The sequence below is a fragment of the Oryctolagus cuniculus genome, chromosome 1, assembly GCF_051225735.1.
Source record: "Oryctolagus cuniculus isolate XC-2025 breed Fujian yellow rabbit chromosome 1, ASM5122573v1, whole genome shotgun sequence".
NCBI lineage: Eukaryota > Metazoa > Chordata > Mammalia > Lagomorpha > Leporidae > Oryctolagus > Oryctolagus cuniculus.
Window position 1 is genome coordinate 81,425,994 of NC_142867.1, and position 116,921 is coordinate 81,542,914.

Genomic DNA, 116,921 nt, shown 5'->3' on the forward strand with positions numbered 1-116,921 from the left:
GAAAGAACCATGTGGTTGGGTGGTCCCTAGTTGAAACAACCCAGTCTTGGGTCGGCACTGTGGCGCAGTGGGTTAGCACCCTGGTCTGAAGCGCCGGCATCCCATATGAGTGCCAGTTCTAGTCCCAGCTGCTCCTCTTATGATTCAGCTCTGTGTTGGCCTTGGAAAGCAGTGGAAGGTGACCAATTCCTTGGTCCCTGTGCCCACGTGGAGGATCCAGAAGAAGCTCCTGGCTCCTGCATCAGATCGGCGTAGCTCCGGCCTTTGTGGTCATCTGGAGAGTGAACCCGCAGATGGAAGACCTCTCTGTCTGTCTCTGCCTCTCTCTGTAATTCTTTCACAAACAACACTTTAAAAAAGAAAAAAAAAAACAAAAACAAGTCTTGCCAGAAATAATCCATTCCCCCAAGGACAAGAATTTATTCACCTTCCACCTTTGCCCAATAGATACGTAGGATCCCTCTTAAGGACTGAATTCCCACCTTTTAAAAGCGTTTTCATCCAGTGGTAATGGTAGAGAGACATTTGGAGAGAGAGAGAGCTTTCATCCACAGATTCACACCCTAAGTACTCCGAAGAGCCATGCCTGGGGCAGGCCAACTGGAGGACCCAGGAGCTATGTGCTGGTCTCATGTGGCTGACAGGGACCAAAGCACTTCAACCATCATTGGATGCCTGCCAGAGTGCTGCATTAGCAGGAAGCTGGATTGGAAGTGGAGAAGCTAGGTCTGAACCAGGAGGTTGTACGGTATGCAGGTGTCCCAGGTGACATCCCTACCTCTGCACCAAATACCCTGTCCTTTATCACCTCTTCAAGGCTCCATTTTACAACAGTGCTGCTTGGTGGGATTAGGCCACAACATGAGTTTTGATGGGAACAGCCCAGATTCAGAATACAGCACTACCTACCCATCTTGACTCAGTTTAATCATCTAAACTTGGCTGTATTCAAATTTAAAATCAGGTGGGGTGCTTTTCCTTGCAATTCTCATGACACATCTATCTATTCATTACCAGTGTTCTCTTTGTCTCTCTTGTTTGAAAGATTTATTTATATATATAGAAGACAGGTCTCCCACATGAGCTTAGGAGCCTAACCACTTGGGCCATCCTTCACTGCTATCCCTGGCACCATAACAGGGAGCTGGATTGGAAGTGAAGCAGCTGGAAATCAAGTCTGCCTTTATGGGATGTGGGTACTGCAGAGAGCCTCCCCACTTGTTTTCTCTTCTACTTTGAAAATCACAAGCTCATCAGGCCAGTATGGGTATCAAGTTGATATAAAATTCAACAGTTTTAGTACAGAACTACTGTATTGAATTTCTGACACCTGATGGACTTAAGCTCTAAAGATGAACAGGAAAACAATGGGAGAATATTCTCATAGAGGAAGTTTGCCTGAACAGGACATAAAACAGTAACCAAGAAGGTAAAAAAAATCATCGGCCTCTATTAAAACTAGTGACTTCCGTATTTTGAAAGATACTCTTTCACAGGACAGAAATGCAATTCAAGATGTGAAGACATTACCAAATATATATGAAATAAGATATCATATTTATATACCTACTTACTGTTTGTCATTTAGTAACTACAGAATGCCAGCCTGCTATAAAATTAGGTAAGATTTTAGAGCAGACATTCACAAAGACAGAATATACATACATATAGAGAGAGATGTGGGTATATGCAATAAAATATAGAAATGTTCTCATCTAATCATTAAATTAATACAAATTAAACCTCAAATTGAATCACTAAATCCCATCAAAAGAAACAAAACAAAGTGAGATATTACTGTATGTTGTCAGCAAATTTTATCATGTTAAGCAAAATTTGAAGTGAGATAGTGCTGTGTGGTGCAGAATAAATGGATAGTATTCAAGTATGGGTGATTTTAGATTTAAAGAAATCTTTAGGGCAGCCTCTTTAAAGACATTCCTGGGGGTGGGGTGCATTGTGGCACAGTGGGTTAAGCTGCAACTTGAAGCACTAGCACCCAAAATGGGGATGCTTGGACCCCAGCTGCCCACCCCCAGCCAGAGACTGCATTTGAGCCCTGTAGTCTGTTCTGCTTTGCTGGACATAATCACTATTTCTGATTTAAACCTAGTGAATTTTGAATTTCTTTTCTTTAAGATTTATTTAGTTATTTATAAGACAGAGAATCCCAGTTGATATCAGGAGAGTCCTTGGCTTCACTGAGAGATGGAATTCAATCAAAAGGCAGGAAAGTAAAAGCCTGAGAGTTTGATGAAAGAAAGTGGCAAACAGCAGGCTACACCACAGTCAGAGCAGCCCTGGGTACTGTTGGGCTGTGACATTTATGGGGTCCTGGAAATATAAGACAATACCTGGGCAGACTGTTCAACGTATTTCTGGGAAAGAGGCTGTGACTTTCTGGAATTAGAGATCCACCTCTCAGTTTCTCTGTGATAGTAACTAAGATTCACACAGTGGCCTGTGAAATTTTTAGATGACTGCATTTATTACTGGACAGCAGAGTTTAGTTTGGATTTGGTGTGTTTTCGTTTGTTTTTTTTTAAACTTTTATTTAATGAATATAAATTTCCAAAGTACGATTTATGGATTACAATGGCTTCCCCCACATACCGTCCCTCCCACCCACTACCCTCCCCTTTCCCACTCCCTCTCCCCTTCCATTCACATCAAGATTCATTTTCGATTATCTTAATATACAGAAGATCAGCTTAGTATACATTAAGTAAGGATTTCAACACTTTGCTCTCACACAGAAACATAAAGTGAAAAATAATAGATGATTTTTTTTAAGTGATGATGAAATCAGATCAGACCTATTGTCATGTTTAATCCCAGTGAGAGTCAAGTTTATTGGGGAACAACCTACAGACCGGAGTGAAGGGGCGGCGAAGGAAAAAGGGAGAAGGAGACTGTAAAAGAGAGAGACAGAGGAAGAGAGAAGCCGAGAGTGCAGGAGAGAAGGACCAAGAGCCAAGAGACCAGAGGAGGAGGCTAGAGACAGGAACCGAGAGAGAGAGCAGGAGAGAAGGGGAACATGCCCTTTTAAAACTTTGCCTGAGGGCGGGCAGGAAGCAGAAGCAGCCAATCCCATTAGGATGGGGGTGGAGCCTGGCTCAGGTAGCTGGGCCATGCGGCCAACTGCGCCAGTTTCCTAACATTCCCCCCTTTTGTTTTTCATAAAGCAGGGTTTGTATGGTATTACATTAGTCCCAAAAGTCCAAGAGGGGTAGAGGGATGATGATCTGTCTTTAGAGCTACTTCCTGCTGACATGGGGCGATGATGTACTCTTCGCTGGCATGGGGCGATGTCTCAAGCCAGTGTCTCCTGTGTGGGGAGCCGAGTACATCCCTGTAGCAACATTTGGTTGACTGCCTGGTTGCTGAAGGCCTTCCTTTGTTCTATTATCACCTGCTGTAAACACTTAGACACTGTAGTATAGAAAACAGGGTGAGAAGAGTAACCAATGATCCTAAGAGTAGCATTAACCAGGTAATAAGGGGATTTTATAGAGAGGAAATGGAGGGGGTCTCTGGACCCTTTTGGGGACAGTTTGATGGATGGTGTTAATGATTAATGATGGGGATGTTGGATGTCAATCAGCCCACAGACCTCTAAGTGCCTTGGTGAATGACGCATGTGGAGGTCACACATTGACATATTAAAGGCAGACCTACCATTATCTCAGCCTGCAATGTCAGTGCAGCTTTGCTATCAGTTTTCCCTGGCATTGTTTCTCTACATCAAACATCTAAACCTGCTTCTCTTGGCATCTGAGGCTCTTGCTTTGGTTCTGTCTCTGGTCGCCAGCTCCCACTTCTCTCTCCCTGTTTCCTCCTCTCCTTCTCCAACTAAGGAGGTCAACCCAGGAGGGCATGTGAACCAAAACCATCTGTTTTCTCCTTCATTGTTAGGAAAGAAACAGGACCACACAGCCCAGCCTTGGAAGCCTTTCCTGTTTTGGCCAATGGGCTTCATTAACTGTGTTTAGTTGACCCAAAGTTTTTCTTTCCTCCTGGACTAGACTTCTGGGCCCCTCTCTGTCCTGCTGACAACCTAGAACCAGATCCTCAGAGCATCCAAAAGGCCTTCTCACTGTGTGCCAATGCTAAGGTTCACAGCTTTTCATGGCCCTTGGTGGGCTGTGCACCCCAGGCCCTGGGCACAAGAATTGTCCTTGATCAGGCTCCCCTGAATCTGCCTGCCTGGAGGACTGGGAACACACTGGTTCAGTTGACTGGTGCTGGGACCTCCCCTCAGCCACTTGCACACCTGCTCCTGCAGTGCACTCTGCTGGGACTTCCCTGTTGCACAGGCTCTTCCCTCCTCACACTCCCCACAAGCTGGCCATGGGAATGGGAATTACCTGGCTCCCCTCTCAAGGGCAGGAGCTGGCTTAGGACAGTGGCAAATGGAGCCTTGAGAATTGAGGCTCCACCCCAGACAGAATAGGGACCAGCAGGAGGACACTCACAGAGGTCTATGGAATCTTCGCTGTTAGTGTCCTGCAGGTCTGGCGCTGCTGCTGCTTATTCTGCTTTTTCTTCTCCTTCTCCTTCTCCTTCTCCTTCTCCTTCTCCTTCTCCTTCTCCTTCTCCTTCTCCTTCTCCTTCTCCTTCTCCTTCTCCTTCTCCTTCTCCTTCTCCTTCTTCTTCTCCTTCCTCTTCCATTCCATCTGTTTGAGAGGTAGAGTTGCAGACAGAAAGAGGGAGAGACAGAGAAAAAGTTCTTCCATCAGCTGGTTCATTTCCCATATGGCTTCAACGGCTGCAGCTGGGCTGATCTGAAGTCAGGAGCTTCTTCTGGGTCTCCCCGTTGGGTGCATGGGCCCAGGCACTTGAACTATCCTGTACTGCTTTTCCAGGCCTTAGCAAAGACCTAGAATAGAAGAAGAGCAGCCAAGACAAGAACCAGCGACAATACCTTAGAGGACATACAGGACCCCTTGGCACAACCAGATATCTTTGGACAAAGGAAGATATCTTTTTTTTTTTTTTTGACAGGCAGAGTAGACAGTGAGAGAGAGAGACAGAGAGAAAGGTCTTCCTTTGCCATTGGTTCACCCTCCAACAGTTGCCACAGCCATTGGATAGACCACAGCATATCTTGCTGATCCAAAGGCAAGAGCCAGGTGCTTCTCCTGGTCTTCCATGGGATGCAGGGCCCAAGCACTTGGGCCATCCTCCACTTCACTCCCTGGCCACAGCAGAGAGCTGGCCTGGAAGAGGAGCAACCGGGACAGAATCGGGCGCCCCAACCGGGACTAGAACCCAGTGTGCCAGCGCTGCAAGGCAGAGGATTAGCCTACTGAGCCACGGCACTGGCAGGAAGATTTCAGTTCCTTGGGCACACCCCATTGAATGACCAGGACCTGATGGTTCTCACACCCTTCCTTCTAACTCCATGCCCTGCACCCTGCACATAAGTTGCCATCTGTCACAAAGTTCCAGCAACCAAGATTCTGTGACTCACCACAGCATCTCCCTGGGCTGGGTACACACAGGGAGACAAGCAGAATACTTGACTAGCATTTGCCATGGAAGCTTGGAACTACCACTCTTTCAAGGGAAATCTGTGGGTATTTCCTTGAGGGAGTCCGCTCCATCCTCAGATCCCTAAGCCCAGAAGGCCAGCTGCTGCAGGAGTCTTATCTTAGTTGGAGCCTGGAGCAGCCAAGGAGTCACATTTCCACAAGTTCAGATGCTAAGCTGAGATGTTGACCTGGAGGAGCACCTGGCTGCATTCTTCACACCTGCGAGGTCCCAGAGTTCTGAGGCAGCTGTCACTCCTTGGCCTTGCACCAGGTGGCATGGACCTTGGGGTTTTAAATTTCTCCAGGACCTGAATCCTTTATTTCCTGACTTTATTTTTTGCCATTGCTGAGCTTTCTATCCTTCTCTGCCTTTCAAGTATTTGAAAAATAAACACTTTTTAATAGCAAGGATAATCATCTCTCTTGCTGTTTTACATGAACTATCAGTCATAGTATGCCATTTGCTTTTCCATGCTACTTAGTGAAAATCAAAATTATCACACTGTACATTTATAATTTGTAAATGATATCATATAAATTATATAGAGCAAAAAAAATATTTTTGCACAAAAGCACACTACCAAAAATTGAAGTCCAGAAAAGATGGTCTAAAAATATAGAGGAAACAACAGATGGAGAAAATGGAAAGAAGAGATAGCAGCTGTTATCAGGACTTGGGGGCTTTTCCTGATACTGGACTGTCTGCAGGGTCTGAATGGATTTACAAAGAGGGGCGGTGGTCCTTGGTGTTGTGGCAGAGTGGTAAAGCCACCATTTGGGCAACTGTTCAAGTCCAGGCTGCAACACTTCTAATGCAGCCCCCTGTTAATGAACCTGGGAAAGCAGCCAAGGATGACACAAGTCCTTGGGCCCCTGCACCCACATGGGAGATCCAGAAAAAGCTCCTGGCTCTTGGTTCTGACTTCATCTTGGCTCAGTTATAGCCATGCAGCCATTAAAGGAGTGAACCAGCAAATGGCAGATCTCTCTCTGTCTCTGCTTCTCTCTCTCTCACTCTGCATCTCAAGGAAACAAATAAATCTTAAAATAGAGGTGGGTGGGGAGGTGTGTGAGTGCATCTGGCCTGGCAGTGAAGACACCACAGAAGTTCAGATGGGGTGCTTCCCTCCTCCATCAGAGTTCTGGGTTCAGGTCTCAGCTTCACTCCCAATTCCAGCTTTCTGCTTATGGGGATCCTGAGATCCAGCATGTATCTCAGACAGGTGGCTCCCTGCCAGCCACCTGTGGGACCTGGATTGAGTCCTCAGCTTCCATCTTCACTGCAGGCCTGCAGCCTCTCCCAGCATTTGGAGAGTGAACCAGCAAATGGGAACTATGTGTGTCTCATGTCCCTGCCCCATCTTGCAAATCAATCAGTAAATAAATAATATCACACTTAATCCAAAGGGAATACCTCCTATAAGCATGTTCATGAACATGAAGAGCAATTTTGGAAGTTTTATTTCCTGAAGTCTAGGCAGTTTTGATAAAGAAACTGTGGATTATTTTCCTCCTGATGATTCACTGCTTCTCTCTCCTTACTCTCTGAATTACCCTTAGTAACAGTGTCACCTTAGCTTAAAGAGAGGGAAATTCCCTGTGATAAAGCAGTGTTGCCAAATGCTAGTCACCAAAAAGCTAATCTCCATCCCAACATGACTGAAGGTTTGTTCTGAAATGTATATTTTTCCCAGAGTGCATTTTTAAAATGACACATTTATAACTAAGTGAATGGTATCAAAACTCAAAAGTAACAACAGGGATATGTTTGGGACCAACTGAATATATCTCTGTGACCACTGGTTGACATTGTCTACAGACTCAGAGTTCCCCTCCACAGAGCATGTCCCAGGAGCTCTCACTCCATGGCCCTGCCCTTGGAGCAGCTGTTTCAGGGTGACCCTGTCCCCACCTGCTGAATGGACGACCATCCTAACTTCACCACACACGGCAGCAGCCCCAGCCTGTGGCCATTGTAGTTTTGGGATTCATTATTGTGGGGAGAATAGAAGTCTGTTTTCTGACAACCCACAATTCATTCTGCCTCTTTTAATGGCGCCTACTTGCTCTCAATCTCTGATGTACACAAGTAAGGTCCAAATATTCCTGGTTGTGTCTGTGAAGTTGGTACAAGAGAGACTAGCATTTGAATGACTGTATTCAGTTTGGATTCCCCTCCCTAAACCTTATGATGTCATCCAATCCACTGACTTCCTGAAGAGAGCAAAAGGCAGGAGAAAGAGGAATGCCTGTCCACTGCAAGCTTTTAGGTGTGAACCAGCAGAAAAAAGTCTCCCTCTCTCTATTATTGTGCCTGTCAAATAAATAAATTGTAAAAAAAAAAAATTAGTACACTTAAATAGGCATCTCCTTAGTATTTTATTATTTATTTCAAATAATTTTGAAAGTTAGAAGAGAAGAATAATTCATCATTAGTATTTAGTACTATTTCCAATATTCCCAGGGAACATATTTAACCTTGAGCTATAAAAATTATAAATATTCCAACAGTCATCCTGAAACTGAATTTGACCTAGAAAAACACAAATAAATCTTTAGGAAGTTTTCTAGGAATAATATAAACATTCAATAATGGCTTTCATCTTTAAAATCTACACTTCTCATGTGATGCAATATTCCTTAAACAAAATGTAGAAATAGTCAAGAATAGTAGAATGAGAAAGGAGGAGGCTTAAATAGGTTTTCAAAGACTCCATTAAGCTATAATGTTTGGAGGAGTCTCATCCAGGTAAGCTGGGAAGAGTAGAAGGTCATATCTTTCCAGGATATCCAAATGTGCATGAATCTCTCTATGCCAAATGCTCATAGTGAGACTCACTTGCACTGAGAGAAGGAAGGAGTAGGAGCTTCTGCTCAGTGTAAATGAGCATACCACACAGAACAGCAGAGTCCACAGTGATCAAGCACTGATTCTATGGAGGAACTCATTTAAACAAAATGGGAATTTTTTATTTCTTCTTTTAAGTTTAACTCTTTTTTTTTTAAACTTTTATTTAATGCATATAAATTTCCAAAGTACGACTTATGGATTACAATGGCTTCCCCCACATACCGTCCCTCCCACCCACAACCCTCCCCTTTCCCACTCCCTCTCCCCTTCCATTCACATCAAGATTCATTTTTGATTATCTTAATATACGGAAGATCAGCTTAGTATACATCAAGTATGGATTTCAACAGTTTGCTCCCACACAGAAACATAAAGTGAAAAATAATAGATGATTTTTTTTTAAATGATGATGAAATCAGAGCAGACCTATTGTCATGTTTAATCCCAGTGAGAGTCAAGTTGGGAATTGATAATTTCTTTTTTTTTTTTTTTTTTTTTTTTTTTTTACAGAGGATCAGTTTAGTATGCATTAAGTAAGGATTTCAACAGTTTGCACCCCCATAGAAACACAAAGTGAAATATATTGTTTGAGTACTCGTTATAGCATTAAATCTCAATGTACAGCACATTAAGGATAGAGATCCTACATGAGGAGTAAGTAAGAAGAGAGTCATTGAGAGCTAAGAGGCAGAGACAACATGGAAACTTGCCATCTCCATGAAGATGCCCACTCCTGGCCTGGCAACAACAATCCTTACTTCTGCAAGAGGGAGCACTATCCAGAGTCTGACAACTTTCCTAAGTCACCTCTCCTGCTTTCCATCAGGCAGCAGGTGACGGCCCATGTGCTAGGATCCCTGCAACCTATGTGGGAGGCCCAGAATGAGCTCTGGGCTCCTGGCTTCAGCCCGGCCCAGACTAGGCTATTCCAGGTTCTTTGGAGTAAACCAGCAGATGGAAGAGCTCTCTCTCTTCCTCTTCTTCATTTTCTGCTATTCTAAATTATTTAATTTAAAATTTAATGCACACGCTCCCACATTCATTTTACAGTCTATTGGGTTCTAATGATATCTCGGTTTGTGTTTTTGGCCAGACTCTTTCCTTCTCCACTACTCTGAAAACCTGAGCAAGTAGAGCCAGAGACTCTGTCCTAACAGATGCAGGTAGATGCTGTGAAGGAATGTTTCTTCATTGTATGATGGCACATCTGCAGAGGCAGCTGGTACCTTTGTAGAGGTAGCTGCTATGACAACCTGGTTCCTGGACACCAGGGTTCTCTCTCAGTGGTTGCCCTGTAGAGCACTGTGTCAGTCACCAGCAGGGTGCTAGCTCTTCTGGTCATGGCTCTGCTCTCTCCATCCTGGGACACCATCAGTATCATTACCAGTCAGTTCTCAAGTTCTTCATTGGCAAATGACAATCTATATATACATACTGCCTACTAACTCCTTGATAAATTGGAGCTAGTACCATTCCTGAACCATTGGTAGATGCTGCTGTCTCCTATTCAGGCATTTTTTTTAAATCTTGCCAGTCCAGATACATTTAAGGAAACACCATTGAAAGTTATCCTATTGAAAGCACTCAACTGTTAAGAATCAAAATTTCATGTCCTGGGGGCCAGTGCTGTGGCTTAGCGGGTAAAGTTGCTGCCTGCACTGCTGGCATCCCATATGAGTGCCGGTTCAAGTCCTGACTGCTCCACTTCTGATCCAGCTCTCTACTGTGGCCTGGGAAAACAGTACAAGATGGCCCAAGCCCTTGGGCCCCTGCCCTCACATGGGAGACTGGGAGGAGGCTCCTGGCTCCTGGCTTCAGATCGGCTCAGCTCTGGCCATTGTGGCCATCTGGGGAGTGAAACAGCAGAGGGAAGACCTCTCTCTCTCTCTCTCTTGCTCTCTCTCTCTCTCTCTCTCTCTCTGTTTGCCAATGCCTCTGCCTGTCTGTAACTCTGACTTTCAAATAAATAAGTAAATATTTTAAAAAATATCATGTCCTGTATTCTGCGAATTTGGAAAATTTGCAATTATGAAGATTTGAGTTCCAGAAAGAAAAAAAAAAAACTTTGAAATTTTTTACTAGAGCTCCTTTGGCCCACTCTCTGCAAATCTTAAAGCTACTAGTTTAAGAACAGAAAATTAGTTTTTCTTAGGTTCATCAATATATAGATCCCAAGAGTTCATGTGGAAATGGAGACCATCTGTTACTGTGATAAATGTGCTTGAGCCAACTAATGCCAATGTTTTCTTTTCAGTTCTCAAAGAAGGTAGATTCAGGCCTTACTCTTTCCTGCTACTCCTGTTGACAAAGTATCCTATGACTAAGGGAACCTGACTTCACAGACTAAATGGTATCTAAGGAGGTCGGCATCTTAGAAAGAAAAGCCACAGCCTGGATCACAAATGCCACTAGAAGCACCAGCTTTTGAACTTGAAGAGCCAAAATGTGATATGCATGGAATACACCAAGGAGACAGCATAGATGTTAAAAATATCAGACAAAAAGCAAAAGCACACAAAAGAGCAGCTAGATCCTTAGATATGAATAATACCTAAAATAGGGCTAGGTGTTTGGTGCAGCAGCTAAGTCACCAGTTGGAAAACCTGCATACTCTATTGGAATGTCTGGCCCAGCTTCCTGTTATTTGGCATTCCAGGAGTTAACTGATGATGGCTCAGGTACATGGGTCCTTGCCTCCTACATAGAGGACCTTGAAGGAGTTTTAGGCCCTTGACTTTGGATGAGCTTTTTCAGGTATTTGAGAAGTGAGCCAGTGGATGCAAGATAACCACCCCCCTCAGGTAGAATGCAAATAAATTTTCAAAATAATAGCTAAAATTAAGAAAAAATATATGTGATCATTTGTACAGTAGAAACAGTCCCAAAAAAAAAAAAAAAAAAAAAAACCCGCCACACTGAAAACTCACAATGAGGAACTCTGTTATAGGAAGTCAACAGTGAATACAGATGCTTTTCAAATTGCTTTAAAAATGAAAAATGCTGTGGAGGATAATAGTAAAGAACAATGTCCAGCTAAAAGATACCCTGGAGGCCGGCGCCATGGCTCTCTTGGCTAATCCTCCACCTGCAGAGCCGGCACCCTGGTTCTAGTCCCAGTTGGGGTGCCGGGTACTAGTCCTTCAAGTCCAGCTCTCTGACGTGGCCCAGGAGGGCAGAGGAGGATGACCCAAGTGCTTGGGTCCCTGTACCTGCATGGGAGACCAGGAGGAAGTACCCGGCTCCTGGCTTCGGTTTGGTGCGGCGCCAGCCATGGTGGCCATTAGGGGAGTGAGCCAACGGAGGGAAGACCTTTCTGTCTCTCTCTGACTGTCTATGACTCTCTTTCTGTCCCTCTCTCTCGCTGTCTAACTCCGCCTGGCAAAAAGAAAAAAAAAAGAAACCCTGGAAAAAAAGAGATAGGGAACGTGAAATATGGACTGCTATGCATAGAATTGAAAATAATATACTTGAAAGTGAAAAAGAAAAGATCTTAGAATTTGAGTCCAGACAGTGCAAAATGGATGGATGATGGAAAGAAAAAAAAAAAACTATGATTTAATTTTGTTGCTAAAAATATTGTGCTGAATTTTATGAATATAAAAAAATAGGAAATGTATACCTGCATCTACAGAAACAGAATTCATCTGATGAGAACAACAATTAGAAAAATTTACTGTTGGTCAAAAAATGTTAACCATACATCAAAGCCAAGAAAAGCATCATATATATGTGTGTTTTGTGTGTATAAATTTAAAATGTGCAGTTCTTTATTTAAAACACAGGGTATAGTGAGTTTTTGTTGAAAGGAAAATAAACATGAGTGCTTGGGCTGAAATCCCAGATCAGCTGCTCACTCAAGAGTCTTGCTAATGAAGAGCCTGAAAACAGTCAGCCACATAGAGACCTGTAGTGGGCTCTAGACTTCTGGCTTATGTATAGCCCAGCTCTGCTTCTTTGATCTTGGGGAATGAATCAGCAGATGGAAGATCTCTGTCTTTCAGCATTTCAAATGCATTAAACTTTTTAAAAGGTTAAGAAGTTACAATGACTCCAGTTATGTCAACACCTAAAAGAAAACACATTGATTAGATTTTTCTAGTTAAGACATTTGGGACTGGCAGGTAATGCCACCACCTGCAATGCTGGCATCTTTATGGGAACTGGTTCAAATCCTGGCTGCTCAGCTTCCAAACCAGCTCAATGATAATGCACCTAGGAAATCAGCATAAGAAGACCAAGATTTTTTGGCTCCTGCACCCACACAGGAGACTCCGAGGAAGCTCTTGGCTCCTGGATTCTGCTGCCCCAGCCATAGCTGTTGCAACAATTTGGGGAGTGAACCAGAGAATGGAAGATCTCTCTCCATTTGTCTCTTCTTTCTGTAAATATGCCTTTCAAATAAGCAAGTAAATCTTATGAAAAAAATAAAGGTATGTGGGGGGTCGCCACTGTGGCATAGTAGATTAATCCTCTCTCTCTCTCTCTCTCTCTCTCTCTCTCTCTCTCCTTTCCTTTCTGTAGCTCTGACTTTTTTTTCAAATAAATAAATCAATCTTTTGTTATAAAAGGACAATATTTCTGTTTTATCATGTTAGCTATATTTTCATAAACTTAAAAAAAGGTTTATTTATTCAAAAACAGAGAGAGAGAGGCAAATAGAAAAACCTCCCATATGTTCTTTCAATCTTCAAATGCCTGCAATGGCCATGGCTCGGCCAGGACCAAGTGAGAATCCAGGAACTGAATTCTGCTTCTCTCACATAGATGACAAGGACTCAAGTACTTCAGCCATCACCTTCTGCCTCCCAGGGCAGCCATTAGTGGGAAGCTTAGACAACGTAGAGTAGAGCTGACCTTGAACCCAGGCACTCCAATATCAGATGGAATGGTCACAAGTGGCATCTTATTCACCATGCCAAATACCTACCTCCAGTTTTCATGAACTTAATGTTCAAATAAATGTATGTACATTAACTCCTTTATTCATATATTTGTCCACTCATTCATTACCTTTGGTTTGTGTAATATGTTCAAAGGTCTACAATGGGTACTAGCAGTACAATATTAAGTAAGACTAATACTGCCCTTTCCATCTTGGAATTTGCAGACTAGTAGTAGTAGTAGTCCTAAATACCTCTCAATGACGAGAGTTTTTTGGATATTATTGATGGGTTAATATACTAAGCTCAGAGTGTGTAATAATTGGACCCCCCTGGTCTATGGAGTCAGATAGGACTTCTCTAAAAGCAGTTCAAGCTGAGAGGTGATGAATGACCAGTACATGGAGAAATGATCACCTGTCTACCCAAAGAGGTAGAATTTGAAGAGAAATATATTCACTCTCCCTTTCATTTAGTAAACTGAGATAGACACTATTCCATTCTTCCAACCCAGCCAAGTTCAAATATATGACTAAAACATTGTTTGCCTGGAGGATGTGGCTTGTTTAATTAAACTAAATGAAAGAAATAAGGCTCAAAAGTCAGAAACCTTGTAATGTTATTTGAACAAAATATCTAAAATACACAAATTTACAAATATCAAAAGTAGAAAAAGAATTGTCCAGTGATGCAATAGGAGAGATAAATTATGGGGAAATATTAATAGGTATTGAGTTTCTTTGGGAGTAATGAAAATGTGCTGGAATCAGATAACTATAATGGTTGCAAAATTCTTTATTAAAGTTTAATGGAATATTCATACATTGAATGTGGTTATGTCACTTGATAACCATAAAAATTATACTTCCTTCAGTTTCAAGGTGCCTGAAGACTGTCCTGAAGCCTCACATAACAAGGTCTTAGGACTGTACCCTCCTCCATCCTATGAGCTCACCAATAAATTCTCATGAATCCTGACATTTCATGAGGAACGAAAGCAAAGAACAGCCTTCAAGAGGTGATGAAGATTCCAACAAGACACAAAAAATTTTTATGAGGAAAGCTTTGTCAGCATTATTGAAGCACATAGATCCATTGTGATGATCTAGAAATACCCAACCAGCAGACTTTGCACATAGTGATTTAAGGGTAGAGTATTGCTGGACAGTGTAGTGATTGCTCCTTTTTAGTGGAAATGGGAGAAATGCTTCTTGAAGATTAGTAATGAGAAGGGAATCACTCATGCTGGAATCATCACATACTCCCAGGATCCAAGTGGAGAAGTTGGATATCTGTCTCCCAATGATGGCTGTCGGAAGTGAAGGCAGGAAGTGAAGGCTTGAGCAACCCATATAGTAAAGGTCTCTGCGCTCTGAGAATGACTAGGAGCACTGCAATGGTATTTTCCAAACACTGCCCCTCTAAGATCCTCAGAAAGGCTCATGTAATGAATGGCCACTTCCTTACTCAGCCCGTTATTCACTGCAGAAAGAGGCAAAAACCATGGCAGTCAGTGATATTGGACATACATGGCACATGAAATTGAGATTTGTAGTCTATCTTTGGATAGTTGTCTTTTGTGCAGTTTTGAATTTTTATTTAGTTTTATATATTTGAAAGGCAGGGGTTTACAGACAAAGGCAGACAGATTATCCAAACTGTTGGCTGCCTGCACAGCCAGAGCTGGGTCAGGCTAAAGCCAGAAGCCAGGAACTCAGTCCAGGTGTAATGGGGACCCTTGAACTGGAGCCACCATGTGTTGCCTCTCAGGGTTGCATTAGCAGGAAGCTGGAGTGGGAGGAGGAGCCAGAATTTAAGCACAGGGACTCAGATTTGGGATGTCAGCATCCCAGGCCTTCTTCACCACAGGACCAAGTGCCTACCCCAGGATAATTTGCTTGAAGACACCTAAAACTTTTTCTTTATTTATTAGAAAGTTCTCCTTTGATTTATTTATTTATTTATGTATTTATTTTGGTCTTTAGTGGCAATAATGGATAAATATTGTTTTGCTACAATGTAGATATTTATTTGGGATTAATACACCTATTGCATTTTCTTTTTTTCTTAATATTTATTTTAAAGTCAGAATTACACACAGAGAGAAAGAGAGGCAGAGGGAGAGTGAGAATGAGAGCAAGAGTGAGAGTGAAAGTGAAAGAAAGAGAGAGAGAAAGGTATTCCATCTGCTAGCTCACTCCCCACTTGGCTGCAAGGCAGAACTGTGCTGATCTGAAGCCAGGATCTAGGAGATTTTCCAGAGCTCCCACAGGGGTGCAGAGACCCAAGGAGTTGAGCCATCTTCTACTGCTTTCCCAGGCCATAGCAGAGAGCTGGATTGGAAGCGCAGCAGCCGGGACTCGAAGCATTGCCCATATGGGTTGCTGACACTGCAAGAGGTGGCTTTACCTGCTATGCCACAACACCAGCCCCATATTGCATTCTCAAATGTCAAAAAATTTGATGGAAATCTATAAAATCACAAGTGAGAAATTTCTGAAAAGAATGTTCTGACTTGAATTTATCTATTCAGTCCTGGGATTCAAGTTAATCTGGGTTTGAGTCTATTTTCTATACCTGTGCTGTAGACAGGCCTAACACAGCTAGGACTGTTTCCATAGAGCCTTCTAATTGCTTTCATGGTTCTGCTATCAGATGCTTACGATGATTTTAGTCATTTACTAGGTCCATAAAAACTTCCTGATTTTATAAATGATAATTAATATGTGTACAATATATGATAAATGCACTTGGAATATAAAACAAATTATAAACCTGAAGTAACTCATTTGAGCTTTTGAATTGCATTGAGCTTTTGAATTGCATTGAATTGAGTAAGCATACAATACTGACTTCTGCTCCCAGTAGTGAGAATTGTATTTCTTCCTAATAAAATGACCTGAATACTCCTCTTACTCTGTCTGTGTCACCGAACTGAGTTACAAAGCTAGGTCTTGATCATTGTAATGTGATTATACAAGGAGAGAAATTCTAGAAAATCAGGTACCAAGTTCATGTTAGAAAAATTAAATTAAAATGGGAAATGGCTCATTCACAAAAACACTGAAGAAGGAAACGAGGGCTAGACTGATGGAGGCTGAGGCTTACCTCTGGAGTTGTTCAACAACTCTGTGATTCAGGTGATGCTCTGTGAAATCAGCTCTGGGTTCACTGGCTGGGGACTGAGCATATGCACCAGCTTTGCTCTATAAAGAACACCACCAGCCAAAGGGCAACACACAGTCAAGACAAAAATATCAGTTGTTGGCTCAAGATATTTCACCAAAAACCTTTCCCACTTTGGTCTAATATGTGGTAAATTTTATTCATTACTTTTGGTGATATAAAATTGGTACTTTTATCTAAATTTCACATCAGTTGCCTCTTTCTTGTCAAACATTATCCAACCCCTGAAACGACTGTCATTCCCCCCCTGTATACCCCACTTCTCTTCAAGTGAAGAAGAGATCCTTAGAGCAGGAATTTTAGACAAAATCTATGGGAATTCAATCAGCAGGAGTCCCTAACACTATAGTCTCATTCTCTGGTTCCTCAAATGTCTGCAAAGGCCAGGAGTGGGCCAGGCCAAAGCCAGGAGCCTGCAACCCTATCTAAGTTTTCCACATGGGTGGCAAGGGCCCAAGTAATTGGGCCAGCATCAGCTGCTTCCTCAGGCACATTAGCAGAGGGGTGTATAAAAAGCACTGTAGCTGCACTCAAACTTGCACTCTGATATAAGGGGCTATCCTTTCAAGCTTCAGCTTAACCTGCTTTGCTACAACTGCAGCTCATGTTATGAGTATGAAATAAGCCAAGCATAATCCATCACTTGTATCAAAATAAGTGCCAATTAGTAACTAATCCCAAAAGATTTACAAAGCCATCTGTTTACAGATTCAAAATCTCTTGTAATTTATGTGATCCGCTTATGATTCTGGGCCTAGAGCAATGATCCTTTCTTCGTGGTGGAACAAAAGCTTATAGAGGTATTGCTGGGGGTTGCTTCTCAAACTTAGCCATTCTTCCTTGGCTGATTCTGAGTTTTCCTCACTGAGAATCTGTGCTACATTAAACCACTGCTGTTTATGTGAGTGGGATGCTCACTCACACTGTCTGCGTGGGGGAAAACTGAGACTTAGCAGCAATAGGGTAAAGCATTTCACCTCACTTAAGGCAGGAAGGTTCCTACAGTTGTCACTGAATCACAGTCCTTTGGCTTGGCAGTTTGCCTGGGTGGAGGGTGGAAACCCTTGAAAGATACGGAAATACGTGATAGGAAGGTGCTGGTGCATGAAACTTCTTGAAGAATTTATTTCCTGGGGCCAGCGCCGTGGCTCACTTGGTTAATCCTCTGCCTGCAGCGCCAGCATCCCATATAGGTGCTGGGTTCTGGTCCCGGTTGCTCCTCTTCCGGTATAGTTCTCTGCTGTGGCCCCGGAAGGCAGTGGAGAATGGCCCAAGTGCTTGGGCCCCTGCACCCACATGGGAGACCAGGAGGAGGCACCTGGCTCCTGGTTTCGGATCAGTGCAGCGCCAGCCATGGTGGCCATTTGGGGAGTGAACCAATGGAAAGAAGACCTTTCTCTCTGCCCTCTCTGTCTCTCTCTATGTCTATAATTCTACCTGTCAAAAAAAGGGTGTTCCCCAATAAACCCTTTCCCTTACTCCGGTGGAGTATAGGGAGCATAGGGAGATTACTGATGCCATAGACAGGAGTGTCAATTGGTAAAGTCAACAACAGGAGTCACTGTGCACTTACTCCTCATGTAGGATCTCTGTCCTTAATGTGCTCTGCATTGAAATTTAATGCTATAATGAGTACTCAAACAGTATATTTCACTTTGTGTTTCTATGGGGGTGCAAACTGTTGAAATCTTTACTTAATGCATACTAAACTGATCCTCTGTAAAAAAAAAAAAAAAAAAAAGAAAGAAAAGAAACTATCAACTCCCAACTTGACTCTCACTGGGATTAAACATGACAATAGGTCTGATCTGATTTCATCATCATTAAAAAAAAATCATCTATTATTTTTCACTTTATGTTTCTGTGTGGGAGCAAACTGTTGAAATCCTTACTTAATGTATATTAAGCTGATCTTCTGTATATTAAGATAATCGAAAATGAATCTTGATGTGAATGGAAGGGGAGAGGGAGTGGGAAAGGTGAGGGTTGTGGGTGGGAGGGACGGTATGGGGGGGAAGCCATTGTAATCCATTATTCGTACTTTGGAAACTTATATTCATTAAATAAATAAATAAATAAATAAAAAAGGGTGTTCCCCAATAAACCCTTTCCCTTACTCCGGTGTCCGGTGTGTTTTGCGACGGCTGACATTAATATAAAACATTGGTGCCGTGACTCGGATAGCCTCATATTGGTAATCCAGTGTCCCCCAGTGCTCTGGGGTCCTGGATTTCTGCCAGTCACAAAGCACACCTCCGGAACTCTTTCCAAGCCACCGAACGCTCTGCGATCTCCATCCACACATCGGCCTTCCAAATTTTGAGGTAAGGCATGGAACGGGAAACTCTCATGGCGACTCTACTTGTCTACTGAGTTGTGGTTTACTCTCATCTACATTCGTCTGAGGCTTTTCTACTCAAGTCTAAGGTCGTAGTGCTAGACACCACAACTCCTACTTAAGGCCTTTAGCCTCTACGGACACTGTGTCCAGTGGGTGCGAGTGACGACTCCATCTCTGTTCGCCTCTTTACAGGTGAGGCCCTGGGCTCCAGTGGGCGCTTGGGTGATGACCCCACCTTCTGCTCCCATGTTATCTCGCTAGTCAGACAGCCGGGATGCAAGGACGCTTGCAGTCCACGGATCTGACTCTACAGGTCGCAATGGGAACTTTTCTCTAACCGCATTCCGTCTGATGGTCCCTCTCAAATTGGCCCCAGCCCTCAAAAGCGGCCCCTCCGTGGTGGCACATTTGGCCCTGAGGGATCAGAAGTCGGAATAGTTTGACCCTGATAACATCTTTATCACTTCCGTGAGCGTTCGGGAAAATGGAAGGAGATTCCATACGTTCAAGTCTTTTCCTATCTTCAAACTAAACCTTCCCTGTGTACTTCTTGCTCTCCCACTCAAGTCCTTCTGGTCTCCAAGATTCGCACTAGGGGGCAGAAGCCTGAGCAAAAAATCCTTTCTTCTGCCCATCCTGTTCCCGCCACTACCACAGCCTCCTTTGATCCTGCAGATCAACCTCCCCCTTATCGCTCCAATCTACAGGCACCGGCTCAGCCGCTGAAGTTCCAGTGCCATTGTCTCCCATGCGGCAGATGCGTCCTCACCTTCCCCTCCTGCCGAATTCCAGGGGGCGGTGTCAACCTCTTCTGTCCTATCTGAAATCCCTTGCTCAACTATTCCTCAAAGCCATTCTCATGCCCGCATGTACTTCCTCCCTAGCTGCTACCCCCACTCTCACTGTATCTCCCCCTCCCACCTAGGAATTCTTTATCTCAGAACCAGTCGGGGCCCAAAGTCTACCATCTCTGTCTTATTGGTTTGGGAATGGCGTTTTCCATGGTTTCCAACTGGTCTTTTGTCCCTCTCTTGTCCCAGTCTTACCATAAGAATAGCAAGGGAATGGTAGTCCCAGCCTTTTGGGCTCCCTGCTTATTGAGAAACAAATTAGGTATCCCACCCTTCTGAGGGCTCTTTTGTTTTAACAAGCCAGACAGGAAAATCAACTTTCCTGCATGGACCTGGCCCACTGTAACTAATTTTTCTTTGAATCTAAGATCACTACCTTTGAAACTATTGCTTTGTAAAATGCTGAACTTATTTTGCAATTTATTTTAACAGGTTTCTGGGTAATCAGTACTCAATGAAACAGCAATGGGTAATTAGCACTTGTTTTAGATGAATGCAATTTTAATTTAAATTAAATTCAGATAGAGATATAATATAATATCAGCATCATAATTCATTTAGATGTAACTGCTAATTTAAATTGGGTAAAGAGGAATAAAATAAATGTGTCTAAATGTGAACTTCTATATACTCAACATGTTATATTCTATAAAACTATTTGGGTTAGTTCATAAACTGTCTATGAAAATAGTTCAACACCGTTTAAAGTAACTCAGGCTAAAATTTGATGCGTTACCTTAATCCTAATTTGAAGATTTTTAACAGTTTATCTCAAAATGTAAATCAAGGACATTGGCAGATGGAAAACACACAAGTATACTAATCTATTTCTCTTTGACATAGAATTAAATCTGATCCTCTGTTAAAGCAATGTGTTAAAGTAATCTATTATGTTCTTGATGTCTGTTAAATTCTAATTGCTTTAAAACAGCTGAGTTTTTATTAAAAGCTATGGGCTATTTAAATATGTGCTTATTTTCAAACATTCAAATAATTACCTTGTAACAGTGATCAAATTTGGTCTATATGTCATGATGTTAAATCTCATTTCAACCAGATATTTTGTATTTTGAGCCTTCTTGACATTCTTGACAGGCATTCAAAAAATCAAAAATCAAAGTTCCAAAGAATTTGGACTCTGAAATTTCCAGTAAATTTTGGACTTAAGTTTTTCCAGTTTGGGCCCAACTGAAAAAATCGAAGGACCTATGTCTCTCATCTTGTAGAGACACCAACTAATCAGGCTATTTGGATTATATTAGAAGTACTGTCAAGATGTGAAGTGGTGCTAAATTTTAAGTTTCTATAATATAAAATGGCACTAATACAAACGTCTGAGAATTAAAAAGTCTAATAATCTTGTGTTACTAGACATAATGGTTATCTTAATGAGAAAGCCCCCAGAGGCCTAAAAGAGTTACGTGCTTTGTAAAATCCTACAGGTGCTTTCAGAAATACTGTGTGCAGTAAGCAAATACCTCTTGTTGGTTAATGAGTTTATAATTTTAAATGTGGCAACTTAAAGTCTTTTGTCATCCACAGTTTGGTATATCAGATTTGTTGCTCATAAAACTAAAGCATTGTTGGTTCTGTGTTTAGCTGTCCTATAGGTTCTGATGAACTTTTTCCAGCCACATCTATTGTATTGAGTACTTTGGGATGGCTCTGTAAACAGATGAAGCCAGTAATGTATTAAAGGTACCAACTGAGAGAAAGTATGGTTAACTGAGGTTACTAAAAACAAAAGTAATTCAAATCAATTGGTAATTTACAAACAGGAGTTAATTTAAAAAAAAAAAACTATTTTCTCTCTGTCTCTGTCTCTCTTGCTGTCTCTGTTTCTCTTGCTGTCCACTCTGTCAAAACAAAACAAAAAAAAAACTATTAAAACTGCTATATTGGTATATTATGTTACATGTGTATACATACTGTATGTCTACATGGGAAAATTTAAGAGTTTTATTTTAATTGGCTTATAGATAAAAGATTGCCCATAAATTTAAGCTGTTAAAATTAATCAAAGATACATTTTAATTCGTGTGACCTGAATCTCTGTATCATATGTTTTAAATGTGTTGGTAGAAAAAACTAGAAACATTTTATATGCTTGTGCTGAAATTTGCTGGTTAAATAAGCTACACCATGTTAGATATTTAAGAGATGTTTCCAAATATATGTATTCTTAATATTTATGGAAGGCATTGGACCTTCTGGTAAATGTTTTCTTAAGTTGTTATCTAATGGTTGACACTGCTTTCTAAGTTTTGATGTGCTATTGCTATTGTCAGTAAGCGATCTGGGACTGGCAACCCCATTTCTCTATTCTAAGCCCGACTTGTTCTCTCATTTCTCTATTCTCTTCGAGGTAGGAAACTATTTGTATTATGAAGGAATCTCCAAGATTCAAAATTTGATTTTAGATCTTATAAAAGAGATGGCTAACATTTTTCTGTAATAGCATAGCCAAAATAAGAGCTTAAATTATAATTTCTTAGCTAGATTTACTTCACCATCAGTGAGGTAAACAGAAACAGGAAAGCCTCCCTTTCAGAACAAAGGGAAAGAAAGTTTTAAAGTGAGAATATAGTTTTCCTCATGGGCATTGTCTGCCTCAACATAAACTACTACAGAACATGCCTGTGACTATAGGCTTCTAGTTTAGGCCACCAAGATTAGAGATGGGACTTGAGCACCCCCTTGACTTGCATCCTCTGGTCTGCTTTAAAAAAACCCAGGAGGAAAAGAAAGCTAGGCATCAGAAGCAATGGGTGGCAGCCTATTAATGGCTGCTCTGTACAGTGATCTGCCCTCAAGGAGACCCAACAGGCCAGTCAACTGCAGTGGTTTCCACTGTAGAAAGCCTGGGCTTCAGCAGAAGTCAGCTTGTGAAGATCCCTGGCAGCTCTGTCAAGAGTTGCATCACTGGAAATGGACCTGCCCTGGAGTCGAAGGACTTCAGGTCAGAGCCACGGATCTTATTGGCTCTAAGCTGAAAAGCCCTTCACTCAGTCCAGCTTCCAAGGTGACCACTGCAGCTGAGGGGACGGCCAAGTAGGGTCAGTAACATTGCAAGCAGAACTGTAAATTTCCTGTTAGAGAAGCCACATGCATTTACCTGGCCAGCTCTTCTCCCAGGCCAGCTAGGGAATGGAAGTCAACAGGGTGCCTTCCCAAGGAGGCTCACACCTCCCCTAGGTTGTAGGCTATATGAAGAGACAGATGAGTCTGAGCCTTATAATTTACAAGGCCTAAAGCCCACCTGACTATTATTAAGCCCCTTCTGTCAGGTTCTATTTGCCTCTCAATCAGAAAACTTATTTGTAGCTTAGCACCTTTCTTAGGTTTTCTAATAACAACTCTGTCCTCTGTATCTAGCCCACTTGGGCCTCATTCCTTTGTAACCATAGCCTCTACTCTACCGCCAATGGCTCTACTCCCAACCTGTGTGTACTGATGGTCCTCTTCCCCACTTAATGTTGTATGATTGTTCAGAATTTCTCTACAAACCCCACTACCTACAAAAGTTAAGTGGCCTTTCTCCCAGTCTTGGCTGGAATCAGCTGAAAGCACATCCTGTCCCCATAAGGGGCCAGAGACACCCCACCCCCATTTCCTCTCTATAAAATCCTCTCATTACCTAGTTAATTAAAAGTCTCACCATGTCTTTTATACTACAGTGTCTAAGTGCTTACAGCAGGTTATAATGGAACAAACGAAGGCCTTCAGCAACCAGGCGGTCAACCAAATGTTGCTACAAGGATATACTCAGCTCCCCACCCAGGAGACAGCGGCTTGAGACATCGCCCCTTGCCAGCGAAGAGTACTTCATTGCCCCGTGTCAGTAGGAAGTAGCTCTAAAGACAGATCATCGTCCCTCTACCCCTCCTGGACTTTTGGGACTAATGTAATCCCATACAAACCCTGCTTTATAAAAAACAAAAGGGGCAGTTTTAGCCAGGTGGCCACATGGCCCAGCTACCTGAGCCAGGCTCCACCCCCATCCTAAGGGGATTCCCTGCTCCTGCTTCCCTGCCCGCCCTCAGGGGAAGTTTTAAAAGGGCCTGTTCCTGAACATGAGCTCTCTTGGCTCTGCTCTCCTCTTCTCTGCTCTATCTTCTCTCCTTGCTAGCTCCTCTCCTCTCTGTTTCTCTCTTATATTCTTTCTCTCTTTTTCTTTCACCGCTCCTTCACTCGGGTCTGTAGGGTGTTCCCCAATAAACCCTTTCCCTTAAAAAAAAATTTTAAAAAATAATTTATTTCCAATTCTGTACTTAAAGTTACCTAGAACCATTAATACTTATATTAATACTTAGGGAGGATTAAATGAGCATTAATCAAATCAATCACTGTGTAGTGAAGCCTCTGTCTCTTCCTTCCAAAATTTGACCTCAGGTGTAATAATCACCCCATACTGCAAAGATTGATTATTGAGCTTTTTAGCAAATCTAGTGATGCATGACTTAAGATTACCACTGTTGAGGGTTTGCACTGTGGCATAGCAGGTTAACCCTCCAGCTGTGAGGCTAGCATCACAGATGGGCACTGGTTCAAGACCCAGCTGCTCTACTTCCAATCCAGCTCCCTGCTAATGTGCCTGGGGAAACAGCAGAGGATGGTCCAAGTGCTTGGGCCCCTCTACCCATGTGGGAGACCCTGAAGAAACTCCAGGTTCCTGGCTTTGGGCTGACATAGCCCCGGCTGTTGCACTATTTGAAAAGTGAAACAGTGGATTGAAGATCTCTCTCTCTCTCTCTCTCTGTAACTCTGTATTTCAAATTAATAAAAAATAAATCTTTTAAAAAACAGATTATCATTTTATACAATGTAGTCCCTCAAATTCCTCCCATGCTCTCTGACACAAATTATCCTGTTTTTGCTGTCTTCAGTCAGAATCACTAGACTTCTCCTGAGTCATAGATTAATTTCTGCCTTAAAAACTGTGGTTCCATGGCCTTGATATAGTTTTATTTTAAATTAAAATTTTCTATGGGTGAAGAACAAAAATTGAAAGCAATTCTGGGGGTTTGAAAAGGACACTGGCAGGCAAAATGGTGAACTTGGCCTCCCTGCAGGAGGTACACGCTGTGTAGAGCCCTCTTCCCTACTTGCTTGAACCTGGAGTTAAAGGATGTGGCCACTTGACTTCAAAGGATTCCAGGACACAGACTCTACTCTTTAGGAGGTTCTTGCCTCTGACTTCTCCCTTTCCCTCCAACAGGAAGTGATAGATGCTTGCCTGGTCCCAGGGTGAAAGTCAGGTCCAATGCTAACTTTCAAGGATCACTAGAAGTGCCTCTAAATTCCTGCCTAACTTTGTCCCCCATCCCTTCTGCATCATCCTAGGTCATATCCCTGAGCTCACACTGCACTTGCCTAAGGGAACGTCTTGGTACTCAGCCAGGCTCTGCAGACCTGGAGCCCCTCTTCTGATGATTTGGGATGGAAGTGGGGGAAATGTGAATGGCACTGTTGTAGGAGTCTCTGGAGACTCGAGGGCCTCTCTCATGTTTGCCTTTGTCAATCTGAAGAGAACTTAAAGCCATGGAGCCCCTGAGCATTTCTGTAGCCATCTAGGGCAGCTGCTGTTACTGAGACTTCCAATAACCTGGCTGTCAGGAAAGGATGTGGCAGTGGCAATTTGAGACTGATGTTTCCACACCACTCTTTCTACTTTGATGTAATTTTTAAAGTTATTATTTGTACATCTTAAAATCATCTTGGATACGTACTGCCGAATCAGCTTTTCCATCACTCAGTATAAAAAAAGAAGTTTTACAAGACACCATCCAAAGTAGAAGGAGCCCTAGAGGCTGAAGAGGGGCACCTTTTCCTCTGGACTGCTCTTAGTGGTTGGTGCTGAAGATGAGGTATTCCTTAAAGAGCAATCTCAAAGGAGGGCTATGGATATCTTGAGTGAAAGCATGAGCAAGAGCTGAGAAAAATGTAATTTCCATACCAGACACTTGGGGTCTTGTGCATTGTTGACTTCTACCACCCACCCACCCAGAATTCTTACCAAAGTTTAGTTTAAGGGTCTCAAAGTTACAGGTTTACTGGAAAAGATAATAGATCAAGGACTTTTGAGAACATTGCTCTCAAGCAGTCCTATCTTATTTTAACTGGACAGTGGCAAGGATCACAATTGACTAGCCCAAAGAAAGCTGAAACTCAAAATTGCAGCCTTCTGCTCACCTTAATCTCATCTACCAGAACTATCTCTGTAGACCCCAGCATTGTTTTTCCTCTGGGAAAGTGTTGATGGTTATTTCTCTATACAGCACTAGAAGTTAGCATAAAAGGCTTTGAAAACAGAGACAGTAAGCTATCCTTGTTTCCTATCGAAAAACTATATATTATTAGCTGCCAAGGCTATGGAAGCCTGTTCATCAACTCCGATCTTGTTTATACGAGGCCATATTCAATATGGAAGTCCTCTCCTCCCTGAAGAGAAAGGTACTGCCTTATTTGATGGCCCATTCTTTCCGCTGGGATCTCACTCACAAGGATCTTCCAATTAAGTCATTTTTTTTTTTTTTTGCCATAGTGTCTTGGCTTTCCGTGCCTGAAAAACTCTGATGGGCTTTTTAGCCAGATCTGAATACTTTAAGACCTGATTCTGAGGTCAGACCTCTCTCTCTCTCTCTCTCTCTCTCTGCCTCTCCTCTCTTTGTGTAACTCTTTCAAATAAATAAATATTTAAAATTATATCTTTCTCACATTTTTCTAAGGTATTTCTGTTTTGCTACAATGAAGTTTCAGTTATGTTGATCCAAGGAGTCCCTGAGTTGCACTTCTTGGATTTTCTCTCCTGTACTCTCTGAGACTCTTTGGTAGTGCCAGGCAGAGACTCTAGCTTCTTACCTAGCTGTGAGGCCTTGGAGGCTTAGTCTAGAATGTGGGGTGCAGGATTATCATTCTGTGTTGAAGGACAAGGGTGTTGTCAGTACAAAAAATAAATCAATAACTGACAAGTATCAACATGAAAGAATAGAATTAAAGCCACTCTCAGGCTAAAGTATTCTAAATTTTCTGTGACTTTCATTAGTGTATTATATTAACAACATCCTCTTTTGTACACTTTTATTAAAGATTTCTTTATTTATTTGAAAGTAAGAGCTACACAGAGAGAGGAGATGCAGAGAGAGTGAGAAAGGTCTACAATCCGCTGGTTCATTCCCCAATTGGCAGCAATGGCCAGAATGGCGGTGATCCAAAGCCAGGAGCCAGGAACCAGGAGCTTCTTTTGGGTCTCCCACACAGGTTCAGGGGCCTGAGGACTTGGGTCATCTTCTACTGCTTTCTCAGGCCACAGCAAAGAGCTGGATCAGAAGTAGAGCAACTGGGACTGCAGGCAGCGCCTTTACTCACTATGACACAGCTGGCCCCTCTTTTGTACACTTTTATAAAAAAAATTTATAAAAAATTCAAATATAAAATTAGTGTTTTGGAGTATAATGTTGAATCACTGTTGATGGGATGAGGCTTATTGATGTTTGTTTATGGAAATTAGGGAAACTGTTAAACCAATCTTTTTATCCTGTCAAAGAAATCTATTTATCCATTGTAATGGAAACAAAACTAATGGGATTAATTGGGTGTGGTTTTCTGAGACTACATAAAGACCCACAAGGAGCTAAACTCACATTTCCACAGAACAGACAGGGTGGCTTTGGAAGTAGCTCTGGAGACTTGTGAAAGCTGCCACCACCACCTGGAGAGCCCTGAGCAGACTTCATGTCCTTACTTCTACAAGAAGAAGTTGGGGATCACAGAAAGAGTCCTTGGGTGAGTCCACAGCCCTGTTACTTTCCCAAAACAAAACAAAAAAATTTCCAAATTTCAATTTCTCAGCACACTGAATGTATTCCTATGAAATTATGCTATTTTCTTATTTAGGAAAATGATTCCAATTCTCACCGCTCCTCTCCTTCTTAAAAATCTTGTCTTGGTCTATGTTTTGGAGTTAGAGAGGTGATTAAATTCTATCACTGCAGTACTTAGGTGTTTCTGTGTATTACAGCTCAGAAAGTTGTTGTCAGATGCATGTAAGTTTTAAAAAATATGTGTTTATTTATTTGAAAGACAGAACTACTGAGAGAGCAAATAAAAGACACTTCCATCTTTGGTTCTCTCTCAAAATGGCAACAATGTCCTAAGGCAGGCCTCATGGAAGCCAGGAAACTGGACTCCACCTGGGTCTCCCACATAGGTAGCAGGGGCCCAAGTACTTGGCGCATCCTCTGCTACTTTCCCAGACATATTAGCAGGGAGCTGTATTGGAAGTGGAGCACCCAAGAACTGAACCATCACTCATATGGGATGCTGGTGTCCCAGGAAGTAGCTTAACCCAATGTAACACAGTGCTAGCCCAATGTGTAAATTCTTGTTTGCTGCAGAGCCTTCATTTTTATTGAAATTAGTTGGTTCTATTTTCTAGATATATGTTGTATTCTAGCCGGATTCTGTCCTGGTTGCCCCTCTTCCAGGCCAGCTCTCTGCTATGGCCCGGCAGTGCAGAGGAAGATGGCCCAAGTGCTTGGGCCCTGCACCCACATGGGAGACCAGGAGAAGCACCTGGCTGCTGGCTTCGGATCAGTGCGGTGTACCGGCCGCAGCACGTCGGCTGCAGCGGCCATTGGAGGGTGAACCAACGGCAAAAGGAAGACCTTTCTCTCTGTCTCTCTTTCTCACTGTCCACTCTGCCTGTCAAAAAAAAATACCTAAAATATATTAAATCATTTGATGAAAGTATTATTGATTTTGAAGAAAATGATATTTTATAAGAAATTTCTTATTTATTCGAAATGCAGAGTGACAGAGAATGAGAGATAGAGTGATACCTCCATCCATTAGTTCATTTGCCAAATGGCCTCTGGAGCAGGGCTGACCCAGGATGAAGCCAGGAGCCCAGTTCTATCTGGGTCTCCCACATTGGTAGCAGGGGTCCAAGTGCTTGGGCCATTTTCTGCTGCTTTTGAGATTCACTAACAGGGAGCTGTGTTGGAAGCAGTCTGATAACTCCAGTCGGGACTCCAATATGGGGTACCCGGGTTGCAAGCAGTACTCAACCTACTACACCCACAATGCTGGCCTCAAATTTTCAGTTTTATGACTTAAAGAATCCAGAAATTGACTGGCTGTGCAGAATAGTAACAGTGGTGACCATGAAAAGTATTAGAAATGAAAGGAACATTAACAGTCATGTGCAGCATAACCATATTCCAGTCAATGAGAGCCACATACATTATGATGCCTTCAGATTATGAAGCAGCTGAAAGTTCCTGTCACCTGGTTTACCCACTGCAGACATCTTCACATTCTATCAAAACACATCACTTGTGTATGTGATGTAGTTGGTGTAAAGAAACACTATATGAAAGTACAGGTCATTATGTACAATAACATATGATAAGGATAACAAATCACAGTTCCAGGCTTATGTACCATACTATACTTTCTACCATTATTATGCTGAGTGCTCCTTCTGTGCATAAATGAAAACTGCACTGGAAAACAGCCTGCTGTCTTACCCTGGCAGCAGCTTCCTGCATCTCATGTTTACCTTATTCCTTGATTGCATCAATAGGCCATGTGGAATGATTGTCTAAACCACCAAGGTGATGTAAATTTATAATGTTCACAGTGACATCATGACCTAAATAGACACTTCTCAGATCATTGACCTGTGATTAGAAGACTCCTGATTTTACTTACTGGTACCAATATGAGGACCCAGGGGCCAACATTGCGGCATAGCAGGTAAAGCTGCTGCCTCCCATAGGGGAGCCAATTTGTTTCCAGGATGCTCCATTTCTGGTCTAGCTTCCTGCTAATGACCTGGGTAAAGCAGTGGAAGATTGCCCTGATTTTCAGGCTCCAACTATCCACATGGCAGACTTGGAGAAAGCTCCTGGCTTCCACCTGGCTTAGTCCTGGCCATTATAGCCATTTGGGGAGTAAACCAGCAGATGGAAGATCTCTCCCCCTCTCTCTGAAGGACCACATATTAGGAAAATACATAGTTAAAACCACGGTCTATTTTCTGGTGCTCATTGTGATAATAGATTTAGTACTGTGAAGTGGTGCTTGGTATTAGTTTTACAAACTTAGAAATATAGCTATGGGGCTGGTACTGTAGCACAGTGGGTTAATGCTCTGGTCTGCAGCACCAGCAATCCTTATGGGTGCCGGTTCAAGTCTTTGCTGCTCCACCTTCAATCCAGCTCTCTGCTATGGCCTGGGAAAGCAGCAGAAGATGGCCCAAATCCTTGAGCCCTGGAACCCATGTGGGAGACCCAGAAAAAGCTTCTGGCTCCTAGCTTCAGATCAGCTCAGCTGTAGCTATTGTGGTTATTTGGGTAGTGAACCAGCAGATGGAAGACCTCTCTCTTTATAGTTCTACCTCTCTCTGTAACTCTTCCTTCCTTCCTTCCTTCCTTCCTTCCTTCCTTCCTTCCTTCCTTCCTTTCTCTTTTTCTCTTTCTTTTTCTTTCTCTCTCTCTTTCTCTCTCTTTCTTTCCTTCCTTCCTTCCTTCTAGATTTTTATTTATTTATTTGAAAGTCAGAGTTACAGAGAAAGAGAGAAAGAAAAAGTGGTCTTCCATCTGCTGGTTCACTCCCCGGTTGGCTGCAACAGCTGGACTGTGCCAGCCCCTATAATTGACTTTCAGAGCATGCAGAGACCACTCTATAAGTCAGAATTGGGTCAAAGTCTCAAGCTCAGAACATTTGGATGAAAGTCCACCTCAACAAAACGGAATTTCTTTTTAATCTGAGAGACAAGGGTAGGATGTATGGTGCCTACTCTTAGGCAAAATCAGACCTGAGAGCTCTCTGTATATCAAGTTTCGCTCTTCCCCATGCAAAATTCAAACCCTTTGACATCACACAAACTAATGACTGAACAAGCACCTGTTTCAGATTTTCCTTTGGTCTCTGTGTAACAAAGTAGAATAAACTTTGAATTCATTTCCCTTAGGAAAATGGACTCAGGCTTCCCACACATCTTACAAAAAGAACTCTCTTGCTTCATCTGCCTAAACTTCATGATGGACCCGGTCACCATCAGCTGTGGGCACAGCTTTTGTAGGCCCTGTGTCTGCCTTACCTGGGAAGAAGCCCAAATTCCTGCCCGCTGTCCAGTATGCAGGGAACCTTCACGACGGGAAGATTTCAAAACCAATATTCATTTGAAGAACCTAGTTTCCATTGCCAGACAAGCTAGTCTCCAGCAGTTCTTCGACTCTGAGGAGGGCATGTGTGGGACACATAAGAAGATGAAGAAGATATTCTGTGAAGAGAACCAGAGCCTGCTCTGTGTGCACTGCTCTGATTCCCCCGAGCATGAGGCTCACAGGCACCGCTCCATTAGCGTGGCTGCTGAGGACTACAGGGTAAGTGATGCTTCTGGGAGCACTTTGAGTGCTGGAGGATGGCAGGCTCAACTCGTAATGAAAATGAAGTTCGTGACGAGGATTAACTCACTCTTCTCTGAATGCCAGGTTCTGTTCTAGATAACAACAAAGAAATCAAAATAAAAATGTGTTTACAGATGGATATTTAGCCTCATGGTTAAGACACCCACATCCCATATTTGAGTACCTGATTCAATACCTTGCGCTGTCTCTTAATTCCAGCATTCTGCTAATATGACCATGGGAAGCAGCAGTAAAGGCTCAATTAGTGGGGTCCCTCTAACCCAAGTGGCAACATGGATGGAATTCCTGGCTTCTAGCTTCTGTCACACTTATGCCTATCTGTGTTGGAGATCTAGGCTTTGAAGCAGTGAACAGGAATACTCTTTATCCCTCATTGCCTCTTAAAAAATTTTTTTTAAATTGAATATTGTTGCTAGAGTCAGCTGGGGGACAGACACTCAATTGTCATTATAATATTTTGGTAAAACACAATGGTCAAGGCAGTGAAAAGAAGTCAAGATCAGAGAAGAGTATTAGGCTACTAAAGCAAGTTCCAAAAGATTCAATAGTATTTACGAATCCTCCTGAAATAAATAGGATCATATGCTTCGGAATAACAGGGGAAAAGCATTAGTAGATCCAAATTCTGATGTAAGATGCCATATTAAATATTAACATTGCTTTTTTTATCAACTTATTTGTGAACATACTTGCATTACATTTTGTGCATCTGTAGTTTGAAATATAACATTGACAATTACAAAGGCAAAAAGGGAGGTATTATGATCCTTTTACTTTCACTAATGTTCTTTTCTCTAAAAGTAGTTGATTTTCTCCCTTATTATGGGTCCCAAATACAAGTCTGCTTGCTTCTCTGGTGTTCAAATTCAATTCTTTCACAGGAGGAGCTGGTAAAGAAAATGAGACTCTTATGGGAAAAGATCCAAGAAAACAAGAAAAAATCTGAATGAGGAGAGCAGAATAATCACCCAGTGGATGGTGAGTATTGAGTATGCCTCAGAGGCAACAACCTGAGACAGATCTGTTAGAAACTTGGACATTCATCAAAGAGCTAAAAGTTTCTCAGGGAAGATTTTATGATGATCTGGTGGTGAGTACCCTGCTGATCAGATAGAATGGTGGAGCTATGCAGTAGAAAGGTTTCATACTTAAAAATTATTAAAAAGAACTTCAAAATATATACTTATTTTTTTAATTTGAAATACAGAGATCATCAATTCCTTGTTCACTCCTCAAATGCTGACAACAACTGGAGTTCCCTGGGTTATGACAAAACTGGGAGCCCAAAACTCAATCTGGATTCTCCACATGGGTGGCAGGAACCAAAGTAATTGGATCATTACCTTCTGCCTCCCAAGGTGGTCATTAGCAGGAAGCTGGAGCCCAAAGTGTAACTTGCTTGAATTTCAACCCAGGCACTTGATAGAAGATGTAGGTGTCTACCTCTTCCTCCTAAAGATTTTTTCACTAGTGCAGAGATCTGAATGTTGCATATAATTACTTATGGATAAACGATAAATCTGAACAACTTGCACACAGTCTATCAGACCTGAGAGAATATATTTTAAAGAAATTATCAATGAACTTATGGCCTATGAGAGGTGAAGGACATCAACTTATGTACATAGCTTATTGGCAGAAGTTTTGTGTAAAAGTGAATATGAGTTTCAAATGGAGACAGATGAAGTCGTCCTGGTTATGTGACTGGGGAAATCTTTGTCCCTGCAGTGGTATGTGTCTCTGCACAAACAGATTATCAGGGCATCTTATAAAATGCTGCATCCAGTTCCCCATGAAGATGAAAGACGACACACTCAGACACTTATAAAGGAATGGAATAAGATTTTCCAACAGCTTAAGAAAAGCAAAGCCAAAATGATTCTAAAGAAGAAACAGCTAAGAAAAATGTGCAAAGAACTGATGAAAATGTACCATCAACCAGATGGGGAGCTGCTCCAGGTAAGAAATGAGGACATGCATGAGGAGAATTATACTATCTCAAGCCCGTATCTTTGACTACATTATTCAGTACCATATGTGTATCTGTGCCCACTAAATAGTATATATATTAATCAGTATTATTTAGGTGGGGAAATATCTCAAGTGTAAATAACATAGACACCCAATAACTCCTGTTCCCCCTGTGAACAAACACGCTATCCAAAATTGTTACAGTAGATTCCCTCGGGAATATTTTCTTCTGAGATTTGCCTTTTGTATGTCATTTCTTTAGAGATATAAAGAATTATTTTTCCCAGAAAAGCCATATTAGCCTCCAGTTGGGCAATTCAGAGACATTTGGAAGAAGTCATTATTTCCCCTTTCAGTCTGAATGTCCTTAGTTGCAGTTGCCTTTAACATGAAGCATGTTACCCTTTGGAAACAAGCTGTGGGGCTGGGGATTTGGGGCAATGCAGTCAGCATTTCTCTCTCCTCATTGCAGAGTCTGAATTCATTACAACTTGATTGTGTCAATATAGTGGGAGGGGATTTTCTTTGTATTTGAAAAAGGAAACAAATTTATAAGGGTGGTTGGGATGATTGTGGTTGGTAGTTTGCCAGACTCAAGGCCTGGATAGGTAGGCAGAATAGCCCTCTTCTAATGAGATCTAAGCTTTTCTGTTTCTCTTGGCAGGATTTGGGAGACATGTTAACAAGGTATGCTTATCCTCAATATAAATTAGGGCACCATTAGAATTATGAGAGAGACCAAGCTGTTACCAACAAAGTAAAGACAGTGTTAGCAAAGATACGCCACCTTTTGTGTTTGTTTTACTGAATATATTTCCTTTGCCAAAAATAAGCCTTTCTGTGGCAGAGGGATATGTATAGCTGTTTCTAGAAGAAAGCTACCCATGCTTTTAGATTTCAACTTACAGCCATACTATAATGCAGGGAGTAGATTTTTCAGCTGGAAAATGAAGGAAGTAGGAAAAGGAAGAAAGTGAAGATTCCCTGAAAATGGCACAAGCTCAGTTCATCAGTGTGGTTTTACACTACAATATCAGAAAACGGATTTGGTGTAGACTTTTCAGTTCTGTGATTAAATGTTTTATTAAACATTCTGATGAATTATTGAGTATGTGAAACATCAATTTCTTATTCTTTCTTCTAGGTGTGAGTCACTACAGCAGCCTGTGCCCCAGCCTGTGAACCCAGAGCTCAAGGCTCAACCTGTCACTGGGCTGATAGACAGGCTCAGGCACTTCCAAGGTGAGTGTCAGCTCTTCGGAGAGATTACTATACAATGCTTCTCAAAAAATGTCATCTGTGAGCAATCTTTGCCTCTTAATCTTTCATCCAGGGGATAAAAGAGGGAAACAGTCTATTAATAGGCATTTATAATTGTATTTGGTGGTGTAATTCTCATGATATTGGAAGAAAAAATGAAAGCTGGCATAATGGTAAACATTAATTAGTCCTAACCAAAAAAAATCTTTTGAGGAAAGGAAACTCAAAAGAGGGTTCCTTGAGCCATGGAACATGATAATAGGCAATGTCACTTGGTCATCAACTCAAACTAATGGAATGTAAATCAAAGAATTTCAGTTTCAATGTCATTACTTATGTCAATAGGACCATTATTTTATATTTAAAAATATTGCCTTCAATTTTCTCAGCAGTTGAATTAGCAACATACATGAGATTAATTTAAAAATACATGAATAAACATAAACAAACATAGAAAATCCTTTAGGGACAAACATAATAAAGTAAGTTGTTGGTTCATGAGGTAATACATAGAACTCCACAGCACACCTAAAGCTGGAGGGCTATTTAGTAGAAGAAGGAAGACTGGAGCAGCTGCACCAAGGTGAGGCAGAAAACTCTCAGTGGGGTCCATTTCTCAGAAGTTATATTTATACTTTCTTAAACACAAATTTTCTTGTTTAACTGGCATATCAAAAAATCCATGATAAAGTGATTGCCATTTTCAGGTCTGAGATGTTAGTTTTCACCTGAGAAGAGGTAGAGGAAACTCAGATCTGAAGTGGAGCAGCCGGCTCTCAAACCAGCACAAATATTGGATGCTGGAGCTTCAGGCCAGGGCATTAACCCATTTAGCCACAGCGCTGGCCCCAACTTCTTGCTTTTTTAAAAAATATATATTTTTTATTTATTTGAAAGAGTTAGAGAATTAGAGAGAGAGAGAGAGAGAGAGAGAGAGGTCTTTTTCATCCACTGGCTCACTCCCTAAATGACCACAATGGCCAGAACTGAGCAGATCTGAAGCCAGGAGACAGGAGCTTCTTCCAGGTCTCCCATGTGGGTGCAGGGGCCCAAGGACCAGGGCCATCCTCCACTGCCTTCCCAGGTGCATTATCAGGGAGTTGGATTGGAAGTGGAGCAGCCAGGACTTGAATAGGTGCCCATATTGGATGGCTGCCCTACAGGCCAGGGCTTTAACTCATTGTGCCACAGTGCCAGCCCCTACTGGTTGCTTTTTAATTTGTTATATTTCCAGAGTTATCCCACTAATCTTCATTTCTTGTAATTCTCTAGGTAGACTCTGTTATCTCAAAGAAAAGTTTAGGACTGATTGTGACTGGAATATTATGTTCTTTCCAACAGTGGAAATTTCCTTCGATAATGAAATAACCAATTATGTCATGCTCCTTGGCCATGTGAGAAGGTTAATGTTTGGACAGGACAATCAAGACACATCTCCACATTCTGATGACATCTCTGACTATTTTGCTGCCTGGGGAGACCAGAACTTCACCTCTGGGAAACATTACTGGGAGCTGGAAGTGAATGACTCTTGGGACTGGGCTCTAGGAGTCTGCAAGGATTCCAGCATCAGGAAGAAGGGCACACTGATTGGATCTGAGGACATATTTCTTCTTCTGTGTATGAAGGAGGATAATCATTACAGAATCTTAACCACTTCCCCAATGTTTCCTCACTATGTAGAGAAACCTATGAGCAGAGTTGGTGTGTTTCTTGATTTTGAAAATGGAAGTGTGAGTTTTGTGAATGTTGCTAAAAGTTCCTTCATATGGAGGTACCCTGCCGGCTCCTTCAATTTCCCTGTCAGGCCCCTTTTTTTCACTGGCTGTGCATGATCAGGGGTCATTCTGGGACCTGGCTGGATGCCTGAGATCACCATATCTGAAGAAGTCCTTCTCAAGTGAAATAAACAGTATCATACTTCACTGTTTTAAGTTTTTTTCTACTTTATAATTGTAACTTCATTTTATGTTATTAAATATGAAGACAATGTGAATGCAAAATTCAATGGTTTGAATTTTATTAATTAAATCATGTTTTATTATTCATTATCCAGAACATATGCTGTGGTTGCCTACTGCTTTCTGAGCTTGTAGTGGTTGAAATACACATGGATGTGTGACTCCAAAGTAAGTTCTACAGGAGCACAATTTGCACATCTGGACCGGATCTGGTTACCTGCAGTGCAATGTCAATTTAAAGTCTTCTTGGTCCTATAAATATTGCTCCTTGGTTCACCCTCAGTAGAAAAAGCAGCCCACATCCTTTAGAGAGAATTCTCCCTGAGCCAAAAGAATTTAGCCTGCCCAAAAGAGCTAGTACTTTTCATTTATGGTATATGAGTCAAAACTTGAAGGAAATGACTGTTCTGTAGTCAATGCAGTATTTCCAGCAGGTAGCATAATGGTTAGATTGTAAGGAGAATTATCAAATACTTGAATGATAAAACTAATGGATGAGATAATTATCTGAAAGAAGAGTTTTGCTATTTAAGAGAGTCATTTTCGGTTAATGTTTCAAATTTCAGAGATTGAGGTTGACTTGTAAACTTATTGAAATAAGTGAGCTTCCTTAAATCTTGATCCATGCTTCATTGTTTTTGAAGTATTCTCACATGTTGGGGGAGTCAAAGAGTACCAGGGCTCTAATAGTGTGAATGTGTGCGTTAGTCAACATTCTCATACATTACTTTAAATCATCCCGTGGCAGATGAGATGGAAGGACAGAAGAGGTGGCATGTACCAATGTCATTTCACTAGTCCAAGTGATCAATTTCAGTTCATAATCGATCACACTGATAGGTCTAAGAGTCAAAGGGATCACACAAATAAGACTAGTGTCTGTTGATACTAGCTGATAGAATAAAAAAGGGAGAGAACAATCCATCATGGGAAGCAGGATACACAGCAGACTCATAGAATGGCAGATGTCCTAAATAGCACTCTGGCCTCAGAATCAGCCCTCAAGCCATTCAGATATGGCTGAAGAGCCCATGAGAGTATTTTAGGCATGGAAAGCCAAAACACCCTGGAAAAAAAAAAAAAAAGAAGACCTAAATGGAAGATCTCTGCGAGTGAGATCCCAGTGGAAATACCGGGTCATCAAAGAAGGAGGTACCTTTCTCTGAAGGGAGGAGAGAACTTCCACTTTGACTATGATCCTGTCAGAATAAGATCGAAGTGGGCGAACTCAAAAGGCTTCCATAGCCTTGGCAACTCATGACTAGAGCCTAGGGAGATTACTGATGCCATAAACAAGAGTGTCAAATTGTTAAGTCAACAACAGGAGTCACTGTGTACTTCTCATGTGGGATCTGTCCTTAGTGTGTTGTCCAAGGTGAACTAATGCTATAACTAGTACTGAAACAGTATTTTACACTTTGTGTTTCTGTGTGGGTGCAAACTGATGAAATCTTTACTTAATATATACTAAATCGATCTTCTGTATATAAAGATAATTGAAAATGAATCTTGATGTGAATGGAATGGGAGAGGGAGCGGGAGATGGGAGGGGTGTGAGGGGGAGGGAAGCCATTGTAATCCATTAACTGTATTTGGAAATTTACATTTATTAAATAAAAAATTCTAAAAAAATTTTAAAAAAAGGAAAAAAAAGAAATGCAGACATGATTTCCTATAGTCATCCCAATACCCGATCAAACACTAATTCATTGATTTTTTGTTTTAATTGTTCTGTTGTCACCCTTCAGTGTATGTTCACCAATGCATTTCCACCAGAACATAGTGCAAAAGATAGTAAGTTCTTTTCAATGAAAAAAAAAAATGTCTAAAGTTTGTTAGACATTGCTGTTGGCCATTCATGCGAATGAGTGTGAGCTATGGCTGTGAAGAAGTCACTTACATCTTCTTTGCCACAATTTCATCATTCACTAATCCTAGTCACAGTTTAAAGAGTTTACATTTATTAGATACACCATGAAGCTTACATAAAACTGCCTTCTATATACTTTATGTTTTAAAAGATTTATTTATTTTATTTGAAGGGCAGAGTTAGAGGCAGAGGCAGAGAGACAGAGTGGTCTTCCATCTGTTGGTTCACTCTCCAGATGGCTGCAACAGCCAGAGCTGCGCCAATCTGAAGCCAGGAGCCAGGAGCTAGGAGCTTCTTCTGGGTCTTCCATGTGGGTGCAGGGACCCAAGGTCTTGGGCCATCTTCTACTCCTTTCCCAAGCCATAGCAGAGAGGTGGATCAGAAATGGAGCAGTGGGGACTCTAATCAGCCCATATGGGATGCCAACACTGCAGGTGGCCACTTTACCTGCTATGCCACAGCACCGGCTCTGCAGTCTATATACTTTAAATATAAAACACCTATATCCAATAGTTACCATGAAGAAATTGAGCCTGTCTAGTTTTTTAAATTTACCAGAGATAGAGAGTGCTGTAATGAACTGATTTACTCCTCAAAGCCCACAGTGGCTAGGGGCCCAAAAACAAAGCCAGGAATTCATTCTAGGTCTCCTATGTGGGCAGCATAAATTCCATTACTAGAGATATCACCACTTCCTCTAAGTGTCACCATTAGCAGGAACCTAGAATCAGAGTTCAGAGCTGGGCTTTCCACACAGATCCTGTGATATGGCATGCAAGCACTTTATTTAGTGAGATAACTGCTAAGCAAAGCATCAGCCACTAACAAGAGTAGTTTGAGGTGCTGGCACTGTGGTGTAGTAGATTAAACTTCCACCTGGGGCACTAGCATCCCATATGGGCACAGGTTCAAGTCCCAGCTGCTCCACTCCCAATCCTACTTTCTGCTAATGCCTGGAAAAATGGTAGCAGATGGCCCAAGTACTTGATCTCATATAGCCATGTGGAAAACCTTGAAGAAACTCCTGACTTTGGATTAGCCCATCTCTGGTCATTGCAGCCATTTGGGGAGTAAACCAGGGGATGGAATACCTTTCCCTCTGTCTCTCCCTCTCTTTGTAAATCTGCCCCTCAGATTAATAAATAAAGTTTCTTATTAAAAAAAGAGTAATTTGAGCCCTTTGAGATTATATATCCAACATGGGTGCTCTTATCTGTGTGGTATGCTCTCTCTGCTGAAATGGTATAGATAATGCAGCAACCCACTAATGATTGTTGACAATCTGATTGCCCAGTCCAAGTAAAGTGTTTATCCTGGGTTCAGTGCTATGGAGAAGTAGGTAAAGCTGTGGCCTGCAGTGCCGGCATTCCATATGAGAGCTGGTTCAAGTCCTGGCTGCTCCGCTACTGAACCTAATGGCCGCCACGGCCGGAGCTGCACCAATCCGAAGCCAGGAGCCAGGTACTTCCTTCCGGTCTCCCATGCAGGTGCAGGGACCCAAGCACTTGGGCCATCCTCCTCTGCCTTCCCAGGCCACAGCAGAGAGCTGGACTGGAAGAGGAGCAACTGGGACTTGTACCCGACATCCCAACCGGGACTAGAACCCAGGGTGCCAGCACTGCAGGTGGAAGATTAGCCAAGTGAGCCATGGCGCCAGCCTAGATTCTTAATCACTGAGCTAAATGCCCATGCCAAAAAATAAAAACACAAATGGTCAGATTTCAACAAATTTACTTAAATGATGCAACTGCCATTCACTTGCAATTCATAAATCAAGTAGCTTTGCTGAATATGGCAGAACAGTTGTTTTCTGTAATGTAGCTTGCACAGGAACAGGAAAACAGCATAACAAAATATGTCACCTGGTAAACATCAGATTGCTTTTCTTAGGAAATCATAGTGGGCTTCCTTATTTGGCCGGTTACAACTGACCTGTTTGGACATTTGACTGTTCTCTCTCTCTCTCTCTCTCTGTCAGTTTTTTCTGTCTTTCAGAAAATCAAGCAAACACCTAAGTTTTGGGTTACTCCCTAAGTAGATTGCTGTAACACTTATTTAACAGATGGGATAAATTTTTTTTTTTGCTTTCAAACTTTTATTTAATGAATATAAATTTCCAAAGTACAGCTTATGGATTACAATGGCTCCCCCCCCAACTTCCCTCCCACCCGCTACCCTCCCCTTTCCCACTCCCTCTCCCCTTCCATTCACATCAAGATTCATTTTCAATTCTCTTTATATACAGAAGATCAGTTTAGCATACATTAAGTAAAGATTTCAACAGTTTGCTCCCACACAGAAACATAAAGTGAAAAACACTGTTTGAGTACTAGTTATAGCATTAAATCTCAATGTACAGCACACTAAGGACAAAGATCCTACATGAGAAGTAAGTGCACAGTGACTCCTGTTGTTGACTTAACAAATTGACACTCTTGTTTATGGCATCAGTAATCAACCTAGGCTCTTGTCATGAGCTGCCAAGGCTATGGAAGCCCCCTGAATTCACTGATTCTGATCATATTTGGACAAGGCCATGGTCAAAGTGGAAGTTCTCTCCTCCCTTCAGAGAAAGGTACCTCCTTCTTTGATGAACCATTCTTTCCACTGGGATCTCACTCACAGAGATCTTTCATTTAGGTTTTTTTTTTCCCCAGAGTGTCTTGGCTTTCCATGACTAAAATAGTCTCATGGGCTTTTCAGCCGGATCCGCATGCCTTAAGGGGTGATTCTGAGGCCAGAATGCTGTTTAGGACATCTGCCATTCTATGGGTCTGCTGTGTATCTCACTTCCCATGTTGGATCATTCTCTCCCTTTTTTATTCTTCAGCTAGTATTTGCAGACACTAGTTTTGTTTATGTGATCCCTTTGGCTCTTAGTCCTATCATTATGATCAATTGTGAACAGAAATTGATCACTGGAACTAGTGAGATGGCATTGGTACATGCCACCTTGATGGGATTGAATTGGAATCCCCCGGTATGTTTCTAACTCTACCATTTGAGGTAAGTCAGCTTGAGCATGTCCTGAATTGCATATCTCTTCCCTCTCTTATTCCTACTCTTACATTTAACAGCGATCATTTTTCAGTTAAGTTTCAGCACTTAAGAAAAATTGTGTATTGATTACAGTATTCAACCAAAGGTATTAAGTAGAACAAACAAACAAAAAATACTAAGAGGGATAACATATCAAGTTGCTCATCAACAGTCAGGGTGAGGGCTGATCAAGTCACCGTTTCTCATAGTGTTCAATTCACTTTAACTGTCTAAAATTTCCATGGTAAGATGGAATTTCCCCCAATTTTTTCATTTATTTATTTGAGTGGTGGAAAGAGAGAAGGAGTGCTTCCATCAGCTAGTACACCCTTAAGTGCCTGCAATTTTCCCCACTGTGGCAGCAACAAAGAGCCAGAAAATGAAATCCACATCCCCTAAGTGGGTGGCAAAGACCCAATTACTTGAACCTTCAGCACTGCCTTCTACATAATTGGGATGCTCGAATCAAGCGTAAGAAGCCAAGTATGCAACACAGGGACCATACTGTAGGACAAGAAGTTTTAACCAGATTGTTAACCACAGGGCCAAATACCTGCCACTAACTTTGTTAGCTATCTTACCTTTCCTTCAAAAGCCAAAGGTGGTGCTAGCATTGCAGAACAAAGCGTTAAGCCACCACTGACAATGCTGGTATCCCAATGAGTGCTGGATCGAGGGACTGCTCCACTCCTGATATAGCTCTCTGCTAAGGCACCTGGGAAAGCAGCAAAATAATACCCAAGTTCTTGGACCCCTGATACCCAGCTGAGAGGATTGGGTGGAGTCCCAGGCTATTGGCTTCAACCTAGCCAGCCCTGACCATTGCTGCTGTTTGGAGAGTGAACCAGTAGGTGGTAGACTTTTTCTCTCTCTCTCTCGTAACTTTGCCTTATGCAAATTAATAAATGTTTTTTAAAAATAAAAACCTAGAGGCCAATGGACTACAGTATAATGAACTTTCAGATTATGTACAGGACTCAACTGGAAGAATATCTTTTTTTATATGGGATGTTTCATCATTATTTTATTTAATACAAGTAAAAAGAAAATATATTTGTGAAAAATAAGCAGAACATTTAGAGTAAGCTGCAAGTGGAGGGAAATATATTTTTGATGTGCCAAGAAGATCAAGGGCAATTGTTTCCTTCAATTCAGTCTTGCAAAAAGTAAGGGACAGCGACAGATTTGAAAGCATTCCCTGGGGCAGGTATTTGTTTCAGAAATTAAGATCGTGCTTGGAACACCCACATCCCATGTCAGAGTACTTGGTTCAAGTCTTGACTTCTCCACTTCTGATGCAACTTCCAGCTGATGCACAGTTGAGGAAGCAGCAGGTAATGGCTTGAAAACTTGGGTGTCTGCCACTCACATAAGGACCCAGACTGAGTTCCAGGCTCCTGGCTATGGACTGGCACAGCCCTGGCTGCTGCAGGCATTTGGGAAGTGAACCAGAAGGTAGAAGATCTCTCCATCTCCATCTCTCTCTCTCTCTCGGCCTCTGTGTGTGTGTGTGTCTGTCTCTAATTGTCTCTCTGTCTTTAAATAAAAATAAAAATAAATAAGCAAAAGTTATAAGGAAAGCAAGTGTTCCCTAAGCCACCCACTGAGCCTCAACCAAGAACTGTGAGCACTGTTGGCTTAAAACCTAAAGCACATTTCTGAGTTAACCGTATGCTACTGTATTCTAGCAGAGAATCCCTAGAAGGCAGGCTTGAAAACAAAGTCACAGTCATCTCAGGATATCAGGAGACTGTGCCCATGCACTGCCTCAGGAGTCACCAGAGGGGAGGATCATGAGCTGTCAGTCCATGTCAGAATGTGAAACTGACTTGTAAACTCCAAACAGGGACAACAGGCTCCACACTACACATGCTGAATGATAAAGGCTAACGATAGAACTAGCTATGAGGACTTAGGCACAACCTTTGAAATGCAGATTAACATACATATAAATAAATAGATAGGATATGGCTTAGTGTTAGCTGGATTTATAGTAAAGCTTTCCATTATGAATATTTCTATCTCAGAAGCCAACAGCGCATCTTCACCTGAAAGTCGCACTTCTTTTTCTTACAAAGAAATCTCTACATTTTTCAGTTAATATGCTAGTTTTCTAAGCACTTTTCTTCCCTTCTTATCCTTCTCCCAAAAAAATCCAGAAGAAATGGTAATAAAACATAAACTATGTTGCTTTTGGAATGATGGACTTACGCACAGTATCTGATAATATGCTAAAGGAATTTTATTTCACACAGTCTCTTCCAGGAGCTGAGCAGGGCAGTAGTGACAGCAGCCAGGGGCTGAGGCTTCCCTAAACAGACCCTGAGCACAGGCACAGAGTGCTGGGACTGCAGGGTTGTAGAGGGGGAAGCAGAGGAAGCAGTTGGGGACCACACCCAAGCCCTGGGGGTTAATGCAGGCAGACATCAGGTAGGCTGTGCTGCCCTGGCTGCTGGTCACATCCTTCAAGGGCCTGGGTCTCCAGGACACAGGCAGCCTCATCATCCCCCACAGGTTCTGCAGTCCTGGAGGACAAGAGGCCGCTGCACCTCTCAACTTGCTCCTCCTTCCTGCCAGGAGTCAGAAAATGATAGGAACCGGCAACACCGACAACACACGACTCTCCCCTCTCCTCCCCACCTCCAAAGCCCTCCTTTGTTTCCTTCCCATCTCTGTCTTTGCCTTTCCTCCTCACACTGCAGCCGGTTTTGAGTCCTGTTTAGTTGTTTAGTTCTTGCAGAACAAAGTAAACTTAGAGGCAGTGAGAGGAAGGGAGCAAGCCAGTCTCCTTCATCCTTAAACACTGCCAGCTCTGACATCCCTGCTCCTCTGCCTTCGGGTCCTCACTCTGGCATCCTTTCTGGACTCGGCAGTAATTGTAGCCTCCTTACTTATAACTTATTCTTAAAGTGCACGAATTCAAGAGTGTATTTCTAGGGCACCCACAACACAATGTCATTTTCTGCCTCCCTCAAACTCTCCCACCATTCATTACCTCCAGGTCGCGGTCACAACCTTCTTTCTCCAGGGAGAGCAATCGCATCTGACCTAGACCACGGGCTGACTGAAATGACACCAGGATAACAGGGAACAGGTGCTGAGAACACAGCCAGTCAATTTCCCTCTCCACCCAAGTGATAGATTGGGATCTGGAGTCCTGCTGACTCAGCCACAGATACATTTCTTCTGACTTTTTGGATAGCCGACTCAGAAGCACTGCTTCAGTAGACCTACTGGAGCTGGAACTGGGAGAAAATCACAAGAAATAGAGTGCAGGTTCCACTGGCTCCATGTGCATGTTTCCTTTTTCTTGCTTTCAGCCTGGGGCAGAAGTTCCCAGGACTTTCCCAAGCCAGCCATGCTGAGCAGTTTAGCAGCATTCCAAAGGCTACTGGTCCCATGCCCCTCCTCCAGCAGAGGGGCACAGAGCTGAGCATCAGAAGAGAAGGAGCATGGCTCTCAAACCTGTCCACGCTTCCTCCCATCTTCCCGACCTGTGGAGTCACAGGGACTTGCTCTTTGCATGGACTCCCTCTGTGCAAGGATTCTGCCCAGGTACTCACCGCAGAGAAGGCACGGACTACAGAAGGCGCGGAATATGCAGAAGCAAGGGCAGAGCACTGCAGAACTAGGACCCGGCCTGGGACACCCCAGATATCCTCCAAAAATAAAAAAAAAAAATAAGAAAAACCTGGACCGTAGGGCCTGCAGACTTTCTTTTTTCCCCATAACCTCCCTCCCACCCGCAACCACCCCGTCTCCCACTCCCTCTCCCATTCCATTCACATCAAGATTCATCTTCAATCATCTTTATATACAGAAGATCAATTTAGTGTATACTAAGCAAAGATTTCAACAGTTTGCACCCACACAGAAACACAAAGTACAAAGTACTATTTGAGTACTAGTTATGCCGTTAATTCACATAGTACCGCACATTAAGGACAGAGATCCTACATGGGGAGTAAGTGCAAAGTGACTCCTGTTGTTGATTATTCACACTCTTATTTATGACATCTGTAATCTTGTCATCAGGTGCCAAGGCTATGGAAGCCTCTTGAGTTTGCCAACTCCGATCTCATTAGACAAGGAAGGCCATAGTCAAAGTGGAAGTTCTCTCCTCCCTTCAGAGAAATGTATCTCCTTCTTTGATGGCTCATTCTTTCTACTGGGATCTCACTCACAGAGATCTTTCAGTTAGGTTTTTTTTTTTTTTTTTTTTTTTGCATAGTGTCTTGACTTTCCATGCTTGAGATACTCTCATGGGCTTTTTAGCCAGATCCGAATGCCTTAAGGGCTGATTCTAAGGCCAGAGTGCTGTTTAGGACATCTGCCATTCTATGAGACCCTGCAGACTTCCAGCCCCAGAGTTTGGGAAGGCTCCGAGAGGGACATCACGGACAGTACCCTGTTCTGTGGTGACACCTGACTACTTCCCGCCACTGTCCAGCCTCTCATGGAGCCCCCAGGATTTCTTGCAATCCTTGACCAGGCCCTCTCATTAACACGCAGAAATCCCTTCCCGTATTCAATCTATCTGAGGCTTTTCCGCAGACTCTCCAGAGACAGAGTCCTTGAAAGAGGGAGCTGCACTGCACCACAAGTTCCTGGGTCCTCTGTGCACTGGCCTCGCCTGCATGTGCTCACATTGCAGGTGCAGCTTTGAGGAAAATCGAATTTCTGGGACAACCCATGTATCTTTTTTTGGTGATGTTTCAAAACATTGAGAGAGAGGTTGGAAGGGTGGAAGGGAGGGGGGAGGAAGGGAAATCATTACACTCACAGAATTGTGTCTATGAATTATATTGAATATGTTCAATGAAAAAACTAAAAAGAATAAAAATAAGATATTGACTTAAATGAGTGTATGGGGAGGGAGAGAGAGAGAAAAAAAAGAAGAAAAGGAAAGAAAAAGAAAGAAAGAATAAAGGAAGGAAGGAAGGGAGGAAGGGAGGAAGGAAGGAAGGAAGAAAAAGAAATATACTTTCCATCCACTGGTTCATGCCCCAAAAGGCTGAGATAGCCAGGGCTAAGCCAGGCAGAAGCCAGGAGCCAGGATCTCCATCCTGGCCTCCCGCATGGGTAGTGGCAGGGATCCAAGTTCTTGAGCCATCATCAGTTGTCTTCTCACACACAAGCAGGAAGCTGGATAGGAAACAGAGTAGATGAGACTTCAGCTGGCACTGGGATACAGAATGCCAGCACTCCAAAAAGCAGCTTAACCCTCTGCCTCTCTGCCTCCCCATCTACCTCTGGAGCTAAGTAGCAGGATGCCAGACACAGGAGCAGAATCTCACCTCCCTCTTAAACTTGGCTGCTGTCTGTCCTGAGTGTCCTGGTGGGGACCCCTGATCTAGATGTCAGCTGTACAGCTCACTCACATGGTGACTGCTTGATCTGAAAACCAGCTCTGTCCTTAGAAACTCAATAATGTCCCATCCCTTGATGGTTACATTTACTTAATTATTTTTCAAAGAGACTTCATAAAGATAAATAAGATCTATCTGACTTATATTTAAAATACCTAACAAAAATAATAAAGTGAAATACATATACTCGTAGCCATACAAAGATAAAATAAAACAGGCAATAAAATACAATTAACTTTTTCACACTTCATACCAGAACTACAAGACCTGGAAGAAGACACTGAAATTGTTTTTAAAACAGGCCACATCATCTTTAAAAGAAGACTACCACTTCTATTGTATTTTTCTTTACTTTTAAAAAATGAGTCATCATATACTCTGGTTAAGCAAGCAAACACCAACTTTCTTGTGGGTAAATTTTTTTGAAAATTTTTTTAATGTATTTTGAAAGACAGAGTTCCAGAGAGAGGAAGAGAGAGAGAGAGGTCTTCCATCCACTGTTGCACTCCCAAATTGGCCGCAATAGCCGGAGCTGTGCCAATCCAAAGCCAGGAGCCAAGGTTAGAGTTCCAGGCTCCTGGCTGTGGTCTGGAACAGTCTCAGCCATTAAGGCCATTTCGGGACTGAACCAGTGGATGGAGGATCTACCTTTCTCTCTCTGTCACTTTTCCTGTAAAATGAATAAATACTTTAAAAAGATAAAATTAATACATGTAAACAGACATTTACTTAGTATTTAATTTATTTCAAATGTTTCGTTAGCATAATGTTTATGGTTGTAAATCCTGCAGCCATTAGCTTCAAAGTCAGAAGATGAGATCAAATCATTACTATTATTTACCATTGTTTCTGATTACTCACAATGTACATATTTAGAAAAGGAAACTTGTGCTATAAAAATTGTAAATCTAGACAAACACTTTAAATCATATTTTGTTAAGATTTCTAGGAACAAAATAAGCACGCAAAAATTGGTCATCATACATAAAGGGTATAGCTACTAATGAGACATAAATATTTTTAGCACACAATGTAGAATTTAGAGAGTGAACTAGCAGATGGAAGACCTCTCTCTCTCTCTCTCTCTCTGACTCTCTCTCTCTCTCTGAATTTCAAATAAATAAATAAATCTTTATTAAAAAATAAAAACAGAGGAGGGGCCTGCATTGTGGCATAGCTGATTAAGTTGGCACTCACAACTCTGGCATTCCATGAAGGCTGGTTTGATTCCCAGGTGCTTCTGTTCTGATCCAGCTGTTAATACACCTGGGAAAGCCACAAAAGATAACCCAAATACTTGGGTCCCTGAATCCATGTGGGAGACCTGGATGGAGTTTCAGGCTCCTTGTTTTGGCCTGGCCCTACCCTGACTACTGTGGCCATTTGAGAAAGGAATCAGTAGATGGCATAACTCTCTCTCTCTCCCTCTCCCTGCAACTTGTTACTACAGTACTGTGAGAATTAGCTATAAAACTTGTCCTCAAACAATACTTTATATGTTGTGTGAGTGTGTGTGGGGGGTGGTAGGTGGGTAGGTGTGGGTACAAACTGTTGAAATCTTTACTTAATAAAGAGTTGGCCTTCTGTATATAAAGTTAATTAAAAATTAATCTTAATGAAGAATGGGATGGGACAGGGTGTAGGAGATGAGACGGGAGTAGGTGTGGGAGGGTGGGTACAGGGGGAAGGAACACTATATTCCTAAATTTGTACCTATGAAATTTCCATTCATTAAATAAAACCTTTAAAAAATTTTTAAAAGACCTAAAAATAAACCCTAGAGGTCAGTGAACTACAAAATGATCTTTTAGGTTTTTCAGAGGCTCAGCTACAAGCTTGTCTTGGTTTAAAGATGGTGCTTCATCATTTTCTTTCTTGAGAAAACAGGAAACAAAATACACTTTTGAAATCTAGGCAGAAAACTTAAACTACAAGTGCAGGAAAATACATTTTCGATGTGGAAAGGGGATCATAGCGCTTCAGGCCAGGACTTTAACCCACTGCGCCACAGAGCTAGCCCCGAAAAAGAGATTTTAATGTGATATTGTTTTCATGGTAGTTCTTTTTTATTATTATTATTTCTTTATTTTAAGCTTGGAATTGAAGAGGAAATCCTGTCATTTTGTGTTCTGGCTGGGAGCATAATGTAGAAACTCACTTGCTGGCATCATTGATTTTGTATTTTACAATAAACTCCCGTCTCCCACCAATCCCCTTGTATTTTTATGTCTAAAAAAAAATTGTAGTCTTAGTGTAAAAAAAATTAGTCTCATCTTCTAACACTTTCTGAGACTCACCCAGAAATAGTGTTGATTTTCGACATTTGATGGTCAATTTGAGACAGAATTGACCATCACACTTAATTGAATTAGTAGTGACTTGAGTTAGCCAATTACCTAATATTAAGCCCACAGAGCTCTCATCTGCCGACTCACTCTTCAAGATAGCCAGGCCTGGGCTATGACAAAGCTATGATCCAGAAATGTATTTCTGGGTCTTCTATGTAAGTACTTGAACCATCTCCTGTTGCTTCCCACAGTGCCCATTGTCACCAAGGAGCAAGAATCTGGAGAGGAGCAGACCATGTCCCCAGGTGCTCCAATGTGAGATGTGGTCATTGCAAGTGGATCTGAAACCACTAAGTCAAACATGAAGGTTCCTGATGTTAGAATAACTTTGTTAATACTAATCTTTCATTTGTACTTTAGTCCACTCATTCACTACATTTGTTTTGTGTAATATGTCCTAAGCAGTACCCTGGGTAATAGCAATACAGCACCAGGTCAGATTTTCCATTTGGAAATTTTGGCATTTGCACTCAAGCAGTCATCATTAACTATCAGTTTGTTGAATTTATGTTGGAGGTTATTGGTGATGTTGGATGTTATGCTTAGAGTGTGTAGTAAGAGAAATCACTGTGGTCTCTGCAGTCATAAAGGGCTTCCTGGAAAAAACTCTGAGCTAAGATGTGATGCATGCTCAGGACTTGTTGAAATGATTGCCTGTCAGGCACTTGCATCTACCACAAAAGGCAAGATTTGAAGAGAAACCTTTGCAAATTTGTTTTATTTAGTAAACTGAGAGAGATGACACTTCACTCTTTGACCCAAGACATATTGAAATGTGAGAATAAAAGGCTGTTTGCATGTGAATGAGCCTTGGTAGCATTCAACTAAATGGAAAAGCAAGACCCCAAAAGACACATATTTCATCATTCTATTGCATACAATGTTTAGAATATACAAATCCACAAAAGAAAAAGCAGAAAAGGAATTGTCAGGTGATGGAGTAGGAGGTATGCCCAGGGGGAGTATATGCAAATAGATATTGAGTTTCTTTGCAAGATGATGAAAAAGTACTGGGATCAGATAACTGTGATAGTTGCAAAGCTCTTTAATAAAATAAATTTTAATAGAAAAAGTTCATATACTCATTGCAGTGTATGTTGTGTGTTTTATAACCATGCTCTAATTATGACCACACTGTGCTCATTAAGTTACAGTGTGCTCAAAAACAATCCTGATATCTCCCATAAAAACATCCCAGGGTGGTAGTTTCCTCTGTATGGGAGTTTACAAAGAATCATCTCAAGCCCTAAGGCTCCATCAAAAACAGATAGTCCACTTAATCTAGAGTCATAGTATAACAAGAAAAAGCACCACAGTGAAGAAACCAAATATCTCCAATATGCCAAATAACAAACGCAAAAACCGAGGTAATAAAAACAAGGAAGTCACCATGACGCCCTCAAATGAAAAAGACACCCCAATTCAAGATTATGAAGATGATGACATAGAAGAAATGCAAGAAGCAGATCTCAAAAAATTGATAAGAACATTAAGAAGTTCTCAAAAACAAATTCATGAACTACACAAATCCTTAATGGACAAGATAGAAAATCTCTCTCGTGAAAATGAAATATTAAGGAGGAATCAAAATGAAACGAAACAACTAGTACAACAGGAAACTGTGATAGTGACTGAAGTGAAGAATTCAATAGATCAAATGAAAAACACAATAGAGAGCCTTACAAACAGAATGGGTGAAGCAGAAGAGAGAATATCGGACTTAGAAGACAGAGAACAGGAAAGGATACAGTCAGACCAAAGAAAAGAAAAGGAAATTAGAAATCTAAAACATATTGTCGGGAATCTTCAGGATACTATTAAAAAACCCAACATTCGGGTTCTAGGAGTTCCTGAAGGCATGGAGAGGGAGAAAGGATTAGAAGGCCTTTTTAGTGAGATATTAGCAGAAAATTTCCCAGGTTTGGAGAAGGACAGAGAAATCCTAGTACAGGAAGCCCACAGAACCCCTAATAAACACGACCAAAAGAGATCCTCACCACGACACGTTGTAATTAAACTCTCCACAGTGAAACATAAAGAAAAGATCCTAAAATGTGCAAGAGAGAAACGTCAAATTACTCTCAGAGGATCTCCAATCAGACTCACAGCTGACTTCTCATCAGAAACTCTAAAAGCTAGGAGGGAATGGCGAGATATAGCCCAGGTACTAAGAGAGAACAACTGCCAGCCCAGAATATTATATCCTGCAAAGCTATCATTTGTGAATGAAGGTGAAATAAAGACTTTTCATTGCAAACAGAAATTGAAAGAATTTGTTGCCACTCGTCCAGCCCTGCAAAAGATGCTTAAAGATGTGTTACACACAGAAACACAGAAACACGGTCATCAATAGGAAAGAAGGTAAAGGAAGGAAACCAAGGAAGGAAACCTCACAGCAAAAGATCACAGGGAATTCAAAGCATATATTAGAACTTATCTTTGGCAAATGGCAGGGCAAAGTTACCACTTATCATTAGTCACTTTGAACGTGAATGGCCTGAACTGTCCAGTTAAAAGACACCGATTGGCTGATTGGGTTAAGGAACAAAACCCATCTATTTGCTGCTTACAAGAAACACATCTTTCCAACAAAGATCCATACAGACTGAAAGTGAAAGGCCGGAAAAAGATATACCATGCCAACAGAAATGAAAAATGAGCGGGCGTAGCCATCTTAATATCGGACAACATAAACTTTACCACAAAAACTGTTAAGAGAGACACAGAGGGACACTATATCATGATTAAGGGATCAATTCAACAGGAAGATATAACAATTATCAATGTATATGCACCTAACTACAGGGCACCAGTTTATCTAAAAGATTTATTAACGGACTTAAAGGGAGACTTAGACCCCAATACAGTAGTACTGGGGGACTTCAATACTCCACTCTCAGAAATAGACAGATCATCCGGTCAGAAGATCAACAAGGATACAGTAGATTTAAATGACACTATAGCCCAAATGGATCTAACAGATATATATAGAACTTTCAATCCTACAGCTAAAGATTTTACATTCTTCTCAGCAGTACATGGAAGCTTCTCTAGGATTGACCACATACTAGGCCATAAAGCAAGCCTCAGCAAATTCAAAAGAATTAGAATCATACCATGCAGCTTCTCAGACCATAAAGGAATGAAGTTGGAAATTAGCAACTCAGGAATCCCTAGAGCATACGCAAACACATGGAGATTGAACAACATGCTCCTGAATGAACAATGGGTCATAGAAGAAATCAAAAGAGAAATCAAAAACTTTCTGGAAGTAAATGAGGATAACAGCACAACATACCAAAACTTATGGGATGCAGCAAAAGCAGTGTTAAGAGGAAAGTTTATATCAATAGGTGCCTACATCAAGAAATTGGAAAGACACCAAATAGATGAGCTTTCAATTCAGCTCAAGGATCTAGAAAACCTACAGCAAACCAGACCCAAATCTAGTAGGAGAAGAGAAATAATTAAAATCAGAGAAGAAATCAACAGGATTGAATCAAGAAAAACATTACAAAAAATCAGCCAAACAAAGAGCTGGTTTTTTGAAAAAATAAACAAAATTGACACCCCATTGGCCCAACTAACTAAAAAAAGAAGAGAAAAGACCCAAATCAATAAAATCAGAGATGAAAAAGGAAATGTAACAACAGACACCACAGAAATAAAAAGAATCATCAGAAATTACTACAAGGACTTGTATGCCAGCAAACAGGGAAACCTATCAGAAATGGATAGATTCCTGGACACATGCAACCTGCCTAAATTGAACCAGGAAGACATCGAAAACCTAAACAGACCCATAACTGAGACAGAAATTGAAACAGTAATAAAGGCCCTCCCAACAAAGAAAAGCTCAGGACCAGATGGATTCACTGCTGAATTCTACCAGACGTTTAAAGAAGAACTAACTCCAATTCTTCTCAAACTATTCAGAACAATTGAAGAAGAGGGAGTCCTCCCAAATTCTTTCTATGAAGCCAGCATCACCTTAATTCCTAAGCCGGAAAAAGATGCAGCACTGAAAGAGAATTACAGACCAATATCCCTGATGAACATAGATGCAAAAATCCTCAATAAAATTCTCGCCAATAGAATGCAACAACACATCAGAAAGATCATCCACCCAGACCAAGTGGGATTTATCCCTGGTATGCAGGGATGGTTTAATGTGTGCAAGACAATCAATGTGATACACCACATTAACAGACTGCAGAAGAAAAACCATATGATTATCTCAATAGATGCCGAGAAAGCATTTGATAAAATACAACACCCGTTCATGATGAAAACTCTAAGCAAACTGGGTTTGGAAGGAACATTCCTCAATACAATCAAAGCAATCTATGAAAAACCCACAGCCAACATCCTATTGAATGGGGAAAAGTTGGAAGCATTTCCACTGAGATCTGGTACCAGACAGGGATGCCCACTCTCACCACTGCTATTCAATATAGTTCTGGAGGTTCTAGCCAGAGCTATTAGGCAAGAAAAAGAAATTAAAGGGATACAAATTGGTAAGGAAGAAGTCAAACTATCCCTCTTTGCAGATGACATGATTCTGTATTTAGGGGACCCAAAGAACTCTACTAAGAGACTATTGGAACTCATAGAAGAGTTTGGCAAAGTAGCAGGGTATAAAATCAATGCACAAAAATCAACAGCCTTTGTATACACAGACAATGCCATGGCTGAGGAAGAACTTCTAAGATCAATCCCATTCACAATAGCTACAAAAACAATCAAATACCTTGGAATAAACTTAACCAAGGACGTTAAAGATCTCTACGATGAAAATTACAAAACCTTAAAGAAAGAAATAGAAGAGGATACCAAGAAATGGAAAAATCTTCCATGCTCATGGATTGGAAGAATCAATATCATCAAAATGTCCATTCTCCCAAAAGCAATTTATACATTCAATGCAATACCAATCAAGATACCGAAGACCTTCTTCTCAGATCTGGAAAAAATGGTGCTGAAATTTATATGGAGGCACAAGAGACCTCGAATAGCTAAAGCAATCTTGTACAACAAAAACAAAGCCGGAGGCATCACAATACCAGATTTCAGGACATACTACAGGGCAGTTGTAATTAAAACAGCATGGTACTGGTACAGAAACAGATGGATAGACCAATGGAACAGAATTGAAACACCAGAAATCAATCCAAACATCTACAGCCAACTTATATTTGATCAAGGATCTAAAACTAATTCCTGGAGCAAGGACAGTCTATTCAATAAATGGTGCTGGGAAAATTGGATTTCCACGTGCAGAATCATGAAGCAAGACCCCTACCTTACACCTTACACAAAAATCCACTCAACATGGATTAAAGACCTAAATCTACGACCTGACACCATCAAGTTACTAGAGAACATTGGAGAAACCCTTCAAGATATTGGCACAGGCAAAGAGTTTCTGGAAAAGACCCGGGAGGCACAGGCAGTCAAAGCCAAAATCAACTATTGGGATTGCATCAAATTGAGAAGTTTCTGTACTGCAAAAGAAACAGGAGAGTGAAAAGACAACTGACAGAATGGGAAAAAATATTTGCAAACTATGCAACAGACAAAGGGTTGATAACCAGAATCTACAAAGAGATCAAGAAACTCCACAAAAACAAAACCAACAACCCACTTAAGAGATGGGCCAAGGATCTCAATAGACATTTTTCAAAAGAGGAAATCCAAATGGCCAACAGGCACATGAAAAAATGTTCAAGGTCATTAGCAATCAGGGAAATGCAAATCAAAACCACAATGAGGTTTCACCTCACCCCGGTTAGAATGGCTCACATTCAGAAATCTACCAACAACAGATGCTGGCGAGGATGTGGGGAAAAAGGGACACTAACCCACTGTTGGTGGGAATGCAAACTGGTTAAGCCACTATGGAAGTCAGTCTGGAGATTCCTCAGAAACCTGAAGATAACCCTACCGTTCGACCCAGCCATCCCACTCCTTGGAATTTACCCAAAGGAATTTAAATTGGCAAACAAAAAAGAGGTCTGCACCCTAATGTTTATTGCAGCTCAATTCACAATAGCTAAGACCTGGAACCAACCTAAATGCCCATCAACGATAGACTGGATAAAGAAATTATGGGATATGTACTCTTTAGAATACTATACCGCAGTAAGAAACAACGAAATCCAGTCATTTGCAACAAAATGGAGGAATCTGGAACACATCATGCTGAGTGAAATAAGCCAGTCCCAAAGGGACAAATACCATATGTTCTCCCTGATCGGTGACGACTGACTGAACACCAAGAGGGAAACCTGTTGGAGTGAGGTGGACACTATGGGAAATGGTGGCTTGATCAGCATAGCCCTGACTGTTAATGAACAACTAAATACATTATCCCTCTTAGTAGTTTTTTTTATCTGTTCTACTTAATATGACTGGTTTAGATCTGTAATTGATGCACAGTTATTCTTAAGTGTTGAAAATTAACTGAAATGTGATCCTGTTGAACATGGTGGTGGGAATGGGAGAGGGAAGAGATGTATAATTTGGGACATGCTCAGGCTGACTTGTCCCAAGTGGTGGAGTTGGAAGCATACCAGGGGATTCCAATTCAATCCCATCGAGGTGGCATGTACCAATGCCATCTCACTGTTCCAGGTGATCAGTTTCAGTTCACAGTTGGTCATGGTGAAGGGACTGGGAGTCAAAGGGAGCACATAGACAAGTCTAGTACCTGCTAACGCTAACTGATGGAGTAAATAAAGGGGAGAGTGATCCAACATGGGAAGTGAGATACTCAGCAGACTCATAGAATGGCAGATGTCCTAAATAGCACTCTGGCCTCAGAATCAGCCCTAAAGGCATTCGGAGCTGGCTGAAAAGCTCATGAGAGCATTTCAGGCATGGAAAGCCAAGACACTCTGGCAAAAGATCTCTGCGAGTGAGATCCCAGTGGAAAGAACAGGTCATCAAAGAAGGAGGTACCTTTCTCTGAAGGGAGGAGAGAACCTCCACTTTGACTATGACCTTGTCTAAACAAGATAAGAGTCGGAGAACTCAGAGGGCTTCCATAGCCTTGGAAACTCATGACTGGAGCATAGGGAGATTACTGATGCCATAGACAGGAGTGTCAATTGGTAAAGTCAACAACAGGAGTCACTGTGCACTTACTCCTCATGTAGGATCTCTATCCTTAATGTGCTGTACATTGAGATTTAATGCTATAACGAGTACTCAAACAATATATTTCACTTTGTGTTTCGATGGGGGTGCAAACTGTTGAAATCTTTACTTAATGCATACTAAACTGATCCTCTGTAAAAAAAAAAAAAAGAAATTATCAATTCCCAACTTGACTCTCACTGGGATTAAACATGACAATAGGTCTGATCTGATTCCATCATCATTTAAAAAAAATCATCTATTATTTTTCACTTTATGTTTCTGTGTGGGAGCAAACTGTTGAAATACATACTTAATGTATACTAAGCTGATCTTCTGTATATTAAGATAATCGAAAATGAATCTTGACGTGAATGGAAGGGGAGAGGGAGTGGGAAAGGTGAGGGTTGTGGGTGGGAGGGACGGTATTGGGGGGAAGCCATTGTAATCCATAAGTCGTACTTTGGAAATTTATATGCATTAAATAAAAGTTAAAAAAAAAATAAAAAAATACAAAGAATCATCATCCAACCTGACATTTCACAGGGGACCAAGGCAAAAAAAGGGATTCAGAGGAGAAGTAAACTGGGTTGGAACATTACAATGTATGAGGGAACCTTTGTCAACATCATAGAAACCCACTGTCCCATGGTCACAATCCAGAAACACCCCAACCATACTCAGGGGCCTCTTCACATAGTGAGTTAAGGGTGGAACACTGGTGGAGAGGACGTAATGGTTGTTACTCTTCAGGGAGGCCAGGAGAAATGCTTCTTCAAAATGAATAATGTCACTGGTATCAGTTGTGCTGGAATCATTACAGACTCCCAAAATCCAGCTGGAAGAGGATGACATATCCACCTCCCAGTGATATTTGCCAGAGGTGAAGGTCTGAGCACCCCACACAGCAAAGCTCTCTGCTCTCTGGGAATGGGTGGGAATACTACTTTTTTTTTTTTTTTTGCCAATTATTGAATTTCTGAGATCCTCAGAGAGCCTTACATAGCAGCGGACCACTTCCTTCCTCAGACCATTATCTGCTGCAGAAAGAGAACAATCTGATAAATGAATGTTGTTTCCATGTCCTGAAAACAAAGGTTTGCTGCCCGTGGAATCAATTCACTTAACTTTGCAAGGAAATCTAACAGAAGAAAGGAAGCATAATGAATTGAGATTCCCTCAACTGAGAAATCAGAGGGTTCAAGTGGCTTTACGGCAAAAAAAAAAAAAAAAAAAAAAAAAAAATCAAATAAGAGAAAAATAAGAAAAAGAACTTGGACATATCACATAGTGTGAAGTAGGGTTTTCGTTCATGCGGAGTGTTAATTGTTTCAATAGCTTTGAATATGTATGTTTACATTTCTTTGAAAAAAGAGACACAGAGACAGAGAAATCTTCCATCTCTGGTTCACTCTCCAAATACCCATAACCAGGGCTGGAACAGGCCTGAGCCAGGAGCCAAGATCCAAACATGGTCTCCCACATGGGTAGCATGGATCCATATATTAGGGACAACATCTGCTGCCCCTCAAGGTGTGTATTAGCAGGAAGCTGGATGGAAGCTGGGGTGGGACTGAATCCCAGGCACTTTGCTATGGGGTACAGGTGCCCAAGATACTTACTGCTGTGCCAAATGCCTACCACTAGTTAGCATGTATTGAGACAAACCTACAACTCTACTTTTTTGGCTAGAAAAGTATTTTTGAGTTTTTTCTTCAATTCCATTAGTAAATAACACTACTTTGAAATGTGATACTTACTAATTGGGAAATAAGCTATACATCTGAATATTTCCATCATAAAACACATGCCCCAATAAGTAGTTTCTTTAAAGAATGTTCTGACTTCAGCTTATCTGTTCAGAACGTGGATTTAGTCTAATCTGTGTTTCAACCTTCTGTTCTCTGAACTCTTGTCTAGTGCAGTCCTAACACCATTGCACTGTTTTCACAGATTTCTCATCATTTGATTGTTTTCATAATCATGAGATAGTATTGGAATGGTTCTGCTTTTGACAGTTTCTCGTATTTTGGGTTGGTCAAGTCTTTCTGAGTTTATCAATAATAATAGCTATTTTAGCAGTGCAGGATAAATACACTTGGCATATAGAACAAATTAAAGACCACCAGTGCCATATTTAAACTTTAAGAAATGCAGTGAAAAGGGACCTGTATTGTAGCATAGTGGTTAAGGCTGATACCTATGACACGAGCATCCCATATGAGAGCCAGTTCATGTCCCAGCTGTTCCACTTCTGATCCAGCTCCCTAATAATGGCCTGGGAAAAGCAGCAGCAGATGACCCAAATGTCAACAGGGATGACCTGTTTCCTCTAAACCATGGTATCCTCACTAGGTGTCTTGGCTGGCACAGGATTTGTGATCACTGAGTTATCATTTGAAAACACCACTGCTTCTGGGAGGAAATCACAAATCCTTCATGGTAAATGGAATTTGCCAAAGCAGTATGGTAATTGTAAAACTTTATAGTAATTGAAGAACATCTTTTTCATTCTTACCTTGAATGAATGAGTCTTTTTAATTTCCTCTGTCACATTGTTTTTCAATTCCTGGATCAGTTCCCATAAAGTATTCATTTCCTTTAAAAGTTTTTCCTGCAGAATGATTATAAGATTTAGCAACATGGAATATGTTCTTATATATGTCACCCCCTTACTTATTGGAAACGGCAGTGGTTGAGGGAATAGTATTGAGAACACTAATGTTTTTCCTTCTGTTTTCTTTTTCTGATAATAGTAATATTGAATAAAGTAGAGTGGTCATATTTTCACAAATTAATCTAATTTTAGTCTTAGATTTGGGATATTAAAGGTGGTAGAAAATTACAATAAGGCCATCATTGTAGTGTGGAAAGCTCATTGGCCACCAGCTAGACCAGTATCCCATTTGGGTACCAATTCATGTCCTGGCTCGTCCACTTCTGCTCCATTTCCCTTCTGATGGCCTGTGAAGCAATGGAAGATGACCCAAGTGCTTGAACATCTGACACCCACATGAAAGACCCAAAAGAGGATCCTGACTCCCAGCTTCAGCCTGGACCACCCTGGTCACGAGGCTATTTGGGGTAAAAACCTTAAAATTGGATGGCAAATTTCTCTCTCTCTCTCTCTCTCTCTCTCTCTCTTTCTCTCTCTCTCTGTGTGTGTGTGTGTGTGTGTAAATTTGCCCTTGAAATAAGTAAATAAATCTTAAAAATGAAAGAGGAAATTTACATTAGAATTTTTTTTATTTTTTTTAACTTTTATTTAATGAATATAAATTTCCAAAGTACGATTTCTCTGAAGGGAGGAGAGAACCTCCACTTTGACTATGACCTTGTCTAAACAAGATAAGAATCGGAGAACTCAGAGGGCTTCCATAGCCTTGGAAACTCATGACTAGAGCATAGGGAGATTACTGATGCCATAGACAGGCGTGTCAATTGGTAAAGTCAACAACAGGAGTCACTGTGCACTTACTCCTCATGTAGGATCTCTGTCCTTAATGTGCTCTGCATTGAGATTTAATGCTATAACGAGTACTCAAACAATATATTTCACTTTGTGTTTCTATGGGGGTGCAAACTGTTGAAATCTTTACTTAATGCATACTAAACTGATCCTCTGTAAAAAAAAAAAAAAAGAAATTATCAACTCCCAACTTGACTCTCACTGGGATTAAACATGACAATAGGTCTGATCTGATTTCATCATCACTTAAAAAAAATCATCTATTATTTTTCACTTTATGTTTCTGTGTGGGAGCAAACTGTTGAAATCCTTACTTAATGTATACTAAGCTGATCTTCTGTATATTAAGATAATCGAAAATGAATCTTGATGTGAATGGAAGGGGAGAGGGAGTGGGAAAGGTGAGGGTTGTGGGTGGGAGGGACGGTATTGGGGGGAAGCCATTGTAATCCATAAATCGTACTTTGGAAATTTATATTCATTAAATAAAAGTTAAAAAAAATAAAAAAAATTCTATTGTAAATTTCCTCTTTCATTTTTAAGATTTATTTACTTATTTCAAGGGCAAATTTACACACACACACACACACACAGAGAGAGAGAGAAAGAGAGAGAGAGAGAGAGAGAGAGAGAGAGAAATTTGCCATCCAATTTTAAGGTTTTTACCCCAAATAGCCTCGTGACCAGGGTGGGCCAGGCTGAAGCTGGGAGTCAGGATCCTCTTTTGGGTCTTTCATGTGGGTGTCAGATGTTCAAGCACTTGGGTCATCTTCCATTGCTTCACAGGCCATCAGAAGGGAAATGGAGCAGAAGTGGACGAGCCAGGACATGAATTGGTACCCAAATGGGATACTGGTCTAGCTGGTGGCCAATGAGCTTTCCACACTACAATGATGGCCTTATTGTAATTTTCTACCACCTTTAATATCCCAAATCTAAGACTAAAATTAGATTAATTTGTGAAAATATGACCACTCTACTTTATTCAATATTACTATTATCAGAAAAAGAAAACAGAAGGAAAAACATTAGTGTTCTCAATACTATTCCCTCAACCACTGCCGTTTCCAATAAGTAAGGGGGTGACATATATAAGAACATATTCCATGTTGCTAAATCTTATAATCATTCTGCAGGAAAAACTTTTAAAGGAAATGAATACTTTATGGGAACTGATCCAGGAATTGAAAAACAATGTGACAGAGGAAATTAAAAAGACTCATTCATTCAAGGTAAGAATGAAAAAGATGTTCTTCAATTACTATAAAGTTTTACAATTACCATACTGCTTTGGCAAATTCCATTTACCATGAAGGATTTGTGATTTCCTCCCAGAAGCAGTGGTGTTTTCAAATGATAACTCAGTGATCACAAATCCTGTGCCAGCCAAGACACCTAGTGAGGATACCATGGTTTAGAGGAAACAGGTCATCCCTGTTGACATTTGGGTCATCTGCTGCTGCTTTTCCCAGGCCATTATTAGGGAGCTGGATCAGAAGTGGAACAGCTGGGACATGAACTGGCTCTCATATGGGATGCTCGTGTCATAGGTATCAGCCTTAACCACTATGCTACAATACAGGTCCCTTTTCACTGCATTTCTTAAAGTTTAAATATGGCACTGGTGGTCTTTAATTTGTTCTATATGCCAAGTGTATTTATCCTGCACTGCTAAAATAGCTATTATTATTGATAAACTCAGAAAGACTTGACCAACCCAAAATACGAGAAACTGTCAAAAGCAGAACCATTCCAATACTATCTCATGATTATGAAAACAATCAAATGATGAGAAATCTGTGAAAACAGTGCAATGGTGTTAGGACTGCACTAGACAAGAGTTCAGAGAACAGAAGGTTGAAACACAGATTAGACTAAATCCACGTTCTGAACAGATAAGCTGAAGTCAGAACATTCTTTAAAGAAACTACTTATTGGGGCATGTGTTTTATGATGGAAATATTCAGATGTATAGCTTATTTCCCAATTAGTAAGTATCACATTTCAAAGTAGTGTTATTTACTAATGGAATTAAAGAAAAAACTCAAAAATACTTTTCTAGCCAAAAAAGTAGAGTTGTAGGTTTGTCTCAATACATGCTAACTAGTGGTAGGCATTTGGCACAGCAGTAAGTATCTTGGGCACCTGTACCCCATAGCAAAGTGCCTGGGATTCAGTCCCACCCCAGCTTCCATCCAGCTTCCTGCTAATACACACCTTGAGGGGCAGCAGATGTTGTCCCTAATATATGGATCCATGCTACCCATGTGGGAGACCATGTTTGGATCTTGGCTCCTGGCTCAGGCCTGTTCCAGCCCTGGTTATGGGTATTTGGAGAGTGAACCAGAGATGGAAGATTTCTCTGTCTCTGTGTCTCTTTTTTCAAAGAAATGTAAACATACATATTCAAAGCTATTGAAACAATTAACACTCCGCATGAACGAAAACCCTACTTCACACTATGTGATATGTCCAAGTTCTTTTTCTTATTTTTCTCTTATTTGATTTTTTTTTTTTTTTTTTTTTTTGCCGTAAAGCCACTTGAACCCTCTGATTTCTCAGTTGAGGGAATCTCAATTCATTATGCTTCCTTTCTTCTGTTAGATTTCCTTGCAAAGTTAAGTGAATTGATTCCACAGGCAGCAAACCTTTGTTTTCAGGACATGGAAACAACATTCATTTATCAGATTGTTCTCTTTCTGCAGCAGATAATGGTCTGAGGAAGGAAGTGGTCCGCTGCTATGTAAGGCTCTCTGAGGATCTCAGAAATTCAATAATTGGCAAAAAAAAAAAAAAGTAGTATTCCCACCCATTCCCAGAGAGCAGAGAGCTTTGCTGTGTGGGGTGCTCAGACCTTCACCTCTGGCAAATATCACTGGGAGGTGGATATGTCATCCTCTTCCAGCTGGATTTTGGGAGTCTGTAATGATTCCAGCACAACTGATACCAGTGACATTATTCATTTTGAAGAAGCATTTCTCCTGGCCTCCCTGAAGAGTAACAACCATTACGTCCTCTCCACCAGTGTTCCACCCTTAACTCACTATGTGAAGAGGCCCCTGAGTATGGTTGGGGTGTTTCTGGATTGTGACCATGGGACAGTGGGTTTCTATGATGTTGACAAAGGTTCCCTCATACATTGTAATGTTCCAACCCAGTTTACTTCTCCTCTGAATCCCTTTTTTTGCCTTGGTCCCCTGTGAAATGTCAGGTTGGATGATGATTCTTTGTATTTTTTTATTTTTTTATTTTTTTTTTAACTTTTATTTAATGCATATAAATTTCCAAAGTACGACTTATGGATTACAATGGCTTCCCCCCAATACCGTCCCTCCCACCCACAACCCTCACCTTTCCCACTCCCTCTCCCCTTCCATTCACGTCAAGATTCATTTTCGATTATCTTAATATACAGAAGATCAGCTTAGTATACATTAAGTATGGATTTCAACAGTTTGCTCCCACACAGAAACATACAGTGAAAAATAATAGATGATTTTTTTTAAATGATGATGGAATCAGATCAGACCTATTGTCATGTTTAATCCCAGTGAGAGTCAAGTTGGGAATTGATAATTTCTTTTTTTTTTTTTTTTACAGAGGATCAGTTTAGTATGCATTAAGTAAGGATTTCAACAGTTTGCACCCCCATCGAAACACAAAGTGAAATATATTGTTTGAGTACTCGTTATAGCATTAAATCTCAATGTACAGCACATTAAGGATAGAGATCCTACATGAGGAGTAAGTGCACAGTGACTCCTGTTGTTGACTTTACCAATTGACACTCCTGTCTATGGCATCAGTAATCTCCCTATGCTCCAGTCATGAGTTTCCAAGGCTATGGAAGCCCTCTGAGTTCTCCGACTCTTATCTTGTTTAGACAAGGTCATAGTCAAAGTGGAGGTTCTCTCCTCCCTTCAGAGAAAGGTACCTCCTTCTTTGATGACCTGTTCTTTCCACTGGGATCTCACTCGCAGAGATCTTTTGCCAGAGTGTCTTGGCTTTCCATGCCTGAAATACTCTCATGAGCTTTTCAGCCAGCTCCGAATGCCTTTAGGGCTGATTCTGAGGCCAGAGTGCTATTTAGGACATCTGCCATTCTATGAGTCTGCTGAGTATCTCACTTCCCATGTTGGATCACTCTCCCCTTTATTTACTCCATCAGTTAGCGTTAGCAGGTACTAGACTTGTCTATGTGCTCCCTTTGACTCCCAGTCCCTTCACCATGACCAACTGTGAACTGAAACTGATCACCTGGAACAGTGAGATGGCATTGGTACATGCCACCTCGATGGGATTGAATTGGAATCCCCTGGTATGCTTCCAACTCCACCACTTGGGGCAAGTCAGCCTGAGCATGTCCCAAATTATACATCTCTTCCCTCTCCCATTCCCACCACCATGTTCAACAGGATCACATTTCAGTTAATTTTCAACACTTAAGAATAACTGTGCATCAATTACAGATCTAAACCAGTCATATTAAGTAGAACAGATAAAAAAAACTACTAAGAGGGATAATGTATTTAGTTGTTCATTAACAGTCAGGGCTATGCTGATCAAGTCACCGTTTCCCATAGTGTCCATTTCACTTCAGGAGGTTTCCTTTTTGGCGTTCAGTCAGTTGTCACTGATCAGGGAGAACATATGGTATTTGTCCCTTTGGGACTGGCTTATTTCACTCAGCATGATGTGTTACAGATTCCTCCATTTTGTTGCAAATGACTGGATTTCATTGTTTCTTACTGCGGTATAGTATTCTAAAGAGTACATATCCCATAATTTCTTTATCCAGTCTACCGTTGATGGGCATTTAGGTTGGTTCCAGGTCTTAGCTATTGTGAATTGAGCTGCAATAAACATTAGGGTGCAGACCGCTTTTTGTTTGCCAATTTAAATTCCTTTGGGTAAATTCCAAGGAGTGGGATGGCTGGGTCGAACGGTAGGGTTATCTTCAGGTTTCTGAGGAATCTCCAGACTGACTTCCATAGTGGCTTTACCAGTTTGCATTCCCACCAACAGTGGGTTAGTGTCCCTTTTTCCCCACATCCTCGCCAGCATCTGTTGGTAGATTTCTGCATGTGAGCCATTCTAACCGGGGTGAGGTGAAACCTCATTGTGGTTTTGATTTGCATTTCCCTGATTGCGAATGACCTTGAACATTTTTTCATGTGCCTGTTGGCCATTTGGATTTCCTCTTTTGAAAAATGTCTATTGAGGTCTTTGGCCCATCTCTTAAGTGGGTTGTTTGTTTTGTTGTTGTGGAGTTTCTTGATCTCTTTGTAGATTCTGGTTATTAACCCTTTATCTGTTGCAGAGTTAGCAAATATTTTTCCCATTCTGTCGGTTGTCTCTTCACTCTCCTGACTGTTTATTTTGCAGTACAGAAACTTCTCAATTTGATGCAATCCCAATAGTTGATTTTGGCTTTGACTGCCTCTGCCTCCCGGGTCTTTTCCAGAAATTCTTTGCCTGTGCCAATATCTTGAAGAGTTTCTCCAATGTTCTCTAATAACTTGATGGTGTCAGGTAGTAGATTTAAGTCTTTAATCCATGTTGAGTGGATTTTTGTGTAAGGTGAAAGGTAGGGGTCTTGCTTCATGATTCTGCACGTGGAAATCCAATTTTCCCAGCACCATTTATTGAATAGACTGTCCTTGCTCCAGGAATTGGTTTTAGATCCTTGATCAAATATAAGTTGGCTGTAGATGTTTGGATTGATTTCTGGTGTTTCAATTCTGTTCCATTGGTCTATCCATCTGTTTCTGTACCAGTACCATGCTGTTTTGATTACAACTGCCCTGTAGTATGTCCTGAAATCTGGTATTGTGATGCCTCCGGCTTTGTTGTTGTTGTACAAGATTGCTTTCGCTATTCGAGGTCTCTTGTGCCTCCATATGAATTTCACCACCATTTTTTCCAGATCTGAGAAGAAGGTCTTCGGTATCTTGATTGGTATTGCATTGAATGTATAAATTGCTTTTGGGAGAATGGACATTTTGATGATATTGATTCTTCCAATCCATGAGCATGGAAGATTTTTCCATTTCTTGGTATCCTCTTCTATTTCTTTCTTTAAGGTTTTGTAATTTTCATCGTAGAGATCTTTAACGTCCTTGGTTAAGTTTATTCCAAGGTATTTGATTGTTTTTGTGGCTATTGTGAATGGGATTGATCTTAGAAGTTCTTCCTCAGCCATGGCATTGCCTGTGTATACAAAGGCTGTTGATTTTTGTGCATTGATTTTATACCCTGTTACTTTGCCAAACTCTTCTATGAGTTCCAATAGTCTCTTAGTAGAGTTCTTTGGGTCACCTAAATAAAGAATCATGTCATCTGCAAAGAGGGATAGTTTGACTTCTTCCTTACCAATTTGTATCCCTTTAATTTCTTTTTCTTGCCTAATAGCTCTGGCTAGAACCTCCAGAACTATATTGAATAGCAGTGGTGAGAGTGGGCATCCTTGTCTGGTACCAGATCTCAGTGGAAATGCTTCCAACTTTTCCCCATTCAATAGGATATTGGCTGTGGGTTTTTCATAGATTGCTTTGATTGTATTGAGGAATGTTCCTTCCATACCCAGTTTGCTTAGAGTTTTCATCATGAACGGGTGTTGTATTTCATCAAATGCTTTCTCGGCGTCTATTGAGATAATCATATGGTTTTTCTTCTGCAGTCTGTTAATGTGGTGTATCACATTGATTGTCTTGCACACATTAAACCATCCCTGCATACCAGGGATAAATCCCACTTGGTCTGGGTGGATGATCTTTCTGATGTGTTGTTGCATTCTGTTGGCCAGAATTTTATTGAGGATTTTTGCATCTATGTTCATCAGGGATATTGGTCTGTAATTCTCTTTCAGTCCTGCATCTTTTTCTGGCTTAGGAATTAAGGTGATGCTGGCTTCATAGAAAGAATTTGGGAGGATTCCCTCTTCTTCGATTGTTCTGAATAGTTTGAGAAGAATTGGAGTTAGTTCTTCTTTAAATGTCTGGTAGAATTCAGCAGTGAATCCATCTGGTCCTGAGCTTTTCTTTGTTGGGAGGGCCTTTATTACTGTTTCAATTTCTGTCTCAGTTATGGGTCTGTTTAGGTTTTTGATGTCTTCCTGGTTCAATTTAGGTAGGTTACAGGTGTCCAGGAATCTATCCATTTCTGATAGGTTTCCCTGTTTGCTGGCATACAAGTCCTTGTAGTAATTTCTGATGATTCTTTTTATTTCTGTGGTGTCTGTTGTTACATTTCCTTTTTCATCTCTGATTTTATTGATTTGGGTCTTTTCTCTTCTTTTTTTAGTTAGTTGGGCCAATGGGGTGTCAATTTTGTTTATTTTTTCAAAAAACCAGCTCCTCGTTTGGCTGATTTTTTGTAATGTTTTTCTTGATTCAATCCTGTTGATTTCTTCTCTGATTTTAATGATTTCTCTTCTCCTACTAGATTTGGGTCTGGTTTGCTGCAGATTTTCTAGATCCTTGAGGTGAATTGAAAGCTCATCTATTTGGTGCCTTTCCAATTTCTTGATGTAGGCACCTATTGATATAAACTTTCCTCTTAACACTGCTTTTGCTGCGTCCCATAAGTTTTGGTATGTTGTGCTGTTATCCTCATTTACTTCCAGAAAGTTTTTGATTTCTCTTTTGATTTCTTCTATGACCCATTGTTCATTCAGGAGCATGTTGTTCAATCTCCATGTGTTTGCATATGCTCTAGGGATTCCTGAGTTGCTAATTTCCAACTTCATTCCTTTATGGTCTGAGAAGCTGCATGGTATGATTCTAATTCTTTTGAATTTGCTGAGACTTGCTTTATGGCCTAGTATGTGGTCAATCCTAGAGAAGGTTCCATGTACTGCTGAGAAGAATGTAAATGCTTTATGTGTAGGATTGAAAGTTCTGTAGATATCTGTTAGATCCATTTGGGCTATAGTGTTGTTTAAATCTACTGTATCCTTGTTGATCTTCTGTCCTGTTGATCTGTCTATTTCTGAGAGTGGAGTATTGAAGTCCCCCCGTACTATTGTATTGGGGTCTAAGTCTCCCTTTAAGTTAAGTCCGTTAACAAATCTTTTAGATAAACCGGTGCCCTGTAATTAGGTGCATATACATTGAAAATCGTTATATCTTCCTGCTGAATTGATCCCTTAATCATTATGTAGTGTCCCTCTTTGTCTCTCTTAACAGTTTTTGTGGTAAAGTTTATGTTGTCTGATATTAAGATTGCTACGCCCGCTCATTTTTCATTTCTGTTGGCATGGTATATCTTTTTCCAGCCTTTCACTTTCAGTCTGTATGGATCTTTGTTGGAAAGATGTGTTTCTTGTAAGCAGCAAATAGATGGGTTTTGTTCCTTAACCCAATCAGCCAATCGGTGTCTTTTAACTGGACAGTTCAGGCCATTCACGTTCAAGGTGACTAATGATAAGTGGTAACTTTGCCCTGCCATTTGCCAAAGATAAGTTCTAATATATGCTTTGAATTCCCTGTGATCTTTTGCTGTGAGGTTTCTTTCCTTGGTTTCCTTCCTTTACCTTCTTTCCTATTGATGACCGTGTTTCTGTGTTTCTGTGTGTAACACATCTTTAAGCATCTTTTGCAGGGCTGGACGATTGGCAACAAATTCTTTCAATTTCTGTTTGCTATGAAATGTCTTTATTTCACCTTCATTCACAAATGATAGCTTTGCAGGATATAATATTCTGGGCTGGCAGTTGTTCTCTCTTAGTACCTGGGCTATATCTCGCCATTCCCTCCTAGCTTGTAGAGTTTCTGATGAGAAGTCAGCTGTGAGTCTGATTGGAGATCCTCTGAGAGTAATCTGACGTTTCTCTCTTGCACATTTTAGGATCTTTTCTTTATGTTTCACTGTGGAGAGTTTAATTACAACGTGTCATGATGAGGATCTCTTTTGGTCGTGTTTGTTAGGGGTTCTGTGAGCTTCCTGTACTAGGATTTCTCTGTCCTGTTCCAAACCTGGGAAATTTTCTGCTAATATCTCACTAAAAAGGCCTTCTAATCCTTTCTCCCTCTCCATGCCTTCAGGAACTCCTAGAACCCGAATGTTGGGTTTTTTAATAGTATCCTGAAGATTCCCGACAATATGTTTTAGATTTCTAATTTCCTCTTCTTTTCTTTGGTCTGACTGTATCCTTTCCTGTTCTCTGTCTTCAAGTCCGATATTCTCTCTTCTGCTTCACCCATTCTGTTTGTAAGGCTCTCTATTGTGTTTTTCATTTGATCTATTGAATTTTTCACTTCAGTCACTATCACAGTTTCCTGTTGTACTAGTTGTTTCGTTTCATTTTGATTCCTCCTTAATATTTCATTTTCACGAGAGAGATTTTCTATCTTGTCCATTAAGGATTTCTGTAGTCCAAGAATTTGTTTTTGAGAACTTCTTAATGTTCTTATCAATTTTTTGAGATCTGCTTCTTGCATTTCTTCTATGTCATCATCTTCATAATCTTGAATTGGGGTGTCTTTTTCATTTGAGGGCGTCATGGTGACTTCCTTGTTTTTATTACCTCGGTTTTTGCATTTGTTATTTGGCATATTGGAGATATTTGGTTTCTTCACTGTGGTGCTTTTTCTTGTTATACTATGACTCTAGATTAAGTGGACTATCTGTTTTTGATGGAGCCTTAGGGCTTGAGATGGGTGTGGCCTGAGAGCTCTGTTTGGTGTGCCAAAGGTGACACTCCCAGGTTAGGCGTGGTAAACCTCTCTCTCTCTCTCTCTCTTTTTTTTTTGATTCAAAAGGGAAGTAATTCTGCACAGCTGAACAAAGTTGGAGGTAGTTAGCAGGCAAATGATATACCCACAGGAGCCAGAGATCGGAAGCTCTTTCCCAAGGACCACACAGGGAATCTGTTCGGCCCTCAGAGTGGGCTCAAACTCTCCTTCAGTCTCCCACTGGGTTGCCAAAGTTACGGAATTGTAGCGTCTCTGGAGAGTGCTCACGTGAATTCCGTGAGTTCTCTCCCACACCGTCTCTTTTTTCACAGTCTCAGTTCAGTAGCACCACAAATTTACTAGGTCCTAATCTCCTGTTAATTCGCCCCGCCCAGAGTCAGGTTTTTCTGCTAGGCTCAGGGCCGGTGCAGACCTGAGGTCGCTCTGCTTATGATGTATGTCCAAGATGGCGCCTGCTCTTTGTCTTGCTCGCCCTTGAGAGGTGAGCGGAGAGAGAGAAACCCGTGTCCGTACCAGTCACCTTTTTTTTCTCTCTCTCTCTCTCTTCCAGTTAGCCTGGTGAACTCCCCCCCCCCACCGGGGGTCGTTCCCTCTAGTCTCCTCTCTCCGCTTGCCTGCCGGTGTCTTGGGCTATTGAGGTTCGGCTCACCTCGTGTTCCAGCGCTGGTGTGTTGAGTCTGCTGCTGGTGTCCCGAACTGTGGGCTCCCACGCTGGTCCGCTGTGAATCACATGTTCCGGAAGAGTTTCTTCTGCTGTTTCCTCCCCTCCTCTTCCTTGAACCTGCAGTATCTCCACTTTTATTAAACTATCTCTCCCCGGACTATCAGTGTGCTCCCTTCCTATTCTGCCATCTTGACTCCCAACCTTTTTTTATTTTTTTGACAGGCAGATTTAGACAATGAGAGAGAGAGAGACAGAGAGAAAGGTCTTCATTTTCGTTGGTTCACCTCCCAAATGGCTGCTACGGCCGGCACGCTGTGCCGATCCGAAGCAAGGGGCCAGATGTCAGGTGCTTCCTCCTGATTTCCCATGGGGATTCAGGGCCCAAGCACTTGGGCCATCCTCCACTGCCTTCCCAGGCCACAGCAGAGAGCTGGCCTGGAAGAGGAGCAACTGGGACAGACTCCGGCACTCCAACCAGGACTAGAACCCAGGGTGCCTGCCCTGCAGGTGGAGGATTAGCTAAGTGAGCTGTGGTGCCAGCCCACAATAGAAATTTTGAATAAAGTCAGTAAACTCTACTTCCTTATATACTGTGTTTATATAACTTGGCTGTGAAGCAGTCACAGTTGCAGCACAGGCCCAAGTTTCTGCTGATGACCACTTGTACTGCACCTGCACCAGCTGCAAATGCAAGGACAGTGCTTCTAAGGTGACTCCCATTCAGGATAGCTCAACCCAATTGTGATTATGTTGCCACACTGAGCAAGAACATGGAAGGACAATTTCACATCTTGGGATTCACAGGGAAAAATCACTAATTCACAATCTCCATTCTCATACATTTCCACTCCATTTCCACAAATCCCCATCTTTCTCTCTAATTTAGGATCCCAGAGAATCCACATGGCTCTGGAGGCATTACTCACCCAGGACTCCTCAGCAGCACATTCCACCATGGTGTGGCCATGTGTCTCGGGTTCTGGGCATTCAGAGAGGCTGACAGTGCAGTCTCTTGTACACTTCATGGAGGAGCCCTGCTGCTTCTGTCTGTGCAACAGGGACCTGCTCTTGCAACCTGGTGACCTGGTTCAATTGGTCCTGTCTGGCAGTAGAAGCCAGCTTCTTGAGCACAACATTGGTTTTGAAGTTTGTCTTCTCTGACATCTCCTTACACATTGGGCAGCACATGGGGGTCTCGGCTTCCTCCCAGCTCAGAGAAAGACAGGATCTACAAAAGTTGTGTCCACAGTCTATCATAACTGGGTCTAGGAAGAAGTTCATGCCAATTGGGCATGTGAGTTCCCGCTGGAAGACTTGCAATCTGGATCCATGACTCTAGTAAGATCCTTTAAGAAACAAAAAGAAATAAAGTTGTTCTTCCCCAATGAGAGAAAGCAAAGATCTGTGTATAGATTCTCCCTGTACTTGCCCCCATAAAAAACTAGACAACATCAACATGAATAGAGATATGCTGGGTCTACAATCTGACAGAAATAAGAAAGTAATACATGTATTATGGTTGTTTAAAGCAAGTAACCTGGGTTGATACTTGGCGCAGAAGGTAAAATCCTGCAGGGCCCGCATCCCAGATGAGTGGCATTTTGGGTTCTGGCAGCTCTACTTCAAAACCAGCTCCCTGCTGATGTGCCTGGGAAGGGAGCAGAGGATGACCCATGTCCTTGGGCCATTGCACCCACCCACAAGGAGTCCCAGAAAAAGATCCTGGCTCCTGGCTTCTGATTGGGTAAGCTCTGGCCGTTGGGACATTTTGGAGAGTGAAGCAGAGAATCAAACCACTATCTCTCTCCTTGTCTCTACCTCTTTATAAAAATATTTCTTTCAAATAAATAAAAAAATCCCTCAAATAAATAATAAAAAAGTATGTAACAGGCCAGCCCCATGGCTCACTTGGCTAATCCTCCACCTGTGGCACCGGCACCCAGGGTTCTAACCCTGGCTGAGGCGCCATGTACTAGTCCCAGTTCCTCCTCTTCAAGTCAAGCTCTCTGCTGTGACCCGGGAGGGCAGTGGAGGATGGCCCAGGTGCTTGGGTCCCTGCACCTGCATGGGAGACAGGGAGGAAGCACCCAGATCCTGGCTTCAGATCGGCACAGCGCCAGCCGTACTGGCCACTGGGGGAATGAACCAACGGAAGGAAAACCTTTCTCTCTGTCTCTTTCTCACTGTCTATAACTCAACCTGTCAAACAAAAATAAAAAAATAAAATAAAATATGTAACAAACTTATTTGGAGAAATTTAAGATTGTGGTAAAAGATGAGATGATTCCAAGGTTTATTTGCATTAGCTCATTGGCTTAGAAGCAACACAAGATCAGTATTTCTTCCTGAATCTCTCTTCCTCCTCCTTTCTCTCTCTCTCTCTCTCTCTCTCTCTCTTTCTCTGCTATTCTCTGCTACTCATTCCTCCAGGACTCCTTGGCTTTAATGCTCACAAAGCCATGGGGTCCATACTGAAAGTCTATATTCCCTGCCTTTTAATTCATAGAGGTACTTTAATGAAGAAATCAACTAAGAGATTAGGCTAAATCTAATATTCTTTGATTTAATCAGTGTTAAGTTGAATGCTTGATTTCTAAAATACTAAGCAGGTGAGTTTCTTTTTCAACTGTAACCCAAGCCCTTTTCTTCAAGTAATAAAATGCAAAAATCATTTACAGTTTGAGAAAATATGATTTTCCCAGAGTCAGTTCATGTCATCAGAGGGATAGTCACATTCTGAAAATGTGAACAGTCAACTACAGCAATGGGCAGCAATTGCCCTATTGGTTTTTTTTAAATATTTCTTTATTTATTTGATGGTCAGAGTTACAGAGAGAGAGAAGGAAAGGCAGACAGAAAGAGAGAGGAGAGAGGAGAGAGAGGAGAGGGAGAGAGAGAGAGAAAGAGAGAGAGAGAGAGAGAGAGAGAGAGAGAGAGAGAGAGGTCTTCCATCCACTGGTTCACTCCCCAAATGGTTGCAACGCGTGGAGCTATGCTGATCGAAACCAGGAGCCAGGAGCTTCTTCTGGGTCTCCCATGTTAGTGCAGGGGCCCAAGGACTTGGATGATCTTCTACTGCTTTCCCTGACCACAGTGGAGAGCTTGATCAGAAGTGGAGCAGCCAGAACTAGATCCGGCCTCATTGTGGGATGTCGGCACTGCAGGCGGCAGCTTTACCTGCTATGCCACAGTGCTGGCCTCTGCCCAATTGTTCTTTAAATCAAACCCCAAAATGATAATGAATACTGGGGCTCCTTCCTATTCTAGAATATCCACAGATGCAGGTAATGGAGGCATGAATGATTCATACTTATTTTCCCAAAGTTACACATATCGTAACTTGGGAGCACTTTTCTGTTGGTTGGCTCTGTTTTGAACATTTTTTACAAGTAGTCTATGAATCAAAGTTTTTTAAGGCATAGTTAGTAGACTCTTGAATAAGGGTTTTCAAATTATTTCCAAACATTTAGGATTATTTTGATTTGTATAAAAGCTAATACTCATTTCTCAGTGACCACAGGAAATTGGTTCCACAAGACCTGGGCAGATCCCAAACTTCACAGATGCTCAATCTATTATATAAGTGGAATCCTGGGGAAGTTGCTGTGGCTTAGCGGGTAAAGCTGCCACCTGCAGTACCGGCAAGTGCATATAGGTGTCGTTTGAGTCCTGGCTGCTCCATCTGATACAGCTCCCTGCTATAGCCTGTGAAATAGAAGACAGCCCAAGTCCTCAGGCCCCAATACCCACATAGGACACCTGGAGGAAGCTCCTGGCTCCTGGCTTCAGATCAGCCCAGCACAGGCCATTGTAGCCACTTGGGAGTGAACCAGCAGATGGAAGAACTCTCTCACTCTCTGACTTGTGACTTGTGTAAAAATTGAAACAGAAATCCTTAACAACTAACTTACAATCTAGTGATGTGTAAAGACATGGAATAAAAAGTCAAATAATTAATCACACAAATCAATATATACGAATGTTCTAATCATGGATACTTTCATTACAGATATCATTTAAAATAAGTAGGAAAGCCAGGCCGGCACCGTGGCTCAATAGGCTAATCCTCCGCCTTGCAGCGCTGGCGCACCGGGTTCTAGTCCCAGTTGGGGTGCCAGATTCTGTCCTGGTTGCCCCTCTTTGCGCCGGCCACAGCAGCCATTGGAGGGTGAACCAATGGCAAAAGGACTCTGCCTGTCCAAAAAAAATAAGTAGGAAAGCCACATGAAAGCTTTGAGAAGTCATTTGTAAACTGATCCTTAAGTTTAAAGTATTTTTGTAAAAGAAATTGAACACGAAGGCCTGTCCTCTAAATTCTATGCTCACAGTGTGTGCTATGAGTGGTCTCACCTTGGGAAGTGCAGATGTGATTGGTCATTTCAGTTCTCCAATGCACAGCTGCTTCCAGATCAGGATCCTCTGTTCTGGTCTAAACTCCTCTGGGTGTGTCCCCTTTTAGAGGATTTCACCTAACCCACCCACCAAACCCACTCACTGAGAGCCTCTGTCTTCAGAAAAAATTGGATTTCCATGATGAGGTTACAGGGAAAGTGGGAAAGTGATTAATTGGATTAGCAAGGTACAGAAAACAGTACCCAGAGGCTAAGAGACAAGCAAAATGTAGACCGGGTTTGGGAGATGTACGTAAGTTGACCTGAGGCACATGGTTCCATGAGACATTTTCACTGAGGGCTGAGAGTGCCAGGCTTTTGCACAAGTTGACACTGGCAGTACATTAGAGGGTGGGAGGATGGCAGAAGGCTTTGTGGCTCTCCTCTGCCTTAGAGGAACCACCTCCTCCATGCTGCCACCCTCCTTGCAGGACTCTGGTCCTGTTGTAGTTTACATCACAAACCCACACCCATAGTTAGGGTCTTTCAGATGCTGCTCTCTGGGTTGTTCCAATTCTGTGAACATTTCCCAGTATTTTTTCCCCCAGAGTGGCCCCCAGACCTCTGCTCCATGGTCTCAGATGTTTTCTTAAATGGTTAATTTAGGGGCTGGCCTTCTGCATAGTGGATTAGGGCATGCTCACAATGCTGGCATTCCATGTGGGAGCTCTGGTTTGAGACCCAGCCGCTCTACTTCCAATCCAGCTGCCTACTTTCATTCCTGAGAAAGCCGTGGTAAATGGCCCAAGAATTGGACCCTCTGCCTCTCACTGAAAAAATGTTATAATTATCTCTTAGACACATGAACCTGGGCCTGAGAGCTATATAGGTCTGCTTATCATTGAGTTATACAGTGAAAATCCCTCTATTTTCAAGCTTTAAGGTAAAAAGGATGAATTCATTTCTTTGGATTCAGTACCCACCTGGTGATTGGAATTGGTCCTCTTCAACTTCCAGGAATGTACACTAGGTAAGGTAGGTGGTTCTGAGTTCCCTGGGCTCTGAAGGATCAGAAGGTCTCCACAGCCCAGTCAACACCAAGCCTCAGGACTGAATAAATTGTGACTGGGTGATTCCTTTATATGAAGATGAGCAATCCCCACCCTGATGTGGTTATTGAGGCAGTGAGGACTGGGGGAGTGGCACTGTTTTCCATCATTCTTTGGGAAACTCTTTCCAGGTGATTTAGTTAAAAGCAATTGGATCAATCTCAAATTACACAACAGTTCTCTTGATTGAAATGAATAATTATTTGAGAGTATATATTTGTTTGTTTTTTATTTGACAGGTAGAGTTATAGACAGTGAGAAAGAGACAGAGAGAAAAGTCTTCCTTCTGTTGGTTCACTCCCCTAATGGCCACTATGGCCAGCGCTGCGCCTATCTGAAGCCAGGAGCCGGGGACTTCCTCCCAGTCTCCCATGCAGGTGCAGGGTCCCAAGCACTTGGGCCATCCTCCGCTGCCCTCCTGGGCCACAGAAATGAGCTGGACTGGAAGAGGAGCAACCGGGACTAGTAGCCGGCACCCCAACCGGGACTAGAACCCGGGGTGCCAGCACTGCAGGTGGAGGATTAGCCAAGTGAGCCATGGTGCCGGCCTGAGAGTTGATATTTGTAAATATTTGAAATCCAGATATCCTCTTATTATATCCACTAAGAGGATATTGTATCAAAAAGCCTAAATTAATAGAAAGCTGAATTATATTTTTACATTCACATATCAATACAAGGAAGTTATGTATAGTATTAGATATATAAAAAAATCAATGAAAGAGCATCTGGAGATATAATACTGATGAAGCTTCTGGATCAGACTGACCCAGCCCAAACTGTCCAGCAATTTGAAGAGTGAAACAGCTAATGGAAGATTTGTTTCTTGCTGTCCCTCTCTCTCATTCACTCTCCCTTTCAAAGGAATGAAAATATATCACAGCAGACTCATAGAACAGCAGATGTCCTAAACAGCACTCTGGCCTGAGATTCAGCCCTTAAGGCATTCGGCTCTGCCTCAAGAGCCCATGAAAGTATTTTAGGCATGCATGCAAAGCCAAGACACTCTGGAAAAAAAAAAAACATCTAAATGAAAGACCTCTGCAAGTGAGATCCCAGTGGAAAGAACGGGTCATCAAAGATGGAGGTACTTTTCTCTGAAGGGAGGAGAGAACTTACACATTGACTATGACCTTGTCTAAATAAGATCAAAGTCGGTGAACTCAAAAGGCTTCCATAACCCTGGCAACTCATGACTAGAGCCTAGGGAGATTACTGACGCCATAAACAGAGTGTCAATTTGTTAAGTCAACAACAGGAGTCACTGTACTTACTCCTCATGTAGGATCTCTGTCCTTAATGTGTTGTACATTGTGATTTAATGCTATAACTAGTACTCAAACAGTAGTTCACACTTTATGTTCTGTGTGGGTGCAAACTGATGAAATCTTTATTTAATATATACTAAATCAATTTTCTGTATATAAAGATAATTGAAAATGAATCTTGATGTGAATGGAGGGAGCAGGAGTTGGGAGGGTTGCGGGTTGGAGGGAATTTATGGGGGTGAAAAAGCCATTGTAATCCACAAACTGTACTTCAGAAATTTATATTTACTAAAGAAAAGTTTAAAAAAAGAAAATATATTTTTTCAAAAAATGAAGACTTCAATACTTCCAGGCCAGCCCTCTGCTGTGGCCAGGGAGTGCAGTGGAGGATGGCCCAGGTGCTTGGGCCCTGCACCCCATGGGAGACCAGGAAAAGCACCTGGCTCCTGGCTCCTGCCATCGGATCAGCGCGGTGCGCCGGCCGCAGCGCGCCGACCGCGGCGGCCATTGGAGGGTGAACCAACGGCAAAAGGAAGACCTTTCTCTCTGTCTCTCTCTCTCACTGTCCACTCTGCCTGTCAAAAAAAAAAAATAAAAAAAAATAAAAAAAAAATAAAATAAAATAAAATAAAATATTTTCAAAAATAAAATTGGCTCACAAAATAACTTATCCACTTAATTTTAGTATATCAGTTTTTTTATTGTTTTTTTTTACTTTTATTTAATAAATATAATTTTCCAAAGTACAGCTTATGGATTACAATGGCTTCCCCCACCATAACTTTACTCCCACCCACAACCCTCCCCTTTCCCACTCCCTCTCCCCTTCCATTCACATCAAGATTCATTTTCAATACTCATTATATACAGAAGATCAGTTTAGCATAGATTAAGTAAAGATTTCAACAGTTTGCACCCCTATAGAAACATAAAGTGAAAAATACTGTTTGAGTACTAGTTATAGCATTAAATCACAATGTACAGCACATTAAGGATGGAGATCCTACATGAGGCGTAAGTTCACAGTGACTTCTATTGTTGACTTAACAAGTTGACACTCTTGTTTATGGCATCAGTAATCACCCTAGGTTCCTGTTATGAGCTGCCAAGGCTATGGAAGCCTTTTGAGTTCACCGAATCTGATCATATTTAGACAAGGTCATAGTCAAAGTGTAAGTTCTCTCCTCCCTTCAGAGAAAGGTACCTCCTTCTTCTCCTTCTTTGATGACCTGTTCTTTCCACTGAGATCTCACTCGTGGAGATCTTTCATTTAGGGTTTTGTTGTTTTGGTTTTTTTTTTTTTTTCCAAGAGTGTCTTGGCTTTCCATGCCTGAAATACTCTCATGGGCTTTTCAGCCGGATCCGCATGCCTTAAGGGCTGATTCTGAGGCCAGAGTGATGTTTAGGACATCTGCCATTCTATGGGTCTGCTGTGTATCTCGCTTATCATATTGGATCATTCTCTATCTTTTTTATTCTATCAGTATTTGCAGACACTAGTCTTGTTTATGTGATCCCTTTGGCTCTTAGTCCTATCATTATGATCAATTGTGAACAGAAATTTATACTGGGACTAGTGAGATGGCATTGGTACATGCCACCTTGATGGGATTGAATTGGAACCCCTGGTATGTTTCTAACTCTACCATTTGGGGCAAGTCAGCTTGAGCATGTCCCAAATTGCACATCTCTTACCTCTCTTTTTCCCACTCTTATATTTAACCGTGATCACTTTTCAGTTAAGTTTCATCACTTAAGAATACCTGTGTATTGATTACAGTATTCAACCAAAAGTATTAAGTAGAACAAACAAAAAAATATTAAGAGGGATACCATCTTAAGTTATTCATCAACAGTCAGCGCAAGAGCTGATCAAGTCACCATTTCTCATAGTGTTCATTTCACTTAAACAGGTTTCCTTTTTGGTGTTCAGTCAGTTGTCACCGATCAGGGAGAACATATGGTATTTGTCCCTTTGGGACTGGCTTAATTCACTCAGCATGATGTGTTCCAGATTCCTCCATCTTGTTGCAAATGACCGGGTTTCATTGTTTTTGACTGCTGTATAGTATTCTATAGAGTACATGTCCCATAATTTCTTTATCCAGTCTACTGTTGATGGGCATTTGGGTTGGTTCCAGGTCTTAGCTATTGTGAATTGAGCTGCAATAAACATTAAGGTGCAGACAGCTTTTTGTTTGCCAATTTAATTTCCTTTGGGTAAATTCCAAGGAGTGGGATGGCTGGGTCGAACAGTAGGGTTATCTTCAGGTTTCTGAGGAGTCTCCAGACTGACTTCCATAGTGGCTTAACCAGTTTGCATTCCCACCAACAGTGGGTTAGTGTCCCTTTTTCCCCACATCCTCTCCAGCATCTATTGTTGGTAGATTTCTGAATGTGAGCCATTCTAACCGGGGTGAGGTGAAACCTTGTTGTGGTTTTGATTTGCATTTCGCTGATTGCTAGTGATCTTGAACATTTTTTCATGTGTCTGTTGGCCCTTTGGATTTCCTCTTTTGAAAAATGTCTATTGAGGTCCTTGACCCATCTCTTAAGTGGGTTGTTTGTTTTGATGTTGTGGAGTTTCTTATTTCTTTGCAGATTCTGGTTATCAACCCTTTATCTGATGCAGAGTTAGCAAATATTTTTTCCCATTCTGTCGGTTGCCTCTTCCCTTTCCTGACTGTTTCTTTTGCAGTACAGAAACTTCTCAATTTGATGCAATTCCAAATGTTAATTTTGGGTTTGACTCCCTGTGCTTCTGGGGTCTTTTCCAAGAAGTCTTTGCCAGGACCTATATCTTGCAGGGTTCTTCCAATGCTCCCTAATAATCAGATGGTGTCACGTCATAGATTTAAGTCTTTAATCCATGTTGAGTGAATTTTTGTGTAAGGTGAAAGGTAGGGGTCTTGCACCATAATTCTGCACGTAGAAATCCAATTTTCCCAGCACCATTTATTGAATAGACTGTCCTTGCTCCAGGAATTGGTTTTAGATCCTTGATCAAATATAAGTTGGCTGTAGATGTTTGGATTGATTTCTGGTGTTTCAATTCTTTTCCATTGGTCTATCCATCTGTTTCTGTACCAGTACCATGCTGTTTTGATAACAACTGCCCTGTAGTATGTCCTGAAAACTGGTATTGTGATGCCTCCGGCTTTGTTGTTGTTGTACAAGATTGCTTTCGCTATTCGGGGTCTCCTGTGTCTCCATATGAATTTCAGCATCATTTTTCCAGATCTGAGAAGAAGAAGGTCTTCAGTATCTTGATTGGTATTGCATTGAATGTATAAATTGCTTTTGGGAGAATGGACATTTTGATGATGTTGATTCTTCCAATCCATGAGCATGGCAGATTTTTCCATTTCTTGGTATCCTCTTCTATTTCTTTCTTTAAGGTTTTGTAAGTTTCATTGTAGAGATCTTTAACATCCTTGGTTAGGTTTATTACAAGGTATTTGATTGTTTTTGTGGCTATTGTGAATGGGATTGATCCTAGAAGTTATTCCTCAGCCATGGTATTGCCTGTGTATACAAAGGCTGCTGATTTTTGTGCATTGATTTTATACCCTGCTACTTTGCCAAACTCTTCTATGAGTTCCAATAGTCTCTTAGTAGAGCTCTTTGAGTCACCTAAATAAAGAATCGTGTCATCTGCAAAGATGGATAGTTTGAGTTCTTCATTCCCAATTTGTATCCCTTTAATTTCTTTTTCTTGCCTAATAGCTCTGGCTAGAACCTCCAGAACTATATTGAATAGCAGTGGTGAGAGTGGGCATCCTTGTCTGGTACCAGATCTCAGTGGAAATGCTTCCAACTTTTCCCCATTCAATAGGATATTGGCTGTGGGTTTTTCATAGATTGCTTTGATTGTATTGAGGAATGTTCCTTCCATACCCAGTTTGCTTAGAGTTTTCATCATGAACGGGTGTTGTATTTCATCAAATGCTTTCTCGGCGTCTATTGAGATAATCATATGGTTTTTCTTCTGCAGTCTGTTAATGTGGTGTATCACATTGATTGTCTTGCACACATTAAACCATCCCTGCATACCAGGGATAAATCCCACTTGGTCTGGGTGGATGATCTTTCTGATGTGTTGTTACATTCTGTTGGCCAGAATTTTATTGAGGATTTTTGCATCTATGTTCATCAGGGATATTGGTCTGTAATTCTCTTTCAGTCCTGCATCTTTTTCCGGCTTAGGAATTAAGGTGATGCTGGCTTCATAGAAAGAATTTGGGAGGATTCCCTCTTCTTCGATTGTTCTGAATAGTTTGAGAAGAATTGGAGTTAGTTCTTCTTTAAATGTCTGGTAGAATTCAGCAGTGAATCCATCTGGTCCTGAGCTTTTCTTTGTTGGGAGGGCCTTTATTACTGTTTCAATTTCTGTCTCAGTTATGGGTCTGTTTAGGTTTTTGATGTCTTCCTGGTTCAATTTAGGTAGGTTACAGGTGTCCAGGAATCTATCCATTTCTGATAGGTTTCCCTGTTTGCTGGCATACAAGTCCTTGTAGTAATTTCTGATGATTCTTTTTATTTCTGTGGTGTCTGTTGTTACATTTCCTTTTTCATCTCTGATTTTATTGATTTGGGTCTTTTCTCTTCTTTTTTTAGTTAGTTGGGCCAATGGGGTGTCAATTTTGTTTATTTTTTCAAAAAACCAGCTCCTCGTTTGGCTGATTTTTTGTAATGTTTTTCTTGATTCAATCCTGTTGATTTCTTCTCTGATTTTAATTATTTCTCTTCTCCTACTAGATTTGGGTCTGGTTTGCTGCAGATTTTCTAGATCCTTGAGGTGAATTGAAAGCTCATCTATTTGGTGCCTTTCCAATTTCTTGATGTAGGCACCTATTGATATAAACTTTCCTCTTAACACTGCTTTTGCTGCGTCCCATAAGTTTTGGTATGTTGTGCTGTTATCCTCATTTACTTCCAGAAAGTTTTTGATTTCTCTTTTGATTTCTTCTATGACCCATTGTTCATTCAGGAGCATATTGTTCAATCTCCATGTGTTTGCATATGCTCTAGGGATTCCTGAGTTGCTAATTTCCAACTTCATTCCTTTATGGTCTGAGAAGCTGCATGGTATGATTCTAATTCTTTTGAATTTGCTGAGACTTGCTTTATGGCCTAGTATGTGGTCAATCCTAGAGAAGGTTCCATGTACTGCTGAGAAGAATGTAAATGCTTTATGTGTAGGATGAAAAGTTCTGTAGATATCTGTTAGATCCATTTGGGCTATAGTGTTGTTTAAATCTACTGTATCCTTGTTGATCTTCTGTCCTGTTGATCTGTCTATTTCTGAGAGTGGAGTATTGAAGTCCCCCAGTACTATTGTATTGGGGTCTAAGTCTCCCTTTAAGTTAAGTCCATTAACAAATCTTTTAGATAAACCGGTGCCCTGTAATTAGGTGCATATACATTGAAAATCGTTATATCTTCCTGCTGAATTGATCCCTTAATCATTATGTAGTGTCCCTCTTTGTCTCTCCTAACAGTTTTTGTGGTAAAGTTTATGTTGTCCAATATTAAGATGGCTACCCCTGCTCTTTTTTCATTTCTGTTGGCATGGTATATCTTTTTCCAGCCTTTCACTTTCAGTCTGTATGCATCTTTGTTGGAAAGATGTGTTTCTTGTAAGCAGCAAATAGATGGGTTTTATTCCTTTACCCAATCAGCCAATCGGTGTCCTCTAACTGGACAGTTCAGGCCATTAACGTTCAATGTGACTATTGATAAGTAGTAACTTTGCCCTGCCCATTTGCCAAAGATATTTTCTAATGTATGTTTTGAACTTCCTGTGATCTTTTGCTGTGAGGTTTCCTTCCTTTACCTTCTTTCATATTGATGACCGTGTTTCTGTGTTTCTGTGTGTAACACATCTTTAAGCATCTTTGGCAGGGCTGGACGAGTGGTGACAAATTCTTTCAATTTCTGTTTGCTGTGAAAGGTCTTTATTTCACCTTCATTCACAAATGATAGCTTTGCAGGATATAATATTCTGGGCTGGCAGTTTTTCTCTCTTAGTACCTGGGCTATATCTTGCCATTCCCTCCTAGCTTTTAGAGTTTCTGATGAGAAGTCTGCTGTGAGTCTGATTGGAGATCCTTTGAGAGTAATCTGACGTTTCTCTCTTGCACATTTTAGGATCTTTTCTTTATGTTTCACTGCGGTGAGTTTAATTACAGTGTGTTGTGGTGAGGATCTCTTTTGGTCACGTTTATTAGGGGTTCTATGAGCTTCCTGTACTTGGATGTCTCTGTCCTGTTCCAAACCTGGGAAATTTTCTGCAAGTATCTCACTAAAAAGGCCTTCTAATCCTTTCTTCCTCTCCATGCCTTCAGGAACTCCTAGAACCCAAATGTTGGGTTTTTTAATAGTATCCTGAAGATTCCCAACAGTTTTTTTTAAATTTCTAATTTCCTCTTCTTTTCTTTGGTTTGACTGTATATTTTCCTGTTCTCTGTCTTCTAAGTTTGATATTCTCTCTTCTGCTTCACCCATTCTGTTTGTAAGGCTCTCTAATGTGTTTGTCATTTGATCTATTGAATTCTTCATTTCATTATGATTTCTTGTCGCTATCACAGTTTCATGTTCTACTAGTTGTTTCATTTCATTTTGATTCCTCCTTAATATTTCATTTTCACGAGAGAGATTTTCTATCTTGTCCATTAAGGATTTCTGTAGTTCAAGAATTTGTTTTTGAGAACTTCTTAATGTTCTTATCAATTTTTGAGATCCGCTTCATGCATTTCTTTTATCTCATCATCTTCATAATCTTGAATTGGGGTGTCTTTTTCATTTGGGGGTGTCATAGTGTCTTCCTTGTTCTTGTTACCTTGGTTTCTGCGTTTGTTGTTTGGCATATTGGAGATTTCTTTGGTGTGGTGTTTTTTCTCATTATACTGTGACTCTAGATTAAGTGGACTGTCTGCTTTTGATGGATCCTTAGAGGCTGTGATGGGTGTGGCCAGAGAGCTCTGTAGTTGGGAAGTAATTCCACACAACTGAGTGGAATTGAGAGTAATTGATGTATGATATCTGGCCCCTGTGTGTATTTGTCTGCTTACCACTGGGACCACACAAAGAATTTATGCAGCCCTAGTGTGGTGTCAAATTTCTCCGCAGTCTCTTACCAGGTTGCCCAGATTACCAAGTTTCTGTATTCGGTGAGTTTTCTTGTTCCCCGCCCCCCCCCCCAGATTTTCACAGTCTCAGTTCCTTAGCTCCACACTTTCACCAGGTGTTAACCTCCCGTTATTTCTCCCCACCAGAGTCAGGTTTTTCTGCTTGGCTAATGAGGGGCGCTGCTTTACATACGCAAAATAGTGCGTGCCACTTTACATAGGTAAAATGGCGCCTGCTCTTTGTCTTGCTCGGCTTTGTAAGGTGAGTGGAGAGAGAGGCTAATGTCCGTGCTGGTTCCCCTTATTTATTCGATTTTTCCTCTCCTCCAGTCAGCCTGGTGAACCCTCCCCAGTGGGGCTTCAGGCCTCGTTCTTTGTAGGCTCTTTCTGCCTTTACTCGCCAATGTCTTGGGTTACCGAGGTTTTTCTCTCACCTCCCCTTCCATCACTGGCGCGTAGACTCTGCGGCTTGGCTCCCGTGGCTTGGCTTCCATGTGGTGGGTGACCTTGCTCTCCCCATAGGTCCTCCGTGCCACATCCACTAGATCAAGAAGAGTTTCCTCTGCAATTTTTCCCTGAGCCTTTTCCTGAGGCTACAGTAACTCCACTTTTATCAAATTATCTTTTCCCGGACTATCGGTGCACGCCCTCACTATTCTGCCATCCTTATTGTTTTGTATAATATCAGACACATAGATACCTAATGAACCCTCAGTGAATCTGGGATCTGGTTGAGGATAGGCAAGGAAGAAATTCTTTTAACAGAAATTTTTTACAATTTGAAGCTTTACATCAATAAACAGGTTATCTGAACCTTGGACTACCTTTGCCTCCGATTCCTGGGTGGGTATAAAACTTCCAATTTTGACAGACCTAAATAAATAACTATGTTTAAAATGAAAATTCTAGGCCAGTGCTGTGGCTTAGCAGGTGGAGCCACTGCCTTCAGTGCTGGCATCCATATGGGCACTGGTTCGAGTCTCAGCTGCTCCACTTCAGATTCAGCTCTCTGCTGTGACCTGGGAAAGCAGTGGAGGATGGCCCAGTCTTTGGGCCCATGCACTGGCTTGGCTAAGCTAGAAGAAGCTCCTGGATCCTGGCTTCAGATCAGCGCAGGTCTGGCTGTTCAGGCCAGTTGGGGAGTGAGCCAGCACATGGAAGACCTCTCTCTCTGCCTCTTCTATCTTGGTGTAACTTTGACTTTAAAATAAAATAAATCTAAAAGAAAAAAAAAACTGTAATACACCACTCACAAAAAAAATGAGAATGTGTATTACCAGTGAAGGCTATTTATATATAATAAATTAAATGATAATTAACTACTCATGTAAAAACATTTTAATAAGACATACATTTTTCTTAGAAGTCCAAAAAATTACTGGTAGTTTTGTAGTTTAAATAAAAGGAAAATTATACTAATTGTCTTCTGTCTGCTACAAATTCATTAAAAATCAATGAATAATAATAACACTATAATAATGATAAAATTGTTATGTGCAAGAAATATATGAGGTTGGTGCTGTGGTGCTGTGGATTAATGCCCTGGCCTGAAGTCCAGGTATCCCTTATGGGTGCCGGTTCAAGACCCACCTGCTCCACTTCCAACCCGTCTCTCTGCTATGGCCTGGGAAAGCAGTAGAATATGGCCCAAGTCCTTGGGCCCCTGCACCCACGTGGGAGACCCAGAAGAAGCTCCTGGCTCCTGGCTTCTGATTGGTGCAGCTCTTGCTGTTGTGGCCAACTGGGGAGTGAATCATCGGGTGGAAGACTTTCTCTCTCTCTCTCTCTCTGCCTCTCCTCTCTCTGTGTAACTCTGACTTGCAAATAAACAAATCTTAAAAAAAAAAAAAGAAAAAATATAAAATGTCACTCATTTGGTAATTTTAGTTTCATGAACCTGTGGATTAAGGTATTAAGAGAATGAGGGAGCCCCATTTGTCTGGTAAGTGATGATTGGTGGATTACTTACATATGAATTGTACAAAGTTAAGCCAGGAAGCAGAAAGAACCATGGAGCACAAGTAGAACGTGATGATCTTATCTAAAGTGATACAGAAACAGAAATGGGACTTAAAATGACAAAGATTATCAGAAATTAAATTGAAACTATTTTGTGTTTTTTCCAAGATTTTATTCCTTTAATTAAAGGCAGAGTGACAGAGGGAAAGAGAGAGAGAGAGAGAGAGAGAGAGAGAGAGAGAGAGAGTTAGTTCACTCCACAAATAGCAGCAATGATTTGGCTAGTCCGAGCCAGGAAGGAATCAGAGCTTATTCCAGGTCTCCAGTGAGAGGCAGAGGGCCCAGCTTTTGGGCCATTTGCCACTGCTTTCTCAGGAATGAAAGTAGGCAGCTGGATTTTAAGGAAACATTTGAGACCATGGAGCAAGTTCTTAGGGCCACTTTGGGAAAGAAAAACTAGTGGCAGATATTCACAGAATTGCAGCAACCCAGATAGCAGCATCTGAAAGAGCCTAACTCTGGGTGCAGGAGGTTTGTGATATAAACTGCAAAAGGACCAGAGCCCTGCAAGGAGGGTGGCCCCAGGGAGGAGGTAGTTCCTCTAGGGCAGAGGAGAGCCACAGGGACTCGCACTCTCAGCCCTCAGTGAAAATTTCTTATGGAACCATTTACATCAGGTCAGTTATCCCACATCTTCTCCCAAAGCCAGTCTACATTTTGCTTGTCTCTTAGACACTGAGTACTCTTTTCTGTACCTTTTAATTCCAATGAATCACTTCCCCACTTTCCCTGTAACCTCATCATGGAAATCCAATTTGTTCTGAAGACAGAGGCTCTTTCAGTGAGTGGGTTTGGTGGGTGGGTCAGGTGAAATCCTATAAAAGGGGACACACCCAGAGGAGTTTTGACTAGAAGAGATGATCCTGAACTGGAAGCAGCTGTGCATTGGAAAACTGAAATGACCAATCACATCTGCACTTCCAAAGGTGAGACCACTCATAGCACACATTGTGAGTATAGAATTTAGAGGACAGGCCTTCGTGTTCAATTTCTTTTATGAAATATACCTTGAGTTTAATATTTAATTTACAGATGGTTCATCAAAAAAAGAAATGTGGCTTTCCAATTTATTTTAAATGATATCAGTATTGAAAGTATTCATGACTAGAACATTCAGATATATTGATTTATATGATAAATTATTCTAATTTTATTCCATGTCTTTATGCATTACTAGATTTTAAGATTTCTTTTCCCAATTTTATCACAACTTATAAAGCTCCTAAACTGTTCAGTTAAGGAAAGTGTGCACAATGTGCTATGCATATATGAAGCTTCAGAATGTATGGATTCTACCAAGCATAGAGAGAAGACATTTAGAACAAAATATTGCATGTGTTTAATATTTAGACGTTTCTCTTGTCATTATGCCCTTAACACTGCACTATAATGAGAGGTTATAGGCAAATACTATATCATTTATATAAGGGATTGAGTATCTGCGAATTGTGGTATCTGTCAAGGTCTTGTGGAACCAATTTCCTGTGGTCACTGACAAATGAATAATAGTTTTTATGGAGATTAAAATAATCCTAAATGTGTCAAGATATTTGAAAACCCTTATTTTAAGAGTCTACTTACTATCCTTGATAAACCTTTGATTTGTAGACTATAATGAAAAATATTCAAAATAGATCCCAGGAAAAGTGCTCCCAAGAAATGACATCTTCCACTTTGAGAAAGACTGAAAATAGGAAGAAAATATCATGCCTCTATTAGCTACATCTATAGATATTCTAGATTAGGAAGGAAACCCAGTGTTTATTTTTCATTTCTGGGGGCTTGTTTTAAAGGATAATTGACCAATAGTTGCTGCCCATTGCTGTACTTGACTGTTCCCCTTTTCAGAATGTGACCATCCCTTTGATGGGATGAATGACTCTGGGAAAATACTATTTTTCTCAAACTGTAAATGATTTGTATATATTTTTCTTGAAGGAAAATTTTGCTATAAGCTGAAAAAGAAATTCACTTGCTTATTGTTTTAAAAGTAGAACATTCAACTTAACACTGATTAAATCAAACAAGCTTGGTTTAAATCTCATCTCTTTTAACATGATCTCAGAAAAGTACCTCTGTGAAGTGGTAGGCAGAGAATGTAGACATTTAGTATGGAGTTCCACTGTTTGTGTGTGTGTTAAAATCAAGGAGTCTTGGATGAAATGAATAGCATAGCAATAGGAACTCGGAAGAGAGAAGGGGGGAGGGAGAGAAGAAGGAGGAGGAGGAGGAGGAGGGAGAGATTCAGAAAGAAATATTGATTTTATATTGTCTCTAGGCCACTTAAAGCAAATGAATCTTAGAATCACCTCATCTTTTACTATCCAATCTTTTTTTTTGAAAAATTTATTTATTTATTTATTTGAAAGGCAGAGTTATGGAGAAAGAGACAGAGAAATAGAGAGACAGTGAGAGAGAGAGAGAGGTCTTCCATCCATTGGTTCACTCCCCAGATGGCTGTAATGGCCAGAGTTCCTCTGAATTAAAGACAGGAGCCAGGAGCATCTTCCGGGACACCCACATGGGTGCAGGGGCCCAAGCACTTGGGCCATCTTCCAGTGCTTTCTCAGGCCATAGCAGAGAGCTGGATTGGAAGTGGAACTGCCCGGACTTAAACCGGCTCCCATATGGGATGCAGGCACTGCATGTAGTAGCCTCACCCACTTTGACACAGTGCCAACACCCAACAATCCAATCTTAAATTTCTCCAAATAAGTGTTACTTAGTTTGTTCTTATTTATTTTAAAGACTTTTAAAATTTATTTGAACAACACATTTACAGAGCGAGTTAGAGAGAGAGAGACAGACAGAGGTCTTCCATTCGTGTGTTCACTCTCCTAATGGCCCCAACAGCCACAGCTGAGCCAATTCGAAGCCAGGAGCTATGATCCAGGAGCTTCTTCCAGGTCTCCCACGTTGGTGCAGGGGCCCAAGGACATGAGCCATGCTCTGCTTCCTTCCCAGGTGCATCAGGAGGGAGTTGGATCTGAAGCGGAGCAGCTGGGACTCAAACCAACACTCAGTGCTTTAAGATGCTGTCCAGTGTTACTTACTTTAAACAAAGATAGTATTTGTCTTACTTTCTTATGTTTGTCAGATTATAGGCCCAGCATGTCTATAGTCAGCAAGTCTTGCTTTGTTTGGGGGCAATTTAATAACTCAATGTGTCAGAACCCAAATAGTGACAGAAAACTGTACATAGATCTTTGCTTTCTCTCATCAGGAAAGAAAAACATTATTTCTCTCTGTTTTTAAAGGATCTTAATAGAGTCAGGGATCCAGCCACGTTGCAAGTCTTCCAGCGGGAACTCACATGCCCAATTGGCATGAACTTCTTCCTAGACCCAATCACCTTAGACTGTGGACACAACTTTTGTAGATCCTGCCTTTCTCTGAGCTGGGAGGAAGCCAAGACCCCCATGTGCTGCCCAATGTGTAAGGAGATGTCAGAGAAGACAAACTTCAAAACCAATGTTGTGCTCAAGAAGCTGGCTTCTACTGCCAGACAGGACCAATTGAACCAGGTCACCAGGTTGCAAGAGCAGGTCCCTGTTGCACAGACAGAAGCAGCAGGGCTCCTCCATGAGGTGTACAAGAGACTGCACTGTCAGCCTCTCTCTGAATTCCCACAGCCCGAATCACATGGCCACACCATGGTGGAATGTGCTGCTGAGGAGTCCTGGGTGAGTAATGCCTCCAGAGCCATGTGGATTCTCTGGGATCCTGAACTAGAAAGAAAGATGGGGATTTGTGGAAATGGAGTGGAAATGTATGAGAATGGAGATTGTGAATTAGTGATTTTTCCCTGTGAATCCCAAGATGTGAAATTGTCCTTCCATGTTCTTGCTCAGTGTGGCAACATAATCACAATTGAGTTGAGCTATCATGATTGGAAGTCCCCTTAGAAGTGTGTGAAGCTGGTGCAGGTGTGGTGCAAGTGGTCATCAGCAGAAACTTGGGCCTGTGCTGCAACTGTGACTGCTTCACAGCCAAGTAACATAAACAATGTTTTCTCAGGAAGTGGAGTATACTGACTTTAAGTATTCTTTCAACCTTTCCTGTAAGTCTCTGTTTCCTCCTATATCCCAAATATCAGATTCAAAACAGGGCCAGTGCTGTGGGGCAGCGGGTTAATGTCCTGGCCTGAAGCGCCGGCATCCCATGTGGGCACCAGTTCTAGTCCCGGCTGCTCCTCTTCTGGTCCAGCTCTCTGCTATGGCCTGGGATAGCAGTATAAGATGGCCCAAGTCCTTGGGCCCCTGCACCCACATGGGATACCTGGAAGAAGCTCCAGGCTCCTGGCTTCGGATCAGCGCAGCTCTGGCCGTTGTAGCCATCCTGGGAGTGAACCATCGGATGGAAGGCCTCTCTCTCTCTTTCTCTGTCTCTCCTCTCTCTATGTGACTCTGACTTTCAAATAAATAAATAAATCTTTAAAAAACAAGATTCAAAACAGAACTGTATGTGAAAATATAAACACTCTACTCTGTTTAAAACTTCTCAGGAAAAAAGAAGAAAACCATCACTATTCTCTTAACAAGTGACATTTCCTTTTTGTAACATCATGACATATATGAGACCTTCTTTCATGTTGATAAATCATAATTATTTTGCAGGAGAAATTTGTAAACAAAACGAAAGCTTTATGGGAACAGATCCAAGAGTTGAAAAACAGTTTGCATCAGGAAAATAGAAAGATTCATTCATTCAAGGTAAGAATGAGAAAGATTTTATGCAACTACTAAAACGCTTTATACCTTTTAACAAATGCCACTCACCATGAAAGTATGGTTATTTCCTCCCAGATCTAGTGGTGCTTTCAAATGATAACTCAGCAATCACAAATTCTGTGCCAGCCAAGTGAGAAAGATACTACTACATATGGAAAACAGGTCATCAGAGGTATTCCTACTATAGTGATGAAGGTTGACATATACCTTCACAGACACTGATGATACCAAACTAAGCATGGCTCTGGAAAAAGAAATGAGAAGCAGAAATCATATAGGGGAAGTGGAATTATTCATAAAAATCTGTGCAATGTGGAATATGCCTAAATATTTTTAAATATTTAGAAGAATCTAGCAAAGCAACAGAACAAATGCAAGAAGGTTTAGGTTAGAACAGAAATAGTTGATAGAGTAAGAACCCTGAAGAAGCATGAGAAAGAGTCTAAGAGATAGAGCAAATATAGGCACCTATCTTCCCAAGCCCATTCACCAACTGAGGGGGGGGGGGATCAAAGGAAGGAGTGAGGGAGGGATAGAGCGTGGGTTAGTATGCATATGTGTGGTGTGAAGGGAAGAGAGAGAGCAAGCGAGAGTATAAATCTTCCATGTGCTAGTTCACTCCCCAATTGACTGGAATGACCAAGGCTGAATCAGACTGAATCCAGGATGCTGGAATGCCATCCAGGTCTCCCATGTAAGTGGGCAGACTCCCTGGTCCTGGGACAATCTTGTGCCTTGTTCCCAGACACATGAAAAGGAAGCCAGAGTTGAAGCATGGAGACTCGAACAAGTGCTCATATGGGATGTAGTGTCTCAAGCAGCTCAGGAAGTCATATTGGAAGTTTCAATTTTCTGTTGAGCATGAGGACATGTCATCCTCCTAACCTAATATCTCTACAGGAATATGTGTCCTTAAGGCAGGTGATGATAAAAGCTCAGTATGTGAAGATGCATATATTGCTCTATGAGGAGGAGCAACTGCAGCTGCATATGCTGCACAGAGAAGCACAGCAGATTGTCCAAAAGCTCGAGGACAGTGAAATAAGAATGACCCAACAGAAACACCGGCTGGAAGAAACATACAGAGAAGTGGTTGAAACATGCCACAAGCCGGACATGGAGTTACTTCAGGTGAGCAGGGAGAGTCCATGTTCAGAGACAGGAGTGGTTTTCTGGGGAATGTTTTCACAACATCAGAATGGCACTCACACATATCACTACTAAGTGTCCATTGTTCTGAAACTTTGTGTTTGCCCAATCCCTTAAATCTGCATAGTCTGATAAGCTTTGTGGTATTTTTGTCATAACACATAGGATAAAAGTCTCTGTAGTGTAATCAGAAATACTACTCTCAGAGAATGATTTTCCAGAAACTCAGCACAGGATGGTTACATTTTTGCATTAATTCTCAAAAAATTATCAATTCAGTTCCCTTCCGTGGATGAGAAAAGTGTATGTTTACTCAGATTGCTGCATTTTTTAAAGATCTAATATGGCACAGGATGTTTCAAATTTATTCTATATTCCAAGTGTGTTTATCATACACTATGTTTATAATGATTCATAAAATCAGAAAAATTTGGTCTACCAACACAATCAGATAGTAACACTTTTATTGTTAATATTCTCATAAGCAGAATCTTTCCAATAGTATCGCATAACTATGACGAGAAGTAAGTGATGAGGGACCTGTGAGCACAGCCCAATCCTGTGAAGCCTGTACTAGACAGCAGGTCAAGAGAACAGAGGGCTGGCTGAAACCATGATTAGGCTAAATCCAGGATCAGTGCAGATATGGTGATAGGAACATTGTTTTCAGACATTACTCATGTGGGCATATATTTTATGTTTGCTATTGTGACCAGACATAGATAATTTCCCAGTAAATATCTGTATCATATCAAAGTATTAATATTTATTAATAGTATTAAAGAAAAAACTGAAAAATACTTGTAGTAAAGAAAAAGCTTGTATGTTTGTCTCAGAATAAGCTGTTTAGGGGCAGGCATCTGACAGAGCAGTGAAGTCACTTGGGCACCTGCACCCCATGTCAAAGTGGCCGGAATTCAGTCCCACCTCAGCTTCCCACCCAGATTCCTGTTAATGCACTCACTGGGAGGCAAAAGGTTATGTGCAAAGTACTTTGATCCCTGCTATCCACATAAGAGATCCTGGACTGAGGTTCTGGCTCCTGGTTTAGGCTTGGTCCATTCAATGTAGTGGGTTTTGGAGAGTGAACTAGCAGATGGAAGATTCCTCTGTGACTCTGTATGTCAGCCTTTCAAAAAAACAAATAAATATATTCAAAATTATTGAAAAAAATTAACATTCCAGATATCAACCTCCAATCCCTACTTTATGCAACACGTGATAACGTCCAAATTCTTTTTCTTATTTCTCTCTCTTATTTGAATATTTTATGCTGTAAGGTCACAAGAACGCTTGAGCTTCACTGATGAGGGTATCAATTCATTTTGCTTCCCTTATTCTGTTTTTTGTTCTCTTACAAAGCAAGTGACTCTGTGAGCAGAAAATCTTTATGTTTGGGACATGGACATATCATTCATTGATCAGATTGTTCTCTTTCTGCAGTGGATAATGGTCTGAGGAAAGAAGTGGCCCACTGCTATATAAGGCTCTCTGAGGTGCAAGATGCATCCATGTGCTAAGAAAGTTTTATCCACATATCTGAATCTGGCTTGCATAGCAGAGTGAGTGTTGTCTATGTCAGTTCACTAAACCCTAGGAAGGGTGTGTAAATTTCCATTCACATCTGACCTGGTTGGGTAGATGCAAGTACCTGACACATGAACATTTCTGCATGTCCAGGTCATTAAAAAAACTCAGCTCAATTGTGTTCAAGGAACTCCATGACTCTGTTACAAGGTGGATCCTCAAATTATTCACTTTGAGCCTAGTGCATCATCCAGCAAGATTATTCAACAAACTCTCAGTACATTGATAGACATGTATGACCACTAGAGGGCAAATCCAAAATTCCATTCCATTGTGTTGACTTTGAGGTTTCCACAGAATGATCTGTATAAACTAACGGAACAGGAAAATCATTTATAAAGCAATGATCCTCTCTCTATAAAGGAAAACTTAAAAAACTATAGATAATGGAAATGTGCTGTGGATTTCTCTAACACATAAAAGCAAAAAGAAAGGATTCTGTATGTTTTCACCAGAAAGCAATGATTGAGGAGATGAATATGAATATTATCTAGATTGATTACAGTTTATGCGTGGATCAAAACATCACAAGTATGCCATACATAAACTATACTCATTTCATATATCAGTTAAATTTGTTTAAAAATAAATCTTTGCCAAATTTTATAATGAAATGTCATATTTATGTCTTCAATAAACAACAAGAATGAAAATATTTTAGGTGTAATCATGAAAGGAATGTTTACTGAAATGTGAAGTAATTATATCATCTGTGAAGTGGTCAGTTCCATGAACTGAGGTTTAATAACACACAGATACTGCATGAAGTCAGGCCTCTTGTGGGACCACTTGAGCTAAGAGCCAGACTTCTCTCATTTCTGGCAGCTGAACTCAGTGGCACTTGCCAGGCACCACTGAATAACCAGAAAATTGGGTACTGGGTGTGGATCCAGATGACTGTTGGCGGAAAGAGCAGTCTAGGACAAGAAACTCACTTCTCTCCCTACTTTACAGGCTTAGAGTCCTCAAAAGCAAAGCTCTCATCCTTTTGTGGCTACAGGATGCATCTAGAGGGCTATTTTCTGGTTTCTTTTCTAGGAATGAAGAAGGACCACACAGCCAAGCCTCGGAAGCATTTCTGGCTTTCAACATGGGCTTCAGAAACTCAGTTTACTTGACCCAAAGGTTTCCTTTTCTCCTGGGCTGGATTTCTGGGCCCCTCTCTGTACCGCTGAGAGTCTGGACCCAACTTTTCCAGCTTCTCAGAGCATACCAAAGGCCTTCTCACTGTGCCCAAATACTAAGATTCACAGCTTTTCCTGGCCCTTGGCATGTGGGTGCCACAGCCACTCAGTGCAAGAATTGCCCCTGATCTGGCTCCTCTGAATCGGCCCACGTGGAGGACCAGGAACACACTGGCCCGGTAGACTGGTGCTGGGACCTCCCCTTGGCCACTTGGAGATCTGCTCCTGCAGCGCACTGAGTTGGGGCTTCCCTGCTGCACAGGCTCATCCCTCCATGCCCTCCTCCCAGGCTGGGCAGGGTAAAGGAAATCACCCAGTTCCCCACTCAGAGGCAGGAGTTGGCTCAGGACAGTGACTGGCAGAGCCATGAGAGCTTAGGCCCCACCCTATCCAAGAAACTGAGCACCAGGAGGACAGCAGAAAAGGTCTATGGAATCCTCCCCATTAATTTCCCCCAGGTCTGTTTTTCTTTTTCTAAAGATTTTATTTATTTATTTATTTATTTATTTGAGAGAGGGAGAGACAGAGAGAAATGTCTCCCATCCTTTGGTTCACTGCCCAAATGGCTGCAAAGGCCAGAGCTGGTTCACTTGGAAGCCAGGAGCCAGGAGCTTCTTCCAGGTCTCCCATGTGGGTGCAGGGACCCAAGCACTTGGACCATCTTCTACTGCTTTCCCAGGCCATAGCAGAGAACTGTATCAGCAGAGGAGCAGCTGGGACAAGTACCATATGGGATGCCGGCAACACAACAGTACTTGTAGACCACTAAGCCATAGGTTGGCCCCATGATCTGCTTCTTGTCCCTGGGCTGAGCCTCAGTGCACTCTGACAAGGTGGGGACAGATTTTGCCTCTTCTCTGAAGCTCTTCCTCCTTCTTCCCACACCCACATTTGAGGAGAAGCACAGGACCCTTTGGCAGTGCCAGATATTTTGGACAAAGGAAGATAACCAGGTCCTTGAGCTCAGCCCATTGAATCACCAGGATCTTGACAGCTCTTCACTCCCTTCCTTCTAACTCCATGCCTTGCAAGGTCGCCCTGCCCCCTGCATAGAAGTTGCCATCTTTCCCAAGTTTCCACCAACCACTGGCAGCCAGCTGTCCAAGATTCTACGACTCACCAGAGCATCTCCCAGGGCCTGGAACAGCCAGTGTGTCTCAGGGAGACACCCAGCAAACTTGACTTGGCTTTGCACTGGAACCTTGGGACCACTGCTGTTTTGAGGGAAGTCCATAGATATTTCTTTGAAGGAGGCTGCTCTATCCCTGGATCCCTAAATCTTTAAGGCTAGCTCATGCAGGAGTCTTATCTTAGTTGGTTAGTTGGAGCCTGGAGCAGCCAAGGAATCTCATTTCCACAAGCTTGGTTGCTAAGCAGCAACATTGACCTGGAGAAGCAGCTGGCACACACCTGCAATGTCCTGTGGTCTGAGGCTGCCATCACCTCTTGGACACACACCAGGTGGCATGGACTTTGGAGTTTTATATTTCTCCAGGACCTGAATCTTATAATCCTACCTTTATTTTTTGCCATAGCTGGACTTTCTATTGTTCTCTGCCTTTCTACTATTTGAAAAATATTCATTTTTTAAAAATGGATAATCATATCTCTTGCTATTTTACACAATCAGTCATAGTATGCCATTTGCTATTCCATGCTACTTAATGAAAATCAAAATTATCAAATTGTACCCTTAAAATTGGTAGAAATAACTTATGGATAATACAGAGCAGAAAAATTTTTTGCCAAGAAGCCAGCTACCCAAAATAGAAGTGGGGAAATAAAATCTAAAAATATTGAGGAAAAAACAGATGGAGAAAATGGAAAAAAGAGATAGCAGCTGGGGCCAACACCGTGGTGAAGCGAGTAATGCTGCCGCCTGAGGTGCTGACATCCCATATGGGAGCTGGTTCGAGTCCCGGCTGCTCCACTTCCAATCCAGCTCTCTGCTATGGCCTGGGAAAGCATTAGAAGATGGCCCATGCCTTTGGGTCCCTGAACCCACATGGGAAACCTGGAGGAGGCTCCTGACTCCTGGCTTCAGATCCAACCAGCTCCAGATATTGTGGCCATTTGGGGAGTGAACCAGTTAATGGAAGATCTCTCTCTCTCTACCTCTGCCTCTCTGTAACTTTGACTTTCAAGTAAATAAAAAAGAAATCTTAAGAAAAAAAGATAAAATTTCTTTACCAAAAAAAAAAAAGCACACCTATTATTGGTATTTGGGGGCTTTTCCTGATTCTGAGCTGTCTGCAGTGTATAAATTGATTTAAAAAGGGAAGAGTGTGGTCCTCGGTGTTGTGGCTGAGGAGTAAAGCCAATAAATGGGCACCTATTAGAGTCCAGGGCCATGGAGTGAGAGCTCCTGGGAGAAGCCCTGTAGGAGAGCACTGAGTCTGTAGACAATGTCACCCAGTGGTTCCCAGAGACACATTCAGTTGGTCCCTAACTGTTGTGACTTTTGCATTTTGGTATCATTCACCTATTCACTTAGTTGTAAATGTGTCCTCATCTAAAAATGCACTCTGGGAGAAAAACATACATTCAGAACAAACCTTCAGTCATGTTGAGATGGAGATTTGCATTTTGGTGTCCAGCATTTGGCAACACTGCTTTGTCATAGGGAATTTCTCTCTTAAAGCTAAGGGTGGCCGGCACTGTGGCTCACCTGGCTAATCCTCTGCCTGCAGCGCTGGCACCCTGGGTTCTCGTCCTGGTTTGGGCGCTGGGTATTTTCATGGTTAAAAAAACTATAAGCATTAACTTCAAATTTAGAAGCAAGTCAAGAACAATTCATCACTAATATTTAGTACTATTTCCAATATACCCAAGGAACATATTTAAACTTGAGCTATAAAAATTATAAATATTCCAACTGTAATCCTGAAACCGAATTTGACCTAGACAAACACAAATAAATCTTTACTATGTTTCCTTGGAAATTCAAAATTGGCTCTCCCATATAAAACAATTTAGGGGAATAAAAGTCCTCAGTTCCTTTTAAGTAGTAACAGATGAGATCAACACTCAAGAAAAACGGTCATTGATTATACAACACTTGGATACAACACTCTGTAGGGAAATAGTAAAATATTTTACAGAGTTAAAATAAAGGTTTTATATTTTATACCATATTGAATACACACATAAAAATACCAGTGTTTTTATCTTGGTTCTGTTCAGACACTTAATCAAGCAAATGTGTTCTTTGGTGTCAGGAGTTTATCAATATTTAGGGATAATGAAAGATAAGAACACCAAAACTGACATGCCAGAAATAGAAGACTGGAAATCCAATACCATATAAAATAAGAATCACAGGTAGACTTACAAGAAAAGATAAGGATGCTAAAGTTGCACTGCAATACAGCTGACACATAATCCTTTTCCCAACTCCTACTCTGGCTCCCAAAATAAAATAAAATAAAATGTAGTACAGCCTATTATGTTTTTAATCTGTATTTTGAGATTTTTCCAAGTGGAAAGATATTACAGATAGTAATATATCATTCTAAGTTTTAAAATCACCAAAGTCAGGGAGAAGAATGTACATTCATGAACTGTATTCATTTGTAAGGAAAAGTCTGATAAAGGCTGAACAGTTCAACCAAAATTGAAGAATTATTCTTGATTCTTCATTATTCCTTTTTGAAAAGAATAAATGTAGATATAGTAGACTTACAGGTTGACATTTTGACTCATTCAAAATAGTCACATCCCTCTGCTTGTTTTTGGAAGTTTCCATGACTAAATTTAACACCATTCATCACATAGCATTTTCAGTCAAAGGAATTAATAGAGCAATGAAAAATCAGAAGCAGGATGGCTTAGAGAGCCTTTAACCTCTAAATATACACACATTTATATTCTGTATCTCTTTTCTAAAGAAACAAGTTTTAAGTAATGCTAATATAACCAATAGAAAAAAAAACTTCTATCAAAATATACAATTTCAATTACAGACTAGAAGGCTAATATTAAAAAAATAGTTGTAAGCTGAAAGTTTGCTTAAATGGATGACAAGCATCATCCTCTTGAAGCACAAAGCATCAAATAAGGTCCTATAAAAAGATCGATCTGTGACCTTCTTCACTTGTTAAGTTCTTGATAAATTCATAGAACTTGAGTCTTAGTCTCTAGATCAAGGTATATATATATATCCCTGTTCTTTAATCCAGATTTTCATAAAAGGGGGAATCAAGCAATTCAGAATCTCAAGTGGGATTTATGCTTCACCATGTATCTATCCAGTGTCTCCCAGAACCATAAGAAAACTGGTCTATCCAAATGACATTTGTGATAGCTCAGTTCTAACAATATTACATCCCATTTCTGAACTTTTGGATCTAGATGAACATCATACTTGAGATGGAAAGCTTTAATTTTAGCAAATATATCAACTGGTGACCCATCAGGCAAAAGCCATGGCCAACCTTTGAACTTCCAAGCAGGACCCTGTACAAAAACTGCTACAACCTGGTCCCAATCTTGAGGCTTAAGTTTAAAGGGCTGGTCTACTACTCTAAAAGGTACTGTGATGCTAATTTCAATGCCTCCCAGTTGCATTTGGTCTTTTCTTCTCGTTGACAACCCTGTTTCTTCATCTGAAAGATGCTCTAGAAGATCTTTGGTATTAAGCATGGTTATTAAAGAGGTGGTAGCTGCAGGAATTATAATAATTGGTGTTCTAGAACCTTTCTTCTGATTTGGGGAAGGTCTTGCTTGTGAAACTGGTCTTGGTAATGGCTGTGCTGCAGGAGTCTGAGCCTTCCGGGCAGATGCACCTTCCATTACAGATGTCAGCGTCATACTATGGTATGTGCCCATAGTGTCAATTTTGAAGCCTTCCATTTCTTCCTTGCTTTTGAATCCCTTCTGATCATATCTGCTGTAAGCAGCCAGGATCGGCTGTTTCGTATGCATCATGGAATCCACAGGTGCCGCATTTGGGGCTGGTCGCTATTCAGGGGCATGCCCTTCTTCTCTGGCTTTTACAGATTGAAGAATTGCAAAAATATTCTTGGAAAAATTCTTTCCCATGCTCTGTAAGATGGTTGTTCTTGTCCTCCACACTCTCTCCCTGCTGACAATATCTCGAGTCACATCTACCTCAGCATCTACAAAACTCCTCTATTTAAGGGCAGTGATAACATCATCTCTATCAGTCTTGATAGTAGATCTTTTCTTAGCCATAATTTTGGCTTTGATCACAGCAATTTTTTCCACAGACATGGCTTCAGACATAGACCTAATATGTTCAGTCTGTACAATCCTTTCTTTAGGACCCTCCAAACGAGCAGCCAATCTTTCTTTATCAAGGTGCACACACTCTTCATCCTCACTTCGTGGTTTCTTTACTTCTGCCAGAACTTCGTCTGCAGCTCCTTTGACTTGAGTAGATCGCTGAAGACCTAGCTCCAGGGGGGCATTTCTGTCAGTGTTTGCAGATGTTGACGCTTCACCATTGAGATAGCCAAGCAGAGCTTTTCGGTCAGGTCTTCTAACCACAGGAATATTTTCAGTAGCTGCTTGCCGAGCCAAACATAAACAGGATGAGAAAGGTGCACATTATTCAGTCAAAATAGGATGCAATCCAATGTGTAGTACTCTCTAGGGTGGCCTTGTTTTCCAGTCCCCCACACCACATAGTTGGTCTTCACGTTCTTGGGCCAGGAGAACTCGCCCGAGATCACTTTGTCCCCCTTCATCATGATCTCCTTCTTCTGGATGTTGTACTGTCGCAGGACATTGAGCACGTCCACCACCTTCTCCCTTTGCCTAGAATGAGAGCTGATCAGCAGTGTTTTTCAGAATTTCTCCAGATAGTTTTAATGCACAAGAAGGATTGAGTACCAATTTTTTATGGAAAACAATACCAATTTTTTAAAATTTTTTATTTATTTGAGAGGTAGAGTTACAGAAAGTGAGAGGGAGAGACAGAGAGAAAGGTCTTCCTTCCGTTGGTTCACTCCCCAGATGGCCAAAATGGCCGGCACTACTCCGATCCAAAGCCAGGAGCCAGGTACTTCCTCCTAGTCTCCCATGCGGGTGCAGGGGCCCAAGCACTTGGACCTTCTTCTACTGCTTTCCCAGGCCAAAGCAGAGAGCTGGATTGGAAGAGGGGCAGCCAGGACTAGAACCGGCACCCATATGGGTTGCCAGCACTGCTGGTAGAGGATTAACCTACTGCACCATGGTGCTGGCCCCTACAATACCAATATTAAATGTATTTCCTCCTCCTCTTCCTTTTGCTATGTATGTGTGTGTGTCTATACTTTGCACTAGATCATACCCCTATTGATGATATTGGCCTACATTCATACCATATGACAAATTCAAATCTTAATTATTTATTTAATATAGAAGGAGCATTTTCCTGTCTTAATATTTAAACAATGTTTGATATATTTCATGTCTGACTGGTATTACAGTTGATGGTTTGTTTCAGTGTGCCCATACCCTTTATTAACTTTGTTTTTAGCAGCAGCACAACAGCAATCCATATAGAAATTACTAATTTATAATGAGGGAAATATCATACTTTTTAAAGTGTAGAAAGAAGTAAAATATTAATTTCCTATATGCCATGAAGAATGAGACAGTACTTATGAAAAAAATATATACTTTTTAATTGATCTACACAGAAAAGTAAAAATTACTCAAAATTCTCTATCTAATGATAAACAATTAAGGGAATATTTTTCTTCAGTAAAACATTTTTTGTGACTCCTAACAAAACTATAGTAATGACACTGTTCTTTTATGACGGGTGAGTGGGAGGGTCTTTGTTGAACTAATAATGTAGTATATAAAATTCTTTGATGCTAGCAGTGTATTTATAACACTACAAAGCCAATTTGAGAAAAGTATAATTTTCCCAGAGTCAGTTCATCCCCATCAAAGGGATGGTCACATTCTGAAAAGGTGAACACTCAACTACAACAATGGGCAGCAACTATTGGTCAATTGTTCTTTAAAACAAGCCCCCAGAAATGAAAATAAAACATTGGGTTTCCTTCCTACTGTAGAATATCTATAGATGCAGCTAACAGAGGCATGATATCTTCATCCTTATTTTCAGTCTTTCCCAAAGTGGCAGATGTCATTTCTTGGGAGCACTTTTCTCTTCCTGGGATCTATTTTGAATAGTTTACATATTTAATCTAAAAATTAAAGGTTTTTTAGGGATAGTAAGTGGACCCTTAAAATAAGGGCTTTCAAATTATCTAGACACATTTAGGATTATTCTGATTTCCAAAAAACTATTATTCATTTGTCAGTGACCACAGGAAATTGGTTCCACAAGACCTTGACAGATACCACAATTCACAGATACTCAATCCCTTATATAAATGGTATAGTATTTGCCTATAACTTCCATTATAGTGCAATGTTAAGGGCATAATGACAAGAGAAATGTCTAAATATTAAGCACATGCAGTATTTTTTTCTGAAGGTCTTCTGTCTATGCTCAGATAATGGATTAAATGGATTCTGAAGCTTCAGATGTGCATAGCACACTGCACATGCATTCCTCAACTGAGGGCATTAGGTGCTTTATGAGTTGGGTGAAAATTGGGAACCTATACCAAAATACCTTAAATATCTAGTAATGCATGAAGACATAGAATAAAAAATAAATATCGATATATACAAAAGTTCTAGTCATGGATATTTTCAATATTGATATCACTTAATATCAGTAGAAAAGTCACATGTTTGCTTTGATAAAAGATCTGTTAACTGATTTTTAAACTTAAAATATATTTGTAAAAGAAATTAAACACGCAGGCCTGTCCACTAAATTCGATACTCACAGTGTGTGCTATGAGTGGTTTCACCTTTGGAAATGCAGATGTGATTGGTCATTTCAGTTCTCCAACGCACAGCTGCTTCCAGATCAGGATCCTCTGTTCTGGTCTAAACTCCTCTGGGTGTGTCCCTTTTTAGAGGATTTCACCTGACCCACCCACCAAACCCACTCACTGAGAGCCTCTGTCTTCAGAAAAAATTGGATTTCCATGATGAGGTTACAGGGAAGGTAGGAAAGTGATTAACTGGATTAGCAAGGTACAGAAAACAGTACCCAGAGGCTAAGAGACAAGCAAAATGTAGACCGGGTTTGGGAGATGTACGTAAGTTGACCTGAGGCACATGGTTCCATGAGACATTTTCACTGAGGGCTGAGAGTGCCAGGCTTTTGCACAAGTTGACACTGGCAGTACATTAGAGGGTGGGAGGATGGCAGAAGGCTTTGTGGCTCTCCTCTGCCTTAGAGGAACCACCTCCTCCATGCTGCCACCCTCCTTGCAGGACTCTGGTCCTGTTGTAGTTTACATCACAAACCCACACCCATAGTTAGGGTCTTTCAGATGCTGCTCTCTGGGTTGTTCCAATTCTGTGAACATTTCCCAGTATTTTTTTCCCCCAGAGTGGCCCCCAGACCTCTGCTCCATGGTCTCAGATGTTTTCTTAAATGGTTAATTTAGGGGCTGGCCTTCTGCATAGTGGATTAGGGCATGCTCACAATGCTGGCATTCCATGTGGGAGCTCTGGTTTGAGTCCCAGCTGCTCTACTTCCAATATAGCTCCCTACCATCATGCTTAGGAAAGCAGTGTCAAATGCCCAAGAGCTTAGCCCTCTACGTTTTACTGGGAGACCTGGAGGAAGCTCTAGCTCCTTGCTTTGGCTTGGATGAGCCCAATCCATTGCTGCTATTTGTGAAGTGAACTAACAGTCTCTCTCTCCCCCCACCTGCCATAATCTTGCTTTTAAATAAGGAATACAAACTTTAAGAAACCAAAAAAAAGTTTTAGTTTAGTTTCTGACAATCTTTGCATTCTAAGTCCAATTTCTGTTTCTGTTTCACTTTAGATAAAATCTTCATCTTCCACTTGTGCTCTCTGGTTCTTTCTGCCCTCTGGCTTAACTTTGTACCCTTCACCTGTATGTAATCCACCAATAATCACTCACCAGACAAATGGGCCTCCCTCATTCTCATAATCACTTAATCTACAGGTTCATGTAACTAAAATTACAAAATGTGTGGCATTTTACTTTTTTTCACATAGTAATTTTATCATTATTATCAGCGTTAGTATTATTATTCACTACTGTTTATGTTTGGCTCAGCAAGCAGCTACTGAAAATATTCCATTGATATTTATTGATATGTCCAACAGTAACATAACTTCCTTGATTTGATTTGTGAATGTAAAAATATGATTCAGGATTTCACCCAAAGAATGATAGGAAATACTTCCCCTTTCCTCTGTGCTACAGTAACCACATCAGGGTGCGGCTTACTCATCTTCATATAAAGACCTCCCCCAATCAAGGTTTATTCAGCTCTGTGACTTGGAGCTGACTGGGGTGTGGAGACCTTCTGATCCTTCAGAGCCCAGGGAACTAAGTCTCACCTACCAGATCCAGTATCCATTCCAAGAAGTTGCAGAGACCAATTCCAATTGTCAGGTGAATACTGGGTCCAAAGAAATGAATTCAAGTTTTTACCTTAAACCTTGAAAACAGAGGAATTTTCATTTTATAACTCAGTGATAAGCAGTCTTATATCATTCTCAGGCCCAGGTTAATGTGCCTAAGAAATAGGTATAAAATTTTCTCCTATTATAATTTTACATCTTATAAATTAATGATTTTTTTCTGTTGTTTTTATGATTCCATAAGCAGAAAAATGCTGATGTTCTAGCAAGGGAACCCTTGGAAAATCTTGTTGTGAAATGTGTAAAATGATTTCTCTACAGTCAATAGGAGGTTCTGAGTCAGGGAATGCTGTTGCTTCTGGATATTGGATTCCAATGTTGAAGGCCACAGATTAACCAGCGGCACCACATCTCCTGACCATAGGGAAAGTTTTTAGAGTTTTCCAAAATGTTTGTTTCTTCAATTTATACTCCTTCCAGATTAAAGGCATCTCATTTTTTCTACATCTTTGTAGAAAGATATTATTATCTCACTGTAAATTTTATTTGTGGGGCTTTCTTCTGTCCCAAAGTGTGCACACAGCCCGTATTGTTAATAGCAACTTCCCGGCTGGCTATTAATTTAATTTTCTTACTTTATTTTAGCAAGGAGGCTGAGGCTGATGTGCTTTTTCAGGGTCCTTACCCTGCTGTGGACCAGTCACTGAGCACAAGGGTTCCCTTGACCCTGCTCCCCTAAGTCTGCCCACCTAGAGATCCAGGCACACACTGACCTGGTGGACTTCCACCAGGAGTGCCCCAGGGCAGCTTTCACAGGTTTTTAAGCCAGATCAGGAAGCCCTAAGGGCTGATTCTTAGGCCACAGTGCTACTTAAAGTGATTGTCATTCTATGAGTCTACTGTGTGGACTGCTTCCCATGTTGGAACATTCTCTCCTTTTTAATTCCATCTATTAATATTACTAGACACTTGATCCTATTTTTATAATCACTTTAGCAACTAAGCCTATCTATATGTTCACTTTAACACTTAATATGATCACTTTAACACTTAAGATGGCATTTTTACCACCAAGCTAAATGGGATATGGAGTCCATGACAATGACAAGTTTTTTTTTTTTTAAACAAGGAGCCAGAAGCTTTTTTTTTTTTTTTTTTTTTTTGACAGGCAGAGTGGACAGTGAGAGAGAGAGAGACACAGAGAAAGGTCTTCCTTTTTGCCATTGGTTCACCCTCCAATGGCCGCCGCGGCCGATGCACTGCACTGATCCGAAGGCAGGAACCAGGTGCTTTTCCTGGTCTCCCATGGGGTGCAGGGCCCAAGCACTTGGGCCATCCTCCACTGCTTTCCCAGGCCACAGCAGAGAGCTGGCCTGAAAGAGGGGCAACCAGGACAGAATCCGGCGCCCCGACCAGGACTAGAACCCGGTGTGCCGGTGCCGCTAGGTGGAGGATTAGCCTATTGAGCTGCGGCGCCGGCCTCATGACAAGTTTTAAACTGTACTCTTAGAATTAAGTCTGTAGAAACGTATGCAGAACTATACAGCTTTCCATTACAAACTTCCTCCTCTCTCTCTTATTCCCATTCTTATTTTTCACTGAGATCCATCCTAAATTGGCTTTATACACATATGATTAACTCTATGTTAAGTAAAGTGTTTAACAAATAGTATAAAGAAAAAAAAAACACAGAAAAAAGAAACTGTTCCTCAACAGTCAAGACAAGGACAGATCAAGTCATCCCTTCTCAAACTGTCAGTTTCACTTCTACAGATTTCCTTTTAGGTGCTCTATTAGTTCTCACAGATCAGGGAGAACATATGGCATTTTTCCCTTTGGGACTGACTTAATTCACTAAGTATGATATTTTCCAGATTCATCAATTTTGCTGCAAATGAAAAGATTTCTTTTTTTTACTGCTATGTAGTAGTCCATAGTGTATATATCCCATAATTTATCCAGTCTTTGGTTGATGGGCATTTAAGTTGATTCCATGTCTTAGCTATTGTGAGTTCAGCTGCAATAAACTTGGAGGTACAGATAACTCTTTTATTACTTATTTTATTTCCCTTGGGTAAATTCCCAGGAATGGGATGGCTGGGTCAAATGGTAGGTCCATATTCAGATTTTTGAGGTATCTCCATATTGTCTTCAATGTGGCTTTACCAATTTACATTCTCACCAACAATGGATTTGGTTACTTTTTTTCCCCATATCCTCACCAGCATTTGTTTGTTGATTTCTGTATGAAAGCCATTATAACTGGGGTGAGGTAAAACCTCACTGCAGTTTTGAATTTCATTTCCCTGACAGCTAGTGATCTTGAACATTTTTCATGTTTCTGTCAGCCATTGGATTTCCTCTTTTGAAAAATGTCTGTTTATGTCTTTGGCTCATCTTTAACTGGGTTGTTTGTTTTGTTGTTGTGGAGTGTCTTGATCTCTTTGTAGATTCTGGTTAGCTTTTTAGTTTCCTCCACAAGATGTAACCACTGAAAGGGAATCATGGCAGAACTAGAGGAAGAATGAGAATCAGCTGGGAATGCTATTCTTGTGGCTGAATGCAATACCTATGAGACTTTGGGTTGATTCCTCCTACTGTGTAAAAGCACCTCTAATTTTAGTCAGTAATTTTAGACCAGTGATTTTTTTTATTTTACCATAACCAGAATCTATTTAGAGGACTTGCTAAATACAAATTTCTTAGTTTCTAACTCAACAGTTCTAGAATTGGTCTGAAACGTCACTTCTAACAAGTGGTCAAATATATTGAGACTGTTGGTATGGGACCTCACTTTGAGAACCACCTCCCCAGACAATACTTTCATACATTTTTCTGGCTGTACAATCGAGTTTGTTAAGTTTGAAAGTTACAAAATATGAAAAGGTATGTGGTTTATTTTTGAATCTTAACTATAGGAAAAACAGTGCTTGTGGATATTGGACAAGAAAAAGAATGGACTATATGTGGGATTCTGCAAGATGTCTGAATACACTATAGTTATACCAACTTCAGCTGCTCTGGGATAACAGAAGAACAAAGGAAGGGCCACATTTCTAAGGATCTGAATGACATAAATTTTCAATAAGGAAGAAGTAAAGCAACAAAGACTCTGTGGGACAAGAAAGAAGAAGAGAGAGACACCACTGCAGCCAGCCATGTTGTATGGCCTGCTGCCTATTGTGAGCCACCATCTTACCATGTCAAGGTAGGAAAGAAATAGCTGTGTGCCCTGCTGCTCATGATTTTAGCTAAGAATGACATGAATGAAAATATCACAAAGGAGATAGGACTTATTAAGAACAATCAAATAGAAATTTGAAGGATGAAATCATCAATGAAGTAAAAAATATTATTGAAAGCTTTAACTGAATATACCAAGTGGAGGAAAGAATTTCTGACCATGATGACAAGGCTTTTGAAATAACCCAATCAGCCAAAATTAAAGAGAAAATAATTAAAAAGAATGAAGAAAATCCATGTAAAATATGGGATACTGTTAAATGACCATATAGTCATAATATAGATATTCCTGAAGGAAAAGAAAATGAAAAAGGCATTGAAAAATCTGCTAAATGAAATAATAGTTGAGAATATTCCAAGTCTTAAAAAAGACATGGATATCCAGATATAAAAATGTCAAAGAACCCCAAATAGACTCAAGCAAAAACATATCTTAGGCCCATGCTGCGGCTCATTAGGCTAATCCTCCACCTGCAGCGCCGGCACCCCGGGTTCTAGTCCCGGTCGAGGCAACGGATTCTGTCCGGGTTGCTCCTTTTCCAGTCCAGCTCTCTGCTGTGGGCAGGGAGTGCAGTGGAGGATAGCCCAAGTCCTTGGGCCCTGCACCTGCATGGGAGACCAGGAGAAGCACCTGGCTCCTGGCTTCAGATCAGCATGGTGCGCCTGCCACAGCGGCCACTGGGGGGTGAACCAATGGAAAAAAGGAAGACCTTTCTCTCTGTCTCTCTCTCTCTCTCACTATCCACTCTGCCTTTTCTCCAAGGCATATTGCAGTTAATATAAACACTATGGGATACTACTGAGCCATAAAAAAGAATGAAATCTGGCTTTCCGGCAAGATGGTGGAATAGGAAGGGAGCACACTGATAGTCTGGGGAGAGATAGTTTAATAAAAGTGGAGATACTGCAGGTTCAAGGAAGAGTAGGGGAGGAAACAGCAGAAGAAACTCTTCCGGAACGCGTGACTCACAGCGGACCTGCGTGGAGAGCGTGGGAGCCCACAGTTCGGGACATCAGCGGCAGACTGAACACACCAGCGCTGGAACGCGAGGTGAGCCGAACCTCAATAGCCCGAGACACCGGCAGGCAAGCGGAGAGAGGAGACTAGAGGGAACGACCCCCGGGGGGGGGAAGTTCACAAGGCTAACTGGAAGAGAGAGAGAGAGAGAAAAAAGGGTGACTAGTACGGACACGGGTTTCTCTCTCTCCGCTCACCTCTCAAGGGCGAGCAAGACAAAGAGCAGGCGCCATCTTGGACATACGTCATAAGCAGAGCGACCTCAGGTCTTCACCGGCCCTGAGCCTAGCAGAAAAACCTGACTCTGGGCGGGGCGAATTAACAGGAGATTAGGAGCTAGTAAATTTGTGGTGCTACTGAACTGAGACTGTGAAAAAAGAGACGGTGGGGGAGAGAACTCACGGAATTCACGTGAGCACTCTCCAGAGACGCTACAATTCCGTAACTTTGGCAACCCAGTGGGAGGCTGAAGGAGAATTTGAGCCCACTCTGAGGGCAAGACAGATTCCCTGTGTGGTCCTTGGGAAAGAGCTTCTGATCTCTGGCTCCTGTGGGTATATCATTTGCCTGCTAACTACCTCCAACTTCGTTCAGCTGTGCGGAATTACTTCCCTTTTGAATCAAAAAAAAAAAAAGAGAGAGAGAGAGAGATTTACCACGCCTAACCTGGGAGTGTCACCTTTGGCACACCAAACAGAGCTCTCAGGCCACACCCATCTCAAGCCCTAAGGCTCCATCAAAAACAGATAGTCCACTTAATCTAGAGTCATAGTATAACAAGAAAAAGCACCACAGTGAAGAAACCAAATATCTCCAATATGCCAAATAACAAACGCAAAAACCGAGGTAATAAAAACAAGGAAGTCACCATGACGCCCTAAAATGAAAAAGACACCCCAATTCAAGATTATGAAGATGATGACATAGAAGAAATGCAAGAAGCAGATCTCAAAAAATTGATAAGAACATTAAGAAGTTCTCAAAAACAAATTCTGGAACTACACAAATCCTTAATGGACAAGATAGAAAATCTCTCTCGTGAAAATGAAATATTAAGGAGGAATCAAAATGAAACGAAACAACTAGTACAACAGGAAACTGTGATAGTGACTGAAGTGAAGAATTCAATAGATCAAATGAAAAACACAATAGAGAGCCTTACAAACAGAATGGGTGAAGCAGAAGAGAGAATATCGGACTTAGAAGACAGAGAACAGGAAAGGATACAGTCAGACCAAAGAAAAGAAGAGGAAATTAGAAATCTGAAACATATTGTCGGGAATCTTCAGGATACTATTAAAAAACCCAACATTCGGGTTCTAGGAGTTCCTGAAGGCATGGAGAGGGAGAAAGGATTAGAAGGCCTTTTTAGTGAGATATTAGCAGAAAATTTCCCAGGTTTGGAGAAGGACAGAGAAATCCTAGTACAGGAAGCTCACAGAACCCCTAATAAACACGACCAAAAGAGATCCTCACCACGACACGTTGTAATTAAACTCTCCACAGTGAAACACAAAGAAAAGATCCTAAAATGTGCAAGAGAGAAACGTCAGATTACTCTCAGAGGATCTCCAATCAGACTCACAGCTGACTTCTCATCAGAAACTCTAAAAGCTAGGAGGGAATGGCGAGATATAGCCCAGGTACTAAGAGAGAACAACTGCCAGCCCAGAATATTATATCCTGCAAAGCTATCATTTGTGAATGAAGGTGAAATAAAGACTTTTCATTGCAAACAGAAATTGAAAGAATTTGTTGCCACTCGTCCAGCCCTGCAAAAGATGCTTAAAGATGTGTTACACACAGAAACACAGAAACACGGTCATCAATAGGAAAGAAGGTAAAGGAAGGAAACCAAGGAAGGAAACCTCACAGCAAAAGATCACAGGGAATTCAAAGCATATATTAGAACTTATCTTTGGCAAATGGCAGGGCAAAGTTACCACTTATCATTAGTCACTTTGAACGTGAATGGCCTGAACTGTCCAGTTAAAAGACACAGATTGGCTGATTGGGTTAAGGAACAAAACCCATCTATTTGCTGCTTACAAGAAACACATCTTTCCAACAAAGATCCATACAGACTGAAAGTGAAAGGCTGGAAAAAGATATACCATGCCAACAGAAATGAAAAAAGAGCAGGCGTAGCCATCTTAATATCGGACAACATAAACTTTACCACAAAAACTGTTAAGAGAGACAAAGAGGGACACTATATCATGATTAAAGGATCAATTCAACAGGAAGATATAACAATTATCAATGTATATGCACCTAACTACAGGGCACCAGTTTATCTAAAAGATTTATTAACGGACTTAAAGGGAGACTTAGACCCCAATACAGTAGTACTGGGGGACTTCAATACTCCACTCTCAGAAATAGACAGATCATCCGGTCAGAAGATCAACAAGGATACAGTAGATTTAAACGACACTATAGCCCAAATGGATCTAACAGATATATACAGAACTTTCAATCCTACAGCTAAAGATTTTACATTCTTCTCAGCAGTACATGGAAGCTTCTCTAGGATTGACCACATACTAGGCCATAAAGCGAGTCTCAGCAAATTCAAAAGAATTAGAATCATACCATGCAGCTTCTCAGACCATAAAGGAATGAAGTTGGAAATTACCAACTCAGGAATCCCTAGAGCATACGCAAACACATGGAGATTGAACAACATGCTCCTGAATCAACAATGGGTCATAGAAGAAATCAAAAGAGAAATCAAAAACTTTCTGGAAGTAAATGAGGATAACAGCACAACATACCAAAACTTATGGGACACAGCAAAAGCAGTGTTAAGAGGAAAGTTTATATCAATAGGTGCCTACATCAAGAAATTGGAAAGACACCAAATAGATGAGCTTTCAATTCACCTCAAGGATCTAGAAAACCTACAGCAAATCAGACCCAAATCTAGTAGGAGAAGAGAAATCATTAAAATCAGAGAAGAAATCAACAGGATTGAATCAAGAAAAACATTACAAAAAATCAGCCAAACGAAGAGCTGGTTTTTTGAAAAAATAAACAAAATTGACACCCCATTGGCCCAACTAACTAAAAAAAGAAGAGAAAAGACCCAAATCAATAAAATCAGAGATGAAAAAGGAAATGTAACAACAGACACCACAGAAATAAAAAGAATCATCAGAAATTACTACAAGGACTTGTATGCCAGCAAACAGGGAAACCTATCAGAAATGGATAGATTCCTGGACACATGCAACCTGCCTAAATTGAACCAGGAAGACATCGAAAACCTAAACAGACCCATAACTGAGACAGAAATTGAAACAGTAATAAAGGCCCTCCCAACAAAGAAAAGCCCAGGACCAGATGGATTCACTGCTGAATTCTACCAGACGTTTAAAGAAGAACTAACTCCAATTCTTCTCAAACTATTCAGAACAATCGAAGAAGAGGGAGTCCTCCCAAATTCTTTCTATGAAGCCAGCATCACCTTAATTCCTAAGCCGGAAAAAGATGCAGCACTGAAAGAGAATTACAGACCAATATCCCTGATGAACATAGATGCAAAAATCCTCAATAAAATTCTCGCCAATAGAATGCAACAACACATCAGAAAGATCATCCACCCAGACCAAGTGGGATTCATCCCTGGTATGCAGGGATGGTTTAATGTGCGCAAGACAATCAATGTGATACACCACATTAACAGACTGCAGAAGAAAAACCATATGATTATCTCAATAGATGCCGAGAAAGCATTTGATAAAATACAACACCCGTTCATGATGAAAACTCTAAGCAAACTGGGTTTGGAAGGAACATTCCTCAATACAATCAAAGCAATCTATGAAAAACCCACAGCCAACATCCTATTGAATGGGGAAAAGTTGGAAGCATTTCCACTGAGATCTGGAACCAGACAGGGATGCCCACTCTCACCACTGCTATTCAATATAGTTCTGGAGGTTCTAGCCAGAGCTATTAGGCAAGAAAAAGAAATTAAAGGGATACAAATTGGGAAGGAAGAGCTCAAACTATCCCTCTTTGCAGATGACATGATTCTTTATTTAGAGGACCCAAAGAACTCTACTAAGAGACTATTGGAACTCATAGAAGAGTTTGGCAAAGTAGCAGGGTATAAAATCAATGCACAAAAATCAACAGCCTTTGTATACACAGGCAATGCCATGGCTGAGGAAGAACTTCTAAGATCAATCCCATTCACAATAGCCACAAAAACAATCAAATACCTTGGAATAAACTTAACCAAGGACGTTAAAGATCTCTACGATGAAAATTACAAAACCTTAAAGAAAGAAATAGAAGAGGATACCAAGAAATGGAAAAATCTGCCATGCTCATGGATTGGAAGAATCAACATCATCAAAATGTCCATTCTCCCAAAAGCAATTTACAGATTCAATGCAATACCAATCAAGATACCGAAGACCTTCTTCTCAGATCTGGAAAAAATGGTGCTGAAATTTATATGGAGGCACAAGAGACCTCGAATAGCTAAAGCAATCTTGTACAACAAAAACAAAGCCGGAGGCATCACACTACCAGATTTCAGGACATACTACAGGGCAGTTGTAATCAAAACAGCATGGTACTGGTACAGAAACAGATGGATAGACCAATGGAACAGAATTGAAACGCCAGAAATCAACCCAAACATCTACAGCCAACTTATATTTGATCAAGGATCTAAAACTAATTCCTGGAGCAAGGACAGTCTATTCAATAAATGGTGCTGGGAAAATTGGATTTCCACGTGCAGAATCATGAAGCAAGACCCCTACCTTACACCTTACACAAAAATCCACTCCACATGGATTAAAGACCTAAATCTACGACCTGACACCATCAAGTTACTAGAGAACATTGGAGAAACCCTTCAAGATATTGGCACAGGCAAAGAATTTCTGGAAAAGACCCGGGAGGCACAGGCAGTCAAAGCCAAAATCAACTATTGGGATTGCATCAAATTGAGAAGTTTCTGTACTGCAAAAGAAACAGTGAGGAGAGTGAAAAGACAACCGACAGAATGGGAAAAAATATTTGCAAACTATGCAACAGACAAAGGGTTAATAACCAGAATCTACAAAGAGATCAAGAAACTCCACAAAAACAAAACCAACAACCCACTTAAGAGATGGGCCAAGGACCTCAATAGACATTTTTCAAAAGAGGAAATCCAAATGGCCAACAGGCACATGAAAAAATGTTCAAGGTCATTAGCAATCAGGGAAATGCAAATGAAAACCACAATGAGGTTTCACCTCACCCCAGTTAGAATGGCTCACATTCAGAAATCTACCAACAACAGATGCTGGCGAGGATGTGGGGAAAAAGGGACACTAACCCACTGTTGGTGGGAATGCAAACTGGTCAAGCCACTATGGAAGTCAGTCTGGAGATTCCTCAGAAACCTGAAGATAACCCTACCGTTCGACCCAGCCATCCCACTCCTTGGAATTTACCCAAAGGAATTTAAATTGGCAAACAAAAAAGAGGTCTGCACCCTAATGTTTATTGCAGCTCAATTCACAATAGCTAAGACCTGGAACCAACCTAAATGCCCATCAACGATAGACTGGATAAAGAAATTATGGGATATGTACTCTTTAGAATACTATACAGCAGTAAGAAACAACGAAATCCAGTCATTTGCAACAAAATGGAGGAATCTGGAACACATCATGCTGAGTGAAATAAGCCAGTCCCAAAGGGACAAATACCATATGTTCTCCCTGATCGGTGACGACTGACTGAACACCAAGAGGGAAACCTGTTGGAGTGAGGTGGACACTATGGGAAATGGTGGCTTGATCAGCATAGCCCTGACTGTTAATGAACAACTAAATACATTATCCCTCTTAGTAGTTTTTTTTATCTGTTCTACTTAATATGACTGGTTTAGATCTGTAATTGATGCACAGTTATTCTTAAGTGTTGAAAATTAACTGAAATGTGATCCCTGTTGAACATGGTGGTGGGAATGGGAGAGGGAAGAGATGTATAATTTGGGACATGCTCGGGCTGACTTGCCCCAAGTGGTGGAGTTGGAAGCATACCAGGGGATTCCAATTCAATCCCATCGAGGTGGCATGTACCAATGCCATCTCACTGTTCCAGGTGATCAGTTTCAGTTCACAGTTGGTCATGGTGAAGGGACTGGGAGTCAAAGGGAGCACATAGACAAGTCTAGTACCTGCTAACGCTAACTGATGGAGTAAATAAAGGGGAGAGTGATCCAACATGGGAAGTGAGAATCTCAGCAGACTCATAGAATGGCAGATGTCCTAAATAGCACTCTGGCCTCAGAATCAGCCCTAAAGGCATTCGGAGCTGGCTGAAAAGCCCATGAGAGTATTTCAGGCATGGAAAGCCAAGACACTCTGGCAAAAGATCTCTGCGAGTGAGATCCCAGTGGAAAGAACAGGCCATCAAAGGAGGAGGTACCTTTCTCTGAAGGGAGGAGAGAACCTCCACTTTGACTATGAGCTTGTCTAAACAAGATAAGAATCGGAGAACTCAGAGGGCTTCCATAGCCTTGGAAACTCATGACTGGAGCATAGGGAGATTACTGATGCCATAGACAGGAGTGTCAATTGGTAAAGTCAACAACAGGAGTCACTGTGCACTTACTCCTCATGTAGGATCTCTGTCCTTAATGTGCTGTACATTGAGATTTAATGCTATAACGAGTACTCAAACAATATATTTCACTTTGTGTTTCTATGGGGGTGCAAACTGTTGAAATCCTTACTTAATGCATACTAAACTGATCCTCTGTAAAAAAAAAAAAAAAAAAAAAAGAAATTATCAATTCCCAACTTGACTCTCACTGGGATTAAACATGACAATAGGTCTGCTCTGATTTCATCATCATTTAAAAAAATCATCTATTATTTTTCACTTTATGTTTCTGTGTGGGAGCAAACTGTTGAAATCCATACTTAATGTATACTAAGCTGATCTTCTGTATATTAAGATAATCGAAAATGAATCTTGATGTGAATGGAAGGGGAGAGGGAGTGGGAAAGGGGAGGGTTGTGGGTGGGAGGGATGGTATGGGGGGAAAGCCATTGTAATCCATAAGTCGTACTTTGGAAATTTATATGCATTAAATAAAAGTTTAAAAAAAAAAAAAAAAAAAAAAAAAAAAAAAAAGAATGAAATCTGTCTTTCACAACAAAATGGATGTAACTGGAAATCATCATACTTTGTGAAATAAGCCAGTCTCAAAAAAACTAATACTATATATTTTCCATGATCTATGATAACTAATAGAGCACAAAAATGCAATGTACATGAGTGAAATTGACATTTTGAGATTTGGTTGTTGTTTACAGTCCTTTTTGCTACTGTTGAGAAACAGTGTTTTGTTTTGTTTTGTTTTTTTCTTTTTACTTTTTGTTGAATTCTTTACCTACTGGAGGGTTAAGCTTAGAAAATAAACTAAAAGTATGTCATTATTAAAATTAAAATAAATAATGGAAGGAGGAAGAAGGATGAGGGCATGGGTGGGAGGGTAAGGTAGAAAGTATCACTAAGCTCCTAAATCTGTATATATGAAATATCTGAAATTTTTTCATATTACATACATAAAAAATTGAAAAGAAAAAAATCCCAAGTTGTCAAAAGATAAAAAGAAGGAATCCTAAGGACAATAAGAGAAAGATATGAAGTCACATGTAAGGCAAAACCAATTAGATTGACATCAGACTTCTCAGTGGATACTCTACATGCCAGAGGAGAGTGGGATGGTATATTCAAAATCTTAAAAGAAACTTCTAACCAAGAATATTACATCCAGTGAAGCTATACTTTAAAAGTGAAGGAGAAGTATTTTCCAGATAAGCAAAATCAGAGAACTCACCATCATCAGATCAGATTTACAAGAAATTCTGAAAGGTATCCTACATTAAAAGTAAACAACAACTACATCAACAACAAAAACACATGACACCACCAAATTCACTAACAGTGCAGGTAGAATCATCACCCAATCAACAAAATGACAGATCTTAGTTCTTTTTTTTTTAAAGATTTATTTATTTATTTGAAAGTCAGAGTTACAGAGAGAGAGAGAGAGAGAGAGGGGTCTTCCATCCTATGGTTCATTCCCTAATTGGCCGCAACGGCTGGAGCTACGCTGATCTGAAGCCAGGAACTTCTTCCAGTTCTCTCACATGGGTGCAGGAGCCCAAGGACTTGGGCTATCTTCTACTGCTTTCCCAGGCCATAGCAGAGAGCTGGATCAGAAGTGGAGCAGCCGGGTCTCAACTGGCGCCCATATGGGATGCTGGCGCTTCATGCCAGGGAATTAACCCACTGTGCCACAGCACTGGCCCCAGGTCTTAGTTCTTATCTACCAATACTAACCTTGAATGTAAATGGACTAAATTCTCCAACCAAAAGACTAAGGTTTGCTGAATAGAGTTTTATCCTATTCCTCAATATGCAAACTATACTTAGATATGTTAACAGTCATTTTGCTCCATCTGAAACAATCTTTATGAATTGTTCCAATAAAATTTTTGTTGTGTATATTTTAAGGTGTATACCATGCTTTGATATACATATACATAGTAAAATGATCACTACAGCCAAGCAAATTAACTTATCACCTTCCATAGATATCTTTCTGTATGAGTCTGTCTATGTGTATGTGTGTGTTTGATAAGACTAGATTTAGTCATTATATATAACTATGAATTTCTACTCTGGCTTGTTTCTTCCAATTTCCTCCCTTCCATTATCCTCACATGCTGTTCAGTTTCTGTGTATTCCACTTCTCTAGATTCTACATGAAAGTTAGATCATGCAGTATTTTTCTTTCTGTGTCTGACTTATTTCA

General features: G+C 41.1%; 3 protein-coding genes and 1 pseudogene across 3 annotated transcripts; 2 read left to right on the forward strand and 2 right to left on the reverse strand.

Moving 5' to 3' along the window:
• The first annotated feature begins 27,261 nt into the window (after positions 1-27,261).
• On the forward strand, positions 27,262-36,263 carry LOC138846067 (tripartite motif-containing protein 43-like). The gene is given in 8 exon segments (XM_089311960.1): positions 27,262-27,428; positions 30,622-31,036; positions 31,963-32,013; positions 32,015-32,059; positions 32,810-33,040; positions 33,717-33,739; positions 34,197-34,294; positions 35,654-36,263. Coding segments are annotated over 7 exon segments (1,353 nt in total). The 5' UTR covers positions 27,262-27,428; positions 30,622-30,625; the 3' UTR covers positions 36,148-36,263.
• A 20,313-nt stretch (positions 36,264-56,576) lies between these two features.
• LOC138846068 (tripartite motif-containing protein 64-like) lies at positions 56,577-84,196 on the reverse strand. Its single transcript, XM_089305852.1, has 5 exons — positions 84,137-84,196; positions 70,866-71,199; positions 62,154-62,266; positions 58,555-58,650; positions 56,577-56,960 (listed from the first exon to the last, which is right to left on the reverse strand). The coding sequence occupies exons 1-5, from the start codon at positions 84,194-84,196 to the stop codon at positions 56,577-56,579; spliced, it is 987 nt and encodes a 328-aa protein (XP_089161978.1).
• Positions 84,197-89,047: 4,851 nt separating this feature from the next.
• On the forward strand, positions 89,048-89,626 carry LOC149128486 (tripartite motif-containing protein 64C-like). Its single transcript, XM_089305860.1, has one exon. It carries the CDS (start codon positions 89,048-89,050, stop codon positions 89,624-89,626), a length of 579 nt encoding a protein of 192 aa, XP_089161986.1.
• An 8,830-nt stretch (positions 89,627-98,456) lies between these two features.
• On the reverse strand, positions 98,457-101,477 carry LOC149128487 (parafibromin pseudogene; annotated as a pseudogene).
• Between the last annotated feature and the right edge of the window lie 15,444 nt (positions 101,478-116,921).

What these genes read in the sequence shown, in the direction of transcription:
- LOC138846068 (XM_089305852.1), bottom strand. Translation starts at nt 84,196, where the DNA reads ATGGAAGCCAAGCCACGGGAGCCAAGCCGCAGAGTCTACGCGCCAGTG. An exon ending in CGCCAGTGATGGAAGGGGAG is followed by an intron (nt 71,200 to 84,136) that starts GTGAGAGAAAAA and finishes GGATCTTACTAG; the next exon opens with AGTCATGGATCCAGATTGCA. An exon ending in AGTGTACAAGAGACTGCACT is followed by an intron (nt 62,267 to 70,865) that starts GTCAGCCTCTCT and finishes TGAATTTCTGAG; the next exon opens with ATCCTCAGAGAGCCTTACAT.
- LOC149128486 (XM_089305860.1), top strand. Translation starts at nt 89,048, where the DNA reads ATGAACTTCTTCCTAGACCCAATCACCTTAGACTGTGGACACAACTTT.